Here is a 135525-nt window from a genome sequence, read left to right on the forward strand (position 1 = left end):
CGGCACTGGCTGAGGTGCGCACACTGTGTCCCTCCGACCAGTGGTTCACTGAAGAAAGTAGTTCCGAGTATTTGCTTCACTTCTCTTAACTTTCCGCTATTATCTCATAGCGTGGTAAATGTGCAGGTCACAACTTGTCCACCACAGCGTTTTTGAGTTTTTTGGTTGTGTATTTGCTGAGTTTGATGAGCAAAACCAAGAAATTCCATTAGCCTCCGTAGTGTAGCTGCGCCGCTCGGTATTCTTCTCCCCCGATCTAAAAGCAGCTTGGACCAACAATTAAAGGTAACGAACCTACTGCTATTACTAGGGGGATCATGGCGATGGGCCAATTTTCAAAAATGTTGAACTATCCCTTTAAGAGACAGAGTTGTTTTAGAGGTAAATTCATGCAAAACCGCTGATGTTTCCTTCAGGGGCAGTTTTTCAGCAAGCAGTCTCTGCATTTGCCTCTAAAACAACTCTGTCTGATAACGTTCTGCTATTATCTCATAGCGTGGTGAATGTGCAGGTCACAACTTGTCCACCAGAGTGTTTTGGAGTTGTTGGATTGTGTATTTGATGAGTTTGATGAGGGAAACCAAGAAATCCCATTAGCCTCTGTAGGGTAGCTCTGAGCAGCTCATGGCAATTAAAGGTAACAAACCTACTCCTAAAACTATAGGGATTATGGCAATGGGCCAATTTGCCAAAATGTTGAACCAACTATTAATGAAACTTATATTAACATTTTAATTTTACTTTTAAAGCACCACTGTGGCTGAGTGGTTAAGACAACACATCCTTGATTGAGTCTCACTGGGACATGTTTTGCCATCGCCACACACTCCTAATTTCTAAACTTAGTTGAATGTTTTTCGCAGAGTTTGAGGGAAATGTCAGCACAGCAGACAATATCACTTACCAGTCAGTCTAATGTTAATGCGTCTATTGCGTGTGTTTGTTTGCCTATCCCCCTCCAAAAGGACATGAACTCCCCACCGAATATAGACAAACTGGAAGTGGAAAAAAATGACCTTCTGACTAAAATGTGTATTTATTTTTACTCCCTAGAGAAAAGGGACATTTTTGGAGAAAAACTTGGAACTTTCAGGAGAACAAATTTTACTAATAAGGAATTTTTGTCCAAAGCAACGTGTGTGTGTGTGTGTGTGTGTGTGTGTGTGTGTGTGTGTGTGTGTGTGTGTGTGTGTGTGTGTGTGTGTGTGTGTGTGTGTGTGTGTTCACTCACCCTGGTATTGCAGTGGGATGTCTATCTTGGGTCCAATGACGTAGTGTCCCTCCTCTAAGCTGTGGGCCGTCACTGTGGTCCACTGTCGACAGGAGTGTAACAGCACCACATCCTCCTCTGACAGGCCCTCCACACATTCACCTGGGACACACACACACATACACATAAACATACACAAATCAACACAGAGATGGATTAGGGAGTCGGCTGGCTGAAGGTTTTAATTTCTAAGGTCACAGTGAGGGGCTCAGCAGTGGAAAACACTAAAACACCTCCCCACACACACAAACAGACACACATGCATTCAGGATTCAGTGTCAATAATTACCAACCATCAGTGACGGTTCACCACCCCTAACCTACTCATCAGGACCCCGCTATGCAACTGGCAACCTACTATTACGCAGCCCCCATACTTTACACACACAAACACAAACTCTATCTCTCAACTCAAACACATGCACATGTACATGCACACACACAGCTCCCCAGCTTTCACTAGAGCCATCATGTAGCACAACAGCATTGATTTCTGCTGATAGCGCAGTGGTACAATTCAATCACACACTCACACACACAGATCACATGGATGCACATCTTTTTTGTTCTTGTTACTGAGGGAGAGAGCTGTTACTCCCAAACCTTTTAGTCTAACAGTCATGTTGATGGACGGCTGAAAAGAAGCAGCGGATGAGAAGAGAGAGACTGTAAGTAGAAACACAACAGGTCCTCTGTTGAAAAGATAATGATCGTCAGAGGAGAGGAGAGAGTCTTCGGGGAGTTTGACTCATTGTCACTAAAATTCATATCTGCGTGTCTCGGTTTTCTCTGAGCTGCCGAGCACATCAAAAGGTTGAGTTCACCACAGATCCTCTCTCTCATCCTCGGTGATGTCAGGCCACACAGCAATGTCGTTTTCCACTGAAAACACATTTATGTCCAAATTCAAACACCCAGTCTGTTGTCAGAGGCTCATTTCGACCAAATCTGCACATGCATTAACCCTTCTGTTGTCCTCCTGGATCAAGGAAGGAAGGACGAAGAGAAAGAAGGAAGGAAGGAAGGACAAAGGGAAAGATGGGAGGAAAGAAGGAAGGGGAAAAGGAAGGAAAGATAGAAGGAGAGAGGGAACAGATTGGGTCAGTTGGGCCAAAAAGGAAGTAAGGATGAAGGGAAAGAAGGAAGGGAGGGAGCGGGAAAAAGGAAGGAAAGAAAGATGGAGGGAGGGAACAGATTCGTTCAAGGAAGGAAGAAGAAAGAAGGAAAGGTGGGAAGGAAGGAAGGAAAGGGAAAAGGATTGTGGAAAGAAGAAAGGGAAAAGGGAAGGAAAGAAAGATGGAGGGAGGGAACAGATCAGGTCAATTGGATCAAAAGAGTAAGGAAGAAGCAGTAAGGATGAAGGGAAGGAAGCAAGGAAGGATTGTCGGGGGAAAAAAAGGAAGGAAAGAAGGAAGGATGGAGGAAGGGACCAGATTGGGTCAATTTGAACAGAACGGTTGTAGTGATAATCATGACATAGCTTTGTTTGATTGACTGCTTGTTTGGCGGTTTCGTACTGTAGTAGTATGAGGGAAGTGGGAACCCCCCCATCCCACTGAATTACACCCCCTCACACACACAAATACCACTGATTCAGTCTCCATCCACATAATAAAACACTGCTGTTGTTGTTGTTGTTAATATGATTTAAATGGATGCTTACATCATTGCCCTGTTGTAAATAACTAACTATCATCTGGGTTGGCTCAGCTGCCTGCGCAAACAAGCATTTGGCATCTGTGGGAAAACTACAGTGCAGTTAATAAACACCTAGGGTTGCCCCCCACTGTCAATACAACGCACACGCGCGCAGTTGAACATAAGGTGCGTAATTTTTCAGGGGGGGGAGTCGGGGGACCATGACAGGGCTCGGATGCGCGCTTTTGTCCACCGGAGAAAGTTGGGAAGGTTTTTCCCTCCTCGTCGCTGCTCGTTAGTATTCATCACATTCACCGACAGATTACAGCATTTACATATGAAAAGAATTGAGCAGCACTTCAGCAGCACAACAGACACTTTGTGGCTTTCCGGGCCTCCCTGGACTGGAACAACTTTGGCCATGACACCCATCGCCCGTTCCCAAAGTAAAGCCACTGCATATTTGGTTCAGTGGATAATTATGTTGGCACGAAAACACAACGCAAATAAATAGGAAACTGAACACAAATGTCAAATGATGCCTCTCTTTTTCCAAGTCAGTGGGGTTAGTGTGAACTCTGAAAGTCTGTTATCTCTGCAGCTGCATCAAGGTAGCCAGATTTAACCCAAATAATTACGGAAACACAGCTATGTTGGTTTCAGAATAAGAGCACCCAATTTGGCCAGGCACTAAAAACTTAGTGTGCAAAAAATATTGTAGGCTATATTTCAAAGAAAAAATTTGGCTATACAGATTTTGGATCAGTCAGAAGTAAAGAATTACAACTACTAAGCACAGTAAACACAGGTTCCCATGAATCAAGTGATTCATTCCTGCAATGCAAACTATCACTTGTAGGAAGTGTTTGCCAGGGAGTGTTTAATCATTTAATGTTTAATTGTGATGATGCTGCTTCCCATTTAATGAAACTGTTAACTTCCAGTTCATAATCTTTGACCAAATAGTGTTTTAGACAGTTAAGGAACACGATTAAAAACTTAATCGATCGATTAATAAATTGGTTATTTCCGTTCTATGAAAATATAGAATAATAAACTGGTTATTTCCGTTCCATGAAAATATGACTGCCTTAATGTTGTAGGCTAAATAACTGCTTAAGATGCTGCCGTCAGGCAAACATAAGATTCCACTGGCCCGGAAAAACATCTATAAAAAATCCTTCATCCCCTCTGCAATAACCACCCCGAATAACCAAAAATTAAGACTTTGCTGCTTTTAACACCCCGCTCCTTTTTAGTAGGCTATGATTGCACTTACAACCTTGTTTTTAATGTTTACATTTTTTGTTTTTTATATGAGCCTGTTGATTATTATTCTATTTAATTAGGCTACTTTAAAGTTTCTTTGTTATTGTTTTAAAGTTCCAATGGGCCCAAGTTTTTCTGCATGGTTTTCTGACGGGATTTATTTTGAAAGTTTAGACCGGAAGCGGAAACTTTTCCTGACAGTCACTTGACACTCTCAGAACGCTCCACAGATTCTTCAGTGAGAAAAAAAGAAGACAAAAAAAAAAGCTTCGTTGTTCTTCTTACGTCCCAGCGTTGTTCCATCCACACAACCCCCCCATCGTAGAAACACACTTTATACTCGACACGAGTTCGAAGTCTCTCACATTTTCCCCTGACTGTAAATCCATATCTGTCGCACGCTGTTCATCTTCTGTTGTGCTGCTGCCTCTGGAGCAGCTGTGAAGCGACGGACGGAGGAGTTTTACGTTAGCTAAGTTAACAGTTGTCATGAGAACAGAACACACAACGGCTCCCGAAAGTTCTTTTTTCGAACGGCCACATTCGAAATTCGAAGCTCTCTCCCCCCACAGGTTGTATTGGAGGTTTGTGGTGTTGTCTTTCTTACCGTGGGCGAGACGGACCAGAGTGGGCAGACGGAACTTGCTGACCACCGCGTCCAACGGCAGCGCCAACGGGCTCCAAGTGATCTCCGACAGGCTCGCCGACAACTTCTCCATCCTCCCGGGTCATCACGGTACCGGAGATAAGGGTGGTGGTGGTGGTGATGATAATGATGATGATGATGATGATGATGATAGCGAAGATGCAGATGATGATGATGGTGGTGGTGGGGATGGTGGTGAGGAGGATGAGGAGGGAGATGTTGGTGGTATAATGGCAAAGAGTTTCGCCATGTTTGAATGTAGGGAAGAGAGGGAGCGCAGTCACAGTCGGTGCGCACGGACGGTGGGAGGGAGAGCGAGAGCCCTCTCTCTTCTCTTTCTCCCCTCTCCTCTGTCTGTCTGTCTGTGTGTGATTTAGTTTCTGTCCACCACCACCCCCACACATAGCCTACACGTTAACGAAATAGCAAAGCAAAACTTCAGATTTTTTTCTTTTTGTAATTACTGTAATAAAAAACTCCAACAAAGGCGCACACAGAACCTCCCAATCTAATAGTGCCGTGATCTCCCCCCCACCCCACCCCCTATCAATAATTACACCACAAGTTAATCTGAGTGGGTGTGAGGGTTGGAAAACGATGACATGAGGGGGCTTTTTGGACAGGATTTCTCAACCTTTTGCACAACCTTTACCACTGAGATGATTTGTAAGCATGGATGGATGGATCACTGAGCAGATTTACGGGGCCCATATAATAGGTCCAGGGGCTCAGTGGAGGCTCTGAAGGAGGAAATATTTCATGTTTGAAAGTTAAAGATAAAAAAAAGACCACAAACGACATGCCAAACAACCAAAAAATGATGTAATACATTCGTAGACAATTAGGCAAAGCACTATAATATGACACAGTTGACCACATAAATGCAAAAACGCCCACACAGACACAAAACAACCCTAAAAAAGACACAAAACCAGTCTAAAAAATCACCATGAAGAGATTTCGTACTCGCATGCAGTTTTCTGATTTACACAGAAGCAAGACGCAACCAGCTGACCCAAACACTCAGACCACACATTTATCTAATGGAGCTTTATGGTAGAGCAAATCCAAGAATGCCCACACAACAGACTAGTACGGTAACTCATCCACCACATTAAAAGCAATCATATCAGTCCTGACAGAGAGTATCTCTATTCCACATCATCAGGAGACACTGTTGTACAGTATATGAGTCACCTAGGGCTGTTTTACATTTTACATTTAGCTGTAACATGGTGGCATAAGCAGAAGTAGCTTTGCAGGTGTCCATGAGGCACTAACAGCTGTACACATTAGATGTATGACCAGCTCATAGACAGTATAGTGATGTGTTGCTGAAGTGGAATCAGTTTATCCACCTCGTCGGTCAGCACTAAACTTCTGGCCTGAGGCAGGACTCCGGTCAACTCGCTCTCAGTTCAATGAACCAAACTGTAAACAGAAACTGATTCATTTGCTATTGATTTTTCTTCCCAGCAAACCAGCTGTGATGCTGAAGTCCTGTATGTCATAACCTAAAGTGAGCAGTTCAAAAGAATTATATAATTGATGTTAAATCTATTGTAACTTACAACACTGTTCAAACTACTGCCAGGGTCATGAGTCAATGCAGATCATCTATTATCAAGTTGTTTTGTGTCATCACAAATATATGGTTAAATTACTGATGTCCAGCTTCCAAGAATGACCCAACCACATCAACACCCACTCAATACCAAATATAACAGTGCTGTGATTCATTTTGTCTGTTCAATTAGTTAAAGTGTAAACTCAAGCTGTGATTCACCGGCTGTTAATGGCTCATTCATCCTGTTTGACTCTCACAACAGCATATGGCAAACACTGAAATATGAAGGCGTACTATTGATTACACAGAACCTGGATTGAACCAAAGAGCTTTAATTTATTAATTTTGTTCAGAGGGCCTTAGATTTATCCCCACATCTAACTTTTAATTATAATATATACATATATTTTTCTGTCTAGTGTACAAACAATCTCATGTAGGATTATTGTTTGGTCTTTTTGATACAAAATGACTCAGAAAATCTCAATGATATGACCAAAGATTTGGATAACATCTTTATTTGTTCCATATTAACAAAAATTATATCAAGATGGACTTCTGGACTAGCGACTGGGGCATTATTTCACAGCAGGGAAGGGGGGTTGTTGTCAGCATGGTGGAAAACTTAATGTGCAGGCTCTGCAAAAAGAGAAGACAAGAAAAAAACATTTTTAGTAAAAACAGACTGGTTAAATAAAACCCTGAACAACTAAGCACAGAAAGAAAAAAGTGAATGTCTTCCAGAGCCATGTATCACCTGGACCACTAACACATCAGCCACTAACGTCCACATTAATGTCATCTGTCACTGACATCTAGGGGAAAACATATGAAACTGCAAGATATCTGACATTGCTCTTTGACTTGTCTTTTCCTGCAGCAAGTCTTCATGTTCGTTGCTGCATTTTTCCCCCACAAAACATCTTGTGTGTGGGAGAAATGACTAATAGCTTACCTAACCTCTCTAATGGCTGCTTAACGCACCTTTCTTTTCTATTTTGATGGCCTATTTAGACAACATACAGAGCAGACAGACCTGCTGCTATTGCTTATAATGCATGTTCTCTTCGACTGAACTCTAACCTTAAATCTAGGTTAAATTCTAATTGCAAGTATATGGTCGAAGAACTTTATTTTTGTTCTGTTTAAGTTCAGATCATGAGGTAAGATACAATCTTGGGTCACTACATAGAAAGAATTTGTGATGTAGTATTTTATTTTACAGGCAGGAGTTTCCAAAATGGACAGACTGCTCAATGATCTATCTAGTGCCTATCCCTGATTGTATAGTATGGTCAAAAAATGTTTGGCTACTTACTGTCCTTCACAGCCTTCTTGCCTGGAATGAAAAAGAAATATTGCATTAGACACATTTATTATCACTGAGACACAATGTATTAAAATTAAGCAATGGTAGCTGCAGCTGCTTACAACCTAAGCCACAATCCACAATAGGATTGTGGCATTTTTTCAGCACCATCAGTGATACTCTTAATTTATCTCTATAATAAATAAGTGCAAAGACTAGCTACTTTTCAGTGTGTTCAAAATCAGCTATATTACTCCACATTCAGCTTGAATTAAAGAGTGCATTTTCAACATACTGTCCTGAGTAAGTAAACTCACCCCCGTAGGAAACTTTGTAGTACAGGTATGTCATGATGCCAAGACCAACCCACATCTCCTGGTATGCCTTTGAGTAGTAAGGGCCCACCTTGGACCACCAGTTGGCAAACATACGTCCGGCCATCTGCGAGAGGAAGCATTGATGTACTGTCAAAACAATTCCTGGTGTACTGTCATATCCATTCCTGTGCACACTAAGTATAATGGCACCTTGTTGAACAGCAGTATATATAATCTATTCCTGGGCGACAGTGGTTTGCCGTCTTATTCAGAGAAAAAACAAACTTCATTCAAAGATTTTCTGCTTTTTTGATGTGTTACTCTCCATCTTACCCAACAGATCCAACTGGAACTTTATTAACTAACTCTTCAGTATATTTCTTTAAGTGTTAATACAATAGGTTGCATTCATTTTGACTGAAGCCTTAGAAACTAGTCCCTTCATTCAAACTATGTTGTTGCTCTTATGTAAAGGATACCTTGACCCTCAGCTGTATCAGGACGAGCTCATGACTTTGTCCAGCTGGGAAACGGTGAATAAAACAGAGGCTCAACCAGCACTACTCTGCAGTCTTTCTCTTAACTCAACAACAGCTTTTAAAAAAGACGTTGATATTTTATTTACTTGACATGCTCAACAACTTCTCCTTGCTGACGCTAAGTTAACCTAGGAGGCTAATGCTAATGTTACTGCTAACATACACAAATATCGTATCTACTGAAGTCAGTGTTAGCATTAGGTGTATGCAAGTCAGTCAGACGAAGTTGAAAACAGTCTCACGGTTGATATCTATTCCGTACACGTGTTATCTGACAAGTTAACTAGTTCAATCAATGAATATGCTACTGACTAAGTTAGCGTGTTAGCATAATCTCTGCTGCAGTACATGGAGAACGCTCATTAGCTTTAGCAAGAAGCTAGGTTAGCTTGCAGAGTGCACCTCCAAAAGTAGCGCTCACAACCACGGTAAGGAGAGACGATAGCTCCATTTTATCACACCAGCGTGAGGAAAGAGATGTTTTTATGTCATAATTGAAACATAGATGATGAATAAATGCCACCTTTTGTCTTACCTTTCAGTTTGTCACGCCGCTGTAGGAAGGTCAAGACAGCTGCTGCTGCTAAACGTCAAAGTCGTGGTGGAGAAGCTTCTTCTTCAACGCTCAGCTGAGTAGTGCTACACTCACGTGTTTTGCTGTGCAGCGCCACCTAATGGAGGTACACGATACACCTTTTTTTTTTTTTTTTTTTTTATAAATACCTGACTAAACATCTCTTGGCTCCACCTTGAGGGCTTCATCATAAATGTCAAGACAATTATCTTTTCTCCCTTTATTGGTTTATGAAAACTGGATAGCCTATTCACGGCGAGCCCACAGCTGCAACCACTGAATTACTCAATACACCATATTCACTGCAGTCAACTGCGTAATAGATGATGTGTGATATTGTAGCCTACTTAAATTACTTATTTCCAGTAAGAACAGTTTAAATCATAGTTTATAAGTCACAGAATGAAGTGTTTCCTGATGTCTACTACAAGACATAGTACAAAAAATGCAGATTTAGTCCAGATAAATACATTAAAGTTAGAGCTTTGTCCAATCTAAAGGAAAGTTTTACCAGCTAAAAACTCAAAAAGTGTGTTGACATTAGATGCAGTGGGTCAGTATGTGTTTTACATATCACCCGTTTACTATAATTGGTGCTTTTACAAAAATAACCTTTTAGTGTGAAAACCCCCCTGCCTCACTTTCAATTCGAGTTGCACACTGTACCAGCTTTTAGCACAATGATATATTACACATTTATAGACTTTCCAGGGGAAATAATTATTCCATACCCTGTTCATTGCATTCGTACAGTATCTTGTTTCCAGAAGTGGGAATTTGTGGTGTGGGTGCAGCTGCTACATGGCGCAGAGACTGTCCACCAGCTTTGTCTGCTCTCCATAGTGAGACAACAAACAAACACTGGCACCACTCTAAAGGGTAAAAATGGCATTGTGCAATAAGATCTGCTGTTCACACTCCCCAGGTGAAACAAAGTAAAAATATCAAGTGAGTAGATATTTTATTTTATTTTATCTTATCATCTAAAGGTCAGGTTTGGATATTTAAAACACCTGATCCCACCTGGCTGCTTTGAACTGTCATGAATTAACAGATTACTGTGACTCAATATTTAAAAAAATAAACCTACTGTGGAAAGTGAAAACAGAATTAAATATTTACTGCACTGGAGCATTGTACTGGGAAAGTGAAACTGAAACAGATTCACAAGACTGCATCACACTGGAGCTCTTTTCCCAGTCTCCTCTTCTCTGTGCCTTCATGGCAGTGGCATATAAGAAAATTTTGGAAAAGAGGACAAGCTAATATGAGTAAGTAGAGATATTTTATATATGTGTCTTTGTTTGCCAGTAACAAGCTGTGCCTTGCCACCAAAGCGCTCGACTCTGGGACTTGTCAGGATGTGATTACTCTCTAGGTAAAGGGTACCAGTGCACGTTTATTATGTGACAGCCTGCGGGAGTGATTTGGCAGGCCGTTAGTGAAAGTGGGAGGGACTTTCCGCTGTTTTTTTGTCCTCCAGCGCTGATAGGCAAGAGGCACCTTGTTTCATTTTATGGGACCTAAAGGCCAAGTCCTATTTGAAGTCGCTTACATAGGGACAGTCACAGCCGGATCAACACAAGAGTTGTGCCAGTTGTGTGAGAGGAGAGGACACAGCTGTGAGGAGCTTATAGCCGTTCACTTGTTCACACTCTGCCCGGTCCTTCACTGCAATATGAACTCCAGTAGCAGTCAGTGGTGACTGCAGCCCAGCTACAGGTATGCTGATTTGAATATAGGCGATATACGTAGATATCCGGCTGCAGGCACTTTCCATACAGCATGATCATTCCTCTGTCCTTTTTGTCTCAGTGTTTGCATGTATGCACTTGCCTCTGTGTGTGTGTGCGCGCAATAATGAAAGGGTGTGGATTGGCGCTTTTTTAATGTGAGTAATCAGACAGCGGGAGCAACAGGAAAAACCTTACTCTGCAGAATTCCCTCTCTCTTTCATTGTTGATTTGTCCTGAGGAGATGATGTACTAATCCATGTGTCCTGAACCTTCCTGAAGGTGGATTTGGAGCCGCCGTTGGAGACGGCATGGCTTCAGGTGGCGCAGAGGAAGACGATGGAGGCATTCCATTGGACATCGACAACGTGCACATGCTCCTCCAAGGTCAGTCTATTTCTGTGTTTTCATAGATGTTGTGACATGTGAGCTGTCGGAGTGGAGAATCACAGCAGAGGCCAACTATCTGAGAGCAACTACTCATCAAATACTGATTTATATTTAGGAAGCGTGTTGGGAGAATACAAGAGAAAATATGATCTTGTGGTGATTCTACTTTACTTTGCATCACTCTTAACTGTGGATGAACGCAGGACTTGGATAAGAGGCTTAAAGAAATGAGAGAGAAACTGACGCAGTTAAATAACTGTCTAGATTTTAGAAAGTTAGCAGGAATCAAGTGCACAGAAATGACTCTCATATGATATGAAAGTCATAAAATCTTACTGCAGTTTGTTTGTTGGCGGTTTTTGTTCCTCATTTCTGACACACACATGCCTCAGAATGTTCTGGTGATAAGATCCAGTTTGTTTATTAAAGAAGATTGTTGCTGCTTCTTTTATTATTTTGGTTCTTTGTTTTTGCACAATTTAGAAGAATACACATAAAACATGATAGATAATAATTTAATAATAATAATTTTCATTTCATGTGTCTTTCATGAAATTATAATGCACAGCCAGTCTTTATACATTTCTCATAATATCCATCTTCCTATAGTATCATGCTCCATTTAAATTCTTCCTTTTGATTTCATATAGTCTCATTCATTCATTTTACTATCAGTATCATAAAGTACGTTTTTTCATTCAGAGATTTAGTCGTTGAAATATCCACTCCATCTAATATGCGTCAGACTCCTTCATTTATCAGGTCATCAAGTTAACTGCTCTTTACAGTAATTACAAGTGTAATTGCATATATTGTCCTCTGGACTTTGATCATCCAATAATAAGCTTGCGTCACATAATCACAACATAAAAACTAATGCAGTGTAGATATGTAAGGATGGCTTTGATTGAAAGTAACCTATGAGTCACGGCGTCGATTTGACCTTTCAGTTTTATCACCACAAATATTTCAGCTTTGGTTCATGAAAGTTTACAGCTCATTTCATGAAAATTTTAATCTTTGACGCACAAATGAATACAAAATAGAGTAAATCTGTATGTTCTAAAAATGTTTAATAGATAAACATCAAACATTGCTGTGCTGCATCAGGGAACATCTGACATAAGCTAACTGAAGATCAATATTATTTTTTCCCCCAAACATATTAATGTACTCTCACAACATTAGATCATCTTCTTGTGATGTTTGTTCATGAGTAAACGTCTTTAAAAACCACAAGTCGGTTTAACCTGACAGCTGACCAGCCTGAGAGACTCAGGTAAACTGGGTGGAGTTGGGTGATTAAAAAACGAAGGAGTTTCCCGTCCTGGCAGGCTCTTACACAAACAACAGCCAGTGAGTCACAATCTGTTATAGTGAACCTGTGAACCTGAAAGTTACTTTTCAGACAAAACAACACAAGTTCCCATGTTCACGACAGACTCAGTCCGTCTTGTCTCTACTCACAGAAACCTTTGTCCTGCAGGAGATGTGGACGTATGAGTTTGCTTTACAGAACAATCATGATATTTCTGATGACATTATACAGATATCCATGTGCTCCCATTTGATCATTAGCTGCATCTTAAAGCTTTCTGTCATCCCCATATTACTTTAAGAAGCCTCCAGGAAAGTCTTTACATTGTCATATATAGTAAAAGGTGTGTGTTTCGTCAACAGAGGCTTAAGATCAGGTCTAGTTCCTCACAAGAGCCATGTATGTCCAAAGTCCCCTCTGTGTGTGTGTGCATATGTCTGTCAGGGAGTCCATTATGGCTCAGAGTGTGTCTCTGTGTGTATTTTCTGTGTGTATGTGTGTGTGAGAGTGAGAGTGAGTGTGAGCCTCAGTATCTATGTCTGTCTGTGTCTTGGAAGCCATCCCGTTGCCGGCTCGCAGCCTTACTTCAGCTTAAAGAGGAAACCTTTCACTGCAGGGACACGAGGAAGAGGTTTGAGTAGTTTAAGAGGACAGTCTGGTTTCTTTAGCTTAAGTTGTTGCACATGGGTCTGTTGACCATTGGTTGCGAGAATGGCGAGTAGTGGAAATATCCTTCAGTTCTCTGACACTGGTGAGTAGCTTTGGACCCTGGCCGCATCTGAAATCTGTTTCTGTGGCTGCTTTAAACATTTCTGAGTTATTATGAACTTGCAGCATTGCAGCATCGTGTTGCACTCAGGGGAAGTCGAGTTATTTGAGCTGAAAAATAATCAACAAATGGAAATCTGGATTAACAATTCTACAGGACTGGTTGTAGTTGTCTTCCAGGGAGAGACAAACACATTTCTCCAAGTCTGTACCCGATATCACTGTGGTTAAATATGTTTTATAATCTTTAACTTTGGAAAAATATGACAGCAAACGTAAATAAACCAACAGCAGAAGAGATGAAAGGACTGAGACATCCCAGGATGCACTTCCTTAACTCATTTACAACATATCCAAAATTCACCAGTCGTGATCAGTTCATTCAAATTCATATTCATGTTTTTCTTTTAATTGCTGCAAAAACGTCAAACATCTTATATGATAGCACCTCATCCTGTTGTTTTTTTTCTCTCTTTTCCAAACAGTGGAGCACGAACAGATTCAGAAAAGAACTTTTACCAACTGGATAAATGCTCAGCTCTCTAAGGTGAGTGAGACAGCATGTTCGTTAATGATGCTTTTTCCTTTGAATAAATGTACGTATATATTGGTAAAGATCTAACAGATCCTGGAGCAGTGTTAATGCTTTGCACATATAACTGATTTTTTTTTATGACTGTCAGCATTTTTTTTATGTGTTTAGCTGTAGCATAAGCTGATGTTTAAAACAAATCAAAGCCTGGTGCTTCAACCAGGCTTCAACCAGGTTAAAATGGTATTTGTATACTGGAGTACATTTGCGTGGCCTTTGTAGTGTAGAGATGTGCAGGAGAGATAATGCAGGAGGTGACAGATGAGAGAAAAGTTTCCAGGTGTGTGCAGGTATGTGATATTTTCATTCTGAGCTCACACCTAATGAGGAGGCTGTCCTCTGTAATCATGGCTTCAATTTATGTTTCTTTAAGTATAGTCTGTACTGTATTTCAATCTATCTTTAATGTCTGCAATGTCATTAAAGCAGATAGAAAGTGCTCCTTGTAAAGCGGTTTGACAGTTTTAGCGCTGGGTGTTGTAACACTTGGCAACCAAAGAACATCTCTTAAACCCCGGAGAGGGCTGAAAAGTGGCGTAACGTCACACTGTGGTTTGGCTGTAAATGATCCGGAGCGAGCTGCAGCGTGCAACGTGCTGACTCACTGGTCAGACGGCGAGGTGAGGTGAAGCGAAGCGAAGCGGCTCGCCCCGGATCTCTACGGAGAGAGACCTTGAGCTGCTTGTGACATTCGTCTAGGAGTATAAATAGTTCTTCAGCGCAGCAGAGCAGCACGAAATCTGAACCCGGCCGCCCCGTCATAACCTCATGTCCATATGAATGCACTCCAACGCCAAAATCACCCGTTCATAACTTTCCATCTGTTACACCAATCTGACTTTTCCTAACAGACGAGTCGACACTATCTTTATGTCTACATAACAGGCCTGTCTTCACTGTTGGGACTTGTCCCTGAATCTCAATTTGGGTTTTAGTTCAACAGAGAGTTTGCAGGGAAGTGCTGTTAAGACATTTGTCACTGTCCAACAAATGTGTAAACAGTATTTTTCTAATTGTAATAAAAGCATAAGACAAGTTCAAGTTGACTGAAAACTCCTACATTACACTTGTAGTTATGTTTTTACTTTGGTTTACTAAAGAGTAAACTTTTCAGAAACTTTCCCATCAGCCTTTTTACCATGTGACCCCTGGACGCCCAGAACAACTTCCTGTTTTGTCTAAAAATGATGCTGCAAATTTCCATCCTAACACAACACTGTGACCCAGGATCATTCACATAACCCTTTGTCGTTGTTTGATATTTGTGTGCCAAATGATTGCGGTATGATTGATTAAGAGTGAATGGATGGTGCACATTCGACAACATATTGGGGTGGATGATCTCATGGAGGAAAAAATAAAACAAGCACAAACAAATAAAATATAATAGCTCTGATTTAAACTCTGTTACAGAACTTCCTTCATTGAGGTTTAATGAAAACTAACGAGAACAGTTACCTTGCATTTGCCATGATCATCTGCTGTGGTTCATGATAGAAAGAGCTGCAATAAATGCTCCTTTATTTTTAATGGATTGTGCAGCTGGATATATATGAATATTTTGTTATTGTTACAGAGATGCCCTCCCTCCTCTGTGTCAGACCTGTTCTCTGACCTCAAAGATGGGTTACAGCTGCTCGACCTGTTGGAGGTGATGAGTGGTGAGTCCATGGTGAGTTGATCCCATATGCTTCTCATATCAGAGAGTTAAGTACTGAGTTTGGGAAAAAGCCATTATAAAAACACACAACTGTAATTTGTCTCCACAGAAAAGACAAAGAGGCCATGGGGTTTTCCAGCACAGAGCCAACATCGAGACGGCGCTCAGTCTCCTAAGGAAGAAAAAAGTACATTTTCATTTTTTTAAAAAAGGAAACTGTCATCTAAAGCTGTAGTTTGTTTTATTTTAGTATTATTTGTTGTGTTTGGTTGGTGTAGATCAAGTTGGTGAATATAAACGTGTCAGATATCATAGATGGACGACCCTCGATCATCCTCGGCCTCGTGTGGACCATCATCCTCCGCTGTCACGTGAGTGCAGATTGTAAAAGGGAACTCTACCAATGAAACAGAAGCATCAGCATCATTGATTCTTAGAAGAAATCTTAAAGGGATAGTTCAACATTTTGGCAAATTGGCCCATTGCCATAATCCCTATAGTTTTAGGAGTAGGTTTGTTACCTTTAATTGTTCATCAAACTCATCAAACACACAATCCAACAACTCCAAAACACTCAGAGACTGCTTGTCGAAAAACTGCCCCCAACATAGCGTGGTGAAAGTGCAGGTCGCAACTTGTCCACGAGAGTGTTTTGGAGTTGTTGGATTGTGTATTTGATGAGTTTGATGAGGGAAACCAAGAAATCCCATTAGCCTCCGTAGCGTAGCTCTGAGCAGCTTGCGGCTCTGCTCTGCCGTTCTAAAAATAGCTTGCACCGACAATTAAAGGTAACGAACCTACTCCTAAAACTATGGGGATTATGGCAATGGGCCAATTTGCCAAAATGTTGAACTATCCCTTTAAATAAAGATATATTGATGAGTGATGTACCGTTTCAGATCGAGGAGCTGGCCAGCACTCTCTCCTTCAGCTCTCGTCATTCCTCCCTCGACTCTCTGGCCAGTCTGGACTCCTGCTCTGGGAGTCCTGTCCCAGGGAGTCCAGTCCCTGCAGGACGGACGTCTCCGCTCCACAGACGCTTCAAAGTATCCGCCAAGAGGGCTCTGCTCATGTGGGTCAGGGACCAATGCCAAAGGTAAGTTTCCCAAAAAAAAACCAAAAAAAAAAAGTCTCTTTTATTCTCTTTGATTTCCTTATTTCATCTTGTCTGTGTTTCTGTCTCCAGGGTTGGCAGCTCCATCAGTGTGAAGGACTTCAAGTCGAGCTGGAGGAGTGGAGAGGCCTTCCTGGTCATCCTGTGCTCCCTCAGACCACAGCTGGTTGATCTCTCTCTGGTTCAGTCCAGAAGAAACCAGGAGAACCTGGAGGAAGCTTTTCACCTGGCTGAGAGGGAGCTGCACATCCCAAGGCTGCTGGAGCCGCAGGGTGAGGCTGATCAGACTGTAGGCTGTTTTACAGGGACATTTGTTTAATTTCAAACAGACTATTGATATCACGTATGCTTTAAATCAACATTTACTTAAAGATATTGAAATTGATATTCGCTATTACCTTTTAAGAGTGTAAATTCTTGTAGATGCATGACAGCTCATTCAACATTTACTTTGAAAAACTTTTTGTTTCACCTCAGATGTTGACGTCAGAGACCCAGAAGAGAAATCCATTATGACGTATGTTGCCCAGTTCCTACAGTACTCCAACGACATGCCAGCGCCCGACGACCATCTGGAGGTTTGTTATCACACCCACATCTGTCACAACAGTGTCACATGTTCACATCACACCCACTGAGTAAAACAGAGAGTCATTTATTGGGTGCTTCGTGTAATGTTTAATACAAGACTACAGTATGAATTAAACTGCAGGTCGACTGTTTCTGTCTGGGTTGGATGTTTTACTTTTTAACTCTTTGTATTCCCTTTGAACTCACATTACCTCACATGAAACTGTCGGGTGTTAACCACTTCCCTGTTTCCTTGGGTTTCTCCTGCTCTGCTCTCCTCTGGTGCTGGTGCTGGTGCTGGTGTAGCTGTTTCCTCTGGATCAGCCCTCCTGCTTTTCACCTGTCAGTTTACCTGCTCTCTTCACTCCAGCTATTGCTGTCTCGCCGTTACGCCAGGTAGCCACACACAACAAGCAAGCATGGACAGACATACTCCTCAAGTTAATGTTTTGCAGTAGTTTGCCATGATTGAGCCAATTTCTGTTCTTGCCAAACAATGCAGTGGACTGTGACTGATATTTATAAGATGCACAGCAGTGGGTGCAGAGAACCTTTCCAGGTGTTTGAACCACTGCTTGAACACAGAGCTGTTGAGAATCACATACATTTAATGTATCAGTCCAACGATTATGCTGGAACGAAGTCCTAACGAACTTGTACAAAGTTCCACCCCTGTTAATAATACAAAACAAAAGACAAGCAGACAACATACATGAGCTAAACAAAAGAAAAAGACAAGAATCAAAAGCAGCAGGAGTTAAGGTGCTTGAAGCAACTAACAGCAAAAAAAATATGTGACAAAAGCAGAGCAATGACAGAGAAAATATAGTTAGAGAGCGAGTAGGGAAAGATAATTAGGTTCCTGTGGAGAGTAAAAATCCTTTCAGATTCTTTTTTAAAATGCAATGGGAGGAGATGGACCTCAGTGATAAGTTTAATTCAGTCCAGGACGGTAATGAGCTGTTAATACTAAGCCTCGTTTGATAGGAATGAATATCTGTAGTCGGAATAAAGGAATTATGAAACTAACTCACCTTGGTTATCACTAATATTGCATCAAAGCTTTTTACACTTTCGCTTTTGATTTTGCAGGTCTCTCCGAGCGAGCGAGCACAAGAGGCGACTTGCTGGCTGCAGCAGGCGTTTGACGAGCTGTCAGACGCACGGACAGCGACAGAGAATTCCAGCTACGCAGAAAAATATCGAGTAAGTCCAAGCACATCATCACATGGGGGAGAAAAAACAATCACCGGTGTGTTGTGTTTTCATGGTGATTAAGTGATAACAAGAGCTGTGTTTGGTTCCCCAGGTGTTCCAGAGTCTGACTGGCTCCTTCACAGAGCAGAGAAGACCTGTTCTGACACTCCTCTCTGCGATCGGACGCCGCCCTGAGCTGAGTCAACAGCAGCAGGCTCTCAGGGCGGCGTGGGATCGAATGGAGGCGGAGGTGAGGGAATGGAAAATGTCTCTTCCTGATTCTCTTTACACAGGATCAGACGACACACAACAATGACCTGAATCTGTGTTTTTCTAGCTGCAGAGATGCAACGCAGACCTGGACCTGAGTCTCCCTCCTCCTCTGGACTCGGTGGTGGCGTGGCTGCAGCGAGCAGAGACGGCGCTGACGGAGGAGGGAGGGAGGGTGAGAGATCATGCAGACACGGCTAAAGCAGCAAGAGCCCAACAAGACACACTGAAGGTTAGTTTGTATTTTCAAGCTGCAGGACAATTCATTCACACATATATCTGTTTAGATGTGCGTAATATCCTATTGTTCTGTCTCTGTATTTCACTGTTTTTTTTTTTTATTATTTTACCAATTTATTTACTGTAGTTTATTCTATGTATTAGCTATAATTCTGTTGTCTTTTGATTATACTGTATTATGGGTTTTTTTAATTGTATTTCCTATTTTAGCTATATGAAGCACTTTGTGAGTCCATAAAATGTAATTACTTTATTTTATGAATAGAAACACAATAATTACTGAAGATAAACACCGAAGACACATGTCATTATATAGTTTATGTGTTTATAATCTTCTTTTCTGATTTTTTTTAGACTTTAATTATAGAGATGAGCCACCACGTTCAAATCCTGGACAACTACGAGAATGTGGATGAGTCAGGGAACGTGGTGGTGCCTCTGGAAAAGTTCGATGACATAAAAAGACGGTACGAATCTTTAGAAATCTGAAAATCTCTGATAATAACAGAATCCACAACTGCATCTTTTGTATAAATATCCTCACTGGACAACGTGTTAATACTTCGTTGTTTCTTTTTCCATTTGAAAACAACAGTGTAACTCACATCAGAGTCACAGCCAAATATCACGGGATCAAGTTGGAGTACCAGGAGCATCGTCTCACCGTGCTGGATCTCCTGAACCGCATCAATGCAAAGATCCAGACTTGGAAACCTCCGTACAGGTCAAAGGAGGATGTAGAGCTGCTGCTGCAGGACTGGCACGTGAGTGAAGAAGATCCACCCCTGACATGTAGTGGTGTTTGCTGAAGTCACAGTGAATAACATAGAGTAAATTGGCAAAAGGAAAACATGGATTTTTTTGGGGGGGGGTTCAGGAAAATACATTACACTCTTAGTTTTAATAAGCTCTGATCAGAATTTATTAACCCTGCCACTTTTGCTGTTCTGTTTTGTTTTGTTATGCAGGACGCAGTGGAGCGCCAAGGCGTGCTGCTGATTCTGATGGACTCTCTCCAAAACATGAAGCAGAAGGCCAACGCTTACACCAGCAAAGCAGCGCTAAGTACGAGCTGACTGTTTGTCAGAGATAAGAACGAATAACAAAGTCCGAGTTTAATCTTTCCACGCCATAAAGTTAAAAGGTTGCACTTGACTTTGTGTCGCTCCTCTTCGCTCCCCAGGTGAGGACTCCCAGCTGGTGAATCGACAGGTGAAAGAAGCAGAACGCGAAGCCGAGTCGGTGGCACAAGCTGTGCCGGCTGCGAGGGAGACGATGCAGAGGGTTCTGTCAGCGTGGGAGCTTTTCAACAAGTGTCTCACGTCGCTACAAATATGGCTGACACAGATCAAAGAGGCACAAACAGAGTCTCCTGCTGCAGGGTCACAGGTAATAAATAATCTGTAAGACTCTCATTATGAAGAACAGTGTTAATTAATATGCTATATGCTATAATAACATGCTTTATTTTGGTTACTGCAGGAGCTGAGTGAGTGGGCAGAGTGTCAGGCCAAGTTAAACGAGGTGGGGAACTTTCTCACCGAAGTGACTGAACCTTCAACCAGCCGAACTCTGGCCGAACAACTCAGCAAGGTCAACATACAGTGGGCCAAATATGGGAAGACAAAGTTTGTAAGTGTACTAATTCATTCTCATTCTTCTTTTTTCACAGAAATTGTTGTGACAAAACACTTGAATACATACAGGATAAAAGGACATGCACAGGCTGCCAGATATGAAATGTCTTTTTTTTTTTTTTTTTTTTTTTCATTTTTTGTTAAATAAAACTGAGCAAAACAACAAAAATAAAATAAAAACACATAAATATATACAGTATATGATAAAAAAGCAAAAAGAAAAGAAGATGACAACAATAATTGAACCATAGAGATATTGTTAACAATAATAGAAATGATAAATCAACTCTTAAACATAACTACTTCCATGTCCATATGTAAACAAACAGGAGTACAAAACCTAAACATGCCTTTAAGTGCTTTAGATCCTAAATTAGATGCATGGTGAAGTATTTGAAAGAAAAAAGAAAAATGAATGAATGAATGATTGAATAAATAGAAATAGAAATATACCCTTATACCAAGGATCTGAAAATAACACGACCAAACAAAATAACAAAAAAAGACTATAGATATATACATAAAGATAGACAAAAGCAGTGCCACATCCCCAGATATCCTCCCAACCACAGGATCCAAAGGACGGAACAGAAATGAATTAAAATAAAGACTTTAAAGTCGAGACGGCATCATCCCAAAATGACGTGTGTCTTTTCTTAGGAGGTGTCATCGGAGGCCATCGCCGGCCCAGTGGCTCTGCAGCTGGTGGATTCACTGTCCCAGGAGGCCAACCTGCTGCTGAGACAACCACTAGACGTGTCCTCTGTCCCGCTGAAGGCCAACAGACAGAAACTACAGGTTGGAGAACTCACACATGTGACGTTTTACTAAATCTTTCCATGCCTGATCTATTCTCTATCCTTTTCCCGCTTACTGTGTTTACTTTTGTTTTCATTTGTCAGTCACTGTGTAAAAAGATGGCAGAAGTGGAGTCCTCTCTCAGTTCATCTCTAGCCATACAAACCCGCCAGCAAACTCTCCTGCAGGTACTCTCCTGTAACAAGTGTGTGATGCTGCAGGCTAACGGACCAAATCCAGGCTTAACCCAGTGTGAAGTCAAGTTTTATCAAACCAGCACGCAAATAACTTTCTGTAAAGACTGGAAAGAAACGCTGAGATTATGTAATACTATTATTATTATTATCCTGCATGTGCCTGTTGTTACTGTAAGGCTGAGGGTCTCCTTGTGTATTTGTGGCAGACGCTGGTTGAAGCGGAGCGAGCCTGTGGGGAGCTGCAGCGGGCTGCGTCCAGACTGGAGGGCCGCCTGGCCGAGCTGGACCACTGGAGCACAGACGCCCTGGACTGTGACCAGCGCCTGAAGGACAATGAGCACAGACGAGGCCCCGCGCTGGAGTCAGCAGCCAAAGTCAGCACGCCACAACGTCACGCTCCTTCCATTTAAACACATCCACTAGATGTAGAGCATTACAATTCACAAATAGCCATCACTTGACTGTTCTTTTTTTTAACATTAGCTTTAAATAATACATTTTATTTGTAAGTGCTTTTAGAAAATCCTCAAAGACAATCACAGTAAAAATCATAAAACAGAGCAAAGTCAGAGTGAAATATAATTAAAAACAGCAATAAAACAGTATAAAACACACAAAATGATATATAAAAAAGCTAATTTAAAAAGGTGAGTTTTGAGCATGGTCATTATTCAATTTTCATTTTATAAAAAGAGATACAAGAACATAGATAGATAGATAGATAGATAGATAGATAGATAGATAGATAGATAGATAGATAGATAGATAGATAGATAGATAGATAGATACTTTAATAATCCCTCACAGGAAATGATGGTTCTTACAGCAGCATTCACATGTCATTCATAGCAACAATGCAGTGTTAATTTTGTCAGCTATTTTTCAATTTAGTTTTAGTCTTAGTCTTGTGTCAAATGCCCTTATAAGTTTTAGTCATATTTAGTCAGCTTGTATTATTTTTTGTTTAGTCACATTTAGTCGACGAACAGTCTTGGCATTTTAGTCTAGTTTTAGTCAAAGAAAATCCAAAGTATTTTAGTCTAGTTTTAGTCAATAGTCTTTTTTTAGTCTTTGAAAGCAGATTGACAGTAATGTTAATCACAACTAATCTACTCAAACCAATATTGACAGGCAGCTGTCAGATGAGCCAACTTTCCAGCTTGTGTGTGCGTTTATGTAGGCTATCTAAACAGAGATGCACACACACACACACACACACACACACACACACACACACACACACACACACACACACACACACACACACACAGCGCAGAAGCGACCGACCAGCGCGGAGACGCGTCTATACGCCAGGGACACACCGGCCGCAGAAGCGCCGCGAGTAGCCGCGGAGCCCTTTGATGTTAACGATTGTGTCGTTCACACCAGCGCCACGGCGCAGCCCCGTGCAATGCTGTCAAGCCGGGCAGGAAGTCGCACAAAGAAACAACGAGAGAATCCGGTTAATTTTCAAAATAAAACACGGCGATTGACAAATGCAATGATGTGAACGGGAGGGCTCCGGCTCGCACATGATCTCCGTTGCTCGAAGCTTCGCAGCGATTCCGCTGCCGGTTTACAGCGCCCGCAGCCCCCCTGCAATGGCCATGCGCCCCCCGCCCCCCATAACCAGTTTGTAGCCTACTCGCCGCACATAGCACATAGTGTGTGTGTGTGTTCCTCACTCAGGCACGCACGCACGCACGCACGCACACACACACACACACACGGCAGCAGCGCAGGAGGAGAAAAAACCTGACATGCATCCAGTGAAGGCACTTTTTGGATTGTAGCTAATTTAAAAGTCTGTGACGAAAAAAGAAAGAGACATTTTATTAAGTTTTTATTTGATTAAGTAGATTTCGTCTCGTCTTTTTTCGTCAACAAAAATGCGTGTAAATTTCGTCACAGTCAGTGTTTAAGGGCATTGATTTCGTCTCGTCTTCGTCTCGTTTTCGTCATGAAAAAAACCATCGTTGACGAATATTTTTCGTCTCGTCTCGTCTGACGAAATTAACACTGCAACAATGAAAAATAAGAAACAGATCTATCTAAAGAATTGCAGGCCTACATATAAAATTAAGCTATAAACACCCAATAAACTAATAAACCTACAAGTAGAAATGCAAAAATACATATAAATAAATAAATATAAACAACAGAGAACCGTGCAAAATGATACATAAGAATTAGGAAAAAAAATGTCCCTTTCAGTCTCCATGTTTGAACTCAGGTGCTCCTGGTGTTTTCATATTGTGTTTATCAGTGATAACTTGTAGAAGATAAACTTAAACAATACAGTATACAGTATACTCAATACAAGGCTGATAATTATTTCCAGGGCCTGATTTCTCGAGGGTTGCAGCTGGAGAACCAGGTTCTAACGGAGGGACGGGATCTGCAGGACTTTGTTGTGCGGATGCAGAGGACGTCTCCTCTGCATCACCTCAGCACCGCTGCAATGCAGAGCAGGGTGTCCGAGGCCGTCTCCAACTGCCAGGTGAGTTCAACAAACGATTGGTTACCTTTGTCAGTTCCCCAACAATCATTCATATTTTTATTTGATCTGTATATTTTCCATTTCTCAGGAGATTCGTCGACTCTTTGTTTCCCTTGGGTACATGGATGAACCGGCCCGTCAGACCCAGATACAGCCAGAGACTGGATTACTTGTTGTGGCCAAAACCAAACTTGTAGACCAGACTGGGAGTGTAAAGATGCAAACACAGGACCCAGGCCAACATTCACCTCTAACTCCATCTCATACGCCTCAACAAAGGAGCCGAGATCTCCAGGGTTTCCCTCAAAACCAACACAGGAAGCCACAGGATGAAAGAACTGTTGTCAAAGTCAAAATGCTGCCACCACCTTTGAGAGAACCAGTACCACATTTTCCCTCCTCTCCTGGTCAGAGTGTAGAAGAAGCTGGATCTAAACCAATGATGCAAACTTCAAGTCCAAGTCAACGAGATCGACCTTCACCATCTTCAACTCAAACTGGGCCACCGCCTCAGAAAGTTCTGGCTCTGTCTAAAGATGCCACAAGTCCAGTAGCAGAGGGAAAGGAACAAACTCCCAAATCCAAATCCAAAATAAGATTTCAACCAAAACCTCCACAGGTCAATGCAATATCTCAAAAGCCACCGGTCGTGGTCCGCAGCGAAGTTCACTCAAGAGCCCAGTCGATGGCGAGAAGCCGGCTGGAGAAGGCCAGAGTGCAGCTGCATGTTCGCATCCAACAAGCCATCAAGTTATTTGGAGGCAAAGAGATTTCAGAGTCGCAGGCCAAGAAGAAACAGGTACAGTTTCAATTCAAGTTAAATCTCAGCTTTTATTAAAAGTTTTATGTTGATGATGTTACTTTATGTTTTAGCATCATCTGCTAAAAATACACTTGTCCACTTAATGTTGAGAAGTGTGAGTTCTTTGTTGCTTTTTTAAAACAGAAGCTTGGCTTTGTTTAAGTCCTGCTTTAAATGCAACGACACCCAGACCCTCCAAATCCTACTTTTAAAGGAATAGTTCACCAAAAAATGAAATTCAGTCATTATTGACCCACCCTCATGCTGATGAATACTCCGGAGTAGTTTTTTATTCCTCAAAGTGCATCTGGAGACCCGGGAGGGGGGTTCGTAGTCCAACGAAAACTTTATATGAGAGTCAATAGGGCCCGACACAAAAACGTCCATAAAACTACGCAAAAATAATTTAATATTCCTCCATACTACTCACTTACTGCAATCCAAGTGTCCTGGAGGCATATAGTCCAGAGTTTACACAAAACAACATCATTTAGGACATTTTTACAGCCTAAACAGTCCTGTATTGAATTTGCCTGGGGCGCACTCTCGCGGGCACGATGCACGTGCATTGTGCCCGACACAAACAGGTCCATAAAACTACACAAAAACCCTCTAATGTTCCTCCACACTGCTCGTCCGCGGCAATCCAAGTGTCCTGAAGGGATATAGTCCAGAGTTTACCCGAAACAACGTCATTTAGGCAAGTCCGGTCACGTCCGCGTGTTCATTCCTTTAATTTGCGTGTTCATTCCTTTAATTTCAGAATCACACACATGCATCAAAGGTCTGTGGTGTTTTGCTTCGTGTTGCTACCAGTTGTGTTTGTGTACGTGCTGGTCCAGCTCTGTGTGTGTCTCTCTGTGCAGCGGGCTTTAAAGATTCTGCAGCCCGTCATCCTGGACGAGTTCCTGGCTGCAGTGGAGGGTTATGGGGCCTTCTGCTCCGGGGCCCAGCTCCAGGACTTGATGCTCCTCTCTGACTCAGTCAGGAAGCAGTGGGAGGTAAAACGCTGATGAGCCTCAGCAAAGATTAAGTCAAAGAACCGACAAAGCTGTTTCTGTTTTGATATCATTTTTTCTACAAAAGTGGAGGTCAATAGATCTTGTTTGGGGATTTGTTTTAACACTGGTTTAACATTTTCTGGTGTTTCAGGTTTCAGGTTAATCTAATATCTTATCAAATTACCTTCTATTAAATCATGACGACTAATATTTCCTCAGAACCACTTTAAGCAGCTCTCTACCTGTTTTCAGGACATCTGCAGTGAAATGTCTGCCTTCGTTCCCGTCTTATGGTCTAAGCTCAGAGAAGGAAAGCAGCCATTTTCTGTTGTGCAAAGTGAAACGCATGCTAACGCTCTCCACGAAGTTACTGACCAGACTAACCATGAGGCTTTGCGGCAACAACAGGTACTTTTTGCCTAACCCTGTAACATTACTGTGTGGTAGCTCGTCTGATTTTGACCATATAGCCAGAAGGTGTACTGTATAGACTAGAGTGTTTTATTCCAGAGGTTGACGTTACGACCCCACACAGGTGGTCACGGACGGAGCTGTGTCTGTTGAGGAGCGGGATCAGTCGCTGCGAGAGCTGTGTGACACTGTGACACCAGGTCAGTCTCCCTGGCTGGCAACGGAGCAGCTGAAGGAGGCAGATGAAACACAAGAGACCGGCGCCACCGTGCTCCCAGCGGACAGGTAGTACAAAACAGTTTGTTTAATGAAATTTAATGAAAATACATCTGATACAGACTCAAGATAATGACAACATACTCACTCCCCAAACCCATCTGTATCTGCACACACCTCCCAACATTCAAGACCATACTCAAAACTCACCTTTTTAAATTAGCTTTCAATATATAATTTTGTGTGTTTTATACTGTTTTATTGCTGTTTTTAATTGTATTTCACTCTGACTTTGCTCTATTTTATGATTTTTAAGTGTAAAGTGTCTTTGAGCATTTGTAAAAGCACTTACAAATAAAATGTATTATTATTATTATACAAAATAACAAAACTGTTAAAAACCTCAATAATCCATACATTATATCACTTAAATATATGTAACAAAATAATCCAAAAATAATCTCCCACATACCTAAAAAAAATCAAATAAATCCAAGTCTTCAAAAGTCATAACCTTGCTTTATAATTATATGAAAAGTCCTTATTTGACCAGAATTTAGCTCATCTATTTTTAAAAGAATTCACTGACCTAAGTGTAAAAATGTATTTTATTTTGTCAGAATGACACATTTTTGGTCGGAGTTTTAATGAGTTCCCTCTTAGTTCATACCTACAGTATTATTCCAGAAACTGACAGCAGGTTCAAAGTAAAAAAAACAACAAATGTCTTCACATGCAAGTTTAAAAAATCACATCAGATTTGAGTTGAAAAAATTTAAATTTAGGGAGTAATAAACCAAAATGTGGTGCATTAGTATTTAGATTTATCCTTACGTCAATATTCACTGTACAGCATCCGTGCATCATTGAATTGAAGCAGACCGTGTATTCATAACAATTGTCACTGTGTAATCCTCTATTCTAAGTCTATTAATCTTAATGAGAAGCCTGTTGCTGTGGTTCCGACTGCCTGACCCTGACCCCCTCCTGTGGAACATTTCTTAACTCAGCAGGGGACGGCAGCTTGGGGGAAACACCCCGCCGAGTTCGACTGGCGTGTCGGCCGACGCGCGACCGAGCAGCAGTCTGCCACAGAAACAGAGCGCGGACAAGTCACAACAAGACCTCTCACCTGCGGCGGGCTCGGTGCCACTTCACCGTGACGTCCTGCCGGCGGGACCTCGGGACGTCCCGACAGAGAGGAAGGAGCAGCTGACGCAGCAGGGAGGATCTGTGCCGGGGAAAATTAAAAAGTCTGCGCTCCGAGCCCAAGAGCAGCGACTGACGGCTCGTCTGCTGAACGTCACAGGGAGCAACCAGCAAGCACAAGCTCAGATACAGGTACCACCACATCATCATCTCCAGATATTCTACAGTACTTAGTGTGCTCCAAGCTGCATTTTTGAATGTTTAAAAAGCTTTAAAATCACGCAGTGTGAAGTAAAACTAATTTAAATAGCATCTTAAATGTATGTGATCAGGGTGGACATGGTTACAGTGATAACTTAAGAGTACATTTTTTCATTTGTAACACTCATTCACTGTGATTTTGAAGACTTTTAGGGTTGATGATGCATGAATTTAATTCCTAATGCCTTTATTTCACACGTTTAATCACACGTTTTTAATTGCTTTTATTTATTTATTTATTTTGTAGTTTGACATTTCCAGTGTTCTCACTCAGTGCTCGACACTCAGTTACTGCACACTTTTCCCTGTTTGCACCAAACTATAACACACTTAAGTTTAAGTTTAAGTGTAATTTATTTATATAGCACCTTAAAAGCAAAGAGCATTTGCATCAAAGTGCTTCACAGTCAAAAAGTCACATAGGAAAAGACCAACATCAATACAATGCATCAACATCATACACTTCAATTCATCAAAAGAAGAGACAAAAATGATTAAATCCCGGTTTTACTTAAAGCGATTATTTGTTTCTAGGAAAGGAGGAGAAAGCCTCACAGTCACAACTTGAATGCAATAAAACTTGGAAATGTATGTTTTTCCACATGTGGCCTTCTTCTGCTGCTGAAGAAGGCAAAAATTAGAAAAATTAGAGTTACGCGTTTTGCAGGTTTTAACCTTTCTTGGACGTCTACCTAAAATCCAAAACTGCACAAGAATAAATACACTTTTCTGTCACTTTTTCATATTTTCTTTACCTTAAACATTGTGCATCTGCAGCTTTGAATTTAATATGAGACCGGTTTTTAAAGCTCAATTTCTCTCAGAGGGGTTACCATACCAGCAAACCAATGATCTTCAATACAATTACACAAGGTGAAAAACACAAGTATATCAGCATGTTTATGTTGCACGTTAATCAGCCTTAAACAAATCCTATTTACCTTATACATTCAGTTTAAAGCGTTCTTTCCTGTTCAGCCGTCTCATTGGCTGCGACTGACACTTGGACGCCACAGAACCAGGTGTTGGACACTAATCCTCAGTAATGGGATCAACCTGTCGCTCCATCTTTTTACCCTGCTCTTCTGTCACTGTGTTGCTCTCTCCCATCTCTCAGGCGGTTGTCAGGGGCGACACCGTGGAGACCAAGCAGGAGGCAGAGTGGACCGTCATCCCAGAGGCAGTGGCCCAACCTCAGGGGGATCTTTGCTTCTCTGGACAGGAAGCACTGGAAAGGTATGGGCTTGTGTCTTTGGAGCTGACATCATTGGTTTAAAGTCGCAAAGAAACATAATCTGAAATTTAAATCTGTTGTTTCTTCATGTCACAGTTTTATCAGCAGGATCTGTTCCCACGCAGCCTTTCAGCCTCAGAAAATGTTTTCCTAAAGCAAAGTGTAAATCTTTCACTGCAGGTACAGGAAGTCCTGCCTGGTGTTTAAGTCTCAGCTCCAGAAGAATGAGCAACATTTGCAGGAGTTTAACCCGGAGCCAGTCACCATCGTTGCCCTGCAGAACCAGAAGGAGCGACTGCAGGCGAGTGCAAGCATCACTCATGTTACTTCACCCTCCTTTGTGGTGCATCAACAGTTCAGACAGTAAATAATACTCTAGTTTGTCCTTGTAAACATGTGTCTTCTTCCCCCTGCAGGCTGTAAAGCAGGAGACAGATGCACTATGGCTTGAGGTAGAGCCCCGGTACGTCCAGCTGTCCCAGTCCGCCCACCTGATGACCAGGGACGACCTGAGCGGAGCGGAGAGAGACTGGGAGCAGCTGAGCCGGTGGTGCAGAGGCCAGCAGATGTGTCTACAGAACAGGTACAGCTGAAAGAAGATGAAATAAAAGCAGAGACTAATAATAATCTCTGGAGACAAAGATGTTGATCTTTCAAAGTAAAGTTGATTTTACTCAAACTATGGATGGACGATACACTGGCGATGGAACATCTTACATACAAGTTGAAAGTGAAAGACGACCTATTTGTGAAAAGATGGGGAAAATGGTTGTCATATAAGGAGAGACTTGATATTATATAATTGTATACAGACTCTGCTCTTGATGATTGTTTTTGTTTGCTTCATCTTTCATATCCAGTCAGTAATCCAGAGATGATTGTCTTGCAATGTATTGTTAATATTGAAATAAAAATTAAAAAGTTGATTTTACTGTGGTTTCTGTCAGGATGACGTCTCTTGAGAAATCTGCCGACCTGATGGAGTCTGCAGACGATACGATCACACTGATCTCACAGAAACTGAACGGCATCATCGGACAGTCTGTGGACATCTCCTCCTTCACCTTGGCTGATCCTAGTCTGCTTCCTGGCTTAAAGGTAAATCTTTGCTTTGTTCAAACAATCAGCACTCGAGTTATGAGAGTGAACTGTGCAAATGTTGGTTTTATTAATCCCTCATGTGTCACTCAGGAGATGGACGACAGGCTGCAATCTGGAATGAGGAAAATAACAAAACACACCAGCGAGGAGGAAAAGCAACACCCAGAAGCCACATCCCTCCACCGAGCTCTCCACACCAGTGTCAGTCACCTCAAGCAGCTGAGGCAGCAGCTGGAGAAGGTTCAGTTCGCTGCCCAGGCTGTGGATCGCTTCCTGGCCACAGCGAGGGAAGTCAAGGCCCAGATCCAGGAGGAAAGCGGGCAGCAGAATGAGGCGGAGTGGGAGCAGGAGCAGGAGAGGCGTTCCTCTCAGGCAGCGATCCAGGAGAGGTTGCAGGCGGCTGCAGACCGATGTGACAGCGATTTAAAGACAGCAGGGATGTCTCTGAGCATGGACGGTGCAGCTGTGACGTGCCGGGATGTGGTGACATCGTTGTCCAAACACACTGTGGACGTGGAGGAAAAGCTGAAGCAAAGGGAGAGAAAAGATGAGATAAATCTAACGGGAACGGAGCAAATGCAGAGAAATGAAGAGTTGAATCCCGTGGAGATACGTCAGACAAACACCGGGGATGATTTGCTACGGCAGGGAGGAGCACAGGAGCAGCAGCAGCATCCTCCTCCTCCTTCACGTGCGGCGGAAGAGGAGGCCAAAAGGAGGAGGCTGGATGGAGAGAATGACACAAAGAGCCGAAGGGAGGAAGAAGAGCACAAGGCTCAAACGTGGAAGTCTGAAGGAGAAGGCAAAGTCCAGAGAAGAAGAAGCGGCCAGAAGAAAGAGGGAGAGGGGAAGGAGAGCTCGGTCCAGAGGAGAGCTGCCCTGCTAGTGGCACTGAGGGAGATCAGAGGAGCAGCGGAGCGCCTGGGGCTGCACGAGCTCACCCTGCCAGCTCTGCAGAAGAGGTACAGCGATATCAGATTAATGTTGAGTTTAACTGTGTTAAGCAACTAAATAAACTTTAAGATCATTTTCTATGATTGTTTGTTTGATGAATAAACATCTTAAATGGCAACTACTCTTAAAGCCCCTGGAAACCCAAATCCACAAAAGCCTTCTAACTATGTAATTTAGGGTCAAAAAATGTGTATAATATTAAAAATGTAAAATTATTAGAAATCAGTTTCCATCCAAAAAATATTCAAAATATTTGTCTTTTAAGTTTTTGTACATTTTTTAAATTGGGGTTGAACTGGGCAGGGTTATCTCTGGGATTTATTACGCAATAGATCCAAACCAATCATAAATCACCACGTCACTTGTCTCATCCCGCCTCCCAGTGATGGTGTAACAAAACATAACATAACAAAATCCAAGGCACCAAGTTGTCTTTTCTATTTTTATTTTCACCAAAGATTTTGCTTCAGACCTATTTTAGATTATTTGGGATACTGACTCGAGTCTGCACTCTGATGATCTGGCGCACTAATGATAATTTCTCCCTCCTCAGGAGCCGAGCTTTGACAGAGCTGGAGAGTCGTCTTGCCGGCCTCCTCTCTGAGTTTCAGCACAAACAAGACGGCTCCTCTTCAGGATCCTGTGACGAGGTGCAGGATGTCTGGGAGGAGACGACTAAAGCTGTGACTGAACGGTAAAGACAAGAACAATGTTTAATTATCAACAAGCCTCTGTCTCTTGTGCAAGTTGTGCTAAGTTGCTGCATTTGTTTTGTGTACATGTTGTGTTATTGATCCCGTACAGGCTGGAGCAGTGCTGTGTCCTGACTGAGCTGCTGAAGAGGTTTCAGTCTGTTCGTGGTGAACTGACTGGGACTCTGCAGAGAGCAGAAAGCACCATCAGTGAACAAGCCTCCTACATGGGCAAAGACAACCTGCAGAGATTCCACACTAAGGTACAACATGAAGGAAACATGCAGCAGACATGAAATCATCCTTTTTTTCCTCTGTGTAAGTGTTGGATCCTTTTGTGCTGACACTCATATATAGATGATCTGTGTGTGTATGTCTTCTCAGGTTCAGCAGAGAAAAGCAGAGCTGAACAGCCTCGGCGACGGCATCGAGGAGCTTCGCAGCGTCTGCAGGCAGCTTCACTCTCACCTGCGTCAGATCCCAGGATGCACCGTCGTCCCGTTTGAGAGTGAAGCTGATTCTCTGATGGACAGCTGGCTGGATGTGAGTTTAGTGGCTTTATACATGATGGAAGAAATATAAGAATCAGAATCAGAAAAAAACTTTATTGTCCCTTGCAAAAAGCAGTGGAAATTCGTCTTTTTTTCCTTCTTTTTTTATAATCATTTATTAAATGGAAACAGGCAATAACATACACAGTTTATAAACTGACAATACACTGACCAAAAACAGACAAACAGAAAACAAAGGACAGAGCAGACCTGACGACATACTAAAACAGGACCAAAACAGGACAGAAATGTAAAAAAGAAAGACAAAAAAGGGATGTGAAACCGCTAAAATTAAATTAACAGTAACTATTTAATATACATTTACTAAAACGTACGTTTTTCCCATTTTTTGTTATGCATTTCTACCTTATCTTGATTTGTTGCAATAATTTTTTCCAAAAGAAATTGGCGTCACACTTTATTTCTAAAGAAATTCGTCTTTGACATGCTCACTGATGTGCATAGAATAAAAAAACACAAGTTAAAAACACAGTTTAGACTTAAAACAACAATACAGAATGATTTCCTGCAGATTTCCTGCAGATCAAACCCTCTGTTTTACGGAGGAATTTACTATACCTTTGTTTTATGTGTGAATGTTAATGTGTGTGAATGATAAAGTGAACTTTCACCCTTACAGATATCAGAACGGACAGATTCCCACCTTGAAAACTTGCACCTCGGTCTGACTCTGTGGGATGGAGTCCTCCAGCTGGGAGCGGAGGTGGAGAGCTGGACCGAGAAGAAACTCGCAGTGTTTGCTCAGACTTCATCCTTTCAGTCGGAGGAGGACATCAAGACACTGCAGGTGAGATTCTGATCCCTTTTATCGCTCTGTAACATATAGTTTCAGACTTCTCCTATGGGAAGTTAAATGATCTCCAGGTTTCTCCAGCTGCTTTGAATAATGATAACTTATTCCTCCTGTCTGTCTGCAGAACGAGATCGTGGCCCAAGAGAAGAGTGTGGAGCGTTTCCACCACAGAGCCACTGAGATTCAGTCACTGCTTCAAAGCACAGAGCCCCCACTGGAGCTGCAGGTACAGCACACAGCCGCTGAGTCAGGGCATGGGTGTTTCAGGCGGAAATAAAGCTTCCAGGACGCAGCAGATAATGACTGAACTGATAATTTCAACTGATGTGATGCCGCTATCACACACCTCATGCTGCTATTTGCGATTAAATTAAATTAAATTTTGGTTAATTTTGTTTGGTCTAGGTGGCGGAGACCCAGATGAGGAAGAAGATAGAGCAGCTGAAGGAGCTTGGATCTGAAGCGGAGGATGTTTACAGGCAGATGGTGGCTGCTAAGGGACAAATTACTGCCAGGATGACTGAGTGCTCCAACTCCCTCCAGAAGATCCAAGACTCCCTCCTCACTCTCGGTGGTTCAGATGTTGCAGCAGTCCTTGCAAAACTCAAAGTAAGCTTTAAAATCTTCATGTATTTAAGAATATTTGTATTTATTATACTAAAATTATACCATATTATACTACTGGAGCTTGTGCTATATTCATATCTAAGATGTTCCATCTAAATATGATTGTTGGAAGCAAATGAAAACTACAGAGTTGTTTCGAAACAGCATTTAACTTTTTTCCTTCTTAGCACCAAGTGGCTGCAAATACAAATTTAAAGGTTAAAGTGATGTGGTGCAAACCAACCAGAGTTTCACCAGCTTAAAGGATGACAAAAATATTTATAACATTATCAGTAAGTATCAGAGAGCACAGTAGCTTCTTTTAAAGTATTTTTTATGAATTGTGTATTTTATTCTTTGTATAATTTCTTGCATAGCTATGTATATATTTATTTAGTATTCAATGTCCTGCTTTTTCTTCTTTTAAGGCTGCCGTCACAAACTAATTTCCCCTTGTGGATACAGTAAATAAAGTATAATCTAATCTAATCTGATCTACCGGTAATTTAAACTTTCAACTAACACTTTTGAATCAACCCTCTTATAATAAGACAACATATACTTGTACATTAAAATGATAAATAACTGGCCACCTTCACCATCTTGTCACTTGGTTCCTCCTGGAACCTTTAAGCAGGTGTTTGGACACCAGGGGACTCTTTTTGCCCGAACACCCTGGAGTGGAGAGTTTGGAGACAACAGCAGAGATAAATGACTGAACCAATACAAACAAATGCTTGGTTTAAGAACCAGACTATCTAAACTAATAACAACTATTAATCAACTTAAATTGGGGCAGTAAAATGAACCTGCTGTGGCTTTAAAGTCTATATACTGATAGCTGAGGATTTAAATGTAGTAACTTCTCCTCCTCTACAGGGTCTATGTCGGCAGCTCCAGACCCAGGACGAACAGGCGGAGAGTTCGCTGGAGGATCTGCGTGTCCTGACCTCCATAGCCAGTCCAGAGAGTCTGCAGAGTCTGTGTGAGGACGGGATGCAGCTGCAGGAGAAGGTCAGAACGGCCCATCAGCTCTTCTCTGAGGTGGAGGAGCAGACCCAGAGGAGTATCCAGGACCTCGACAGGTAACTGAAGACACGCACACAAGTTTAATGTTTGTTTTTTGTTTTTAACTCAGCTGCTCATGCAATTTGTACATGCTTACACATCTGAAACAAGCCAAACGTTGATTTTTTGTTTTATTTGGCGTGAGTACAAGCATCATTCAACACAACACTTCTACAGAACAATAGAGGCTCAAGCTGCTCAGCAGGTTTTTCCAGAGTGTTTGGGCTTCTGAGTTGAGATGCTGCTTTATCACTTGACTCTGTTCCAGTTATTGCAAAGGATAATTTTCACAAAGCAACAAACAAACAGGCCAAACCTGAACTGAACACACTGCAGCTAATGAGTGTTCACAAAATCACAAAATGATTTTTAATGTCTATGATTTTTTGTGTTTAACCTGACTTACATTTAAACTTTTTTAAGTACCGTTTCGTTCATTTTTCTTATCTCTTTCTCAACTTGGATTACAAGATAAAGTCATCTCTATTGTATTTTTTGTTAGTATTAACAAATCCAATGAAAAGACCAAACGAAAGGATGAATTATTTACATGTTAGCTGCACTCAGACCTAATGATCTTTTCTGCACTAACTGAATGTCACAATATAAAGATGCATTTTTCAAATGTTATATAATTTCCTGAAACAGATGAGCACTAAAGCTTTTAGTGTATCTGTCATGTGTAAAATAGCAGGTAGGAACAAGGTAAATGCAAATTTTGGTTATAGTCAATACTGGGTCAATTCACCAGTGGTGTTTTCATTGAAATATAACACACACTAAGTATAAACAGTCTTAGAGATACAATTCAAAAGAAACCGGGACAAGTTCAACTTGTTTTCATTAGTGCACATTGTGTTCTGTCGGATAATCGTTTTCTCACCTTGATGTCACTTTCATCTGCAGTGTTTTGTTCACTCTGCACACAGGCGTGACAATGCGATGATCTGCATGCCTGCATTCATGTTTGATGTGTGTGTGTTGTAGGCTGCAACAGGAGAGCGAGGATTTGGATCGATGGCTGCAGACCGCTGAGGAAAAGGCCGGGAAGGAGCAGGATCCTTGTCGCCTGCAAGAGGAAGCACTGAAACAAAGGTAAAACTCCAGTATACCGTATACTGTATGTGTTAAAGTTATGACTTCATTAATTAATCACACAACAACACAAAAATATACATAGTTTAAAGTGACCAAACATTCTCATTCTCATTCATACAAGCCCGTATGCACATGAATGCAAATGTTGTCTGTATTAGTATTGTAAAAGGGGGTCAAGTGGTTATAAAATGCCCCAAAAACACATCTATAACCAAAATAACTAAGGGTTATAAAAGTATTATTATTATTCCTGATTGCATCATTAACAATCCAGATGCAGATGTGCTCAGTTGGACTCACAAAGCTCTGAAGAGGCGGTAAAGTTGGTGCTAAATCTAACCGGATCTTTGCACTTGAGTCAGGAATGTGGTGAAGACATGAACAGCCGATGGATGATTGAATCAAACGCAGGTGCAGTCGATCGGTGTTGTAAAGTTGACTGATGCTGCCTGGAGAAAGGAATGGTGGAGGTTGTAGAGCCTGTTATTCTCCAGAGGTGACTGATTGACATGATCGTTACATGTTACACAGACACACACACAAAGACACACACTGTTTCGAGGGATAATGTCTGCAGCACACACTCGTAGTAAGTATGTAAATCCTTTAATAAGGTGCTCATGGCAGTACAGGTACAAGCATGCACTACAGGTTTGCTGATACAGACACTTCCTTCATCCTCAAGTATGTACCGGTAGTTTCAGTTTGAGACTTTGTTTTTATTCCTTCACGTTGAAGCAGCTGCACGGTTGTTACAGATTCCTCCGTTCTTTTTATCTCTCACCTCAGTGCGTCCTCGGTAACCCCGGCCTTAAAAAGACAAAAGCTTCATTTGTGTCCCCTTATTAACATTTGAAAGTGTGAATAAACTGTAGCCGGACACCGACTCCCTTTTCATTTGTCTTTCTGTCTCTCTCTCTGCAGGGTGAGGACAGAGCTCCTCAGTCGGCTCGTGTCATCCTTACAAAGCAGCAGCCTTCAGCAGTGTGCGCCGGTGGAAGAGAGTAGCAAACTGCTGCAGCGGGCCAACAACCTCCTCACCACCATACTTCATGGTGCCAAAGAGACAGAGCGCTCTCTGAGAGAGGAAGTGGAGCTGTTTCAGGTTTTGTTGAAGTCCACACAATCCTGGGTGGCAGATCTGAGACTGATTGTTGACTCTCCACGGGGCGAGGGCGCCGGTGTCCACAGTCCTGTAGAGCTGAGACTTCACCGTGCTCAAGTAAGAAAAACTTCCCTCCCTCTGACTGAGCTGCTCAGTGTGTTTACATACTCGACAAGTCATATCCTGCAACGAATCTGATTATCATTCATTTGACTTGAGGCACGACAAAAGTGTTTTCTAAGAGCAAATACTGAACCACCTCAGTCTCAGGCCAACATGAGTTTAGTATTAGAGCATTTCATAGAGTTACAAAAGGGAGCGTTTACAGTTGTGTGCCAAATCAGGGTGCGGTCACTAATATGTTTATCTGCATTTGTTCCTTCTGTTGTGTGAAAAGAATCAATGAGATGTTCTGGCACTTTTTCTTTCTGCTGCTGCTGCTGCTGCTGCTGCTGCAGGAAGTCTAAATAGGTTTTACTCAGATCTGTGAAAATGTATTTCAGGCTGTGGTAAGCGTCGCCGCGGATGGAGAAGCTCGGCTTGAAGAGCTCAGAGTCACTGGAAATAGCCTGAGCCGCAGACTGTGTGATGGAGATGAGCTGAAACAGGAAATTGAGGAAGCGGTTCAGAAAACCGAGGAGCCGTGGAGGGACCTCGTCCAATCAGCCGAGCCCTATCGCAGGTGAGTGGAACAAGTGAACGACTTTTATCTATAATATAAAGTTAAAATGTTAAAGCAGAAGTAAGCGATCCGGTCGTTTTGGCTAACTTCCTGTCAGCCGATGGAGTTGGCAGTCCCCGCCCTCGTCCCTACGTCACCACATTCACGCGCATCCCTTGGCTGCACACACAGCGAGGACCGCCCCTTTATGCCGTTCTCTCTCCTCATTGGATAAAGGTTGTAGGATACAAGGAACGTTTTCTCCTCGGCTCAGAGCAGAGCAGAGTGACTGACAGACCCGTGTTTCAGACCAAACACTCTATACAAGTGATTGCTGTCGGAAGATATAACTATTTAAAGCAGAAGTAAGTGATATATTTGTGTTAATATAAGTCTTAAATAGTTATATCTTCCGACAGCAATCACTTACATAGAGTGTTTGGACTGAAACACGGGTCTGTCAGTCACTCTGCTCTGCTCTGAGTCGAGGAGAAAACATTTATCGTATCCTACAGTTTTTATCCAATGAGGAGAGAGAACGGCATGCAGGGCTGTGTGTGCAGCCAAGGGACGCCGTGAATGTGGCGACGTAGGGACGAGGACTGTTATGGTGCGTTCAAGGAAACTCGTTTCTTTTCCGACCTGTGAAGTGGTACCAGTTCGATCTGGTACGAGTTCACCGGTCGGAAGTTACGAGTGGCCGTTATAGTGACTTTCACCGGTAAAACAGGTCGGAAAAACACGAGTGGGTTGCCTGAAACGCTACAAAGTCGTAAGTTGTGACTTGAAGCTGTAATTTATGATTTCAAAAGCCTGCCTGGAACGCAGCATTAGCGAAAACGACCGGATCACTCACTTCTGCTTTAAGACTTATATTAACACAAAAATTCTACTTACTTCTGCTTTAAGTTGAACTTCATTATTTTGTCATTTGTGTCTCCCGGTGCTTCAGAGCTCTGCAGACGGATCCAGAGGTTTCCTCCTCCTACCTGTCCAGAAGACAGGAGGTCTGCTGCAGGTTGGAGGAGCTGCGCCGCCAAACCGCTCAGCTCCCCGCCTCATTCACCTGGCCGGGCACAGCTGAACGTAGACAGGCCTGCCGTCGAGCCCGTCAACTGTGGGATGAGTCTAAATCCCTGCAACTGACTGTTAGCAGCCTGGATGAGCAGAGGAGGGATCTGGCCGAGAGAAGCAGAGACAACATCTGGAACGACTCCTCCTGGACCGAGCTGGACACCGACTGCTCATCACTGATGGCAGAGCTGAGGGTAAAACTCTACTCTTCATGTTAAAGGGATGAATAAAGTTTATTACGGTGATATCCAACCAGGATTAACTTAAAGGGATAGTTCAACATTTTGGCAAATTGGCCCATTGCCATAATCCCTATAGTCATAGCAGTAGGTTCGTTATCTTTAATTGTCGGTGCAAGCTATTTTTAGAACGGCGGAGCAGAGCCGAGCAGAGTTGTTTTCGAGGTAAATGAATGCAAACCCGCTGATGCACGTTCCCGTCAGCGGCAGTTTTTTCAGCAAGCAGTCTCTGCATTTGCCTCGAAAACAACTCTGTCTCGTAACGTTCTGTTATTATCTCATAGCGTGGTGAATGTGCAGGTCACAACTTGTCCACCAGAGCGTTTTGGAGTTGTTGGATTGTGTATTTGATGAGTTTGATGAGGGAAACCAAGAAATCCCATGAGCCTCCGTAGCGTAGCTCCGAGCAGCTCGCGGCTCTGCTCCGCTGTTCTAAAAACAGCTTGCACCGACAATTAAAGGTAACGAACCTACTGCTAAAACTATAGGGATTATGGCAATGGGCCAATTTGCCAAAATGTTGAACTATCCCTTCAATTAACGGTTTAAATCACCAGTACGGTAGCTAAAATTTAGATAACAGTAATGGACAGTAAAAGGAAAAATAATTGTCAGGGATTTAAAAAGTAATTTATAATTTTTATTGAGCTGGTAAATGGAAATGTGTCCACTATAACTAACACTAATCGTGTAATAGGTGAGATCCAACCTCTGATACTCAAAGCGGGTAAAGTAGTAATGCAATCTTGACTAAACCAAACTAAAAACTTACAATTCATCTAAAAATTTCCATTTGATTAGTGTAAACATCCACATATGAGGCCTTACAGGTCGGTTGGTGAAGAGATACCTGAGCTCCTCTGATGCTGCAGATGCACTTATCATAATCACAGTGCTGCAGATATAAACCCTCTGACTGTCTGCTTGGTATTGCTCAAACGTCTACAGGATTTGTGTTCCCGCCTCGAGGAAGGTGCGAGTAATGAGGAACATTTTGGCCGCTTGCTGCAGGACTGCCACCACAAATTGACATCCCTGCAGGAGAGGATGTCAGCTTGTCAAGCCCAGACAGAAAACCCTGATGCACCAGCTCTGGAGGTGAAGTTCATTAAGCAAACTGACCTGATGAATCACGTACACACTGGCACGAAAGAGACATTTATATAGAGGGAATGGAGGATTTCTTAATATTTAGCCGCCTGTATTATATTTCTGTCCATGTACCACTCTCTCCACTTTTCAGGCTTTGCTACAAGAAGTAACAGACATGGAAAAGGACATTTTGAAACTTGAAACACTGAAGGACTCGCTCTCAAAGAGCTCCACCGTCGAGGCCCAAGCCGGTGTCTCGCAGCAAGTCAGCATCCTCCAGAGCCACAAGAGGGCACTAGACAGCAGCATCAGAGAAAACCTGGCCGCGCTCACAGAAAACAACAATCAGAGAGTTCAGCAAATGAAGGAAGAGGTCTCCGGTGTGCAGACAGCTGTGAAAGACCTGGCTGCAAATATTGGCGATCTTTGTGAGAACCTAGAAGCGTTAGCAGATATCAGCCAACTGAAAACACAGTGGTCTGCCATACAGGTAACATTCAAACATCCCAGATGGGTTAGGTTCGTGAAGGAATACATGCTGAATGAAAATGCCATGTCTGTCCTCCCTGTCCAGAATGAAATCCTAGACATTTGGCAGTATTTTCAAATCACAGAGGCGTTTGTTTTCCTCCCAGGACTTTGATACCAGACTGACAGAGTTGGCTGCAAGGGTTCACAGCCTGCAGAAAACTGGAGAGTCCGGCATCGCAGAAGAAATGCTTCCTGCAGATGTCATTCTGACTGTTGATGGACTGGCTAAAGATGTCGACAGGTGCTTCACCTCAGTCCTGGTTAAAAAAAAAAACAACAGAAATTCACAATGTCATAGTCGCTAACTCACAGTTCTCCACAGATTTTTTTCACAAATACCTCTCTTGTTATTCAGCTTTATTTATTAATCCAAATGAAAGTAAATGGAGATTTTTTTTGAAGGAGTAAGAGGCTGATATAAAAGCTATTTCCAAGTTAAATGTTAATATCTGTTCAAGGACATGCCAGAAAAAGAAGCTGGCACGGTAGCACTACTGCCTTTACAACAGTCTGCTTGAGCTTTTACAGCAAAGAATCGTGTTTATTTGTCGATGCTGCTCTTGCTGCATACACCTTTTCCCCCAGTAAGAACTCATTACCTCTCTGTTTGTTCTCTCTCTTGCTCTCTAACTATAGCCTCAGGTCCACTTTTCTACAGAGGAAGCAGCAGTGTGCAGAAATCATTGCTAACAGGGTGAGACAGGTCATCAGGCAGCTGCAGGAGTGGAGCCAGGCGGTGAGAGCTGAACGACCATCACCCAACCAGGTAACACACATTTCCAGAGTCTCTTTTGCCTTGGTCAAATAAAACAATTGAAAATTATTCTCAATAATCACAAATGAACCTAAAATTTAAAACTGGCATTTGAATTTGCATAGTACAGTATAAGTACCTCATTTTCAGCCACATCTTGTACAAGTGTGAAGACCATAACATTTCGCAGGATCTGGCTTTGGACTAAAACACATGATTATTTTATATATAGCTTTTTTTTAAATGCCAAAGTTCATTATTTTATTCTGCAAAACAACTAGAATGAGGAGAACTCTCTCATCTGTGTTGTACATGATGAACATAATAGATACCGGTAGTCCTCACTGGGAACATGTGGTTCTTGGTATTACCAGAAATCATAAACATGTTGTGACTCATGTTTTTCCACCAGCCTCACTATCTGCTCCGTGCTTTTAGCTTGAATCCAACTGTTTGTTAGTCCTTAAAATGATTATCATACAGTAAATAAACTGATGTCTATGATTTAACATAATTTACTATTAAATAATCCACAGTTACATCTTATAAAAGTATTTAATTAAATTGAAAAAGATTTGGAGTTCATTGCCAACAGACAGCCTGGCTCTTTTTAGCTCTTTTTTAACATTCGGATGGATTTGCGTCATTTTTGTTTTCTACGTCATCTAAAAGATGAATCTGTCTGACTCTGGAGATCCACCATGATGTTAATAATTGTGGTTTTGTGGTGATATGTCCCAACATGTATGAGATGTACTGCGGTTAAATCTGATACACACACATTTATGTTTCCCACAGGATGTAATAACTCTTGTAATCCATAAATCTTTCATGTTTTCTTATCACCTGAAGCAATGCTTTGTGTTTAGTGCTAATTGTTAGCAAATGTTAACATGCATACTCACTGAGCTAAGGAGCTGGGTTAGGGTTAGGGTTAGGGTTAGTTGTACAACTCACACACACACACAGACAAAGTGAATTTCACAGAATCAGGAACAAAACCGAAGTGACAGGGCCCTTTTGTCTTATTCACACTTAGGTCAGTGACGTCAAATATGCTTTAGCTCGGGTCTGTTATTTGAGTTTGTACCTGTGTCTGTGCTCTGCAGGCAGCTCTGGATGAAGGTTTGCAGCTCCAACAATCTCTCCGTGAAGTGCTGTCAGAAAGAGATTTTCTTCTTAATTGTCTGGGAACAAAAGTCTTAAAGAAACTGAGGAGAAAAGCGTCTGATGCGCTGAATCAAAGCACATCTGCACTTGAAAGCCTCTCTAAACACCCGGTGAGTTTCTTTTTCAGTCACTTTAAATCATCTTGCAGCACAAAACGATGATGAGAATATTATTTGCTATTGTCCAATTTTATTTGTTTCCATAGGTGAGCCGAGATGGCGGAGAAGCGGACGTGAAAGGCAAAGAGTTGACGTGTGAACCTGTTGGAGAAACATTCAGGAGTGACGCACCTCACTCAGCTTCACCTGATGAGACAAAGAGCCTTATGCAAACAGCCTCAAAAGATGCCTTAGTATCAAATCAAGCACCAAGCGCAAAAATCCCTGATGTTGTCCAATCAAAAACCAAACAGGAATCACAACAGCTCACATCTTCTCCACCAAAAAACATCGATATTAGCAACATAAACACAGAGAGCAGCCCTCAAAGCAATAAGACAGATACGTTAATATCAGATTCGCCTCATGATCCAAACAAAGAAGAGACCCCTAAACTACTGCAAGAAGAAACTGCCTCAGTCCTGGACAGTACAAAAAACATTAGTTCACAACAGTTTGTCACATCCCAGACAACAAAGCCTCAGGATCTCCCACTTTCTAACACTGACAATGTGTCACAGACCATCACTGATGCTGAGGGACAGGAGAAACCCGGTGAGGACATCAGTGTGACCTCAGAGGAAGCTGTAACAGTTGTGTCGGAGATGCAGGAAAATCAAAACACTGCAGCCACCGGTGCAGATGTGCCCACATGTTCAGAGGAAGAAGCGTTGGCTTCAAGCAGAGGAGTGACCAAGAAGAAATCTGGACGACAAAAGACATTCACCGAGAAGAAATCAACATCAACGAATCCAGAATCATACAAAACAGACATAAAAAGCCTTAATTCAGCATCGCAGCCTGAGACATTAAAACCACTTTCTGGTGCTGAAGATGCAGAGAAACCCTGCGAGGGCGTCAATGTGAGCCCAAAGAAAGTGTTTACAATAGTGTTGGACACAGAGTTGCCTTTGTCCCATTCACAAGACGTGCAGCAGAGAGGAAACGTTGGAGCATCCATCCGTCCTAAAGCTGAGGACATCGACTTAGAGAATAGTTTTAAATCAAATGCGTCTCAAGTGGAAACTTCACAGTCACAAAAGTCCTTAGTGTCAAAGACAGTGCAGTCTACAGGTGCCAAATTATCAAGCAGAGACAAGGAGGAAACCCATGGATTAATAAATTCCTCTCCATCATGTGGCTCTGCTGCTGAACGTCAGGCAGCAGCAGCAGCAACAACATTTCCCGATGCCAAACAAGAGGGGACGACAGGTTCCTGTCACACCGAGCAGCAAACAACAACGAGCTCAGTCTTGTGCCCTGTGGAAAGTTCAACACAAGCTGGAGGTGCCCTAACTACGACTCACATACCTGCCGGTGACAACAATAAACAGGTGTCGTCGGGTGCTGACGCTGCACAGAGCACGGGTACGGGACGCGCAGAGACGACAGAAGGAGGAGAAGACCCCGAGAACAAATGTTCAGACGTGCCAGAAAGACGAGAAAACACTTCTCTGCAGGAGGAGGAAAGTGAATCAAAGACACCTGCAGCACCTGAGGACACAGAGGAGACACAGGAACAGGTGGGTCTCACTTTTTATTTATTTTCCTGTGCTTTTTCTACTCTTCTGTTTCTCTGCATTTTGCCTCTTTAAGTTAAGTTTACTGTGACGCAGTGGCTGGGAGACTGGAAGCAGTGATTAAAATCACCATCATCATGGCTCGAACCAGCTATAGCATGTTGAAGTTTCCACACATAATGCAGAAATTAAAGAGGAGCTATGCAGAACTTAACTTAACTATGCTACTCTTTTTTTTTAATTAAACAGCTATGGAGTAATTGTGATGGTTAAATGACTTGTTACAGGAAGAATGAAGGCTCTCTGCCTTCCTCGTAGCGTCTCTCAGCCGAAAACCAACCTTGTACTGTAAGATCAGAGCCTCCGACCCGGTGTCCCAGCTCTCATTTCGGCGGCACTGTAACACAAACGTGCCCTGTAACCCGTTATCTCTTGTTTATGATGGATAAGACTACACAAATATACACATCGTAACATTGTATATGATAAATAACGGTATCTACCGCTCCATACATTGCTTTCTCGCCAGCTTTGTTAAAAACAAATGCACATGGCCAGGAGGAGGGTTAGTAAAACAGCGAAAAAGCAACTGGACTTGCATAGTTCCCCTTTCCCCGTTTGAAACAAGAATAATATTGTCAGACAGGAAAGTAATAAATAATCTACAGTCCTCTGTGGATTATTTGGAATAAATTTCCATGTGTATTGAATATTTTTTCAGTGTTTCAGCTTCTATAACACATGCAGCAACATAGACAACTAGAGGGAGGCAGAGTCAGACAATATACACCAGCATCTTAGACCTCTCAAGGCCACAACGACGGCTCATTCAAAAAGAAAAAGGTTTCAATTATTTGCTCTTTTTTACAGCTTATAAAATCATTAGAGAACCATGATGTTACAAAGAAGTTATGCTGTGCAGATTCAACGCAGTATTTTCTTGTTGGAGAAATTTGAACAGTGGGGGGAAAAAATTCAAAAGACCCAGATGTTCCCACACAGTATCACAGCTGTCCTGAATTTCACAGGGTCTTCTTTCGACATTTACAAATCACTCCCCTTCTCCTCATCTGACCTTCATGTTAGAGTGGCTGTGTGTTCACTGAAACTTACTTATTTCTGACATTTTGCAGCTGTAATTTAATTCTAAATTTTACCCTAAATTTAGCTGTAACTTTCCGGCTTGTAATCCATTTACCGCTCTCTCCGTTTTATATTTGAATGTCATAATTCACCAAAGTCCAGTTATACGGTTGTTGGCCTTCATATTTTTTCTTTTTTGGGGGGGAAAAATTGGTCATCGTTACATTTTATCTTAGAAAAATGAATGAAATCCACATTGTACAGTATATAACAGACTGTAAAGGGCCTATAACACTATCTGTATCACAATAAAAAACCAATAGTGTGAAACTGGACCATATTCCAATAAAATCTGACAAGAAATCTATCAAAAATCTTGTTTTAAGAGAAAGTCACAGCACATGGAAAAGCTTTAGGTGTGTTACTTCAGACATGAACCCTCCACCAGATTTATTATGCTTTTTCCTGGCACCTGTTGCGCGCTGTCAGATTGGAAATCAGGCATGAAGGGGATAAAAAAGTCAAAGAACAAAGATGTTGAGGCAAAAATATGGGTGCACAGCAGTCAGCGCTGACAGAAAGTACCCTCGCTCTTTGCCAGCGGAAAAATATAGAAAACCACTCACACTTAGTCCTGTTTTATCACTATACCCTCCGTTTTTGCCTCTTGCAAATATGGCAACTGGAAATATCTGCAGAGACAAGGCGGCGCCCTTTCATCACTCCAGTCCTTCTCCAGAGCTCTTTGGTCAAAAATGCTTTTGGTTTTTGAGGAATTCAAACTAAGACGACCTGTCATTATTTTGAGTAATAACAGCGTTCCTTCTTTTTCTTTCTTTCTGTCCTGAAATCTTCCTCCAAATACCAGAATATTTTGTATTTAAGAAACAGTTTGGTGTTTTGTTTTGTTTTTGACACAAATTTTCCTGCGAGTTGGAAATTTATTAACAGGCGGCGCCCCGAGGAAGGTAGCAGGTTGTGTTTATAGAAGATAAAACCATTTGGTTTGAGTGATTTTGATTCAAGAGACCGAAAAAAAACCTAGGAGGGCAGTCAGAGAGCCTCAAAGCTAATGTCAGACAACATGCACCAGCCTGAAGAGGGAAAAATTTAAATTAAAATTCATAGTAAATGATCCAGGTCTGCCCAAAAAATATAATGGCTTCTTCCTCCCTTATCCCACTTCCCCTCCAAATTTAGTGCAAATTGTTTCATTATTACTGAATTGTGAAAAAATGATTCAGCTGAACAGGGTGAAAACAAAATATCTTCAGTGTAGGTAATAACCTTAAAGGGATAGTTCAACATTTTGGCAAATTGGCCCATCACCATAATCCCTATAGTTTTAGCAGTAGGTTCGTTACCTTTGATTGTCGGTGCAAGCTATTTTTAGAACGGCGGAGCAGAGCTGCTCAAAGCTACGCTACGGAGGCTAATGGGATTTCTTGGTTTCCCTCATCAAACTCATCAAATACACAAGCCAACAACTCCAAAACACTCTGGTGGACAAGTTGTGACCTGCACATTCACCACGCTATGAGATAATAACGGAACGTTACCAGACAGAGTTGTTTTAGAGGTAAATTCATGCGAAACTGCTGATGCACGTTCCTGTCAGCAAATCCCATTAGCCTCCGTAGCGTAGCTCTGAGCAGCTCACAGCTCTGCTCCGCTGTTCTAAAAACAGCTTGCACCGACAATTAAAGGTAACGAACCTACTGCTATGACTATAGGGATTATGGCAATGGGCCAATTTGCCAAAATGTTGAACTATCCCTTTAAAAAAACTGAGTTCATTTATTCTGATTTCTATTTCAAATTTTTCCACTTAGGATGAATGAAAACAGGTACTTGACATTTAACCTGACATGTTTCAGTACACACACCCACAATATTCAGAAACCTTTAACGTGAAGGGCACATCATGTCCAATCTGTTGAGAAGTGTATACACACATGCACGTGACATGAGAAGTTTCTACTTCAAAACACTGGCGAGGAATGATAATTTCAGGCCGCAGATGAAAGTACACTCAACTTCCAGACAGAAATGAGTGTCGACTTTTATCAGCTGCCATTTAAAGCTTCAGCAAAGATCCTCTGCACCTAAATATCTGCACGCGACCAGTCAAACCTGATTCAAACTTTTATAAGGTCATTTCTGTAGGCTTGTTTATTTCCTGACAGTCAGTCCGATTTCAAATCCTGTTCTTGTTCCACCTACACGTCCTGGTCATGCCCCACATATTTTTGCACTGCAGCTCCTCCGTCTGTAATCTAATAACCAAACAGATCATGTCATGTTTTGGTGTCTTCCCTGTCTAACCGAGTTATAACACGTGAGTTATTTTCTGTGAAGAAGACTGGGAGGCAGCGCTGTGGAGATGAATAGATGGAGGAGTCCTTCTCCTTTTCCCCTCGGGGCAAACTGCTCCCAAACTGCTCAGGCGCATTCTTGTGTTAACTGTACTGACTCGCCGGGCCACTGTCAACAGGGACATATTTACCACGCCGGAGAGCAGGGAAAGAACAGGAAGCTGTGTTATTATCTGTGGACAAACACAGGGAAGGAGAAGGCTAAAATGTGACACCACCCCTGCCCCCTGTGTGTGTGTGTTTCAGCCTCAGAGGGAAGAAGACATGGAGCCCGAGAGGACGGCGCCGGGTCTGTCAGGTGTCGGAGAGACGACAGGTGGATCAGCAGCGTCCTGCAAACACAGATCGTCCACAATGCAGGATACTTTATCTGAGATACAGAGCTTGGTGGAGAGAAGTAACATAATAAATGTGAGTATGAACTTTTCTTGACCTGTATCAGAGTTAAACCTGATTTAAGTTATATTACAAAGTATTTTCTCTTAGTTTATGAACTGTTTTTGTACTTTGAGCGTAACTAAAGGTTAAAATCTGACCTGATTACTGAAATTAAAATGAAAAAAACAGAGTATACAATGCAAAAAATGCGTATTTGATCCTCTGCTGATTTTGTAAGCTTGCTCCCCCTCAAAGAAATGGACTATCTATAGTTTTTATGGTAACTTTATTGTAACAGAGGGAGACAGAACATCAACAAAATCCAGAAATAATATCATCATATAAAGGTTATAAATTAATTTACATAATAAATCAGCAGGGTATCAAATACTTATTTCCCAAACTGTGTATATTTACATACATATCGTTTGTGGCACTAATCTGTAGTTGTGTTACATACTGTATCGCAAATGAAACTTGTGTCTAAAGTCATCTTAGTGACGTAATTCAAAGTATGAGCACATTGAGCTCTATTTGTCACAAAAGGGCACAAAGTCAATTATAAATGCATGGAACAGTGAACAGATAGGAGCAGCAGTGTTTTGATTAATGTTTGTGTATTCCCATGATGCCACAGGCAGGAAGGTCAACAGGAAGAGATGCAATGATATCCTGCTGGGTCGTTAGCGGGTGTAATTACTCACAGTTTAGAGCTGGTGACTGATGCTGTCATAGTTTGAATGCTTTTTGATGCCAAGTCTTATTTTTGTAAAAAAAAAAAAATTTAAAGAGAGAAATTCACCATCTCCTCCAAAATATATTTTGATGTGATGATGATGTTTCCTCAAACAACAACTGGATAGATAGCATCTCGTTTTTTTTTCACTCAGTATAGATTTCTTACCAGTTTAGTTTTGTCTGTTGTTGTTGTTTCGTTGCAGAGGACGCCACACATCGATTTAAACTGGTATCTGAGATGCTCTCCTGGTGAACCAGAGATCCGACTGGTCCGAACTGTCCAGCAGGTTCTGGCCTGTCGGTACCAACCAGCACAGCTTGATGTGGCTGCTATGGCCAAACAGCTGGAGGAGGCAGAGGTATGTGTGCAAACCAACATCTGTATCACAAGAGAGACAATTGTATTAAATAAAATTAAATCAATTTTTTTATGTTACCAAAAAAATGATACTGCCCTGAAGTCAGTTCTGGTTACTGCAGGACTACAGGTGCTATGTGGAGGATCAAGTATCTACAATGAAGAGTATGAGCGCTGCCAGGGACTGTGACCCAAATGCCTTGAGACGAACTGAAGGGCAGTGGAGCGCGGCGCTGCTGGATGCGTCCGCCACGGTGCAGGTGAAGGCGGCACAGCTGGACCAGGTCAAACGGTATCACAAACAGATGAAGATGACCAGAGTGTTTCTGGAGGTTTTAGCCACCGAGAAGGAAAAAATGAGCTTGTGAGTAAATCTTTTGATCTTATCTGTGCTTCAATTAAAGGGATACTTCACCCAAAATCAATAATTCACCAATTTTCTACTCACCGTCATGCCAAGGAAGGGTTTGGAGAACTTTTTGAGTCATCAAAACGCTTTTGGAGTTTCAGGGGGGGTCCGGCTGGCAATGGATTTTCATATAACGGCGGTGGATAGAGTTCACTTTTGAATCGTCCAAAACACACACTATGAAACATCCAGATACCTCCATACTGCTCGTCTGTACTGACCCAAGTGTCCTGAAGCCGCCACATGAAAAAATTGTTTGGAAAAAAATAATTTGATCTCTGTTTTTAGCCTTGTTGTAGCAGTAGCTCCCAATGGCTCTGTTGATGTTTGTGCGCATGCGCGAGATTTGCTGCAAGATGTTCGTTCGTCGTTGCAAACCATTGGATGTTTGATGTAAACCAGAAGAACATCTGGCAGCAAATCTCGCGCAGCCACTAGGAGCTACTACCACAACAAGGCTAAAAACAGAGATCAAATTAATTTTTCCCAACAACTTTTTCATGTGGCGGCTTCAGGACACTTGGGTCAGTACAGACGAGCAGTATGGAGGTATCTGGATGTTTCATAGTGTGTGTTTTGGACGATTCAAAAGTGAACTCTATCCGCCGCCATTATATGAAAACCTGTTGCCAGCCGGACCCCCCCTGGAACTCCAAAAGCGTTTTAATGACTCCGAAAGTTCTCCAAACCCTTCCTTGGCATGACAGTGAGTAGATGATTGGTGAATTATCGATTTTGGGTGAAGTATCCCTTTAACATTATTACTTGGTATTGTTTGTTTTGTGTGCTTTGATGTGTGATACTCAAGTTCTTCTGGCGTCATTTTCATCAGGAACGTTTTGGGAAGTAGCGCTGCTCAGGCTGATAAACTCCACGCTTTGCTGCAAACCATGGAGCAGAAGAAAGCCATCATGGAGGAGCTGCTGCACCTCAGCAGCCAGTTATCGGTCCACCTAAGCGAGGCTGAGAGCTCAGGCGCTCTACTCGCCCAGCTCGGAGACGTCCAGGAGGAGTGGAGGCTTTTGGAAGGAAGCGTCAAGAGAGCTCTACGACACGCCACCAACTCCACCTCTCAGTCCTCTCTTCTTATAAAAGAGGCCGAACAGCTAAAGGCCAAGATCGAAGCTCTTCAAAGCAACGACAGCAAAAGCACTTTAGAATTTATTTGTCTCACCACAGACCTAAAACTGTACAGTCAGCTTTACCTACACTTACAGTCGCAGTCGGACGCCCTCGTCCATTTCTCTCTGGGTCGGAAGGAGAGGGACGAGATCCAGTCTAATCTGAAGGAACTGGGGTCATTGCTGAATGACACCAAGAGAAAACTCGACACTTCCTCGCACGGTTGTGGAGGCATTTCCTCCACTAAGATCAACAAACAATTACAAGACTTGATCATGTGGGCCAAGCAGGCGGAAAACCACATCTCCATTGGGAAAAGGTTGGCTCTTTTCCCCGAGGAGGCTCGCATTCAGATCGTCGACATGAAGAAAGTTCAGACGGATATTCTGTCCCGACGGGCCAAGATGCCAGCGCAAGTCGAAGCAATGAAAGCTGCGTCCTTTGACATGGAAAAGGAGGAAAGCGACCAAGTATTGAAGACGCTAGAAGACCTCTATGAAGCCATTGTCGACAGTTTGGATCACGTTCTCGACACCATGAAGAAAGAACTGCACAAGCGCGAGAAACTGCTATCCCAGCTCGCTAGCACGGACGCCTGGCTCGCAGCGACGCACGCCACGAGAGATCCCTGCGCCCATGTCGAAAACATGTCCAACGCTGACATCCAGGAGCTGGAGAGCAAGCTGGAGGGTCACAAATCCGCCACCGTGGAGATACAGAGCCAGCTAAATGCGGTGGAGGCGATGGCCGAGAGCTGCAAAGACATGACGGTAGGGCTGAGTCCAGGAGAGAGCCGCTACCTCGTCAACCGGCTGTCGGGACTCTGGACCGAACTGGATGGACTGCTAGCTCACGAGAGAGCGACCAGCTGGGAACTAGAGGAGCTGATTGAAGAGCGAACGTCTTCGGACGAGGAGCTGTCGACCATCGAGGCGAGCTTGGACCAGATTTCCTCCGATCTGGAGAGGCAGAAGTTCCCCTTAACGCAGGAAACCCTTTCGACGGTCGCAACTTTGAAGCACATGCTGATGGAGAATCAGTGTCAAGTGCAAGAGCTCCAGCACTGCCACGAGGCCAAGCGTAGCGCCCTGCTGTACACCATCGGGGAGCTGCAGGACAGGTGCAAGGCTCTTACTCTTAACGCCTTCGAGCAAGACAAACACCTGCACCTGAAGAGACAGATGGAGGAGTCGAGGGACATCGCCGGAGAGCAAATCCAGCGTGTCAAAGACAAAACACTGAGCCTGGGTGAGAGGTTCAGACTGTGCCAAACGCTCCTGGTCGAGCTTCCTCTGGTGAAGACTCAGTGTCAAGAGGCAGGAGACCAACTGGAGGCCATAGCTCAGGAGATGTTCCCGTCCGAGCTGGACCAAGAGAAGCAGAGGATTCACCTCACCGTGGAAACTCTGGTCTCCTGGGAGCAGTCCGTCACCGATGATATCAAACACGTGGAGACCCAGCTTCTGTTGGGTCTGCGCTTTTCCTCCGAGCTTCCCGCCTTAATGCGGCTTTTCCAAAATACAAGAGCGGAGCTGGAGGGAGCCAAGCCCGTCGATCCGGATGAGAAAACAATTGACAGTGCGCTGCGGAGATGCTGGGTGGTTTGGAGGAATATGGAGTCTGGGATGAGGGTGTTAGAGGCTCTGGGACGGAAGAAAAAAGTTAACCTGAAGAACAACAAGGAGCTTTACTCTCTGAGAGACGCAGCCATGCAAGAATGTCATTTACGAATGGTAAGATATAATATTTTTAGTATATTTATAACTTCACAACTCATATGCAACAAGTATCCTGACCATTCCTGATGAATTTTCTCCTTGTTATCAGTTTGAACTTGATAGGATCAAGCATGTGGGCGTGAGAGCCGTTCGAAGTTAGATGGCGAGCTCCGAAACAGTCGGCAAAGTTTGTCGAGCCCTAGCAGCCACGCCCTTTGACCTACATACATTATTTTAATAACTTTTGATCAGCATGGGGTGTTGATGATGTGTACAAAATCTGGAGTCGATTGGGTGAAATCCCTAGGACTAGTTCGTTCAAATACAAGGTGTGGAAATGGCCAAAACGACGCTGTCATTGAAAATTAAATATCAAAATGGCCGACTTCCTGTTGGGATTTTACCATGACGTTAAGAGACTTTTTTTGCGCATCTGGGTATGATGTGTGCACCAAATTTCGTCATACTATATTTATTAGACCCTTGATCCCACTATACTCCTCGGTATTTTACACTATTTTATTCTATTTTATTGTTATGCAATTCTTTTTATTGTATGTTTCAGCTGCTCAAACCAATTGCCCCTGGTCGGATTAATTAAGTTGTATTGATTGATTGATGTTTATTCATTGTTTTTCAAACTCTCTCCCGCATTTTGTCCATCAGGAGAGTTTATCTCAGGCTCGTGAATCGTTGAAGGATTACCAGTGGGCTGCTCAGGGAGCGATAGCCTTCCTTCATAACGCTGAAGCCACCTTTCTGTCGGCTCCCGGGGGGTTTCTGGACTGCACCGAGGAGCAGAGACAGACCCAGCAGGCTCTGGAAGATCTAGAAGAAGGATTTCAGGCTCATATCTGTCACCTTGCAGAACTGGTCCCCCAACAACCCTGCCTGTCCCGCCCGAAGGCCGAGCAGCTCCACATCGGTATACTCAGCCAGTTGTTGGTGGGCAGAGCTGTGCTGGAGGCCCAGGCCCAGCTCAGACTGGAGTCACTGCAGAGGTACTGGGCGGTTCTCTATTACGAAAACACATTAAGGGGAGACACTACAGGTGAATAGGGTAAAAATTTTAACTAACATATATCACCATGAAACTTCCCAAGTTTATCACTTACATTCAGACAATTATTCTTTGTATTAAAAGTTTTGTCAAATGATATGGTAAATGGTCTGTATTTTATATAGCGCTTTTCCATCGGAAACGATCTCTACGAGCTCTACCACCTGAGCCACTGCACTGATATGTTTAAATATGTAAAATGAGGCAATATCTAATGAAATATGCGCTAATTTGCATACAATTCCAGAACCAAAACTTGAACAATGGATAAAGCCCCTTTTAAAATTCTTGTTTTATTTTGTTGACATATTAGAGTCAGAGGTTTTTACAGAGGGGATTTTGGATATCTCTTTTTATCACTCTGTAAATGAGAAAATACTGTCACCAGCCCTAAAAAAAAAAAAAAAAAAATCAAATTTCTCCATGTTTTTAGGAATAAAATGTTGTATAAGTGGAGATTTCTGCCTCAGAGAATAAGGAAAAACTCATTTTGAGAAAACAACCTTTAAAGACTAGTATTGTAAAATTCCATAGATTGTTAATGTAAATCATACTTGTACAATTGGTTGCGGAAGCGGAGGAATTTATGGACATTTTTGGACATAATTGTTCAGGAGAGAGAGAGCTTTACAATGATACCTGACATGACATGGGTCAGACAACATGCACAGCACAGTATGTCACAGTAGCATGTTAACTTTTGTTGAATTTAGGAGAAATCTACTGACAAAAGAGACAAGATGAAGTAAAATAACAACCTTAATGTGGATTTTCTACCATTTCTTTCCACTTTTCTGAAATAGCCCAAAATCTCAAAATTGATCAGTGCATTAAAAAACAGTGTTTTTGCCTGTAGTGTCTCACCTTAAACAAAGTTCTACACATATGTTCTGTATTTTCATCATATGTTTATTTCTTATAATAACTCATAAAACTGATTTCTCACAGTTGTGCCATAAGACAACAAAACCACAGGAGCTGCCATGATGACATACGTCAACGTCTGTCTGTGTCTGAAGCCAGACTTTCTGAATGTGCTGCAGCGCAGGTCACATCGTACGACAAATGTGTTGCTCATCAGACGAGATCTACGGTGCGTTCAGTGCAGAACTGTTGATTAGCAAGACACAACATCATTGTATCTGTACTGAGTGAGTTTAACTTGAAATTTACATTCATCTCCACGTGAAGCTGCTGATCCAGGATCTCCACAACCTCGCCAGGAAGATAGAAGAGCTGAGGGCCGGGTGTCCGATGCAGGGCTGTGGAGTCGGTAAAGACGGCGAGCTGGCTGCCCTCTGGCGCCGCTGGGTGTCGCTACGACGCGGTGTCGGCGTCCTGATGGCTCACGCCGAACAGAGACAAGAGGAATGGAAGGACATCACCACAAGTGTGAGTTCACTTCACCGACCACAGATCTTTTCATGCATTTAAACATGAGCAGCTGCACAAATAAATGAATCGAAATCGCATCAATCACATAGAACATAAAGAAAATGTACAGATAATATTTTAAAGATTGAATCTGATTCCTTTCAGATTGAGCAGTGCTGCAGCTTCTTGGCCAGTCTTCAGGCGGAGGTGCCCGACTCCTCCACTGTGAGCTTCACTCAGGAGAAACCCCAGGAGCTTCTGGAGCAGGCCGAGATGCACCAGGCCGGTCTGGAGCAGGAGCAGCAGGCCTTGGCCTCGCTGGAGCACCGACTGGAGCACGCACTGAGCTTATCCAGCTCCCAGGACCCCACCAGCCCCGGACCGGTCGGCAGGACACTGGTGAAGATCCAGGAGAATGTCAGAAGGTGGGGATTTCACTATTGATTGATTGATTGATTAGTCTTTATTTCGAACATATTAAAAAAAGAGAAAAGAGAGAGAGAAAAAAAGTCATATAAAATAAGTAACACATTATAGTGTCCTAAAAAATAATTCCCAAACAAGTATTTCAGTTAAGTCATAAACAAAGAATGCTCGAAAAGGAGCAGGAGGAAGCCGAGCTTTTCAGTTCCCACCCCTTTATCACTACTCCATCATTTCGTAATCCATAATATCAGATAAACAGAATACAAGAAGTCACAGTCACAGACTCACTTTCAGTTTCATCATCACTTATGTAGTCACAATGATATTCCACCCTACTTTTCCTCATTCTCATATATTTTCAGAAATATGTTTTTATATAACTTTTTAAACAGTTTTATAGTTGTGCTATGTTTGAGTTCATTCTCCAGACCATTCCACAATTGCACCCCACAGACTGATATGCACATACTTTTCAGAGTTGTTCTTACATTAACTCTCTTAAAATTCAGTTCCCCTCTCAGCTTATACCCTGCCTGCCTTTCCAAAAACATATTTTGTACCTCACCCGGGAGAAGGTTATATCTTGCTTTGTACATGATTTGTGCAGTCTTGTGTTTAACCAGATCGGTGAATTTCAGAGTCTGTGCTTTTATGAATAATGCGTTTGTATGCTCAAGATATCCGGTGTTATTGACGATTCTTATTGCTCTATAGTTTACAGATGTAAAAAAGTGATGACTCATTTGTGTTGGAGATGCTGAGAAGATACAGTACTGTTCTCCTGTTTCTCCCCACAGCCTGAAAGAGAGGAACCTGCAGGTGGTGGCTGCAGCCCAGGCAGAGGAGAAAGAGAGACAGCAGGTCCAGGAGGAGATCGGAGAAGTGGAGAAACACATGATCGCCATGCTCCCCACGCTGGAGGCCTGTTCGGATCGCAGCAAACGACAGGTCAGTCCTATTTATGACTCTTCATGAAACTGGAATTCAGGCATAGGCAAGGCATCTTTATTTATATAGCGCATTTCCTACCAAGGCAACTCGATGTGCTTTACATAAAGACAAAACATTTAAAAAGAACAGCATAAAAACAAACTTTTTTTTTTAAATAGAGAGAGAAAAGAAAATAGATAAAATTTAAAGTTCTTAAAAAGAGCTCAGCCATAAGCACATGAAAAGAGAAATGTTTTTATTTGGGGCTGACTTCAGTTCTGCTGGTAGTTTGTTCCAGTTGTGTGCAGCGTAACAGCTAAATTAGAGATTTTGTCGAGGATTTTGGAAAGGAAAAGTTGTTGTATGTGGAAAAAATAACACAGTCTGTCTCAGAAATAAATGTTTGGTTATTTATCTGTGATGCAATGATGAAACTTTGACGTAGTATAGTGTACCTTTATATTAAATAAGGGTAATGGTAGGAAAAGTGATCCTGAGCCCAGTGAGAAACCAAACTGTTCTTAGATGTTTTTGTTGTTACATGGACCCTCTGAAGTTAGATCACAGTGGTCTTTTCAAGTGATCTTATCTGTGACGTGCCAGCAGTCCACTGTATGGTCCACCGCCATTTCCTTCAAAGATAGAGCATATTAAACTCATGAGGAGCTGCCTGTACCTTTAATAGGAAAATAAGTTAATCAAATAAGGGGAAGCTAAACTTTTGAACCTCCCTGCTCCCCCCCATCTGGTGGTCTCTAATAATGTTTCTCTGATCTCCTCTTACACATTTCCATGCCGACAGGAGCTCAGAAAGGATCTGTCCTCCCAGAGGTCCAAACTCAACTCCATCATGGACGCTGTGCAGAGCCGGTACGAGGAGATTCCCGTCGATATCAGGAAGCGGTTACAAGAGGTTCAGCTGTCCCTGCAGAGAGCAGAGGAGAAGGTATAAAGGCACGCAGTGACATACAGTACACATTATCTACCATCAAAACCTCTTGTTTTTTTGTGACTTGTGTGTGAATGTGTGTGTGTTTCACAGCTCACGGACATGAGCGGCCCGGCTCAGGAGCTCGCTGCTCGAGTGGTGGAGCTGTGTACTGCCCTTAAAAGAGTGAACGCATCACTCGAGCAGAAATGTCCGACAGTCAGCGATGCTAAGAAAGTCCTCAAGGTGTGTTCAGTGAAATATAGTTCAATAAGATTTCGTAAAGTGACTTTTTACATCACACTGTATCAAATTGTTTTTTATTGAAACAATTGAAACTGACAGAGAGCTAATAGACACAATTGCATAAATGCCATGCATGGATCCCATCTCCTGTATCATCTTAGAAAGTTATCATACTGTGTCGCCCTCTGTCCTCCAGCGTGTGTGGGGTGAGCTGGATACATGGCACAGCCGCTTGATGCTCCTGGAGAGCGAGGTGCAGGATCTTGCGGAGGAGCAGCCGGACCAAGCTCACGTCCTCATGGACCAGCTCACACAGCCACTGCAGCTCCACCAGAACACGTCGCAGCTGGCCGAGCAGCGCACCGCCTTCCTCAGCAAGGTCAGACCTACGATATTAGATAGAAATAGAAATAGAGAGCATCAAGACAGAATCAGACGGGCAGCTTCAATGTGAAACGTGGCCTCTGAGATGATAAAAATCTGCTCCACTACAGTACAAATGCGTTTCTGCTTCCTTATATTTATCCTGTTTCTCTCGTCAGATCCCCGTCTGTCTTCAGGAGTTAAAGGACATTTTAGACAGCGCCGCCTGCTGGATGGACGAGGCCCAGTCGTGGCTCAACACTCCCTGCTCGTTCACAACAGCCAGAAGTCTCCAGAATCACGCAAACTCTCTGCAGGTCAGTGAGAAACAAACTTCTGAAGCTTTTCACCACCTTTGATATCTAATATGTCATCCTGTTATGTGTGATGTATATTTTATTTACTCTAAAGAACATGGTTTCCATATTAAAAATGTATCTATGTATTGTTTTTACACACATATCTTTCTTACATCATTGTTTCAGGATTGTTCTGCACACTTGTTTTCATTCTGCATATTTATTGAGCTATTTATTAATTGATCAGTGTTTTCATGCTCCACCTGTTTAGCCATGATAAATTTAATTTTTTAATGCTGAACTCCTGCAGCTGGTCCTGGAAGACTCTGAGAGGATCAGGGACACCCTGCACGGCTTCAGGTCGGTGCTGGCTGAGATCTCTGCCATATGTAACATCAGGAAGCAGGAGGCGCAGCTGGACCAGAACGACCAACAAGTCCTCAAAATGCAACGCAGCCTCCTGGAGCCACTGCAACAACTCCTGCAGGCTGCTGCGGTAACGGATTTATACAAATTACTGTTAAAAATGAATGCCAACCTGGATGAATTAGTGTAATTTTGGGATGTTATGGCCATGTCTTGCGATTTAGTTTGTCATTACTCAGCAGGAATCAGGACGTTGTTGCTGCACTCTACAGTAAATGCTCCACAAAGCTAGTTAAATATATTTTACATATATTATAATAAAGAAAAGAGGGCTCTTAAGATGCATGTAAAATACAAATACAAGTCAGATCTCTCAAAAATCTCCTCCCCAGGTGGTGGAGGCGATGGAAGATGAACTGAAGACGATGGAGAAGAACGTCCCGAAGATCAGAACAATTTTATCCTGCATGGACGACACCAACATCCCTCTAATGGAGCATCTAAACAACCGACAGGTGAAGCTGCGCTGTTGTAATCCTTATTTTGCCACCTCATGCAATACACACAGAGAACATGCAAACAGCGGTGAAGTATAATAGTAAAAATATTCATCATTTATTTGCTATTTAAGCTGGACACTTAATAAGATAATAAATCTGTTGTTGCTGCTTTCTCTACATTTGTTAAAAACAAAGCCCCTGCTATAGTTTCACAAAATAAAATAGAAACATTACAGCTGAAAAGAAAATTTTGAATTATTTGATTTATTTGATCGACTGTGAAAGAAAATTATTTAAATGAGAAAGCAAACCCGAATTTCTTGCTGTGTTTAAGAGAAACAAAACTGTAAAAGTACTAGTTTAGATTTTTGTTTGAGTTTGTAATATATTTTCTTAATGACTTGTCGGGAATGTTGTAAAATCCTCTGCTGATCTTTAGTCACTCTCACTCCCTCCTGTTTTCTTCCCTGCAGGTGATCCTGGCCAACGTGCAGTCGATGCAGAGGACACTGGACGACATGGAGAGATGCAAAGAGGAGCTTGACTTCCCACAGGGAGCGGAGGAGAGTCTGCTGGTCTTCTCCAGAGCCAAACAGCTACTGCAGCCGCTGGAGGAGGCGGAGCGACTCACCCAGGAACAAACCTCACTGCTGGAGGTATAAACCAGAGCAACACTGCAACACAGACAGAAATTATAATTTGATTCTGGATTCTAGATAACTAATATTTCAAGTGTATTGCTAGGTTTGTTTCCCTATATAATCTTATATTTCTCATGGATGATCATCTTTTGTTGTTATAACCAGTGTTCACAGCAGCCGAAAGAACCGCAATGACATTCAACAATACAACTTTATTTATCACTTGTAAATTTCTTTCTGCTTCTCTTGTCTGTTTGTTTAACACAGAGCAAAATCAAGCTGGAGGAAGAAACCGTGAAAGATCTCAGCGTCCCAACAGTCTCCAGTGTTCCTGAAGAGATACAGCCGCTATACAGAAGACACTTAGTCCAGGTAATAATAATTATCCTTATAATAATAATAATAATAATAATAACCATCGTCATAATGAAGCAGAATATTAATCAAACGCCACTAATGTCATGTTTGATTTTAACTTGCCACCAGCTTTGGATTAAACCAATTCACTATAACCTGCAGCTTTATGTACAGTAGAGCACAGGAGGCGACCACCTAATAAAAACCGTGTGTGCTCTGTGGAACTGGTTGAACCTGCCTGGTACAGACCCATCAGCCAAAAAAATATCACCCTGAATGTGTTCATCGTACTGGGCTGTGAGGCAGGATCAACCAAAACCTTTGAATCGTAGTTTGTTTGTTGAGAAATTATTATTCTTAATTACTTTAATTATTTATACTGCAATTATGATGCAATTCAGACTGAATCTTAACTAATCGTGACTCAATTTAGCTGTTAGCTCATATTTTGGATCACATTTAAATTAGTTAAAGACTCTACATAGCAATGAAAGAAATAGTTTTTTCCATAGAAGCTATTCTGCAAAAAAAAAAAAAAAGCAAATTTAAGCAAATTAATATTTGCTAAATTTATATACAGTCCTCTATTAGACTTCATTATTCCCTCACAAATGTCCAATGCCCTTCTCTCACTATATTATAGTGTAGAATATGTAAATAAAGCAATAATGAGTGGATGACTGTTATTGGAGTCATGGGGCCGTGTATACTGAATAACAATGCTTCACTGATATCACTTTAAAATGACACTATGAAAAAAAGAAGCCACTTAATTATTCCATTATCATTTAAATCCCATTTTTGATCATATCATTCACCCTTATCACTAAAAGCAGGAGGCTTTTGAAGTGTCTAATTCAGAGGAAGAGGAGGAGGAGGATGACGAGAGCTCTCACTCGTCGTCCTCTGACACACTAACATGCAGTATACCAGAGGTAAATCTGAAACATAATTACAGCTTGGGAACGCATGTTTCTGGACGCCTCTTTCTGTGGGTTTCCTTCCAAAATGCCACAAAGAACAGAGTGAAAACTTATTTAAAATGAAAAAATACTATTACTAGTTATTCTACATATTTTGGAATGAAACTCAGAATTTCTTGGGACCCCTCTTCCTGTATTTTTCCTCCTTTTATTCCTTTCTCTTCCTGCGGTGCTGAGGCCGGGAGCAGGTTTTGCATGTTGATATGAAGCTGTGTGAGACAGGCTCAGTCCTCTTCAATGAGAAACCACTCCGACACTGTCAGATGCAGCTGCTTGAAATGTGTTGCTCCTCAGGAACCTTTCCTTTCCTCTTCATGTGTGTGTTTGTGTGTCTGTCTGTGCATGGATTTCAATCTGCGTTTATGTATTCATACGAAACACACATAATAGGACCCAGACGAGCCACTCATCTCAGAGGATTTTGCTGAAATGGAGCCGCTGTCAAAGGTAAAGGTGAGTTATGTTTTGGTTTTGAAGGAATCTGTTCTCTATGTGTTTTTTTGACACTCACTGTAGTTAGTTTGTGATCAGAGTAGTGAGAGGAAAGATTAATTTGTCTTTCAGTTTCCTACTGAAGTGGAGATGAGCTCTGGAGCTGCTGAATCGGGGCTTTTATCTGTGAAGCCGGGTTACGATACCAACGACTCTGGATCTAAAAATGTGGAAACTGGATTCACAACGACGGACTCTAAAGCTGGTGTCGGCGGTTCGTCGAGAGCAGCAGAGTCGCTGATCTCTGCTGCCGGTGTCGTCCCGGCTGCTGCAAAGTCTCCGCAGGCTGCAGCAGCTGCGGTCGAAGACACGAGACTGATTCCTGCCAGACCCACAGCTCCGTTCACGCCGAGGAGAGACTCGGTGTTCACGGAGGAGGAGGTGGAGGTGGAGGAGGAGGAGAGAGACGGGGAAAGACACCGCGACGGAGATGAGAAGGAGCAGCAAAGGTGGAGTCGACTTTATACCCAGATCGCTCAAAAACTCACCACGTTGAAAAAAGTTCAGCAGCAGCATCAAACTGAAGATGGAGGAACAGGAGAAAAGGTAAGAAAACAGAAAAAGAAACAAGGCAAGGTTTCTGATCATTGGGATTTTCAAGACATGTTGGTTCAGATTTTTTAAAATAGATGCGTGATGGAAGAAGAGACATTATGGCGGAGGAGAGGATGAGATGAAAACAGGATTATGCATCACATCTGTTACCTGGGCAACAGTGAGCTAAACACTCTGATCTGATAAAAAAAATAAGAAGCACCAATAGCCCTTAAAGTGTTAGTGTGTTAGTGCTCTCACAAAAACATAAATATCGTTGTGATTCCAATGTCTCTGATGTTAAAAAATGTCTTGAAATAAAAATGAATGAATGCAGCTGTAATATTAACTCATTGTTCCATGTCTCGTTATTCTCCCCTTGCCTCCTCATCCACTCCTCCCACTCTTTCCCTCTTCCATTCACCAACCGTGAAACTTTACCTGGTTTTGTTTAAGGTTCCAGAAAAGGAGTCGATATCAACTGGTTCGGTTTCTGCCGTTCTCCAGAGGATGCACGAGTCCATCACCATGCTGAGACAAATGGTACGTGCCCTGGGAACAGAGCCGGAAATAAAAAGATGTTGTTGACTCTGATACATTATGCCAACTCACAGGGATGTGTGTGGTTTAACAAGCTTAACAAAAGGTTTGTATCAAAACAAATGCTTTCAAGTTCAGTACTAAGATGTTAAAGTATGTGGACTTAAGTATAGAGACCATAATAAACCAGAAATATTAAATCATACTGTATGGATGGGAAGCAAGATTCATCATTAAACTAAGATCATATGATCAATAAACCTTTCTTTAAAAAAAAACATAAAAATCCTGCACTGAGTGATACAGTAGTGATAATCTTGTGTTTGTTTTTTTCCCAGGTGAATTCTGCAGACACTTCTCATCCAGGTGTGAAGGAGGAGTTGTATGAAGCTGCTCGGAGAGTTCTCCTCTGTCTGGACTCATGGACTGACCTCCTGTTGACTCATGGTGGCGCTGGTGAAGAAGACCCTCAGCTGAGCCTCCTGCAGCAGGAGGTAAAACACATACAGGATATATTGTCTAATTAAATATATAAATATACTGTTTTTAAAGGGATGGTTCAACATTTTGGCAAATTGGCCCATTGCCATAACCCCTCATCAAACTCATCAAATACACAATCCAACAACTCCAAAATGCTCTGGTGGACAAGTTGTGACCTGCACATTCACCACGCTATGAGATAATAACAGAACGTTACCAGACAGAGTTGTTTTAGAGCTAAATTTATGCAAAACCACTGATGTGCGTTCCTGTTGGGGGCAGTTTTTCCAGCAAGCAGTCTCTGCATTTGCCTTGAAAACAACTCTATCTCGTAACGTTCTGTTATTATCTCATAGCGTGGTGAATGTGCAGGTCACAACTTGTCCACCAGAGCGTTTTGGAGTTGTTGGATTGTGTATTTGATGAGTTTGATGAGGGAAACCAAGAAATCCCATTAACCTCCGTAGCGTACTGTAGCTCTGCTCCGCCGTTCTAAAAATAGCTTGCACCGACAATTAAAGGTAACAAACCTACTCCTAAAACTATAGGGATTATGGCAATGGGCCAATTTGCCAGAATGTTGAACTATCCCTTTAAGAGGACATGCACTGAGCCACTGACTTTCTCTTCATTCCTGTGCAGTGTGTATCTAGGGAGCTGGTGACTCTGGTTGAGATGTTGAATAAAGTGGAGTCACAGACCAGGCCTGAACTTTCCAAAGAGCAGCCGGACGCTTTCCGCTGCCTGAGCTGCCTTCAGGACTGTCTCTGCTCCGTCCAGCTGCTCTTCACTTCATCCAACAAGCAGCTCACACAACATCTGGCTCCCAGAGACCATCAACCAGTCAATCAGGTTAGAAACTGAGACTGATTGAACCACATTACTTTTGTTACATGAAAAAAATACATTTTGGCTTTAACACATTTACTCACCAGTCTGAAGGAGCAACACGTTTCACTTTTTCTCACATAGCAGCCCATCAACCAGCTGTGTGATCTGGACGAGTTTGAACCAGGTCAGAGTGAGACCTTCCCAAGCCTGAAGGACGCTCCTAGTCTGGAGGTAACCACGACTACACAGCTTTTTACATGTTTACATGTTTATATGCACATGTATACTATCTTTTAATTATAAAAGCTTTACAGACCATTACTAGCTCATCCTATAGTCTCGTCTTTTTTGTAATCTTCATATTCTGCACTGTCTTCGTATCTTATTAGTGCACTGACTAGTGTTTTGACATGTGCCTTACAATTGTCCATCAAGATTTTTTAATTGAATTGAATTAAATTGTGCCTCCTGCACTATGATATCAAACATTATTTTACTGATGATACAGAAGGATAAAAATGGCAACAATGGCTGTAATTATTAATCAACATTTCACTTTTCATTAGAACCAAATGGAAAAAGAAAAACTTCTAGACCATCATGCAGCATTTTATTCTACTTCTACACAGTTTAATATCAATTTACAGTATATCAATATCAATGTAGTAACGCTTCTCTTTTAAAAAGAAGCTATCATTTATTTTCTTACTTTCTATTGTTGAAACCAAACAAAATCAAATTTTTTTTACTAGTAAACAAATTTTCCAACATAAACCAATATCGACACAGCACAGTCAAAATACTGTGTGCTTCTGATCAACAACACCTGGTACTGATCACCTAACAGATCCAAACAGCCATCGCGCCCCCTGTGCGTTGCCTCACTTCCTGCCTCTTAGGAAGCTCATATAAAATAAACATTCACCAAAATAAAAGCTCACCAAAATAAATCAAAAACATAAATAAACATGAACGTAACAACGGCTCCAACAATCAATGTTTGACTCATTTATAGTTGGATCAGAAGCCTGACTGAGGATCTGTGTCTCCAGAGTTAATGTTATTCTCTGTGTCTCTCAGCAGTGCGTCCTGGGCCGACACGTGAGGGAGAGTCCGGGGGAGAAAGCCAAGCTGCAGCAAGACTCTCGCTCTTTGCTTCAGGGGATAACTCACCTCCTGGAAGTGGGAGAAGAAGGCATAAAGGAGAGGCAGACGAGCCAGGTTCACAACCGCAGCCAGCTTCAAGCCGCTCTCTGCAGACACCAGGTATCTCACAGGGCTTCCAGCTACTTCTTCACTCACTCTCTTGATGGTTTTCAAAGAGACACGCAGTCCTGAAACGACCTCAAATAACCAATGATAAGATTTAACAAGATATTGTGCCTCATTCCACTCTTCCACACAATTACTTCACTTCACCTCTGTCATGAATCTGGTCTCTCGTGATCCAGAGGCTCCTGCAGGTCCTCGGGTCTCAGTTGGCGTTTGTGCAGCATCTTTTCCAACGCGAGCCAGAAGTTCTCCGGTGTCAGGAGGACGAGCGCTTGCAGCTGGAAGTCAGGGCCAAAGCTTTGCAGCAACAGGCTCTGGAGCAGGAAGTGGCTTCTCAAAGGAAACTCCAGGTCTGTCGAGCACATTTGCTGAAGGCCATAAAAATCCACACACACACACACACATAAACGAGAAGTTTCATGTGAAAGGTACTTTGAAAAGTGTCCTGCATTGAGAATAGATGTGTGGGGTTTCTGTTAGGAGTGGAGCCTCTGGGAGGACAGCTGTGGTCGGCTGGGCAGAGCGCTGGATGAGTCTGAAGCCTTCATCAGCAGTGGAGAACCAGAGGGAGAGGATGAGGAGGAGTCGGTCATAGAGCACAGACAAGATGCCTGCAAGGTAAAGCTGAAAACTCAAGTCTCTGGACTCTGTTTCACTCATTGTCTGTCAAACTACTGCGATTTAGTTTTAGAAAAGGTGCAGAAATTGATAAACATCAGTCTGCTTCTTCATCTTCCTGCATTTCCTCACATGCCTCCCAACAGCTGTCATAGATCAGGCCTGCACTGCTGTATGTGTTTACACTTGATCTTAGCCAAAGTATTGATGTTGCATGTGTTTAATCTGAACATTTGTTCAGCTGAGAAAGAGTTGGAAACTGTTCAGTAGTTGTTCTGGTCTCAGCTATGACAAACTCATTTGTGCCCTAAAAAAACTATACACAAAAATATATACAACAAACAACAACTATTAAACTCATTGTAGAAGCACTAGAAACATCTGTGTCGTCGGTTTTGACTGGTTAGGCTCTTGAATTAAAAGGAAATACTATATCAAATACCAGAATTAAATGACACAACGCCTGAAGCCAGTTTCAGTGTGGAATGACTCTGTGTGGTTTTTCTTCCTGGAACAAATGAAAAGAACAGTTTGAAGGCCACACTGACGATCGCGCTGCTGCTGAGTGTTTTGGTTCAGCTGTCAGATGCTGGCAGAATTATAGAGGCCGTCATCGCTGTCAACTCCAGACACAATATAAGAGCAGATTTCTCTTTTATACCACTTCTTATTACAATTTTTTAAAGTGCATGAATTGGATTTGGCATAGATTTCTGCAGAGAGATGAAGGGACTTGTTGCAAATGGCACAAATCAATGATACTGAGGCAGGGTGATAATGTGTTTTTTGCTTTTTATTACGTTACAGCCATTGCCTGAGTCTTGTTTTATTTGTCTCTCTGTCTCCTTTAACACTTCAAATTCTCTGCACTGCATTACATTTCCTTCACGCTCTCCTCAGATGTCAGTGTGAACGATTGTTATTGACTTGTAGGTCGATAAAAACATCACACATCACCTTTTTTTTTTTTTTTTACCCCCTGTCACACAGCAAACACTGGCCCAGCTGGATGAGAGCAGAGCAGCTTTAGGACTGCTCCTGGATCAGCGCACGGAGCTGCAGTCAGAGCCCAGCTTTGCTGCCTCAGTCAGCCAGACAGGAGGCGCTCTGGAGCTGCGGTGGAGGAGTGCCTTCAGGCGGACGGAGCAGGAGATTCAGCGCTGCAGAGACATCCAGGACGTCCGGGCCAGGTGGGACAGAGCAACTCCTCCTCTAGATGTCTTTATTATCCATGAGTGGAGGCCAGGCAGGTTTATAATTATTGCCCGAGCAGACTGAGAAATGTTTTTGTCTGGAACAGAGACTTCAGCGATTCTTCACGGACACAAAATAAAATTAGGATGCCAAAGTCTTTCTTTATTCCAGGGCCAAAGCTGTCAGGTGTCCAGGACTAACTATTATTTCACAACGTCTCAACTCCTATAATGTGTTAAGGTGTGCAACGTGAAGATATACTGATACTGTGCCTTATCTTCATTATTAATAAACCTGGTGGAACGTGCTGCCGTGACACTGCTCTACAGTCCAGTTCATTAGAATCGGATAAACTCAGTTGTTACTTGACTTTCTATGAAGCAGTGTTACTGTACGTTCTGCTCCGCTGGATGAGTTATGTCTCCCCCTCGTTCCTCCCCACAGATTCCAGATGGACTTCACCTCCGTCAGTAACTGGCTGGTCAGTGCCAACAAACACCTGAAGACTTGGTCAGACCTGGCAAACACCTCAGACCTGAAGCAGCAGTGTGTTCACAACAGTCTGGTGGAGCTGCTGGTGAGTATCTTGTATCTATACAACACCTTAAAGAGGAACAATGCTACATTTTTTACCTTAATTAAACAGCTTTTCAGTAATTGTGATGGTTAAATGACTTGTTACTGGAGAATGGAGGCTCTACAGTAGCATCAGAGCCACCGACCAGATGTCCGAGCTGTAATCTCTTGTTTATGACATAAAACTACACTAATGTACACAGCGTAACACGTATATGATATACATGTCTTTATCTACCGCTCAAATTGGATCGATTTCTCGCCGGCTTCGTTGTAAACAAATACACATGGCCGGGAGGAGGGTTAGCAAAACAGAGAAAAAGCGACCTGACTTGCATAGTTCCCTTTTAACCTACAACAAAAACATAAAGTTGTTGTCAACTACAGACTTTAAGCGCAACAAAAGATCAATCTGTTGAATCCCTGACTAATTCACCATGTATTTCTTCTTTTTCAGTTTATTTGCTCATTTTAATGCCAGTAGTCTTTTAATGCACTTGTGTTTTAACAGCAGTCCTTCTAGACAAATCTATTGGTCAGGTATTTCTTTATTTTATGCCTATTAAATACACATTGTCACTTCTTTTTGAAATCTCCTATAATAACTTCAATGACAGAAAATTAAAATATCACAAATATCACATAACATCACAATATTAAACACACATTGAGACTAAAATTAAAATTAATTCATCAGGTCATAGATAGATAGATAGATAGATAGATAGATAGATAGATAGATAGATAGATAGATAGATAGATAGATAGATAGATAGATAGATAGATAGATAGATAGATAGATAGATAGATAGATAGATAGATAGATAAAACATGCACTACTTAAGTATAAAGGGAGCAATCTAGACATAGGTTAAATACTGTGCTACATAATTTGTGTGCAATACATACCGTATTTAAAAACAATATAATAGTAGTGCAAAAGGGCCAAAACATAATTTAAAAATTAGGAATGTTGTTGTAACATATCATATCGGTCAGTACTAAACTGTGTCCTGGTGTTTTTTAACCTCGGACCCTGACTCTGTGCTCCAGGACTTCTCCATGGAGGTGAAGGCCACGTCGGTGCAGAAGGCGTCTGTGTCCAGAGCGGCGACGCGGCTGCTCCACCTGAGGGAGGCCGACTGCCCCGGCCTCCGAGCTCAGATCTCACAGCTGGAGGTCGGCTGGAGCCAGCTGACCTCAGATCTGCCCCGGATACAAGAGCAGCTACACCAGGTGAGAAACATCAGCAACAACACTAAAATGAGTTTTGAATACGCAGTAATAAGTAAATAAATTATCTTAACTCGTAATGATCTGAGGTCTGCGCCGCCGCTCCAGTCCCGTGGTTCTGTCAGTGCGTCTGTTTCTCCAAACTTCCATCACACGCCTCATAAACTCAGAACATTAAAACTTTCCAGTTCTTCATGAATTAACATGCAATGGTCCAACTCCATGGAAGTGCTGTTGGTTCTCAAATATAATTAGGCATTGAGAAATGCCCTCTGGTCAAGGGAGTGCAGCCTTCACTGAAACCCTGTTTGAAATCATTTTCGGGGTGATTTAGGGTCGGGAGGAAATGTACAAAGGAGGATTCATTTTTCTTTTCCATTTATCACCAGTGAATGGAAACAGATCTATTCTGTGTAATTAAGCTAGTGTTGGCAGAGGATTCATTTTGATGTCTCACTCACCACAGAAGAGGATGAAAACATCCACCACAGAAAGATCGATCAATGGGACAAGCACACAAGTTAGACTGTAGCAGGACTGATGTTTATCGTGTTTGGAAATTGTTTTATTTGGTTTATTCAGCTCAGTAAAGTTAGAAATGAAAGATCTTCTCTGTTTTCCTGTGTCTGTCAGCGGCTGCTGGATGGATGGCCACCGGCGGAGCTGCTGTCCGACCTGGAGACCTGGCTGAAGAAGCTGGAGGCTCGACTGAGCCAGGACGGAGAAACTCTTCTCAAGGCCGAAGATGCTGCTCAGATCACTGAGGTCCTGCAGAACTACAAGGTACATACACCTCCACCGTTCACTCTGTCACTTTCCCTTTAATAAGTGATCACTTCAACTCAGACACTTTTATTCAGATTTATTTATTCCAATAACTCATTCAGGGATTGTTTTTTTCTTCATGAGTTCCTGTCCCTGTCATTATTGGTTTATGTCAAAACAATTACATGGATTACGATGAAAAAAATTGCAAATATATATATTTACACTTCTTTGCTGATTATACTCAATGAAAAACATGAGTCTGTAGGAAATAAGTTGTCAAAAATCTGAGAGTGAAAGTGAGTATGAACCTCCATCCATAGCAGAAGTGGATTACAAATACCAAATTTTAAAAGTAATTTATTCTTCTATTGTCATCTTGAAACTGTTTATTTTCATTTTAATGTCTACTTTATGTTTCATGTCTCTTTTCCAGGAGTTAAAGGCAGGTATCGTCAGCGGGCAGCTCCTCCTCGACTTCCTGTGCGAGTCTGGGCCTCAGGCGAAGGGAGCAGACGTCCAGTCTCTCCGGTCTGAACGTTCGCTGTTTGCAGAGACGCTCGGTGCCCTGAGACTCCAGTGGCTGGACGTCCAGAGGCGACTGGAGAGCCAGGTCAGTGTCCCAGCTACAGTACCATAAAAACACAGCAACCTATAGTTTTACATGAGCCAATGTGGCTTTCTGTGCATTTCCATGTCTAATATTTTCATTGGGTAACACTTTATTTTAAGGGGTCCTTGTTCCTGTGTATCTACCTAATTAATTACAGTGTAATTACCTATGTAACCGTATGTAATAACACGTACTTACATTGTAAATACATAGTGTATTTTGGTGTACTTACAGGTCCTTGTTACACTTGTAATAAGAAATGCCAAAGTGGCCTCTCTTTTTGCACAAGCATTTCTTATTACAAGTGTAACAAGGACCTGTAAGTACACCAAAATACACTATGTATTTACAATGTAAGTTATTACATACGGTTACATAGGTAATTACACTGTAATTAATTAGGTAGATACACAGGAACAAGGACCCCTTAAAATAAAGTGTTACCTTTCATTGAAATAGATTGAACTGGCCAAGCTAAGAGTTGTTTCACATAGTTGAACCCTGGATGAGTTTCCATGCAACCAAGTCAAAGACTCAACTGGACGTGGAACTGGAGTTTCTGCTTATGTATTGTCATTTAAAGCTCAGCAGAAATGTTGGCTGATGGTTTATATTGTTTCTGGAACTCTTTAATCAAACCATCAACATAAATCCATGTATGCCTTGTGTAACTCTCTAAATGGACCCAAACGAAATGCAATTTTCCAGTTCTGACTGTTGTTTCTACACATGATTGAGCCACCGTTTGGCTTCGCCCTCTAGATTCATGGAGCTGAACAGATGCATCACACTTGTGCAGCCAGAGAGAGGCGGTTGCAGCGTCTTCAAGGCTGGATAGAGCGGCAGAAAAAGCAGCTGAGTCAGTGGGAACAACCCACCAGTCAAACTCTGGCTCGTAAGACTCTGCGAGAGTGGGAGGTATAGTATATTAGTAACAGGAAATAAAGGAGTTTGTTTGTACCGTTTGTTCTGCTGTTGTCATCAGACGTGAGACCAGCTCTGTTTGTGTCTCTTCCAGGCTGTTGTGGGCAGAGTGAAGGAGGCGGCTGCAGCTCTGCAGGAGTTGAAAACTATACGAGTTCACTCTGAAAAGGAAGAGGTGCAACCCTGTGATATCGCTTTCTCAAACCAGGCAGCGAGCGTTAGTCACGTCTGTAAGGAACTCAGTCAACAGGTAAAAACAAACCGGCTGGTGCGATCAGAGACACGGAAAAATGAAGTTTCCCAACAACAAGCAAATTAATGTTGAACTTATCGCCACTAATTATTTAAATCCATTTAAATCCAGTGTTAAAAATATGATGAAACATTGTCGCCACATACTGGTCCTGAAACAGCAAATTATCTGATATTATGCACACAGTGTTTTATATATTTTATGGCTACAATGACACTTGCATTGCTGAATCCACAGAAAATAATCATCATTATGGTTTACCTTGTTTCCAGCTACTGTAGTCGACTGTTTTCAGTGGAAAAACTTTAAAGAAAACCCACAGTTACCTGATTAAACAGCATCAAACAGCACACAAACGAAGTTAGCAGCTAGCTGGTGAACAAGCCAAAGACCCAGTCATTTTTCAAAACCAAAAAAGAGAGAATATTTTTGAGTTAGAGTTAATTTTGATCAGCAACATTTTCCAATATCAGAAAAAAAAAACATCCATCTAAAAGAAAGGGTACATAAGGCTGCCCGAAAGTAGGTGCCCTAACCTTTAAACCTTTAAATCATATATGTGTATTTATATATACTGTATATGCATACAAACACATACATACATTCCACCTACACATATACACATGCATCAAATTATATATATATACATACACAGCAAATACCAAACAAAATACCAGAAATTCAAGCATGTGTCCCATAAATCATGACTACATACTGTACCATTGCGTATATACTGTATATTTTTCATTTAGATACGACTCTAAATGAATGCTAATGTTGCTCCGTGTCTGCCTTATGTTACAACACTTTAACTTGAAGGACATAATATGAAATATATTCCTTAAGATCCTTGAACAACTACTCTGTAGTAAAGATCCTAATCCAATTTGTCTGTTGATTTGCAGATGGGAGCTCTGAAACCAGCTCTACAACAGGCGGTGACAGAGAGGAGTTACTTTGACAGAGACCTGAGGGAGGCGAGTCTGATCACCAGGAGGGTGCGCTGTGCTCTGCAGCATCAGGAAGCTCCTCTGTTCTCCCTGAAGCAGGCGGAAGGACACGTGGAGCTGCTCCAGGTGAGAAGATACACCGACCATCACATCTTGAACATACTGTAACGTGCACAAACAAAGTAAATGTTGCCTCTTCAAAACGTTTCTCAAGTTTATTCAACATCGAAAAAGTTTGGCGGCTTTTAAGCTTTTTTGTTGGAGCTGTGTGAGGCTAAAAGCATACCAATTCAGTAAAGTGGGGCAGCACATGGACGTCAAACTTCTTTTGTGCCCCTAAACGTAGGTCTGAGGGAAGTAAATGCACCTCTACAGGGGGAATATAAAAGAACAATGTTTTTTACTGCGCAGAAACTCCAGGAGGAAGCTGGAAAAGGCGAAGAGCTTTGGACGGCTGTGGAAAAATCACACAAGAGTCTAATGAAGACTCTAAGTCGAGGAGCGGCACAGCTACTGGGAGAGCAAATGGAAGGAGAGCGAACACGGTCGGTAGCATAAATCACAAAAGTTTCCACAAAGTCACTCCATGCATCACTGTTGTTAAATGAAATCATCTATATCCTGTTGTGGTGAATCAAAGTTTCCTGCTTTTAAGCTAAATATTATATTTGATAATCAGAAAACACAACTCTGGAAACAGGGAAATGATGAAATATAACCCCAATCTATTACTGTACTACCAGCATTGTGAATGTAGCTGTTACTTATGGACACATCAGGATCAGGAAAGTAAAATATAACATAACATTGGAATTTCATGTGTGAATCAGAACATATACGTACATTAATGTACAAAGATCCTACACATTCACACAGACAAATAAGATAAAATGAGCAATGACAATAATTTACAACAATAAGTAGTATAATAACAGATTTTGAATCAAATGAAAAAGAAAAAGAATAGAGAAGTAATCTAACAAACATCAAAGTAGTAAGATTGATAGAAATAAAAAAGAATAAAGGTCAGGATCAATGTTAAATATTGTTCACTTGCATGAATGATTGCGTGTTCGATACCAGTCAGTCAAACAGTTTGTTTACATTGTCAATGTGAATCAATCAATTAATCAATCAGGCAGGCTTTATTTGTATGCACTTTTCATGCCCACAGCAGCTCAAAGTGCTTCACATGATAAAAACAAGGAACACAGGGGACACATATTGGGAGGCACACATACATTCACATACACTTACGCATTCACACAATAATTTTAGAACATTGGATTTTAGAGACATCGAGGAAACGCTATCTTACAGTACACTCAATCATTTGCAATGGGGAAAACACCAGATAAAATGAATTAAAATAGAATAAAAGAATAATAGTAAATTAATTAATTAATTAATTAAATTAAATCAAATGTTTTATAACGATAAAAATAATAAGATTCAGTTAAAAGCCAGGCTAAAATGGTAGGTTGCTTTTAAAAATGTCCAGATTCTCTGCTCTCAAGTCTTCAGGCAGTCTGTTCCATAGGCGTGGGCCGTAATGATAAAATGAGGCCTTACCATATGCTTTGTTAGCAACTTTTGGAATAATTAAAATAAATAAACGTATCCAGTATTAAGTGCTAATGAGCTGTGGTGGTGTCAGGTGGAGGGAGCTGGTGCAGGAGCTGAAGGACGAGCGTGTGCAGACGGGAGAGACGGTGCATCTCTGGCAGGAGTACGGTCGTCTCTCTGAGAGCTGCTCGCGTCGCCTGCAGCAGCTGTGGCTTCAGTGGGAGGAGCTGACCGGCTCCTCATCGCCACCTCAGCAGGACACACAGACCGTGGTGGAGTCGGTGGAGGTGAGTCCTGTAGATGGAGTGGATTTGTGTGAGAATAATGTGAGATAAGATCTTGAAAGAGGAGAAAACCTTCCACTGCTGCTCTGAACATGATCAATATTTGTTATTTCATGCTCACAAACATCAACATTAACAACAGCAGATGAGCCAGAACTCATTTCTGGCATTTCTTGACTCATCCCGTTCCTGCAGCTCTTTGCATTACATTCACAATTTAATCAAATGTTTTTTTCCCAGTGGCTCGTCTCCTGTTCTTGGAAAAAGAACACACATGATGCGTTCATGGGCAGAAATATCAGCGAGGGCCTGCGCTGCGTTCGTACACCTAATCTGTTGTACTCATGCTCAGTCCAGAGATGCTGCATTATCTGCTGTTTTGCTCATTCAGGCAAAAGAAAAAGTAGTTTCCAGTTCCTATTCATTCAATTTTTCCCCCCATTTCTGCCATTTCCACAAGTACAGGCAGATGTATTTTAGGAAAGTTGAATGAAGTCGTTTGTTGAAAACAAGAGAGAAAAATAAAGAGAAAACAGTTTTAAAGATGAAATGAACATGAATTCTGTGTGTTACATAAAGTCTAACCAGCATCACTCACTGTCAAAACAGGAAATGGACAAACTGTAATTTATTATTTGTAATTTCCCTCATTTTTCTGTCTCTCTTTCTATCTCCAGAAGCTGCAGGTTGTTGCCGAGGGTTTGCAAAGCAGCGTGGGAGACGTGCTGGAGGCTTCCAAGCCTCTCATTGGACGGCTCGGGCCACCTGCCGCAAGTTTAATCCAATCAGAGACCAGACTGTTGTCACGCGACGTCCTGCTGCTGTGCCAGGCCATGTCAGGGAAAAAGAAAAGTCTGCAGGTTAAAAAACAAAAACAAAACATAAATCGCAACATTTCTACTGAATCTGTGCGAGATGTGAGGATGTAAAATCCAGGTTTATTAAATCTATCTGTTACTTTCTGTGTGCAGGACGACGTGGACGAGCAGAAACATTTCCGTGCTTCTCTGCAGACGCTTGAAAAGCAAACACAGAACTTACAACGTAAACTAAAAGCTGCTGTAAATGACAAAGACTCTGTGCAGGTCGGTCTGAGTCCCTGTTACGTCCCATTGAAGGAGCTTCTCTCTACATGTTTAAACTCAAATCACCTGGATCACACAAGTGGTTTTGGACCAGAACTAAAACGAGCCTCACGTTGGATGTGTCTTGTTTGTGCAGCAGGTTTTCCTGGAGCTCAGCGCTCTGCTCCCGTCACTGGTCGACGTCAGGGAGACGAGCGGCTGTTTGACCCTGAGCAGCACCGAGACGGAAAGGCTGCACAGACTCAGCGGGGAGTGGATAGAAAGCACGACTCACACATCTGACGTGAACAGGTGATCAAGTCCACGAAAGATGTTACAGCAAATGCAGAGCTGTAAATCAATATCTGTCTGCAGTAGAATACGAGAATGTTGTTGCTGTTTTTTGAAGGGCTTCCATTGTATTGTATTCTATTGAGATTCATTATCATTATAATTAGCTTGAAAGAAGATGCACTCAAGTGCTTTTAAAACATCTACTTCAAGTGCTCTCATGTTGAATTTGTTACTCATACTGTATACTCTCGTGTTGTTTTCCAGAGAGCTGCAGGCCGAGCGTCACTGTTCCCAGACCTTTGAGCAGAAGTGTAAAAACCTGATGCGTATAAAAGAGAAACTTGTCGAAGAATCAACGTCCAAAAAACCTCAAAGTCTCTCCTGCCTCCAAGACATGCTGACTGTCCACCAGGTGCAGAACAATACACACTCTCTGTTTTTTTCTTCATTTTAAAGATGTTGAACTTTTAGAGGTATATTTCACCCAAAATCGATAATTCACCAGTTTTCTACTCACCGTCATGCCAAGGAAGCGTTTGGAGAACTTTCAGTCATCAAAACACTTTAGGAGTTCCTGGGGGGGTCCGGCTGGCAGCGGATTTTCATATAATGGCGGCGGATAGAGTTCAATTTTGAATCGTCCAAAACACACACTATGAATGATATGATCCGAGCTGACCCAAGTGTCCTGAAGCCGCCACATGAAAAAGTTGTTTGGAAAAAAACAGAGATCAAATTAATTTTTTCCAAACAACTTTTTCATATGGCGGCTTCAGGACACTTGGGTCAGCACGGATCATATCATCATATCATTCATAGTGTGTGTTTTGGACAATTCAAAAGTGAACTCCTAAAGCGTTTTGATGACTCTGAAAGTTCTCCAAACCCTTCCTTGGCATGACAGTGAGTAGAAAATTGGTGAATTATCGATTTTGGGTGAAGTATCCCTTTAAAAAATGGTGGATATAACTCAAATGAGTGCCAGTGTATCTTAAAACCTTTACACAAGAGCTTGTTTTGAAGTCTTTGTGGATACATTCCCCTCCCCTACACCAACAGATGAACTCTAGATAAAGAGTTTATCTGTGTGTTAGTGGGTGATGAACATGTTGGCAAAGAAACACTTGGCACTTAATGCTCGTAGGGGAGGAGAGAGAGAGGAGGGGTGGGGGGGGGGGGTTGGAAGCTAAATGAATGACCTCATAGGCACAAATGCTGGTCTCATATATCAGTGTAGTTACAGCAGGACATCTGGCACGTCACTGACTCCCGTCGTGTTTTCTCTCCCCATGCTGTCACCACTTATTCCCACAGAGGCTTCAGGCTGAAATAACGAGTGGACACCAGCTTCTGCACGCTCTCCTCTGTGATGCAGTCAAGTCCATGGAACAGGAAACAGGACAGAAAAGGTACATGGGAGTTATGTTAGGAGCATTTCAGGCGACTAATTAATTCTGCTTCAAGTGAGACGGTTGAGACAGTTTCCTCCTTTCAGATCAGATTTTCTCCTGGCTCCTCTCTTCACTTTTACATGAAGTCAATGCATTCACGGAGGCCCAGCTCAGCTCACGCCTCAGTTGACTGGTCAGTTTAATTTAAAGGAACAGCAGGTGTTTGGACAGACTTGGCTATATACTATAACACTAAGTTTAAATAGTTTCTGAATGCAAATGGAGAAGCTGAGCGGTTGTGAAGACGTATTTTATATCAGGGGGTGTCATCACATAACAGGAAGAAGAGGAGAAATAAGTCACAGAGAGTGAATTAGCATCAATACCTCTATATGGCTTTAACAGAAACTCAAGTAAAATACCTCCGGGCTCATGGTTGTTATTTATTGCCCGTCACAGGCTCGGTGAATAAAGTTTCTTGGTATTTGGCAGAACACCAGCTTTCTTCCTCTTCTTCTTTTCTCCTCCTCCTCCTCCTCCTCCTTCTCCTTCTCCTGCTACTCTGTAATTTCTTTTTTCCTCATCCACCTCTAATGGGCTCGTATTAGATAAGAGCTGCCACTTTGACGCTTGGCAACCAGTCAGTAAGACGATGACAGCTGAAGCTGAAAGGAAGAAGATTTCAGCAGGAAAATTGTAGCTCAGACTAAAAAATACAGTGGTTTCTCATGGGTAAAGCTTTAAAATCAGTGGATGTTTACATTTTGACAGGACATGTGACACATTATGGTCACAGATATCTATAAATATACATATATAAGATGTTTTCTTTCGTATTTGTATTGAAACTAGTACTGTAGGAGTCGTATCAGCACCAGTATTTAAAGATATTCAGCTCCATCTGTCCATATTTGGAGGAAACCGTTGTAATCTCAGTTGTGCGTTTGTAGGTTTGTATTTCCTCAGACCGTATCATCTAATAAAACTAATTAGAGTCGAGGTTTTCCAGCTGCGTTCCCATCTTCACCACACATAGCACTGAGCGGTGTATATGTGTGTGTGTGTGTGTGTGTGTGCAGGTGTTTCCTACCGTGGAACAGCAAGATTTCATTTTCTTTAATGCGTCCCGACAGTAAATCACCTTTTTTTTTTTTTACAGTGTTTGGAAACCTTGGAGAGCTCTGTTGATGTTTATGAGGCTGCGAATGAGAGTTCCTCCTGCTGAGGCAGCTACTGAGGATTTTAAGAGAGTCTTAAAATTCTGCTGATTTCATGTTGTTGTAGCAGTTTGCTTGTGAATGACCGATGACGGACTCGTTTAGTTTTTGACAGATTTACGTCTGCTAGCTTTTCTTTCTTTTTTTACAGAGAGAGTGTCTCATTCTGCAAAAACCTAATATTGCCTTAGATTAATCACATTTCTGTTTTGCTTGTGGAGACGTAACGACATGTGACCTTCTTGTGTTGCACAGATCTGAGCTCATGGCACAAGCGGCGAGTATGAAGGAGAGCTGGCTCGGCGCCGTCGCTCTGGTCGCCCAGCGCAGCTCCTCGGTTAAAGAACAGCTCAGAGATCGGAGGATCTACCGCCACGGTTTGAAACGTCTGTGGAGGCTGCTGAGGGACGTCGAGCCCCTGCTGCCCCCGGCCGGCCCGGCTCTGTGCACCGTGCAGAGACTGGGAAGCTGCGCCGATGATTTCCAGGTTAGCAGAGATGATTTCCAGAACTTTTCTGTCAATAAAAAAATCAAAGCGAAGCTAAAAAGGTAAAGAAGAAATGGTAGAAACACAAATTTACAAATCTAAGATCTGTTCCTCACCACAAATCTCACAGTTGTTTCTGTCTGTCTGATCCAGAACATCTCAGCCACACATATTTAAACACTTTATTTGTAATTTTCCAATTAACATATAAACAGTCATCTTCTCTGTTTTACAAATAACTATAACAAACAGTCCCGACAATAGACAGAGACAGTTCAAGCCCAAAATCAACGTGACAAACTAGTCATAGACAATAGACAGGCTAGCCGCACATCTTTAAAATACAAAACAGGATTATTTCCAGTCCAATACAGTTGATTTATAGATTGATTGATCAATATACTGTAGACATGACCAGCTAAAATACAAGCTGCAGGCTTAGTGTGACCAATCTAACCAGTTCCTGCCAGTGTGTGATCCAGTGCAGATAATGCATGTCAGTATGTAGAGTGATACAGTATTTGTGACTGATCTCATGTAATCTGCACTTCAATAATATAATCTGTGCACAAATCTAATGAAAGAGTCTTTTGACTGGAGCAAAAATTTTAAATTGAAAAGAAATTGTGTTTTTATTGATGTATAAAAGCTGCCAATCACAAATAAAGTAAAGTAAAGACAAGCCTTACTCTTCATATTTGTCCTAGTGTGTTGAAGAGGCTTTGGCTCTGCACTCCACCGTCTACACCCGGACGCTGGAGGCTGGCAGGCGTTTGTGCGAAGCCGTGACGGAGCCCGAGACTCAGGGTCGACTGCGGTCGGAGCTGCAGGCCGTGGAGGAGGCCTGGCATCGAACCGGCTCAGAGCTGAGCAGCAGGAGAGACCTGCTCCACACAACTGTCCAGGTGAGTTAAAAAAAAAAGAAGAAAATTCAGACAAATACAGGAGATCCCGATACAGTAGCTGTGGAGTATTAAGCTTGACATGACCTATATCCAGGACATGATCCGACTCCAGCACAAACACACACACACACACACACTGAGCTCCTGCCAAGAGAGGGATCAAAGAGCGGCTCAAATCCGACCATGATCCACATCCAGACACAGCTCGTTATCACTGTCTGTCCCTTTCATTCCATCACTGCAGCGTTTAACGTAGTGAATATGACGGTAGCAATTAGCACCGTAAATGTTGCAGGGATGATGTTGTGGTCGTGGCTCCTGTGTGTGTGATAGTGTTGTGTTTCCTGCTTCATGAGCCGCGTTAACGACTACACACAACGTCTGGATGTTGGGATGTCCGCAGAGGTCAGGGGAAAGTTGTGTTAACCCCCCCCCCCCCCCCCCCTTTAAGCTAAACAGGATCTACCCGGGGGAAAAGAAAATCCACACACAGGTCACAGGTCACACACACACACACACACAGTTGCATTAAAGCGCAAACGACAAAACAGCAACGGACAAACTTGGTCATCGAGTATCTGAGGATTTTTAGGAAAAGAAAACTGGTGGTGTTGGATTTCCTCTTTTATATAATGTTGATTTATGAGTTTATAATGATGTATACTTTGATCTACGAACCCAGACACTGATAAATAGCGAGTATATTAAAGAGATTTTTAAAGGTTTGACATGGATGAATTTTGTTTCAAAAAGCATTTTATTATTTTATCATCTGGTTCTGAAAGATTTATGTTGGTGAGAATATTAAATGAGCACTGGTGGTATAAATAACTCTGCCTTTTAATGTGGAACACTTTTTGAGAAAGCGCATTCATTTTTTTATTGTTTAATGTGCAAATACAACTTAAATCAGCCAAATAAAGGAAAATTAATTCATATTATTTATTTAAAGCTGGACATCACCTCTGTGTTGATTGAACTACTGAAGCCTTGTGTTTCAGAAGTGTGTGTCTGTGTCCTGTTGTGTGTTTAGAAGTGGTCTCAGTGTCAGGACGGGATGAACAACAGCAGGTCTGAGCTGGACGAGGTGAAGACCAGGATGAAGCAGCAGCTGCCTGAGAGACCAGAGAAGTTCATCCAGGTGATTAAAACATGGCCGCTGTGTTTATTATAGTGCAGTTTTAAGTACATTGATGTGTGTGATATATTAATGGTTAGCAATAAGACTTGGTTTTCTGTGTCTCCTACCTCCTTTAACCTTACATCCTATTGAAAAAAATAGGTAAATACTGTGATTGTGTAGCAGATTTTCTATAGAGGCTAAAAAGGGCAAAGATCATAAGACATTTGAATATTATATGAATTAAATAACAGGAAATAGACATGAAGAAGGCTTTAATTGTCACTCAACATCAACTATATAATGTGCAAGATTTATTATTTTCTACCAATAAATGCTAAGAGCAAACTTCAGCATTTTATAGCTGGCAGAATGACAGTCCTGCATCCTGATGATGATGATGAGTAAGTGTCTGAAATCTCAGCGAGCAGTGCCTGGGTAAATGAGAGAGTGATTTAAGTACATGTAAAATCTGAGCTCTGCTCCTGGTGATGTACTATTAGTCTCCATTATGGACGCTTAGTGTGAGTCTGCAGAGCTAATCATCTACAGTACCTGCAGACCAAAGAGTCGGTCTCTTCATCTCTCTGTATTGATAGAGCAGGACTCCTTTTTAGGACCAACCCTGCACAAGCCTGATAATTGGCGTCTGAATCTGAATTCTCAGAAGTAGTTTGGGTTTCAGAGTGTCTTTGCTTTAGCAGAAAACCAGGTGCAGACAGTAACTGAGAGCTATGTGGCCTCTATTACAGTATATCAGATATGTCATGGTTTTAGATGGAAGGGAGCATAATTAAAGGAGACATTTTCTGCCCCCTCTCTACAAATTAAAATAGTTCTCAGGTCATCTGTGACATGCCTTGGTCAAAATACCCCAAGGATCAAACATCACAGCTCTTTTCATCCTCTCAGAACAGCCCTGTTCAGAACGGCTGGTTTCAGCGCCTGTACCTTTAAATGCAAATGAACCACTGCTTGCCCCGCCCCTTCTACCGGTCCCAGGTAGGGGTGGGGTTATGCAAATTCAAATCCTATAGTTACATCACTGGAAGACAACTGAGGGAACAACTCGTAAAACCACATGGATTTCAACCTAGGGAACCTGAAAATTACAGATTTTTTTTTTTTGTCAATTCTCACATTTTGGGGGCCGGAAGGCAAGACAAACACCCAGATACATGTTAAAGAGGCTTCAAACAGTGATATTTCCATAATATGTCTCCTTTAATGCATACTACATGAATATTTAACATGTTTGATCAGGATGAGTCTGATGGAGGACAACTTCACGGGTCAGCCAAAAGTTTCCCCACCCCTCAACTCCATCAGTAACTACCCCCCCCCCCCCCATCCCACTAGAGTGCCTCTGAGTTTACCCCCCTTTCCCTTATTTATATACCCCCATGCTTTCACTCCCCTCCCCCTTTCTACCCCTGCTCCCCTCCCCCTGTCCCGTCCACAGCCCTTTAATCTGGACGGTCAGAGCGAGCGCGAGCAGCAGAGAGGGAGAGAAGCGCGTACACACAGCTTTGTATATGGCTGTCCGGCCGCGTGTTTAAGAGTGTGTGTGAATAAGTGTGTGTTTGTGTATATGTGTGTGTGTTATGCAGGAGACAGAGCTCTCTCTGCAGCGTTTGGCCGGTGGACTGAAGGAACTGGGAACCATGAAGACGGACCTGTCCCAGTACATCACGGCCGGTGACTCGGCTCTGCTGGAGCAGCAGCTGGAACAGCTCCACGGTCAATGGGAAGAGTTGTGTATGAAGGTGAGAAAACACACACAAATACACACACACACACACAAATATAGAGCTAGAGAGACACAGAGAGAGAGAGAGTGTGAGAGAGGTAGTAAAATGAGGAAGTTGTAGATGCTACAGGTGGAGAGAGGGAGAGAAGGAGGGAAAAAGCTGCTACCAGCGGTTTCTTGGCAGCACAAAGCCTGTGCACCACTGGGGCTGAGCACACACACACACACACACACACGCTCATTTGTGTGAGAAAAGAGCCGGCATGTGCAAGTTCATGGAGGGAAAACTACAACATCTTCTTGTTCCTCTCCCACTCTGATATCGAAGTAACTTTTCCTCCTCTCAGGTCAAATGAATTCTTCCTAAAAGGAGCTCGTTGTCGTGTTTATATCAGCAGAACAAAACAAAACAGAACAGAACAGAACTCACTTGGCAGCCTGGTGAGCGTTTTAATTGGACCCTGACTCGGTCTATAAAAGCGAAGCACGTGAACCTCTCCAACAGAACAGGCACTTAATTCTGTAACTGCATTATTGGTGAAAGTAGCTGCGCTCTATACACACACACACAAACACACACATACACTAGGGCTCAGATTCCTACAGTTAAGTCTTTTGGCTTAAACATAAATGCACTCTTGTTCTGGATAATGCAACGGTTATGACATACTTGTGACGTTCTCTTCCGTTGTCGGCGTTATTATGGGATAATTTGCACTCGAGCTAATTGGCTCGTCAGTTTCCCTCCACCTGCCTCTCTCCAGTCTTGGCAGGAGTCACTGGGATTCACAGTAGCAGCTGATCTTTGAGTTTTCCTTTTATGTTAAGGGTTTTGTCTTCTTTGCAGCTTTCAACAAGCACTCACTTCTACTGGGGTCTGTCCAAGAACAGACTTTAAAATGTATAATTTGCTAAAAACCAGTGGATTTGTTCAAGATAAATCCTCCTATTGAAGCTCTGCTGGAAAGTAATTACCAGTAATAAGTCAGATCGGTTGAAAAAGCACAGGCTAATTTCTGCTTCTTTTAAAAAAAAAAAAATCCCTATTCACTCCTGACATGGCCGGGGGGCATGGATCTGCACCACAGCAGTGATCCGCCGCATAGTTAACAGGTTGTAGGTGGGGGAAGCCGCTGGAATGGGTCCGACGAGCAGATGGCCCGGCTGGTCTAAAGGGATTCAGAGCAGGGACAGGCTCTATTGTTCCTGAGGGGAAGCACAAAGTCCTCACAGGGGTGACCGCTGCTCACAATGCTCCCTTAAATTCTCCAGAGTCCCCAAAGCGGCCCAGCAAGTGTTAGTAAATTAAAACCAAAGCCGGGGGCTCATTTAAATCTAATAAATGCCACCGAACAGTAAAATATAGGTGGTTGAAAGATGCCCTGTGGCCACAAAAAGATCATCAGCCCCCTCCTCTGCGATAAAACGGGGGAGTTTTCATGGCATTAAGCTGTCATTTGGAAAATTGACTTTTGTTAATTTTATCAGACTCTCCGGGGGATTTGATTTGGATTAAATGTTCCTGCTGTTTTCGGTGCAGTGACAAAAAATAATTGATATTCAGTCAGTTTTACAATATTTATCGAAGTCTGCCTCTGTCTCTTGGATTCTTCCACCTAAAATGAGCTTTATGCATAAATCTCTGTCGTGTATAAGACTCAGGGGACAGAGATTTGTGGACACAAGCCAGGAAGTGTCTGAGATTGGACTGTCAATATCTGACACCAGTAAATTTGTCAGTGAAAAAGGGCGATTTTCCAACTGAACCATATGTGTTGAGCTGTTGAAACCACTGTCAGTTTAACAGCTTGTTAAAAAACTATAAATCACGTTAAGTGCTTCGTGCAGACAACGCAACCAGATCCCTTGTTTGTCTCTTCAACTAGCGGCAGAGGCTGCGAGCGTGAGTGTTAAACCAATATTTATCTGCTGTTGGACATGATATGGTGGCTCAGCAAATGTATTCCTGATCCTGACTGCAGCTTATGGCGGTGTCGCATCAGCATTATAGTTCAATACCTTTCAGTTCAGTCCAATACCTCTGTGGCACAAGATGATTGAGTTTCACTTTGCTCCGGCTCCTTTCCAACCAGGGAATAAGAAAGTGTTGAGTTTTTGTTATGTTTATTGGGAAGAGTCGTGAAATTACCTTGGCTGGAACAAATTTTTTTTTTAAAAGAAAAGTTTTGATGATGCTGTAGAAACTAATGATGAGCAGTTAATGTGCTGGATATCTGTGCAAACCCACCTGTGTCACCTGTGAGAGAGTTATCTGCCCTCTGTTTGCACAGCCGAATCTTGTCGTCCAATCAGATTCACACACAGTTGGAAACCTTTAAGTGCTGATTTTCACTTGCAATTTGCAGCACGTCCTCTATCATCGTTTGGATAATTTGTGAACCTCATCTTAAAGAGATGTTCTCTTCCCCCCGTCTTTCCCAGGTGTCTTTGCGCAGGCAGGAAATCGCCGACCGCCTCAACGCCTGGACCATCTTCAACGACAAGAACAAGGAGTTCTGCGATTGGCTGACGCAAATGGAGAACAAGGTTCGCCGCAGCGGAGATCTGAGCATCGAGGAGATGGTGGAGAAGCTGAAGAAGGTGCGACATCTAGAGAATCTTAATATCCTCCCTCTGGGTTTAAAGTGACAAACAGATTATGACATTTATATTTGAATGTAATTTCTGCAGCGCTCTAATCTCACCTGTACCGTCCACAATGCACATTAGATTTACACTTTTATACACTTACTCACACACTTTTCCCTAATTCCTAACCCATGATTCAGGCCATAGTTAACACTCATGTGTGCAAGATTAAAATCCATACTTGAGCAACATGCATTATGTTGTTTATAACAGATGGTGGCCTGGAATGGAGCCGGTGGCTGTGTGGCCTTTGTTCACACACAACAGTCGTTCCTTTCAGCGACTGAAGGCCTTTTGTAACTTCCATGAAGCTTGCTCATTTAGTAAACAAGGAGATAATTGGTTTGAACGTTGCACGATCACAGTTTTGGAGGCTGATGAGAAAATTAGAGGGTTGTGATTGTGGTTTGTGGCTGGAGAGCTGAAAATGGCGCTTCCTGGTGACTCTGACTATGTTTGACAAGCTGAGTGAAAAGAGGAGGAGCTGTGTTTAGAAACTCTGAAATTCAACAACTCCAGAAATCTTGAAATATTGATTTTACTATAACACAGAAATGCACACAAACCTCTAGAGAATCCCGATCTCCATCAGAACGTGCTGTTTGTGCAGTTGTAGTATAGATATCAAGCTGCCACGTTGTGTCTCTGCAGGACTGCATGGAGGAAATCAACCTGTTCAGTGAGAACAAGAGCCACCTGAAGCAGCTGGGCGAGCAGCTGCTGCTGGCCAGCGACCAGGCCAAGCAGACCCAGGTCCGCGGCTCCATGCAGGAGGTCAACCAGCGCTGGCACAACCTCTTCCACCACATCGAGTCCAGGTGAGAGCAGCCACAGCCACCGTGAATAAATGAATGGATGGATGGATGGATGTGTGTGTATTTGTATCAATTTCCAAAAGACACAAGAAGAGCAAACACTCAGGACAAATATTAGATGTGTAAAGTCACTCATTGAAGATGTACAATATGTTTATAGAGGAACTATGCAGGATTTGTAGCTTGGAGTAATTGTGCTGGTTTTCTGGATTTCTCCCGTGGCTATGCTACATTTTTACCTTAATTAAAAAGCTCCAGACTAATTGCGATAGTTGCGATCGTTAACTACATGACTTGTGACTTGTAAAGAGTGAGAACGGAGGTTCTCTGTCTTCCACCTGGCGTCTCATGGCTGAAAACCAACCTTGCAACATCAGTGTAGTTACTCGATCGCCATTTTAACGAATGACTTGACTGCAACACAAACACACTCTGTAACCAGCAATTTGTTTATGATGGTTAAGACTATACAAATACACACATTGTAACATTGTTTATGTTATATAACGTGTCGTTATCCACCGCTTCATGTATTCATTTTTCGCCGGCTTCATTATAAACAAATGCACACGGACAAGAGGAGATTTACCAAAACAGTGGAAAAGCGACCGGACTTGCATAGTTCCCCTTTAATAAATGGCTTAACTCCGCCGCACCGTGACACTAATGCGCCTAACCCGTAATCTCTTGTTTATGACAAATTAAACTACACAAATATACACTTCGTAACATCGTATGTAACGTTATCTACCGGCTGTGTTGTAAACAAATGCACATGGCCGGGAGGAGGGTTAGCAAAACAGCAGAAAAGCGACCGGACTCACATAGTTCCTCTTTAAGTTTAAGTCTCACTAAGAAAAGAAAAGCCACTCTCCATTAAAAAGCATAATTAAGGACTGATAGGCTTTGACAGGGAGCCTGTAATTAAACAATAGGTTTATAATGCACAGCCATCCACCTGCTGCTCCGTGCTCCTGCAGCTGTCAGCAACACACCACCACTAATGTACAGACTGGAGAGGTTAAACCCTTGTGATGATAAACAGTTGCTGAACCCCCTCCACCCCCTGACCCCCTCCCTCCCTCAGACAGATGGACAGTCCTGTGGAAGAGCAGGAGATACAGACTTTACTCCGAGTCCTGCACACCCTCACTCACCCACCCCCCACCACCACCACCAGGAAAAAGCTGTGGTTAGCTTAAGTCTCAGACAGTACCATATGTCCTCGTGTCCGCGCTGACGGCCCCTCCCTCTTTCTAGTCTGTCAGAGTGGGATGATGGGAGTACGGGGAGGGGAAGGGAGGGGAAGGGAGGGGTCTGTCGGCATGCATTAATCACTCATTGTCAAAATGAGGACTCCATGAGCTTCATGCAGGTGATAAGTGAGTTACAGCAACACAAAGAACTTTGCTTTGCTGTTTCCTTCGTTAGACCTGTTTTATTACACTCACGAGTGTTAAAGAATGAAGTCAAATAACGTCCTTTTTTCCATTAAACGCTAAATCCATTCAAAAGTTAATATAAAAACAGTGTTGAGCTTCAAATGTAGATGCACTTTTTAAAATCTCAATATAAACAAGCCAAAAAAAGTTGCTTATTTAAAAGTAGAGCTGCACAAATAATCAGAATATAATTGAAAACATAATATGGTCAATGAGTTGCACGAGCTGCAAGGAATTTGCACAACATTATTTTGTGTTATCATGCAGTTTGTATCATTTTTATTATAAGAACCATGAGTATGGTTTTATCATATATTCTCCATACAAACAGGAAAAAGGTTGATTTGTCACAAATCCATCAAAAATCCATCAGTCATTTACAAAAAATATTTGAATGAAAATGAAAACCATTACTTACATTGCAGTAACAATTTCTCTCAAACAACCACAATACAATTTCTTCTCCCTTTTTTACACATCATTCATCCTCACTTAAAAACATCTGCAGCCTTCATTTAGACGTTATTTAATTAGACATTAGACACCAGCTACTGTGATATAACACGTGCACTTTGTAAAAACCTGGAGAAGCACCTGTGCAGTAAAGAGCCACATCCTCACCGTGACAGGAGTAAAAAGCCAGTCAGAGTAACTTTGAGCTCTCCCTCCGTTTTTCCTCCTTTTTCTGCTCCTCTTTTTTTTTCCTGCTCCGTTCTCTCCGTCCACTCTGCTCTTGTCCTTTTCCTCAGCGAGGACCCCTGACTGGGTTTTGTGTCTTTGTTTGGCCTCGGCGTGAAGCTGCTGGCCTTTGTTGGGCTGTCAGAGGTGGAGGGGCAGTGAAAGGGAGGCAGAGACAATTTAGCTGAGTGGGACGGTTGTATCTGCAGAGTGGGAGACGATGTGCTGCACAGAATTTACAGTGACCGTATTATGTCTTCATTACACGGCCATAAACATGACGACACACAACCTACACACATACACACACACACACACACACTCTGACTTCACACTGTACATTAATCCTGAGCTTCGTCAGCGCAGCATTTGAATCTTCTTACAATCGGTGTTAACGCACCACCTGATCCTTTTTGTTTCTGAGTAAAGCCTCTGTTTTCATTCCAACCAACAAATTCCTCTTTTTCATCTAATAAAGTTAATTTGAAGACAGGCAGCCACATAAACACACTCTTATCTGATCAAGAAAACACAACCTGACTGATGAGTTAACAACTTTTTAACGATCATCATTTCAGCAGTTTTCAGTGCTTGTTGCTGCAGACCTCTGGTGTTGAGGTGTACAGTAAGACTGATCTCTACAAATTAAACACAAATACCTACATTTTGGACCAAAACCATGTCTTTTTATACTTTATTATAAGGAAGAAGAATGTTTTTCCACACATTTCTCTTCAGCCACGGCTCAGATTGTTTTTTCATGAAACTTTGTTCAGACACTCATGATGACTTTGATGCACCATCAAAAAGATTTTTGATTTTTTTCATCCACATGTTTGTTTTATTACCAAATAAGAAAAGAAAACTAATGACATTCACATTAGCTACAGTTGTAGTTTTGGTTGTGAAGTATTCATTAAAACTTATTTCTTCTTCTCCGTAGCTTTTAACTGAACCAGATTTTGTTTTTTTTCTTCCTATATTTCTTTTTCTGTTCCTTTAATTCTCTCTGGTCTCGGCCTTCTGTCAAACTCATCTCCGATAACTTTTAAGATTATTCGGTTTTCTTTTCTTTTCCTTCTTGTTGCTGTTTTTGTATGTCTTTGTACCATGAAGCACTTTGGAACAACTGTTTTATATATACAGTATATTTTATATTTTTATGTGACTTTAAAGACCAGTTTCAGTCTGAGGTGCAGGGACATGAGATTTCTTTCAGTGTTCCATCGTAGAAACTTGGTGAAGAAAAACTAAAAAAAAAAATCATCATTTAACTGTTGATATAACATTTTCCAACACTATACATTTAGTATTTAAAGTTCATCTTAATTCTTCCATGAAATGTAAACTGTCTTATAGAATAAAGAGCCGACCAACAAAAGGAGAGTATCTCCACCTTTAAAGGTCTGAAACTTCACCAACAGGACATAAAGGGCTCTCACTCACTCACTTATCTACCGTCGTCCCAGTGTCTGGCGTCTGTTGGGACCTTTCATGCCTCCTTCATGCTGCCACTTTACTCTCACAGCTGTTTTCACTGCGTATTGTTTTGGCTGAGAGCTGAGAGCGTCTCTCTCTCTCCCTCTCGGTGCTGACGAGCTCCGCTGGACCTCGACCGGACAGGAAGGATCAACTGGGGAAATTAACTCAAACTCCCGAATGGGGCACACTTTCAGAGGCGTTTAAGCCTCCGCAGAGCTTTTATTGTCCCCAGCGTTGCTATGACACCAGTCAGTGTGGCGCGATGTGTGTGTGCGACTGTGTGTGTGTGTGTTCACAAGGGGGTCAGTGGTTGCCATGGAGACTTTGGAAGTTCTAGTGTACGATACCTGAGAGAAGAGCTGAAGTTTCTTTGTTGTTTTTTTGTTTCTGACCATTTCTTTGTCTTCTCTGTGTTTAAAAAAAACTGTCCCCTTTTATCTTTTTTTTCATAATTTTTTTATTTCTTTTCTTTTCTTTTGATTGTCTGCTTTTTTCTTGCTGGCATTCGTTCTTTTTTTCTTCTTTCCTTTCAGGTTTGTCTTTGTGCCGTATTTTGTCACTTTTTTATTCTTCTTTTTTTTCATTTATATCCCAGATTAAAGTTATGTTTTTTCTAACTTTTTGCTTTTCTATCTCTTTTGTTTTCATTTTTTGCTTTTTCTCTCGTTCTTTATTTCTTTTGGTTTTTTTTTTCTTTTTTGTCTGTTTTTGTCCATCTTTCATAGCCTGTCCTTTTCTTTTTTTTTTCCTTTTTATTAATTTATTTTTTGTCAAAAACATTAATACATCGGATTTAAGTAAAATTTTATCTTGCTCCTGGTCTTTCTCAACCCGCAGTTTGGGACCCCAAAGGGATCTAAATGTAAATCTGAGTGATCACAAATCAATGAACAATATAGAAAAGCATTAAGTACAACTAGACCCTTTCTTTAATTTATTCAGTTAATTTCTAAAAGTCTTATTTCATTCGTTTTTGTTTGAGTTACTTCTGTGAATTCGTTTTAAAGGTTCACACGTCAGAAACACTGCAGACACTTGGTCAAATGTTAGAAAATGAGAAATGAGCTACAGTAATTACATGTATGTATGAATGTGGATTATTACTGAATATGAGATGTGGATTATACAGTTTCTTAACAGTGTGTATATGTATGTGTGTGTGTGTGTTGTGCAGGGTGAAGAAGCTGAAGGAGACTCTGGTCACGATGCAGCAGCTGGACAAGAACATGAGCAACCTGCGCTCGTGGCTCTCCAGGATCGAGGCCGAACTGTCCCGACCGATCACCTACAGCGTCTGTCACCACCAGGAGATCCAGAGGAGGCTGGCCGAGCACCAGGTACACACACACACACACACACACACACACACACACACACACACACACACACACACACACACACACACACACACACACACACACACACACACACACACACACACACACACACACACACACACACACACACACACACACACACACACACACACACACACACACCATCTTCCTTCTTGCTTTTCTTCTCATTTTTCTTCATAATTTCGGACTTATTATGTGTTTTGTCCTCTTCCTACTGTTTCTGATTTGTTCCATATTTCTGTTCCCACTTTTAGTTTTTTTTTGTTTTCCTGCTCTCTGTCACTCCCTCTCTTTGTCTCTGTTTATGTTTAATAATTCATCATCACCCCCCTTTGTTTAATTTTGGGAGCGGTGGTCTCACACTGACTGTCACACTCCGTCCTCTGCCTCTCCGTGGACCGATGTTTGGTTTTTAACACATGACGTCTTTGCTTTGGACTGATGTGATGTCACCTGTCCAGGAGCTGCAGAGGGACATCGAGCAGCACACCGAGGGCGTCGCGTCCGTGCTCAACCTGTGCGACGTCCTGCTGCGGGACGAAGACGCTGCCGGCGGCACCGAGGCGGAGAGCGACTCGCTGCACGAGACGAGCCGCAGCCTGGACCAGCGCTGGAGAACCATCTGCGCCCTCGCTCTGGACCGGAGGCTCAGGTAGGAGCCAGGAAAACTGTAACTTCTGCTTCTGATTCATTTTGAGAACAAGTAGCTCCTCTTGAACGCATCACAATTATCCAGTTATAATGATAATAATGTTCAGATTTCCGTTTTCCAAGAGCACTTTCTCATATCTGAATTTCAGCTCAGTCACTTAATGTTGCATGTGTCATAATAATCCTGTTTTTCAAGTCCAAGAAAAGACACATTGACGAACAAAGATAAAAAAGACGTCACAGAAACTCTTTAACTCTTTAACTGTTCGATGTCTCTCTGTAGGATCGAGGAGACCTGGAGACTCTGGTGTAAGTTCCTCGACGACTACTCCCGGTTCGAGGACTGGCTGAAGATGGCCGAACGCACCGCCGCCAGCCCAAACTCAGCAGACGTCCTTTACACCGTCGCCAAAGAGGAGCTCAAGAAGTTCGAGGTCAGTGATGCAGTGAGGCTTCAAGTGGTTTTGTTTTGTTGCCTGGTTTATTTCTCAGTGAGATATCCTCATTGTTCAGTATTAAACTTTATTTGATCAATTCATCACTCTTGAATTGAATTGATTGGGTTTTTTTGCTATTACACAATAAAAACTCTGCAGAAACAACAACAAGCAAATACAAAAAGTACTCGCTTCAGAGTTATTTATTATATTCGGGCTGAGACTAGAAATGTGTTGTCCTGATTAAATTGCACATTTAGTAAATTAAATCCTGTACTTCATAAAAGATCTGAAATTGGGAAGGAAATGTCCATCATAATTACCAAACGCTAAGTAAATGTTTGTTTTGTCCAACAACAAAAAGGATCAGCAGGTGAATTTTCACAAAAAGGCATCAAATATTAAACAATTAAAGCAATAAATTGTAAAAACCTTTTTTTATTTCCCTAAAAAAAATATTTAAATAATTAATATATTGTCAAATTGTGCATACATGAGTTTCTGTTGTCAAACAGTTAAAATAATATCTGCTCTATTTGACATTATAAAAACAGACACTGGACAACATGAACCTTTGTGTTCCTCTACCATATTCCTTTTACCACCATCTATTTATTCACTCTATTCAACTATTGATCCTTGATAACACTGTATTCCTCCACCTTATTCCCTATGTATTTATTGTGTGTACTGTGTTTTTGTACTGTGCTGCTGAAACCAATTGCCCCTGGTGGGATTAATAAAGTTGTCTGAGTCTGAGTCTCTAACTCCTCCTCCGTCTGTTTTCAGGGTTTCCAGCGGCAGGTTCACGAGCGGCTGACGCAGCTGGAACTGGTCAACAACCAGTACCGCCGTCTGGCCCGGGAGAACCGCACCGACCGGGCCAGTCAGCTCAAAGCCATGGTCCACGGGGGGAACCGGCGCTGGGACGCGCTGCACCGCAGGGTGGCCGCCGTCCTCCGCAGGCTCAAGGTAGAGCAGAGCCACTCACACACTTCACACACACCTGTTTGTTTGTTTCCTCTCGTCTTTACGCTCTGTTTCTTCTCGTCTTTACGCTCTCCTGCTCGTCTCCTCTCAGTATTTCACCGGCCAGAGGGAGGAGTTCGAAGGCACCAGGGAGAGCATGCTGGTGTGGCTGACCGAGCTGGACCTGCAGCTCACCAACGTCGAACACTTCTCAGAGAGCGACGTCCATCACAAGATACAGCAGCTCAACGTGAGGACACAGTCAAGTTCACCTCAAAGGGATAGTTCCAACATTTTGGCAAATTGGCCCATTGTCATAATCCCTAATAGTTTTAGGAGTGGGTTCGTTACCTTTAATTGTCGGTGCAAGCTATTTTTAGAACGGCAGAGCAGAGCCGCGAGCTGCTCAGAGCGACGCTACGGAGGCTAACAGGCTTTCTTGGTTTCCCTCATCAAACTCATCAAATACACAATCCAACAACTCCAAAACGCTCTGGTGGACAAGTTGTGACCTGCACATTCACCCCCGTCGGGGGCAGTTTTTCAGCAAGCAGTCTCTGCATTTACCTCAAAAACAACTCTGTCTTGTAACATTTCATGATTATCTCATAGCGTGGTGAATGTGCAGGTCACAACTTGTCCACCAGAGCGTTTTGGAGTTGTTGGATTGTGTATTTGATGAGTTTGATGCCAAACCAAGAAATCCCATCAGCCTCCGTAGCGTAGCTCCGAGCAGCTCGCGGCTCTGCTCCGCCGTTCTAAAAATAGCTTGCACCAACAATTAAAGGTAACAAACTGTACTCCTAAAACTATAGGGATTATGGCAATGGGCCAATTTGCCAAAAATGTTGAACCATCCCTTTAAACTTGATTAAATTTATTGAGAGGTGTGATCAATCTTTTACCTCACACGCTGAGTGACCTGCTGTGTCTTCTCTCGCTGCAGAGCTTCCAGAAGGAGATCACCCTGAACACCGAGCGCATCGACGGGCTGATCGTGTTTGGAGAGAGTCTGATCCAGAAGAGTTCTCCGCAGGACGCAGCGCTGATCGAGGACGAGCTGGAGGAGCTGCACAGCTACTGTCAGGAGGTGTTCAGCAGACTGGTCCGCTTCCACCAGCGCCTCAGCCAGCCCCCGGTCAGCTGCAGCACACACACTCACACACACACACACACACTAATTAGCAAATCTTTCCCTTTGCTATTACTTTTTGTACACACATATCATAAGTATGCTTCCATTTTCTAGTTTTGTGAAGTGGTTGCCCCAATCATCAATACATTTGCTGATGTTTCTTTCATACAAACATTGAATTACTGTACATCATAATCTAAAATTAACCGGATCAATAAAAAGTCCTCAGTCACAAATCAGTCACTTTATAAACAGAAGATCCTAGAAAAAGAAAGAAACACACCGTCTTTGTCGTGTAGAAACAGTTTCCGTAAGCTTCAAATAAAACAGAGTTTACAATAAATATGAAAAAATAATGAATTTACCTATGAACTAAAGAGGAGCACACTAAACCTCCAATGAAATCTGCTTAAAAACATTTCAGAAAAGGCTTTTAGTGAATTTTTAAAATACATCACCAGCTAATAAGTGATAATGTAACAATTCATTCTTGCTTCCAGCTGCTGCAGAGATCCAGATGTTTGGTCAAATTTGAGTTGTTTCTCTCTTCAAAACAAAGAGGAAATAATCATGCGACAAATTTGGTGAAAATCTTTTTTTTTTTCTTTACTGTACCTCAGTTGGTTAGAAACGAACCGGAGCTCTCCGCGACCTCCTTCTCCCTGGAGTCGAGCTTGGAGCTGATTGGCCGGCCGTGGCTGGGGCGGAGCCTCCCGGCCACGCCCACTCACCTGCTGACGTCTCCGCTGGAGCGCTCGGGCCGCGAGACGCCGGTGAGCGTGGACTCGCTGCCTCTGGAGTGGGACCACACTGGAGACGTGGGAGGTTCGTCGACACACGAGGACGACGATGATGATGAGGAGGAGGAGGAGGAGGAAGAAGAGCATGACGAGGAGGGAACGTACTTCAGTGCTCTGTCAGGTTCGTTTACACTGTGGGAAGCATTTCACCATCACTATTATTAATATTATTATTATTATCAATAAAGTTTCAGGGGTCAAAAACAAGTCGTTATCTTCACCTCAGTAATCAAACATCCACCAAGACGCCTCTTTATGACCAAACTGTACTGAACTAAACGTAATAAAACAGTTCAGAAGAAGCAGGTTGGACAGAAAATAACAGTGACACATTATGACACTAGATAAAAAAACAACACGACCTCTCTCTCTGGTTCTCATTTCACTGTGACACGACCTTGATGATGTTTAAATGAATGTAATGTTTGCGTGACGAGGATAAACATGAACCCAGTGCGTCTGTCTCCTCATCAAACACGCTGCTGCTCCCTCACTGATGGATATTTATTGATTGATTTAGAAGAAAACAGCAGTGAAACGACACCAGTGCTTCTTCAGTGAGAAGAAGCACTGGTAAACGTGCTTCTTCTCACGTTTACCGGTTACATCTCTTTTCCTCCTCCTCCTCTCGTGTAGTCATGCTCTCATCTTGTTTGTTCACTTCTCTCCCTCTTTCTCACTCTCAATTGTTAAAATGAAAAGAAAACATCATCTTACTTACTCTGTTTAGTGAGTGATGTTGTGCACAAGTTGAAGCGTTAACGACTTCCAGCGTGTGCACAAAGACAATAACATGACTGTGGTTTTTCAAAACAAAAGGAGCTGAACAGATCGAATAAATAACGGTGCAAAGCTTTAAAAAATATTAATACAAGAGTTGTGCATGGTTCAGAATGAATAATAAATAGGAGCTAATTGTGCAGCCAGAGGGTGGATGGATGAATATATAGGCTGTGTGCTTGCTAATCAGAGAGGACAGGATGATCAGACAGGAACTCAGATGTTCCTCTGGTTGTAATGTAAAAAAAAAAAAAAAAAAATCCTATTTCAATCAGGAGAGAATCACAAGAGGTACAAGAGAGAATGAGAGATTTGAATAAAGAAATATATTGTGAACAGAGGGAATAGACTTTCAAGTGGATCACCATGGAAACAATGCACAGGTTTTTAGTTCTTCCCATTAGGGACATGTTCCCCCCAGAGATGATGATGATGATGATGAGGAGGAGGATGATGAAGATGGAGCGTCTTCATGTGAAAGAAACTTCTCATCGGAGGGTCAAAGTGCTGCTCTGTGGTCGTTTATTGTTGTTTATATTGAAAGAGACTCACAGATAAGATGAAACATCAACAAACCAGGACACAGGATCTAAACTTCGTCCCTTAGTAACTCAAACACAACGTCTTGACGACCAAAACATGTTCTGAGCAGCTAGGAAAGAGTCCATGTTTACTTTTGCTTCAGCTCTACTGAAATGAAAGAGACAATTTTCTGATCTACAGATGAAAACCTGAACAGTGTCAGTATTTAACCCCCCTTTTTATATATATACTATGATCATTTTCACTTTTTAAACTTTCTACAAAAAATAGAAGAAAAAAACCTACATACAAAATGGGCATACAGCACCTGACATTGTTAAATGAAGTAATTGAAGTAAGAAAAAGAAAGACAGATGGATGGATATATACAATAAGCAAAGTAGTCCAGTGCCTTCTGTCTGTTTCTTTTTTTTATTCATAAAATAATAACCCTGAGAGGAAGATCAAAGTCTTGGTCAGTACAGAAACAATACAGGAAGATGAATAAATGACCAATACCACATAGCAGCCTGATTCATATATTGGTCCTTTAAGTCTCGTAAAGTAAGGCCAAAAATGGTTTCCATGTTTTCTCATAATACTTAGGTGCATTCAGTGTTTTACACCTTTTTGAAGCCTGCGTGCCGTGCACCCACACACACCTCTGCTCTCTCCTCCCAGAGGTGGAGTTCACTCAGAGGCTGGAGGAGGATTTTATCGAAGCTCCAGAAGTGTTTCTGTCCTGCTCGCTGGGTACGAACCTCATCGTCTCCTCTCTCTGGGAGACAAATCCTCCTCCTCCTCCTCTTCTTTTTCTCTGCTCTTCATGGTGGAACTCATTTCCGGCACATTTTTTCCTCCAGCAGCTCAAGTGTCACTCGCTCTCTCTCACACACACACTGACTGAACTGATGCTTCAACACGTTTCCTTCCTCTCGCTCAAGTTTGGAAAATCTTTTCAGCTTCAAAAACATGTGGAGGCGTTTTTATTATTAAACAGGTTTTTCTTCATTGTTGCAGAAACTGAAACTGTGGTTTGATATTTAAACATCTCTCAGTGTGGGTGATGTGATGGTGTGGAGATTATTAAAATGTCAAAAATCTCACAACCGCCGTTTACAGCATCTCTCAGGGTTTGAAGTTTCCAGCTGCAGCTCTCGGTGCTCTCGTCTCATCTCATCTCTCCGTCTGCATGTTTCACAGCAGCAGCTGAGTTATTCTGATGCTTTTATCCACAAATAAGCAAATAATCCACCCCACTGACCTGCATCTACTAACCTGTCCGCCTTAAAGGGATAGTAGCATTTTTTTTAAAGTGGGGTTGTATGATCTACAAATAGCCCCTAAGTACTTTAATTGCAGTAGTTCCATTGTTCGCTATAATATAATTTTTTCCAGCCCTTCAAAGTGCAGGAAAAACACCGTTTTTAACTAACCAACTCACGTATCCCTCCGCCCAGGGTCAGCGCCCGCCGATCAGCAGTTGGTTAGGTCCAAATAAAAACTGTGTTTTTCCTGCACTTTGAAGGGCTGGAAAAAATTATATTATAGCGAACAATGGAACTGTGTATTTTTTTTCAGGTAAAACCTCTTTTAGGCCACGAAAATAGGCCGTTTCTTTGGGTCTGTTCACAACACTGTATGTTGTAAATCTCTGGGCAGGGCTATGGGCTGGCGTTGCTAACGGGAGGAGTGTAGAGAGTCTTCTACTGCAGTTAAAGTACTTAGGGGCTATTTGTAGATCATACAACCCCACTTTTAAAAAAAATGCTACTATCCCTTTAAAAAGTGCAGATTTTTACACTAAAATACCAAAATTAAAGGAGATTCTCTCGGATGAAGGGACTTTTCTGTAGCTGTGGGTGTTGTGTTGTGTTTCCTGTGGTTTCACTCTGTTTGTTTGTGTGTGTGTGTCTCAGGTCCAGGCAGGTCCAGGCTCGGACGTGAGTCCCCAGGATGGACGTCAGCGCCGGACACACCGGGCGGAGCCGAGGCTGCACACGCTCTCACCAGCACGCCCATGAAGCCGGGCTACGTAAGTGTTTACATGAACTAACTAACCAGTCGCAGTGTATTTCTTTCCCCTACCTGTTTGTGTTAACAGTGTGTGTGTGTGTGTGTGTGTGTGTGTGGTTTGTTGTGCAGCTCGGCCTCATGTCTCAGTGCAGCGGCAGCATCAAAGACTTCAAACGAGTCTCGCTGATCCTGGACGACGACGACGAGGAGCCGAAGGAGCTCGGGCTGACGGGGCTGAGCGCCTCCGACAAACAGTCAGGTGAGAGAAGCCTGTAAGCACAGTGTGATCACAAGACAGAGAGGGGTATTGATCTGCAATAATCAAACAGAAATCAATAGAAATCAGTCGAAAAAAAATGTCAAATTTCTGACCTGCTGTATGTGATGTGTAGTATCTGGGCTAAAAACATACAAAACCTGAAACAAAGATCCAAAATAAAGTTTATTTCGCGTACAAACCGATGACATATTTACTGCTCTGTCTTTACTTTCTAATATGTATATTTGACAATCTCACAGTAGCTGCAGCCTGATTAATCAACAACAATGAAAGCCACCACACTCCCTACACAATACATTAATCTATCATAATGTAAATGATTTAAGTGTAATTCTCAACAGATTTACAAAACCAAAATACTCCAGATATCTTGTCTCAATGGCTGTAGATTAAAAACAAGAAAGTTGATGAACTGGATTTTATATTTTACTCATTAGGTCTCATCAGTTACTGGTTATAGTTTGGTTACAATAATCATTTTTATAGTAATATAGTAATCAATATACTAATAGGACTTCATTACTTTATTCAGATGTAAAAAACACAACATTAATAAAATAACTGATCCCCTGTCAGTTCATCACTGGATGTGTTTTGTTTTTCTTCTCTCCCTCAGGTGTGATCGAGCGCTGGGAGCTGATCCAGGCTCAGTCCCGGAGCGAGCAGCAGGCCGGCCCCCCGGAGCCCCAGCAGCTGACCTCTGACCTCGACGACATCACTTCCTGGCTGGAGAACGTGATCCCAGAGCTGGAGCGCCTCCAGACGTCCAACCCGGCGCCCGGTATCCAAGACATGGAAACAAAAGCCAAAGAACTGAAGGTGAACAAACACAAAATTACCTGATGATGATGAGTTTCAGCTCGTTCATTCAGACTAATCGATCGTCTTCTCTCTCTCTCTCTCTGTCTCTCAGGAGATGCAGAGGACGTTCACTCGCTACAAGTCCGTCATGCTGTCCATCAACCTGAGAGCTGCGGAGGCGGCGGAGCTGCAGGACAAACTGACCAGTATGAACAGAGACTGGAGCAGAGCCTGCACTGGTCTCCAGCAGTGGGACACCAGTCTGAGGAGGACTCTGCTGCGCTGCCAGGTGAAGAGACCACAGACCATAATACACCATGTTTTGGAGCTTTGAAGAAGGAATTAGAAAAAATAATTGATATATGTATACAAACATTAACAACTGTGTTTAGAAATGGCTTATTGATTAGTGTCACTGTAGGAAGAATGCTTTATGAATGATAAATTAAGTGTTGAATCCTTAGCTCATATTAAATATTGTGTAGTTATTAAGTGTTAGAAATAGGTTTTTCTATGATTTTGTAGTTTTTCCTGATTGTTTTCTAACTTTTCTTTCAACTTAAATGGAGATACTCTCTGGTTTTATAGCTATTGCAACAATTTGTCATTCGTTCAGTTTTATTAAGATCACAGCCTCAATTTGTGGAGATTGGGACTAAGACCTGGTCTTAAATTGATCCTTATAGCTCAACCAATGGGAAATATTGATACAGAGCTGATATTTTATTCTATCATGATGAAATTAATTGTAAATGTTCATGGATTTAGTTGTTTTTCTAGTAGATGAACATAAAGTTTCCATTTGTTTTCTCTTCACTGGATGAGAAGCTGAACATCTTGTGATTAACAGTGGGTCTGTCTCTGTTTGTGTGATCGTGTGTAAGCCATCCACTGTAGGAACTGACCTTTGACCTTTGTGCACACAGGAGTTTCACGAGAGCCTTCACTCGCTGCTGCTGTGGCTGGCCCACGCAGACAGCAGGCGCTACACGGTGGACATCGGCCACCCGGACACGTCGGTGCAAGCTCTGCAGCAGCACCACAACACTCTGACTGTACGTACAGTAAGCAGCTCGCCGCGTTAAACGCCGTCCACTCCGCTGTCTCACCGTGACTCACCATCTGTACTGTGTGTGTGTGTGTGTGTGTGTGTGTAGGAGCTGCAGGAGGAGCTGCTGGGCAGACAGGCTCAGCAGGCCTCGCTCCAGGCTCTGTGGTCCCAGCTGCAGCCCGAGGACGGAGCGGAGGAGACGGACGAGGCCGTGGAGAAGCTGCACGTCACCGGGAGCAAGATGAGGCTGCTGCTCCGGGAGGTGAACCAGGACCTGAGCGCCCTGCAGCACAGACTGGTAACTAACTACACACCGCTGACGCTGAGTGTCTGACAGAAAAGAACGGGTTGGGGCGTCGTAAAGCTCACTGGGTCGTAGTGGTTGAATCCCCCGGTGGCGCTTTGCTGCGTGTCAATCCCCCTCTGTGCCTCCCCATTTCCTGTCTCTCTCTGAACATCCTATCAATTAAAAAGCCCAAAAGAATCCTTAAAAAAAAAGAAAGAAAATAACAGGTTTCGTCACAACACAATGCCACATTGACTGAACAGACAAAGATTAGATTAGATATCAAAAAGTACAATTTCAGTTTGAGTGATAAATATCAGATGATGTCATGAACACAATCGCTTCCATTCATATCAAATCACAAAAAGCAATTAAAATATCATCTGACAATTTTATTTCTCAGCTCAACCAGACATTTAAATCATAAACAATCAGATTTTTTCATTTCAAAAATATTTGATTTACACATGAATATAAAACATGATTTTTCAGGTCCATTGAGATCTCTAGCACGAATTACTGTAAGCTGCTTAGAAAATGCAGCCGATCGTGGGCTTTGAGAGGTTTTGTATATTCACAAGAACTTGCAGGAAGTAGAAATATACATGGCCTCTAATTGAAATTGGCTTTTATTTGCTTTTAAAAACGTGTAGCCAGACCCGGCCCAGAATAGGAGACCGGCGTCTATTTGAGACTCAGTTTTTATTTGAGAATTTATGGTTTATTAAAGTTAGTTCTCTTTTTTTTGTTTTGTTTTGTTTTTACTGAATCAAATTAGCTTTAATATCAAATAATTAGACACTCACATGTGACAGAACATGAGCCAACACAAACCTGATGATGCGTTCAAATGCAGCAGGTTTCTTTCTTTCTTTCTTTTCTCTGTTGATGTGTGTTTTTTTTTCCTACTAGTTCTTGTGTGTGTCTCATACATTTGAACCATGGTGACATTTCTTGATCATGTTTTTTCTTCAGGACTCTGTGGAGCCTTCAGAACCAGCGTCGGGCGACAGAGGAGCGCCTGCAGACGATTCAAAGAGAGATGCTCCCGTTCTTAGGTACAAACACAAACACACACATCAACACTTGTTTTAACGACAAACTCCTCCTCCTCCGTGTGTCTTAACGACCTCCTCTCGTGTCCGGTGTGTGTGTGTGTCGTGCAGAGAGCGGAGGGACGGGTCTCCTCCTCGCTCCTTCTTTTACCGGGTCCTTCGCGCCGCCTTCCCGCTGCACCTGCTGCTGCTGCTCCTCCTGCTGCTGCCCTGTCTCATCCCGCTGTCCGAGAACGACCCCAGCTGCACCGTGGCCAACAACTTCGCCCGCTCCTTCTACCCCATGTTACGCTACACCAACGGCCCCCCACCCACCTGATCCGTGGGGTCAAAGACAATTTGTATATTTTTCTACAAACACAGAGAAACAGGTTTAAACTTTCTCTTCTTTTTTTTTTTTTTTTTTTAAAGTGACACACACACACGACCAAACTGCCAAACGTTCGCTGAAACTTTTATCTCCCAAATTATATTTTAATGTTTGTTTTTAAAATTTTAGATCTTCGTATTTATTACAGGAACAAACTCCTGCGTCAATCAGGAAAAATGTTAAAGCAGATGGTTTAATTAAGATGCAAAGCAGCATTAAACTAAAAGTCAATACCTAATCAATACTGTTTTGTTTCTGTTAAATTTGAGCTCAGTTTTCTTGTCTTTTAACTACGATCATTGTTTGAATTTATCGTTACTTTACAAACTACTGATGTTTGATTATGTCGAATGTTTTCCTGTCTGACACACTGAGAAATTATTTTTTAAGACTAAAACACACTGGATCAATTTGAATGTATTCTATAAAAAAAGGCCAACGGTACAAAACTACAGTATAGTTGTTTTTATACACAGACTTATTTTTTTAGACTGTTTTGTTTGTGTGGAGTCGGTCTGAAACACTGTAGATTTAGCAGGATGATGTTTATGTACAGATTGTAATAATATAATTAATGCATATTTATAACAAGATGTGGATTTATGCTCCTGATTGTCTGTCAGTAAACACTGATCGTCTTAACTCCATTTGTTCAAGGTGTTTTTATTTTTTATTTTTACCTAAACTCCTGAATGTCTGAATGTAAACAAAGTGAAAACAAGAATTAACCTAAAAGTCAAAAAAGAGGTTGAAGCTCAGGTTTAGTTGGTGAAATAAGTTCTTAAATTCAAAATTTTGTTTTACCAGTTTTTTTTTGTATTTACAAGCCCAAAATTATTGCACCTGAATAATGAATGAGTGATAGTGTTTCCACCCTATTGATCACAGTCATAACCCTGACTGCTTCAAAAGAGAAACTGAACCAAGGTTAGAAACACAAACATGGATGAACCTCAAGTTTTTAACACTTTGAGTAACTTTTATGTTAAAAAAAAAACAGGTTTGAGAGGTTTCAACAATGATCAATATCATTCAAAAGTTATAAAAGTCAGTAAGTGAACCTTGAGTTGGCTGACTACAACTGCAACTTTAAACTCTCCCTAACCCTTTATCTGCCAATTGCATTCTCGACCAACTGTTGGATCTGTAAAATGTTATAAAAACCAGTCGGAGCTGTGAACTTTCACATTTAAGAAATTGAAAATATCAATTTTTTGTCATCAACAAAATTTTGAAATTGATTGATAGACAAATCCTTGCAGCTCTAATGAGCACAGGTTTAAATACATGATGGTATTTTCTTCCTAAACTAGTGAAGAAAAGTGAGTTTAAGGGTGTTCAGTTTAAAAACCACAGTCGTGTCTGTACGAGAGCTTTGCTTTATTTCATGGTGTAAACAAACAAAAACTGAAGAACTGAAAACCTGCAACAAACTTGTTGAGCTTCCTCACTGATTAATAAATTGGTTAGTTGATGAACACACAGATGATAACAATTGATAATTGACAGAAAAACCAACGAACCGTTCACTTCAGATTTCACAAGTTTACACGTTAATTAGTCAAAGATGTAATCAGAAAGATGAAGTCCACTGTACTGTACTGTACTAGTCTGTACATGATGATCATTGATGATGATGATGATGATGATGAAGGCACAGGAAAAACAGTGAAGTGGTGAAAAAACGTTCTGATTGTCAAAGGCGTCACGGCTGTGCACAACAACAACAACAAGATCAGCAGCAGCAGCGACTGTAGCGCAGAGTCCCAAGATACAAAAATAAGTCTTTTCTTCTTCTTCAAGCGAAAGTCGACAGTGCAAAGTCGTCGTCAGGTTGACGTCAGTGGTTCGGATTCTTCACAGGAAACATATAAGACTCTGGTGTTTGACGATGAAACCAGGACTAGAACAGCGACCGTTAAGTCATCTGAGCTGTGAGACGCCCTCTGCTGGTCGACTACAGGTCTGACATAAAAACTACTTGCACCAATAGTTTGTTTTTTTATATACATATATGGCTAAAAAAAAAACAGATTCATTTTCTGTTGAACAGTCTCAGTTTGTTTGCTGAAGTCTCCACAGTGACTTTGTTTTCCCAATCAATCTATTTTCAATGCAAACTGATAAACTTGTCATTTTAACCAATGTACAGTAAGTGCAGCTGTAGCTGAGGGGCAAAGTCAATTTCATATTAATTTGACACATCAAATAATAATAAGTCAATACACTGATGGGAAATCAAGTCAAACATTGTCTTGATATTTGTAAAGATGCTCAATCAGCAATTATTCTGATGAATGTCAATAACCAATATCATTCTCTCTTATAAACTGTACTAGTGCCAAATATTAAAGAGGAACTATGCAGGATTTCTATCTTAACTATGCAACATTTTTACCTTAATTAAACATCTTTGGAGTAATTGTGATGGTTTAATAAATTACTTAACTTGTTACGAGGGAGAACAGAGGCTCTCTGCCTTCCACCTGCGTGTCACTGCGGCACCACGACACAAACACACCCCGTAACCCGTAATCTCTTGTTTATGACAGATTAAACTACACAAATATACATGTTGTAACATCGTATATGATATACAACGTTATGTACCGCTCTATTGTTTGATTTCTCACCGGCTTCGTTGTAAAGAAATGCACATGGCCGGGAGGAGGGATAGCAAAAAAATCGCAAAAGCGACCGGACTTACATAGTTCCTCTTTAAGTATTTGCCTAATTAAGTGTATTAAATTCCTGTTGTCCCCTGGTTAAACTGGTCCATAAATTGTGTACATGTGATTTTGAATAGTTTCTAATATTTGACTCCATCTACAGACATGAGCTGGAGAATATGGGAAACACATGTGTGTACAATGCTACACATTAACACTAATAATAATAATTCTGATGGCAGATTGGATTTTGCACTTGTACCTAATCAAACAAGCAGGGAGTGGGCATTAAAGAACTTAACCAGATCAACAGACCCTGTGGAGGAGCATCTGTGTGTACTTACATGTGTCTACACTTGTACACGTCTGAGCCTTTAATTCAACCTGAGAGGCAAACTCCAGCCACTCCAGGCTTCAGAGTGTTTTGTGTTTCTTATAATGTGTGAATGAGAGGGTGAAGAGTTTGTGTTGGTGAGTGAGGATGGAAACAAAGAGAGAAGATCCTGACTGCTAAGTAGAGTTTAGATATACAGACTGTTGTTTACGGTTCATCTCCCGTCTGTTATCAGGCGTCACTGTGGAGCTCCAGCTTCATTATCTCTGGTAATAACAACATCGACCTCCTGCCCTGACACTTCCCATCATGCCTCAGTACAAGAAAGCCGTGATAATGAACGGTGTGTGTGTGTTTGTGTGTGTGTGTGTGAGAGAGAGAGAGAGAGTTGTGGTGAAGGCTACTGAGGTTCACCTCCACCTCCTCCGGTGCTGCTGGGAGTCCAGCTGTTTGAGGGGCCGGTGTCGGAGCCGGGGGTCCAGGCGGGAGTCTCCAGCTGGTCGGTGGCGTCCTGCTGCGGCGCCCGGTGAGGCAGGCGGGAGCTGTGCATGATGTGGGCGTCCAGCATCTCCAGCAGCAGGTCGTACAAAGGCACCATGTTCTTCATCTTCATGCAGTGCAGGTGGTCCATGCCTTTGTTGCTGCACACGGGACGAGACAAAAATCAATACAAGTACTTTGGATTGTTTGATGTTAGTAAGTAAGTAAGTAATCTTTATTTATATAGCACTCTTCACAGATAAAAATCACAAAGTGCTTCACAAATAAAATACAACAAATAAAAGCAATGGCAAATAAAACACAATAAATAAGAGAGGAGAACAAACAAACAGCAACAAGAGCGGAATCCTTCAGCTCTAAAACCCTAGATAGATAGATAGATAGATAGATAGATAGATAGATAGATAGATAGATAGATAGATAGATAGATAGATAGATAGATAGATAGATAGATAGATAGATAGATAGATAGATAGATAGATAGATAGATAGATAGATGTATTTGTCCTTTACAGGAAAATAGTTTTCACCATTCCGTACACGGCCTCGAGAAGTGCAGACAAGTCAGGGAAAAGGACCACAGGAGTGTGTCCTTAACCATATTACATTCATTTACATACATTCCCACATTTCATACACCCACGAATACATGTAAACTAGGTAGGGTGTGGGTTTTTATGTTTTATGTTTCTAACATTTACATGTACATTCCCCATGATTCTGTTCTTTTCATTTTCTTATTTAGTTCTGTTATGGCATATGGGATGAAGCTTTGGTTGAATTTTATTTAAATAAAATCGACTGAGTTCAAGCAGCGTACAGAGAGAGGCAAATCGTTCCATAGCCTAGGTGCAACCGCTTGAGAAGATCGGTCCCCTCTAGTCTTAAAATGAGTGTGAGGAGGGACCACTAGCAGCATTTGGCCTGATGACCTGAGACTACAGGAGGGAGTGTGGAGTTGGATCAGGTCAGAGATGTAACGGGGGGCTTGTCCATGTAGGGCTCTAAAAGTAAGGACTAAAATGTTAAAATGGATTCTAAAATGAACTGGCAACCAGTGGAGTGAGGCTAAAACCGGGGTGATATGTGCCCTTTACTTGTGTGAGTTAATGTTACAGTATGTAACCAGGACGTCCTCGGTTTCCTTCTACTGTACCTGAAGTGGCGGATGTGCGACAGCAGCATGAGCAGGTGAGCGAGGCGGGTGTACTGCTGGCGGAAGGTGAGGCCCGTCTTGGCGATGGCCCAAACCAGAGCGTCCGTCACAGCGTCCAGGAGACAGAGCAGCTTCGAGCGACTCTGCAGCTCCTCGCCGCCCTCCGAGGAGCTCAGGCTGATGTCTGGGAAAATAAAAAATAACCAGGAGAGTGAATTAAAAGGGGGGAAAAAGGGCAAAAAATACATTTTCAGTGAAATTTTTAACAATAATGTACAGAAGCCTTGAAAAGTGTTTTTTCTTTCTTCTTTTTTTTCCAGGATTTTATTTATTTATTTTCTTTAATGAATGAAAATTTGCTAAATCACAGCGAAAGAAGTCTTTTCTTTTTAAATAAAATTAGTTTTAAAAATAATAAAAACTTGTTGTATCACTTGTCCGTTCACGGCTTCCATATTTTATTTGATATTTATTCAGAGGACATTTTTGAACAACGATCCAAATAAAGTGAGTCTATGGGAAAGAGCTGGACTCTCTCTTTCAAAATAAAAGTCTGAACATTTTAAGCTTACAGTATAAGCTCATGTGTCTTATTTTGACATTTCTTGGGTGAAACATTAAGCAGCTCCAACTTGTTCTGAATTCAACCTTTTTTTTTTCTTCCTAAAACATAATGTTCAGACTGCTCGGAGCCGGTGGAGCCAATTAAACAGAAGTCATTAGTCAGACGTTTATATCTGACTGGTATAAACGTGTAAACGCTGAGCAAAGGCTCCGACCCTTCACCCTGTTACTCATTCAGTCTGCACCTACACACCGTGTTCCCATTAGGAGGTTTCACTGCTCAGTTATTCAACTGGTTCCCTTGCCAACCCTGTGCACACTCACACACACACACACACACGCGGGATTACAAGCTGTGATACCAATCAAACACTCCACTGTGGTTTCACACACTCACTGGAGTTGAGGAGGATCATGGCCTTGAGGCAGACGTACTCCTCCCTCTGCAGCTTCAGCTCTCTCACTCTGGACGTGGCGGCGATGAGCATGTCGAAGATCTCAGCGAAGCCCTGGACACAGCTCCCCTCCTCCCTACCGTACAAGGACACACACACACACACAACAGTCGGATGTCATCAACAGCTCCTAATTTTTCTTTTCTTTACCTCACCAAACTGGACTGAAATCAAAAGATTTCGACTCCCACCAGAAACCAGAGGACGATGATGGAGCAGAACTCCTTCATTCACATCTGAAGTACTTACACTTTACTTTTACAGCATCATACAACACTTATTATTGTTTAGTTCCCTAACATCCTCAGTCTCATTATATTGTTTTAATGGCCTTAATTCATCCTCATTATCTTGATTCTATTCATCACTGTCTCATATAACCTGTAAATGCTTTTATGTGTCTCACAAATAAATAAATAAATAATGTTCCCATTATGTAACTCAAGTGCATAAAACAAGATTGTAAATCTTCGTTTTTACTGGTCCATGTTTTCACAATAATTTCATAGAGAAGACTAATGTTGATGATAATTATAGAAGAAAACAAGAGGAGATTCTAATTGATTGAATTAACTGAGAAGTGTGAGAGTGTAAGTCAGAGTAAAGTAGGTCAACTGAAGTCAAAGGCTAATACATTAACACTAAACTAATGTTTTTCTGTGCCCTCTGAGGTAAAGAGTTCAAAGCATCACTTATAGTTGAGGATGTTGATGGTGCAATATCACTGCTATTTTAAGTTGCTGCAGCAGTGGAGGAGAGGTGAGGTGACCCCTGACACAGTTAATGCTCTGCAGCCTGCACCTGCATTCACTCAGAGATATGATGCACTGATAAGAGCCACCACCACTAAGGAAATGTGGTCGCACATGGAGGAAACCTGCTGCTGTTTCTAGACTGAAGACACTCAGAGGAAGTTCATCATCATCACCTCTGTACCCAGATGTGAATTCTGACGGTGATGAATTAGAGATAAAATCAATTGATTCAGTTTTCTATTCATTAACACACACTATAAATCATGTCATTAATTGTTCAGGAACTGAGACAAAGTCCGGAAAGATATGAAATTAAAGATTAAAATCATCTTGTTTAGCGCTCTGCTGCTCAGACTCTGTAAACGCATTTCTGTAAAACTATTCCCACTATAAATGCGTGCACATACTGTATGTGTAAATGTGATACTAATCTAAAAAGGTTTGTCAACATTAAAATCACATTAAATAGAAAAACGTTTAGTGCAACTGCAACACATGCTCAGAGAAAAGGTCTCCATCTTTGAAGTTACAGGAGATGTTGTTGGATAATGACGAGATGTTTGGTTTGTCTGTCTCTTCTAGCATCAGGTCATGATGACCTGCTGTACGGTGGCCCAGAGAGCTCAACAAATAAACAGACGCACCACAAATCCAGTCCTACACCACAACATACGTAAGTGTTTTCAAAATGTGATGAACTGTTGTTTCGGTACGTTCATCACTTCTTTCTTTTTAAGGTGTTTTTTTTTTTTTGCCTTCATTCTGATAGTGTGTGTGTGTGTGTGTGTGTTTACTTTTTTGCAGCCCATGTGTTGTTAAACTCATGAAGATGTTACTGTTACTGTAGTCATAGCAGTAGGTTCGTTACCTTTATTTATCGATGAAAGCTATTTTTAGAACGGCGGAGCAGAGCCATGAGCTGCTCAGAGCTACGCTACGGAGGCTGATGGGATTTCTTGGTTTCCTTCATCAAACTCATCAAATACACAATCCAACAACTCCAAAATGCTCTCGTGGACAAGTTGTGACCTGCACATTCACCACGCTATGAGATAATAACAGAACGTTACCAGACAGAGTTGTTTTAGAGATAAATTCAGAGACTGCTTGTGGAAAAACTGCCCCCAACAGGAATTATATTAAACTTGAATACATCATTCAAGTTTAATACGACCTGTGACATGATGTGAGAGTCAGCTGCTGGTACCTGCTCAGGCTGAGGTCGGGGGAGAAGAAGAGTTTCCCTGGATGGTCCACCGACCTCCACATCAGCCCCATCATCAGCACCTCCAGCCAGCAGCACTCCAACAGGTGAACCTGGTCCAAGAGGCCGATCTCCCCAAACCCTGAGGAGAAACACACGATCCCACTGAGTTTCTACCATCACTGTAGTAAGTTCACTGCAGTCTAATAAAACCCTAAAGGACGATAAATCTGAAGTATAAAGTTCATCAAACAGAACCTGTAATAAACAGCAGCAAAGAGACAGTTAATCAGTTAATAAGATCGTTAAAAAACAAACACCCTGAAATATCTGTAGTCTCACACACATCACACAGTCTGTTCACTGTCAGTGTCATTAAATATAAAGCTCTGTTAAACATTAGAGCAAAAAGTCTCTGTTTCCATCAGGATGCTGTTTGTAGAAACAAACAATTAAATAATCAATTTATTGAGCAGAAACATTTCTGCTTCTATCATGTGAAATATAAAGATTTGTTGATTGTCTCAATTTGTTTAATTTTAAATGAATCAAACTTTTTGTCGATCAGTTTTTTACTAATGGTCAAATAAATAAGTCTAATTAAAGACGTCACTGAGCAGTGAAAAATATTTTAAGCCACTGATGATGATGATGATGTTTGTCTATGTAGGTGAATTGTACAGCAAGTGTTAGCCTGTACCCTTCACAATAAAAGCCTCTGTCTGGCATTTGTCATAATGTCATAATGTCCAGTGTTATATTTATAAACTTTTCTTTTTCACGACGTGTTATAAGTTGATTTCATGTGAGTTATTTTTCTCTAACACTGAAAAACGTTCATGTTTTCTGAGCTTTTTGTTGTTGGACTTTGTCTTTTTGCCTGGAGATTAGTGATGTACAAAGTGTTTTTCTTCATTTCACATCAGACACTTTGAACAAATGTTAAGTGTCAGGTTTTATTGGTTTTTATGACTTTATCCAATAACTGAAATGATATTTATGTAACCTGTTGAAACCAGGTTGATTAGCACCGACCACAGGAACATTACGCAGCTGATTTTGTGTCTCAACTGTGTGAAGAGCGGTACGGTGGCTCTGAGTCATAATGTTTGTCTGGACCAGCGACGGCGCCGTCTGAATCTGAATCAGCCAGCACGTCGATTAAACACAGAAACAGGCGCTAATTACAGTTCAGCCGCAGTTCACCGTCCACCTCCAGTTTCACAACATCACCTCTGAGTGATGCAGAGACGACGACGTGTCTGGTCCAGATAAAGTCGTTAACAGACCGAGGGAATGTAGCAAATATCCAGGTGCGTCATTAAATCACTTCATTACAGGAAAAGTGGAACGTTTGAACAAACTGTTCACTGTCCAAACTATAAGATTTAATTGGCGACGAGTACAAGCTGCTCCCATGTGTCTGGATTAGTGTTTCGGCTTTTTCCAGTTTGAATGTGACGACAGTCAAACGCTCATCGCTGGGCGTGGAATCATGAATGACAAAAGAAAGTCTTGAAGAAATAATAAAAACCAGTCCAATCAGCTACAGCTCAGAGGTAATATACAGGGATGTATTGCAAACGCATGTGTGGTCAACAAAGAGAGAGCTAGTCGAAGCTTGTGTGCGTGTGAACCAGAAATGACTGTGGCCCTTCATTACCTGAAAAGTTATGCTTTTTCCTTCATACAAGACACAAAATACTGCATGACTGCACAGCATACAAGCTCATAAGTGTTTCCCAGAGGCTTGCACTCAATTTGTAGTGATTTTAAATAACTTTGACAGTAATGACTAAACAATGCAAATATATGCTCATTGTTGCACTGCTATCCAGTTACAGGTCGGAAGTGGACCTATTTGAAATAAATAGCATGTTGAGGTAATAGTATCTTAAGGCCAAGGCCCCCATCCCCTTTAAAAAAAAAAAAAAAGTCTGCATGATTAGCAGAGGTCACCCAAATTGGTGTGAAAAAGAGATTTGCTGAAAAGGGAGCTGTTTGCATCCCTGAATTTAACAATAATTTGACAGAAACAAAAAAATCTAAATAAATGTATGTAGTGTATATGAAAGAAATAAGAGCAGGAATGAAGCTGGATCGATTTAGTTCATATACCTGTTGCTTGTTGCACTGAATCGCATCTTTACTGGTTCTTATTCGAAACCTGACGTCCAATCAGTTATCAATATCGGCCTTTTTTACTTTCATTCTTTTTAAATGTTGAAACGTACCATAACTACTAAACTTAATAATATGGTATAAAAATGTAGAGAAAAGAAACACACACACACACACACACACACACCTGGGATCTTCTTGGCCCAGCTGATCATGTGAACCAGCTCCTTGTCGGCCAGGCTGGTGAGCGACATCATGACGTTGGCCTCGGTCAGCGGGCGGCTCATGTCCGTCCTGAGGTAGATCTCCGGCGGCTCCGCCTCCATCAACCTGTTGATCAGCTGCTCCGAGGACAGCCCGGGTCGCTGCGACTCGTTCAACAAACCCCCGGCCGCCGCTGCAGCTGCTGCCGCCGCCGCCGCAGTCAAAGCCTTTGGTCCGTTAGCTCTGCTCGGTGACGACAGACGGGTCAGACGCCTCGACCTCGGGTTCCTGTAGCCTCCCTGCTCCTTACGCATACCTGAGGTGGGACAGGTAGGAAACCATCATTTACTCTCATCATCATGTCACATTGTCTTGTAATATCATAAAACAATTTTCACATTGGAAGAAGTAAAATTAAAAGTCAAAATATTTATATGAACTCATTTCAATATTCAGTTAATCAAATTATTCTAAGGGTTGTTCAAGGCAGAGTTTCCACACCACATCTCCCATATCCATATTTATTTTAAGTAAATACTCATTAATGAGCAAGAAAAACTGTCAAGAGAGAACAAATAAGTCAGAGCAGCGTGTCAGTGGAAGGTCATTTGTCTGGTTTCTTGTTTGTTGTGGACAGAAAATGAAAAAGCGGTGACAGTGTGACTCTAATGAGAGATTTGAATTACACTGACCACACTTGATCATGCCGACTTCGCAGCACTTGCGGAGGCGACAGGCCTGGCAGCTCTTCCGCCGGTTCTTGTCTATAGTGCATTGATTGGTTGCCGGGCAGATGTAGTCGTTGTGTCCTGAAACAACAGAGGAAGAAGAAGGATAAAAACTGTAGAACCACAGACTGACCGCTGATCCTGATGGACGACTTCCTGCTGATTTAACTCTGCCTCAGTGTAACATAAACACCGTGCACACTCACTGTGCACAAAGGTAGCGGGTGCAGGAACCAGAGATCACACTGTGTTTTTTCAAACATTTATCAGCTGTGTTTTCACAGTGCAGTAGGAGCAGCTCAGTTATGTCACTGGTTAGCGATGAGGTGCAGCACTGTTAAAATCCCTGCAAGGTTCACTGGGTATTTTGTATTTCTGTGTCTGGTTCAGGAACACTGTGTCCCATGTAACCGGCTCCGTGGGGCAGCACTTTGACCTTTGGACCAATTTTCATGGAAATCTCAAAAAGACACTAGATGTTTTTACACTAACGCTATGTTTTTATTATTTATTTGATCCATAAGAAGATTTATTTGTAAGATACGGCTCAGTGCAGTTTTCCATCTCCTCTCTCAGCTTCTTTCTGGACTGGAGCTCTAGTAACTAGGGATGGGCAATGATTTTCGAATAGTCAAATAATCGTTCAGTTAAAAAAAAATTGAATAGTTTAAGAGACAATCGTCTTGTCTGAAAAATAAAATGTCTTTTTACTGTCGCAGAAGGAGAAACATGGAAAGACTCCACCAGAAAGTTCTGTGTGAAACTCTGTCAAATGAAAACAAGTGAAACTGAGGTGCAGCTCAAACTCTGCAAGGTGCGGACTGTGATGAGAAGCTACTGAAAAATATTGACGTAGTTTAGTCGATTAATAATCGATTAGTACCCCGCGATTATCGAATAGTACTTTTGCTTGAAATGCCCATCCCTACTAGTAACAACAGGTGGGTGTCAGCCAATCAGAAGAGAGGAGGCGGCTCTAAATCTGTCTTCTAATTGGTCAACTCATTTCCGAGTGCTCCAATAAAAACAGAGCAGATTTCAGGTAAAACCCTGAGAGAAACTAAATCCTGGCAGTGTTGGTTGGTCGGTCCAGGTGGGCGGGGCTTGGTGACTGCCTTGTTGTGACATCACAAAGATGTGACAGCAGGTTTTAAGGCTCAGTTTCTGAATGCAGCCTGTGGTGCATTTCTCTGTGGACTGAGGCTTGGCTACTTTCACAGTATTAATAAAAAACATAAAGCTCATCTATAATCAAATAAGTCATGTAAATGTTGCTTTATACAATATGGGACCTTTAAATGCTTCACTTCCCGAAACAGAAATCACCACCCATGTGCTTCATGTCTGTCGTGTCTCACCTTGGATGCTTCTCTTGAAGAAGGCCTTGCAGCCCTCACATGACCAGACTCCGTAGTGGTAGCCCGAGGCGTAGTCGTGGCACACGGCGCAGTAGTGGAGGTCCGACTTCCCGCCCGACGACACCACACTGTCCTCGCTCTCCTGGGAACGCCTCCTCACGCTCTTACTAACAGAAAACTTGAGTCATCATCACTTCTTCCCAACACAGACATGTGGAATTAAAAGTCTGTTTTTTATTAAGACTGAAGTCTGAGTCATCCCAATCATCTCAATGAATCAGGAATTACAGATTATTCAGTTTTACTGTATCGTATCGCCCTACCTGGTTGTTAGGACACTGTCTCTCGGCTCCACCCACGGACTCTGCAGGGGCTGGCCGTGCTGAGGTCGGGCCTGGGAGCGCTGCAGGGGAATGGGCGGCCCCATGTGGCCTGCAGAAATGGGCCAGAATAAGGAGGGGCTTATGGACTGACGGACGGAGGGACAGTCTGAAATGCTGGGGCTGGCATAACTGAAGATGGTGGGGTTGTAGAAAGGTATGGAGGCGAAGTCGTGGCCGAGGTCGGTGTACGGGGAGGGGATGCAGATGGGCTGGCTGCTCTCCAGCGGCAGGCCCGGAGACGAGGAGCTGAGGATCGGGGAGAGGACGCGACCTCTGACTCGACTGGAGTCGACCTCCTGGAGCTGCAGCAGCGGCTGGTCCTTCTCTGGAGAGGTGGCCGCCATCGCAGCTACACACAGGCTCAGTATCACTACGTCTGCTACATCACCAACTAAGAACGCAGGCTGAGGATGGAGTCATTTTTCTGCTGGTGTGAAGTTCACTGTGGTGATGTCATTATCTATAAACACCGGGTCGTTGCGGCTCACATGGTGAATTCTCACTGGTGAAACTTGTGCTGGACTTTGAAACGAGTCGGTGTGACGTGTCAGCGCTGGGAACAATCACATCATCGACATGAAGCTGGTCCTGATGCTTAAAGCAGAGGTGGATGTTAGGCAGCCGGCACCTGAGCGGAGGCGGCGTTCGGAGCTCGTTCCCCGTGCAGCCGTGACTCCGACATCGTTAAGCTGCAGCACATGGACTCAGCTGGAGACGAGCAGCAGGCCTGAGCTGCTGGAGGAGAAATAACACTGATTAAAGCCCTGAAATACTGAATGTGAACTTCAAAACAACATTTTGTAAAAGACGTGACATTTGAGGTCTCCTTCGCACATCACATTCTCTCTCTCTGTCTCTCTCCCTTTTTATGCAGTTCTTTGAGCACAACCACTTCTTCACTTGTTCTTATCTTTGAAAGAGCAAGTTCTAATTCCTGATCACGACCATGAGCCACAGACTCTGGGTAAAAAAGCCAGTAAGAGACCCTTGAGTTAAGACTACTTCTAAACACAAATCTCAGGTAATTTTTCAGACCAGGTCTTGTGATATGAGCTTAAAGGAAGAGTTCAACATTTTGGCAAATTGGCCCATTGCCATAATCCCTATAGTCATAGCAGTAGGTTCGTTACCTTTAATTGTCGGTGCAAGCTATTTTTAGAACGGCAGAGCAGAGCCGCGAGCTGCTCAGAGCTACTCTACGGAGGCTAATGGGATTTCTTGGTTTCCCTCATAAAACTCATCAAATACACAATCCAACAACTCCAAAACGCTCTGGTGGACAAGTTGTGACCTGCACATTCACCACGCTATGAGTTAATAACAGAACGTTATGAGAAAGCGTTGTTTTTGAGGCAAATGCAGAGACTGCTTGCTGAAAAACTGCCCCCGACAGGAACGAACATCAGCGGTTTTGCATGAATTTACCTCTTGTGGTAAATAGGTGTGAATGACAGTGTGAATGATTGTCTGTCTGTCTATATATGTTAGCCATGTGATAGACTGGCGGCCTGTCCAGGGTGTACCTCACCTCCTGCCCAATGTCAGCTGAGATGGCTCCAGCTTACCTGGTGACCCAAGTGCAGGATAAGGGTATATGAAAGTACTATAAAATCACAAAAAAAGGAAGCTTACCAAATTGGGTGCTAATAACCAGATATGTATTTACAATTACTGCAGATGAAAAGGTCACCTCGGATAATAAAAATGAACTGCTTTGGTTAATAATTTTACAGTGATTACGCAATTTTAGTTTTTTTGGCTATACAGCAACATTGCTCTACTTCATTTTCCCCACAGTTTTGAAAAACACTAAAACTGTATAATTTATGAAAGTACAATATATCCAGCTTACTTACCAATCCTGAGCAAAAACAAAAATGTGTCTGTTTTTGGCATTCATTTGACATCTATTACAGTTTATTTTTAAAGCATCTGGATAAATTGAGGCACTATCACAGTCAAAAACTTTTATAAACTTAGATTTTTTTTCTTACTACGGTAACACATGAACATACAGATTCAAAGTGATCCTGGTTATAATTTGTAAAAACTCTTCCAGGCCTCCAGCTGGATTAAAATACAACCAGTGTGAGGTGGAATTTCCTCTTTTTTTAAAGGCATGCTGTGTCTGAAAAATGAGGAAAAGAGAGGAAATAGGAAGCACAGTTTGATTTATACTGTGTTGTAGACAGAAACAGCTGGTAGATCAATAAACGCAACACAAACACACGCACACACAAAACCAAGTTACAGTCTGATAACATGCTGAGCAGATTGCTGGGTGGCAGGACTGTGTCCTCAGTCACACAGTCGTACCCTCTCAGCTCCTCTCTGGCATAAAGATCGCTCCTGGACGTTGTTACTCACTCGGAGGGAAAAACAGGCTTCATTAATCTTGCCAAATAGCTGAGGAAAAGCTCTGGTTTGGCCCGCGAACAAAACTCAATAATCTGTGGGAGTAGCTGAAAGTTTTTGTGCTCCTTGCACTGTAGAAAACTGGGTGGTGATTAAAGTCACAAAGCTCTGAAACTTGATCTTGTGACTGTTAATTATTCTGGATTCTGTAGAAAAGTAATGGAGTTAATTTTTGCTTTCAGATATCAAGTTAAAGCGTGAGTGAGAAAACAACATAAGTCACAATATCACATCACATTTCTCTCTGACTCATTAAAATATTCTGCTGCAGTTTCAGCGAAGGGACGTGGGCACATTATGGGCTGGTGGACATTTAAAAGAAAAACACTGTCACACTTTGTCCTCAGCTGACCGAGGTAAAGAAAGTGACGTTAACACCGAGCACACGTAGACACAGACGCCCTCAGACCGTCTCTATGGGGCCGTTTAGCATCTTTAACTCATCAGTGTCATTTACAGCTGCAGGCAGATGTTTTTAAGCCAGAAAAAGCAAAGGGCAGACAGACAGATGAGACCAGAGTGGTGGTGAACACGGTGGCACATTGAGCTGCTTAAAGAGCCAGAGTTTACTGGCAAAGAAAGAAAAAAAAAGAGAGTGAAGAAAGATGATTCACATTCATCAGGTGAATGAATAAATGAATGTTTAATGCTAATGCAGTGTGGGCTCACCTGTCCACTTCATCCCCGTATGCAAAAGTGGCCAAACTCATCAATTTTTGTTGTTTTTTAATTGGATTTTTTACTAGAAAATCTTATATATGTTTATTTTTCAATGTTATAAATACAACAACTTGGTCTTCCCTCACCTTGAGCACTGTGTAGTACATTACTCCCAGCTGCTACAACACTATTTATGCTCTGAAAAATGATCCGTATTTGTCCGATCAGACAGAGCGTGTGTTGGAAGAAGGAGGATGGCTTCACCTCTGTCATCTGTGGACTTTATTAATCCTTCCCTTGGCATCTGCACTGATAAAAAAAAAAGCCTGATAAATCAAGTAGAGGGGGCGACTCTGTGTTTGAACTTTAATTACGCTGCTCTCCAGCTCATCTGTTTCTGCTTAAATCATGGTTTGTGGATGATAAGAAGTAACACTATAGTATACAGTTACAATATCAGAAACTCAGGTATAGGTTTTACAAACAATGCAGCTTCATCTGTTTTGTTTCTTTTCACCCACTTTCCAGTGACCCTGACTCACTTTCAGAAAAGTGGTGGTAGTGACATTTTTGCTCCTTCAGTTACCATTCTGGGGTAAAAGCAGATGTGGAAAAGCGTTTTTGTTTCCTTTGAAGACTTGACCTTGCCATCAAACCTCCTTCACACACTGTCACTCCCTCCCGGCAGCTGGCGGCTCATTGTGGGAGAAAACCTCCCTGATCCTCCACAAACGCTGCTGCTCGTACTCACACAGATAAAATAAAAACTTGAGGTCTTTTATAGACGTAGAGTTTTAAAGGCCAGGGTTCGGCTGAAAGACACTGCATGTTACTCAGCCACTTCCATTACTGCTCCAGTGAGCATTATTTCCAATGAATGGGCAGCTGGACGAGCCTCAGCATTGAGCTCCAGGCTGTACAGAACAAAAAAAAAAAAATCAATTAAACTGAACTTTGATGCCACATATGCTGACTTCAGCGACATGTGATTGATTGTAGTTAAGAGGGGAGGAAGAAGTTGATAAATGTCACTGTGGAAAAGTTGTAATATATATTAATATTGTGATCATTTTTCAATGCATCCAGTAGTCATTGTCTGAGTATGTACTGCTTTACTTTTGAACTTCACCTCACACAAACCCACTCAAAGAAAGAACGTGGCAACGACAGAAAGTGACACTGGGAAATAGAGTTTGTATTTTGTACTGTAGCCTATGTAGCCACATTTTAAGCAGAGTATATTAAACCTTAATTTGCTCATCTTCAAGTTTAGTTCAATTCATGTCCATTCTCAATCTATTAATAGCATAGTGAATACACATTGAGATAAAAAAAAAAAGTACTATACCAATACTGGATTAAAAAAAAAAATAGGCCTAGTAAACTGAAGCACTAGCTTATTCCATCTCTCTCCATTATGTTACATGAAGAGTGTGCGCAGAAACCACATGTACAAAATTACTTAACCTTCCTCATTTAAACTAATTATCAATCAACTTTGATTCAATATATCTGTCTGTGGTTTAAATAGTTCAATCACAGTTCATGAGACTTCAGTGCAGCAACAGTTAGCACGTCACTGGTTAGCAACCTAGTTAGCCGACCACATGTTTCTTTTTTCCTCCATTAAGACTGAATTTAGCTGCAGTTTAGTTCACGCACAACAATCTTAATCACAGAATACTTTAAAACTGAGCTTTACTAACTGTGGTAAACTGTTTAAAAAACAGGGTAAATTAGATTTAGCTAGCATGCCCACGTTAGCCATAGCAAGTCTGAACACTGTAGGTTTGAAGCCCTACTACCTGTTGTATTTTCATGTTTATGTTCCCCTAAATTATAGTTTTCTATACATCCTATGAAAGACTGATGTTGATGAATGTTATTTGTACCAATATGCAGTTTTGGCCTCATTCATTACAGCTTGCAAACAACCATGCAGATTATACACTTATGGATGCGCGCACACACAAACCCTTCCATGCAAACCCCCCCAAAATTAGCCACATATACAAGATCAAAGCCAAATAAAGGAAAATGTGAAGTGAAAGAAATGTTCCCGGCCATTAGCCAGAACTGCATGCCTTGCACAAAAGCTCAAGGCCGTGTCGTTTTTCCCATCCTAAAATCTCACTGCCTCCCTAAAAACAGGGCGGAAGGAAACGGATATGAAACTGCTCCACAAGAAGACGCCGTACCTTTCTAAATACAGCAAAGGGAGTATGAGTGGGGATGTGGGTGCTGCTAGTTACTGCCAGAGAATGTGAAACATCTAATTGAATTGTTGCCCTGATGTGAGGGGAAAAAACACACACACATACAATTTGCTACAGAAAGATGCTCAGCTAAGAATTTCATTCTGTGTCTTTTCAAGAGCAAATTCAACTCTGGTCCCAGGAAATCAAAAAAATAAATCAAACATTATTTTGATGTCCTTATATAGTGTTAACAGTTGCCAAACTAAACTTCAATTGTATATCAGATTCACTATTATGTCCATCCAACACAACATGCAGCCCTGTAATGAATCCTGCCTTTGAGGAGCTACTGTTTCTTTTTCATACTCTGTGATTCAACCCAGAGGCTATAGTGACTCTACTGCACTGTAATAAAGAATTTATTCCACTCAAATTAACATACATGAGCTAAGGTATTAAAATATGTACAATAAACCAGTCTAAAAACAACAACAACAACAACAACAAAAAAGCAGTTACTTACACCTCACCTATCATAGTTAATGTTAAAACGCTGCATAGGAAACATTCAAGGAAAATCTGGACTCATCTCAAGGACTCAAGGAGTGTGACTTAGTTTTTTATTCCATCAAAAAAAGAGAGAGAATCCGTCTAGTTATTATAAATCACACCCAGGTCGACAGGATGTGACAGACACTGTTGACACCGTAACGACCTGAAAGGGTGACAATGGTAAAAGTGTCATCCTCACTTATTAAACTCACACGGTGAAAAGAAAAGATTATGGTTCAAGGTCTTCATCTACAGGCACATTCACTTTTTGTCATTTTGGGTGAGGTAATTGTTTATAAAATTAGTCATTTCTTTCTATGTAGGATGCGCTTCATGTTCTAATCGTACCCTCTTCTTAACGACACCAGTGTATTCTTTCATTTTTCACTAATAAAATCATGATTAAATACAATCAAAGAGGATTAACTCAGGTCACCTCTCAACCTGGCTGAACAACGAAGACAACAAAACTTCCATGCAAAATTAACTTTCCATCCGTTTCCTTGACTTCAGCATCACACAAACACTGCACTTTTTAATTACCGAGACATAATGCAAAGTGACTTCAACTGCAGCAAGCAATGTGAGAAGAAAGTGCTCGTCTTGTCTGTTGAGGAATGACTAAAATGAGATTAAAATAAATGAAAATCATCTGTTTATTACTCTATAAATACCAGTGTGGTGAAATGTTATATAGTAGATGCAAAGTTGCAAACAAGGAGCAGAGGAAATTCTTCCTGTGAGCTGCCTGTGCAGCAGCTGGCTGATTGCTGCTGCTTGTTTACACAGTGATAAGTGACCTAATGTTCACATCACACTTGTTTAAATTTAAACAACTCACTCTCAGACCACATCCGAATCAGATGCATGGCACACAGGAAGGAAACAGTATAGATCCATATAAGGTTTAGATATAAAATAAATAAACAATATACAGCTCCTGTGCATTTGTGCAGATGTTTTGAAGATTGAAATCTAGAAATGATCACCTGTAAATGCCTCAGAATATCCTCTGGATTAAACCCTGACAGTCTGGGTAAATATTTAATGTGACACCTGTTAACAGTTTCAGCGGTTAAAACCTGCTCTGATTCCTGACTCGCGCAGTTTTCAGGCCTTCGACTTGTTGCTACTAGTGCGTGACCCGCTGTCAGAAAGTCAGTGGGTCACTTCAGACTTCAGCCCACTGTCCTCGTCTACAACTACAAAAACAAACACAACACGGGTAGTCTACATGTTGGAGAGGAGTCTTACCGGAGGAGGCGGCGGAGGCGGCGGCTGCAGAGAAAGTTGTGGTTCGGTCGGTGTGACGCTGTGGGCTCCCGGCGGTGTGCGCGGCAGAGAGGCCGAGCTCCGAGTAACTTCAGCCGCGGTGTGACAGCGCTGATATGCAGCTGCTGCTTTCAGCCCCCGAGCCTGACGATCAGCTGCGTGAGGGGAAAGGATGTCGTCAAGTCACACACAACCAGCTGCACACATCCTTCAAAATAAAACCCCTGCTCATGAACTCAGATCTACACTGACTCTGGGCTACTTTTATATCATCAACAAATTTGACTGAAACAAGAATATCATAAGGGAGGATATTGCTAATAAACAATTTATCACAAAGGGCTCAAATAGACTTAAGACATAAGATATACGAAGCAGGGATAGATAGGAAATTCATCATTCAATATCAAATTTAACATTGAATACATTAAACATTGAATAAAAATAAACAATACAAATTTAACAAAATAAATTCTGGGGAGTTTATTTTTTAATTTGGCAAAGACATCACGAGGGGGTGTCTAGATTAACTCAAAACTAAAGACTTAAAACCCTGCTCTTCTTATTTTGGTAAATTAACAAAATAAATATAATAAATAAGATGAATGATATAATTTGACTTGATTTGAGATATTTTTTTTATTGCAAAATCACAAAATACTGTGAATGTTCAAATGCAACAGGTAAAGACTGTAGTATTTTGTAGGCTTTTATTTTGAAGGTAACCCTATTTCCGGCTTTGTTTTACTATGTAAACTCAGAGCTGTTCAGAAAAAAATCACAACAAACCACACCTTCCTGGTTGGTTGTGTATCACAGGTCAGTGCAAGTCAAACTGGAGCTACTGGAGTTCAGTTTACACTCTGCACACATTACACTCTCACACATTATAGAGACATCCAACACACATTGTCAGGACAACATGCAATCATTGAATTTTGAGATGTTGCACAGCAGAGGAACACATCCATACAAATAGCTAGTTATACACCTATATCAAACTTCTATATCAGACATGACTTATATGTCTACTTTTAATAGGCCTATAAAAACACATCCAAGATTTTGTGTGTGTTCACGTGGATACTTAAATTGTAGACACACATAAACCCATCCTAAAGCCTGTCAGTATGTATCAATATTTTATACAGTGGGTTGCAAAAGTCTGAGATCACTTTCCAGGAATATGAATAATGATTTTAGATTTGAAATAATAAGAAAAACACAAATAAAAAATAAAATCTAGAAGTGTAATATGTAAGGAAACTGGTTTCCCTTCATTCTGGATTCTGGGAGTTATTTATAGTTTATATGTAGTAGCACTGTATTAATCAACAGTTTCTCATTCTGTTTACCAAGTGATTTTGTTCAAAACGTGTGTTATCCACCAGGGTTAACCACAGCGGAAGTGTGACCTCTGCTTTCCTCATTAATGAAAACTCCAGGGAGGAAATTGCTAATGACTCTGCTGCCAAAGCTGCAGGCAGGTTACAAAGAGCAGCAGAAAACAAACAATGCTATCTGTGCTTTATTTGTTTCAGATGAAACTGTTGCACAATCTGAGTCCTACTGAAGGATTAAGTCATCTGAACTTGTCAAAAGTGGCTGAAATTGAAAAAATGTAAATATATTCTACCAATGATAAAGATTTTTAATATCAAATCTTCATATCTTGTTAAAACAGTTACAAACCTTATGACATCAAAATGACAAATTCAGCTAAAACCAAGAAACAAGAAATATTTGTTCAACACACATGATTTGATCAGGTGAAAAACTTTTGTCTAACAATCGTCATTCTTCATTGAAATATTTGCAAATTCTTTTCATTAGTGTTTGAAGCTGTGCTTTTCTTTACATTAGCGTTTGCTCAAACAAACTCTTCTTATTTGCTGCCTTTGTTAGCAGATTGCCGTTTGTTAGCACTTTACTGCCACCGACTGTCAATCAGCTGAACATTGGGAAACCAAGAGACCGAGATCTGAACTAGGACTGTGCTAGGGCTTACCAGTATTGGACTGGATTTCCAGCGCTGATATTGGTATCTGAGAGTTTTAAACAATCCATTAATGACAAATTAGTTGAAATTAATTCAATTTGCATGGCCTATAATTTAAATAAACACTGAGTACACTGATGCAGATACATGCAATAAGCCAATAAACCAGCCTGGCTTATTCACCTCAGGGTCAAAAACTCTATGCGGCATCTTCATAATAGGTTTAAAAAACATGGCAGAATAATGTTCTGTAAATAATTTAATTTAAACATTAAATAGAAAACAATAATTTAAACATTAAATAGAAAACAAATAAGTGAACCTTCATCTGGGATTTGTACCGTGGCATTGTCAGCACATCTGAAAATAAACTGTTCTGTTTATGTCTGCTCCACAAGACAAACACATTATATTCATTTGTCAGAGAAGCTGCTTTTGTACAAAGGGACAGGGGGATGCATCTACTGATAATTTTCCACCCCGCTGAGAAAACCACTTTGCGACAATCCGTCATTGTGCTAAGTGTGCCATCTCATTTTACATCATCATGTTAAGCTGGTTTTTCCTGACTAGCCATTCTTCTAATTGCAGGGCTTAAATTGTTTATGTGTCGGGTCCCTGTAAGTTTTTAAGATCACAGAAATGATGCTCTCTGCTGGGAATTAGAGAAGTAAAACAGAACATTATTCAACATTTATTTGTGCCGGTAGCTGAAATATTTCCAGCAGTTTCAAATCTCCGTCTACACCTGCTCTCCTAAGAGTCTCAGGAACAGATTACCAGTATGTGTGTGTGTGTCCAAAAGAAGCATTTTCATCCATGCAATTTTCTCTGAGGTAGAAGATGGGGAAAAAAAGAAAACCCTTTTCCCAATCATGGCCTGCCACCACACCTGCCGAGATAATCAGTCAGAATTACGATGCGCTCATTACTCGCCCCTCCAAAATCCAATTTACGTGATTACATTTTGTGACTGTGCGGTCTACCAGTGCTTCAGAAGCTCATTTGACATCGCTGGGTAATGGACTACAGTCTTTACCATTGGGACCACACCTACATAAGTGCACGGCGGGTTGCAAGGTGCAAATTGTGCCAGAAGAAGATGTGACTATGGCGTCCGCTGTCTTTCTGTCATTTTGGTTTATGGGGACCTGAAGGAGCAATTTGCCCTCAAAATTGAGCTTTTAACCCTGATGGCACATAACTAATGAACATTACTGAGATTTGGTCCCGGCCATTTCATAACCTCACTGCTTCACTGTCAGTAGCCATCTACCTGTTGGAAGAATTTATCTCTTTTTTTTCTGTACCTTTGTACCCAAGATGTATTATGTCTTCTCAGCACACACCATGATGGCACTGCATGTGCTTTAAAGGGTCTTGGGCCATCAGCGTCTTCTATTTACCAAGTCGGGGGGGGGGTCTACCTTAGTCTACCTGCTGGTCTGGGCCATCAGCCTCACAATGCTTGGTGTCCCATTAGTGAGGTGAACAGATACAAGGGTTCAAAATCAGAGAAGAGATGTTATAATTTGTGCTTACTCAACAGGGCTCCAGACTGCCCCTAAATGGGGGCATTTTGCCTGTAAAATGAAATCTTGCATCTACTTGCACATGTGCAACCAGTAAAGTGTCTTTTTTGGGGGTTGTTTTTTAAAGGGATAGTTCAACATTTTGGCAATTCGCCCATTGTCACAATCCCTATAGTTTTAGGAGTAGGTTCGTTACCTTTTGCTGAGACTGCTTCCCGAAAAACTGACCCGGCGGGAACTCGCATCAGCGGTTTTGCATGAATTTACCTTGAAAACAACTCTGTATCGTAATGTTCTGTTATTATCTCATAGCGTGGTGAATGTGCAGGTCACAACTAGTCCACCAGAGTGTTTTGGAGTTGCTGGATTGTGTATTTGATGAGTTTGATGAGAAAACCAAGAAATCCCATTAGCCTCCGTAGCGTAGCTCTGAGCAGCTCGTGGCTCTGCTCCGCCGTTCTAAAAATAGCTTGCACCGACAATTAATGGTAACGAACCTACCCCTAAAACTATAGGGATTATGGCAATGGGCCAATCTGCTAAAATGTTGAACTATCCCTTTAAAACACTGGTGAAACATGGAAGGGGTGACTCGAAGAATTTGTAATCTGTCATTACAGGTGTCAGGCCAATGTGTGTGAGGATCATGAATGAAAAGGAAATGTGAATATTTACTTTGCATGTCAATTTACAGTGTGCACCCCTAAATTTTCAGGTTGCACTTTTAAGTCGGGCCACTTTGTCATAGCCTAGCGGCCATAGGCATGGAAGTGTATTTTTTTAAGACAGTGTTTTAGTGCGGAAACAGCTGGTACAGAGAAAGGAGAAGTCCTCTGTGCCCTGGGAGAGATGGATCCCTCAGTAAGAGGAACACAGAAGGTTATGTCCCCTTCAAAACTCATAACCCCAAAGAGCTGCCCTCTGCTTCACTGCTGGCTACATCCGGTTATGGTTTAGCTGTTGCATAAACTGTATTATACCCTCTATATGCTGCCGAACATCCGAACACAAACCCCCCAAACTGTTTGTAAAATTAACTTTTTGGGCCTTAAAGCAGAATATCAATCAATATGAACATTCTCCTAAACAAATACATCAATCATTTATTTTCCCCAATCAATGAGCTTCAAAACAAGGAATCAAAACTGCCCGACCTGCTGGGTTCTTGAGGAGGTCAGCGGTTCATGTTGACCTCTGAAGGCATGGCACAGGACAGGCGTCACATGCTGGCAGCTTTGTAGAAGTGAGAGTGGGAAGTTGTTGCTCTTATTGTGGCAACCTGGCACATGAGGTTACACTGAGGGCACTGAGCTTGTTTTCGGACGCCGACCAGTGTGGGAACCGTTTATTTGCTGCATTTCAATTATTGCGAGGATGAAATGGGAAGTGTAAAGTGATTCAGCTGGTTTTTTGGTGCAGTTATAGCTCTAGAAGGAATGATGTGTGATGTGGTTGATACGTAAACAATCTGTATGAAGGTTTCAACATGTTATCCTCTACACTGAAAGGTTTTATTTCAGACATGGAGGTTATTTCTATCTGACCTGTGTTGACCTTGCGAGGTCATTGACCTCAGCAATTACATATTTCAAGGCTTTGCCCTATTTCTTAATTATAATCACATATATCTTTGCCTATGGATTATTTTTGTTGTGCATTTTGTATTAATTTCACTCATTTGCAGCTATGACTGAATAACATACCCAAGTTCATTTCCACATACAACAACTTCTGCTGTGTGTACAATACACACAACGTATAGGTAGGTAACATATTAGCAATCATTTTCATGAGAAGCTAACATACTTCAACTTCATAGTTAATACAGTAGAGACACTGTAGAAAGTTTCATTCTTAAAATGCCCGATAAGGTCCCATATTAAAGCTCATCTGCTGCTCCAGTGGCCACAGGATTAAAAATGTTTTCAGCCTTTTGGTTAAAAAGTACAAAAACCCCTCTAAAACAGTTCCAATTAAACCAAAATTATACACATCTTTAACCAAAGATAAGAAGTGCAGGATCGTATCGAATTAAATGTCTGTGTAAAGATTTTCATCTTAAATTACCCCTTTTTAACTCTTTAAAAGCTTCCATGCAGCCTTGAGCTTTGATCCTCAGTGAAGGCTTTTTTTATTTATTTTTTTACTGTCTGTGGTAAAGGCTGAGAATTATCAGGGTTTTTTGCTCTCTTTTTTTGGCCTGAGGTTCCCTTTTGTATAAATGTTTGGTCTTTAATTTTTTATTTATTTTTGCTTTATTTCTTGTTTTCATTGTAAATCATTTTAAGTGTAACATGTTTTTTTATGTAAATTGTTAAGCTGATTTAATTCCAGTAATTGGAAGAGTTTCTTTTAATCAAAGTTATTTACTTATTTTAATGTTATGTTGTTACTCATGTCTTGCTGATTGATGATGTGTAGTTATGATGCAGAGGTGGCCAAGACATGATACAGAGATACAGAGACCGCAGTGAAGGAGGAAAACATCATACTACATTAACTTTTAGTCCTCAATAAAGAATAAAGTGACTGCTGAGGAAAAAAGAAAGATGTGAAAAATACCTTTAGTCAGGAGTCCAGGTCAGACTGCACTGATTTATCTTCAGATTTACAGCAGGTTTTTGTCTGAATGACTCTAGTAGTGGAGTTACTAACACAGATGAACATGATCATTTGTTTTTCTAAGAAGAGTAAAGATTTACTGTTGGCCAGAGGTCATGATAACACTGGTCACCATGAGGTCCATTTAGTAGATTATTTAAATTCATTTTTACATATAAAACCTCCCTCCTAAATTTGACAGAAGACATGAATCAAACCGACACAGCTTACCCAGTGGTGATGGATTTTTTTTTCAGGACTTCTTGTTAATGTTGGCTCTGTCAGGAGGAGTTAGGCGAACTCCGTCGTCTGAAAAATGATCATGTGATGCAGAAGAAAGCTTCAGCACAGACAGTAAATAGACTTCATAATTAACTGCTGTTTAAAAGTTTATAGGCATCAAGCCTGAACATTAAACTAAGTAAAAATTAAAATGCACAAACAACCTTAATGAGTTTTTAATGAATGTTAAAAATGTCTCATTATGAGGTTCATAACAAAGTAATACTGACAAAGATGGTTAAAAACCAAAATATTCATATCTACTGCTTTCTGAGATGAACTGTGGGATGACGGAATAAAATACACATTGCCACTACAAGATATTCATGACAATACTGATACAGGATATAACTTGTCAAAATCACTGCTACTCAAAAATGTTCCTCTGCTTCTTCAACAATTTCTTCATTTAGATATCTACCACATTATATTTGGCCTCCGTTCCTGTTCTAAGACAAATACTGAAGATATTTATAACTATGTTTGTATGTACTAAAAGCTGAACTTTCTCAATGGAAACAAAACTGAGCTGGTATTAAAACATCACACCGGAAGAAATAAAACAAAAGTGCTGCAGGTGGTCGATGTGGCAAAGTAAAAAATATCACATCTTCCCACTAACACCTGTTGCAGATTGATCGTTGTTATTAGGAGATTGTGATTGTTGTAGTTGTTGTTGTTATCATTATCAAATTAAAAGGATTGTACCCTTGTTTAAAACAAAGCTAACTCCTTGGTGGATGATTGTGGTGTGTCCAGATGTTTGTGCGACTGCGATTGTCACCAAATCTTCCCAAAACCGCTGCTGTAGTTTCGATTTTTCAGATTCGAGGGTGAAACTTTTAAACGTTTGAACCTTTTTTTTACTCCACACTCCACTCCACAGTCAGGCTAATTCACAGCAGGAACTTTTCTTGTAGCAGCAGCAGCAGCAGCAGCAGCAGTGTCAAAGCCGACAGTGTGAATGGGCCGAGGTACTTAGGTAGTGATATAACAGGGGGAAAATGACAAGGAGAGTAATAATAGAAGAAGGAGGTGAAAGACGGGGAAGTAAAGGTTGTAGAGTGTGTGAGACACAGAGGCAGAGCAGAGTGAGGGGCTTTGGTCTGTGGCTGTGCATGTTATGTATGTGTGTGTGTGTGAGTCAGTCCTTTGGACATTTTGCAGCCGGTTTTCTGTAACAGGTTGAAGAGGTTATTTATTACTGGATAATCCTGTGCCTCACATTCTCCTAATTAAATGAGCAATTAAAAGCAGAAGGGAACCATTAATAGGCCTACTATTAATTTGTAAAAATGTTTTTTGAGGCTTTGGTGCTCTTGAGGTTGTTGTGTATATTGTGATTGTTCTGATGTGTACAGAATAAAAATAATGCTTTTTTCTTAAACTTTTGTTTAGTGTTTTGGTGCGTTTTTAAAGAGGAGACTCTCATCTCTTTTCCAGCAAAGCCACATCTGTCCATCCTCGACAATCTATTTCCAATAAAAGACCTTGATGAGGATTTTTCATTTAATCTAATCACAAAATCATGTGATTTAACCCACAAAGTCAGTCTGGGTTAAAACAGATTCATCTGAGTGGAGTTTATTTTTGTCTGACACATTAGCTGCCCTGGGGATGGATCAAAATCAAGTCATTTGGTTAGAAGCCATTTAATGGTTTGGTTGAGTTTCACTGTGAAAATGAATCACACACTCCTGTGAGACTCAGGATGAGCTGTGACTTCATGGTTTGTTGCTGCTTCGACAGGTTAAAAGCTTTTTAGACACAGCTTTTGTTTATACTTGTATGAACACAAGAGATGAGTTAACTAACTTTTATCCAGATTGTGTCCAGATGACACAAAGTGAAGTGTACATTATTATCACTGATTCACTTTAACAGAAAAGACTCTTTTCCAAATATCCACAATCAGATACCTTGGTAAAAGAGAATAGTGCTGCATAATTTATTGAAATATTATCAAAATTGGTTGTAAATAGGGTCAATTGGAGGAGCTGTAAAACAAATATAAATATATAATAAAATGATTCATGGTCATCTGACTGTGTAACTGTTGTGACACGGAGAAGGTGATAATAACATTTTACATTAACAGATGTACAAAGTAAGATTTGTACCATATTCTTGTCTTATCAAACTAAATAACAATTTATCTTACTGTCTCTACATATTTTGTCTCATTATATTTTATTTTAATCAGTAATTAGGTTAACTATTCATGATGCTTAGTACATAATTTAATTAACCTATAGTCAGTCTCCTGTTTCGTTATTCAGACCTTTTCTCTGCTCAGTGAACAAGAAGTCAAAGTAAATCTGTATCTGGAGAATAAAGCAGAACCAGACCAGCTAAAGGCGGCGTGTAAAAAGCACAGTGCGCCTGTGTATGATGTGTGAGTGTGTGGGAGAGAGAGAGTAAATGTGAGTCTACTCTCTGAGTGACTGCCTGCCAGAAAAGTCTTTTAGCAATGATTTTGTGGTAAAACGTTGTTTTGAGAGGTTTTCTGACATGGTTCTCATGAGGCTTTTACAAACTGAATAAATTTACTCTGAATGGTGTGGACCTCCACTATACTGATTTATACGCTCCTATTCTTCAGTTTCACTGTTTATTTTCTTTTTGCATTATGAATATACAGGTCATTGTTGATGTTTCTTATCATTTGGTCGCCGAAATATCATCTCAAAATCTGAAAATACTTGTACTTAAAGGTTTCATGATTAATCCAATAGACTTTGCATATAAAGGATTGTGTTAGTTGTTAAATCTGACACTGGAGGCTTTAACAATAACACTCTTAACTCATTGAGTGCCATTGACGTATATATACGTCAATCAAAATCCAACGCTTGAGTGCCATTGACGTATATATACGTCAAATGCAGTTTTCTGCGGCTGGTAAATGGGGACGCTGTTGCGCACACTGTGAGTAATTTTGGGGCTTCTGGGATGTGTAGAACGAAGAAGACTGCAGATCAGAGCAAGAAGTGAAGAGGAAGGAGAAGACGAGTGCGATCGGTACAGAGATAAAAAAGTTGGGAAAAGTTTCTATTTCTAGAGGAAAACGACGGGCAGAGCCTGGAACAAGTGTAACGTGGAGCTGGAGGAAAGCTTAGCCACGGATGCTATTAGCATAGCTCCAGCATGAAGTGATCGGAGGAGGCAGGAAAGGTAAACTCATCTAGATGATCAGCACCGAAATGCCGAAGCGAAAGCGGGTCGCGGAGTCAGTTTCACCAGTTGCTGTAAACCGACGTCGTGACGACGAACCGAGAGATCAGCGCGGTGCGTCGCTGCCGCGGCCGCGTCCAGCGAAGAGGCTGAAGACGCCATGACGTCTCCCTCCCTCCTTCAGAGACGAGGGGAAGCAGCAGGAGGAGAAGTAGGAGAGGGGAGGGGCAGAGAGGGGGTGAGGGGAGGGGGTTAGGAGAGGGTGAGGGGGCAGCAACTGCAGGAGGAGTAGGAGAGCAGGCATCACTCTGCATAGTAGGACTCCTACTTGTTGTATTTTAGTTTTTTTTTTTTTTGTACAATGAAAAAACATGTGAAATTAAATTTTCAGATGTCTTACATGTTTCTGAAGCCAAAATTAAAACGGATAAATCACTGTTTGTCTTGAGAGACTCTCTTTCACAAAAATGCATTTTTCTCAGCTTTCTAGAAAAAAAGTGGTCTTTTTGGTGCAACCAGGCTCTATTCAACTTAAGATAAATTAAGAATGGAACAAGGTACAAACAAATGGTTTTTCCCTAGTTAAATAGAGAGTCTCCTCTTTCCTCTGAGCTATTTTGTGTTTTCAGAGTCATAATACAAAATATTCTCTTGGTCTTAAAATATTACTCAAAATGCCCCGAAACGCTGGCACATGGCACTGACCATTTTATAAAAGGGCTGGCACTCAATGAGTTAACAGGTGTTAAATAATATGAATTGGTGTTTTCCTCTCAAAATAGTTTTATCAAAAGTGTTTTCCTCCATACACTCAAGATTGTATTTTAAAATCACCTCATTTCCTTCACTTGCTTTAATGTTATAAAAATGCATCGACCATATATAATGGAATCCATTATGAATATCTATGGGCATTCATAAACAAACAAACTTTATCTTCTTCTCCTCTTTTACCATTAATGTTTGTTTCACTTCGTTCATACTGGTTCAGTCCCGTGCGTACGTACAGTCCACACTTGAAAACTACATGGATGTATTTGTCCTGGAGTAAGATGTTCTCATGTGGGCTGACAGTGCACCCTGGTGGCCGATTACATCACCTACACTAAACACAGACCATAATACACCATACATCCTATTACATTACAACTAAGAAGTGCATGAACAGCATTTACACTGATGGTAAATTATATTTCAGTCTGGCTTTGCAGGCAGCTGAAGCCACTGGCATGTTTTACACCTCTGCTCCTTTGAAATGTCACATCCGTTGTTATACATAACCAAGGATGTTGATAGAGACAGATATTGGGCAAGACATGACATGGACTACATTTCACTGCAGTGCATCACTCGACACTTCATTTATCTTAATTCAACACTGAAACATTAAAGGGAGAAAACGACTGCAACAACTTCCAGTGAGATTTAAACTCGTCAGTCTGCTTCTTATTTTGCAGCCAGATGATTCATAGTTTGAATTTGCCAACAATATTTGGATGACGCTAAACTGTGGTGTACTGTAATATATTCAAAGTTTATACAGGGAAAAAAGATCTGCTGATGAAAGTCTGGTTTTAGTTTCATCCATGTTATTTATTTGAATTAAAAATATGAATTCCTAGTGATGGCATCATATTTTGTATTGTAACAGTGGAATTGTGTTATGTGGTTCATTATGTGGAAAACAGACTTTACTATTAATAAAGCTGTTTAAATAAGAAATAAGTGTCTTTCTTCTCTTTGTGTGGTAGATATATTGTCTTACAAGGCACACACGCACACACGTACGCACACACAAGATGCTGATACAAAGGGAGGAGTTCAGTGAACTGTAAAAACACTAATGGGATCCCTGACAATATAATTAACTAATGAGGCTGATGGAGATGACAGCTCTCTGTCACCAGACACCCTCACTCCTCTTCCCCAAATCACCCTCCTCCCCCTCTGGAGCCTCCCTGCTCACATCTGCTGCTACTGCGCTCTCATGTACAGTCATCATGTTTTCTTTTCCCAAAATATCCTGCAAAATCCAAGAGAATATTTGGTATTTTGGATTTTTAAGTTTGATTCAAATGTCTTAATGTTGATTTATTCAAAGTTAGCTGACTAGTGCTGCAGCTATTAAGATATTTAATGATGGATCATGGATTCAAAGAGTTTGTTATGTTAAATTTACAGTGATTTAAAACTGAGGAAAAACAACAAATGCTCAGAAGTAAAAGGCTAGAACCACAAAATCCTTGTCAGTACAGCTCAAAAAAATATTTGAATGACAACTAACTAATCCACTGAATGATCTGTTGTTGTATAAATGGTTTTGTTGTTGCAAGCCCGAACACCAAATGAACCTCTGATGATGATCTCATCATTATTTAAACACTGTGAACATACAACATAGTTTGAATCCAGTGAAATGTATTGATCAAATGTCTTTCTTAATCACACCTTAAACTGCAAGTCCACTAGTAAAATGAAAGCTCATTAAATGTATCTTAAAACAGGATTAATATAATAATTCATTGGGGTTGAACATACCTCATCTACTTTTCATCAAAACATTTGCAACAGAACTCTTGGTGAACAAGAGTGAACACATTTCCTCACAAATCCTGGTTCATCCATCTTTGTGACTCTTCAATGAAGGTGCACTCTGCCGATTGGCTAACAGTGCTACTGGTTAACAGTTAACCTCTTTTCATGCTTGATGTCATGGTTAATGCTAATTCGCTAAGGAGGTGAGAAAAGCGTGATGCTGGAGTCGCCTCCGTGGCTGTGGCCGCCGCAGAAACATCACTGTTACATTGTGTTGGTGTGTCACCGACTGACCACTGCCACTGATTTATTACAAGACCACAAAAAAAAGGCGTCCTTTGTGCTCCGTTATAAAAGCCAGGAATGTTTGGACGCACCATTAATTAGGCAGTTTGTTGTGCTTTTTGCGCCTTTTGCATAGGGACACTGGTAATGATTAAGCAACCCTGTAGCTGTGTAGTATAATGGCTTTTCTATTTTAAGGTTTTTTTTTAGTACAATACAAAAGGCAAAATATTCATTATACGAACTGATGGAATTTTAACAATGAAAATACTCCTCTACAAGTTAAAGTCCTACATTTATATGCAACATAACCAGAGTCCATGCAGTTTGTTTTCAGTAAAGAACATACAGATGGATGTAACATTAACATTTTAGGCAATATAATAAACCAAAATCTTCAGGAAGGGTTTGGATATGTGTTATATTGTAAAAAAAAAAATGTTTTTTTAAATATCATTAGAAAGAGTCTAAATAGCATTATTGTAGGAGGTTTAAGTGGAGATCATTTCAACCACAGTTTGATCTGTAGTAAGAGGATTAATTGTCTGATAAAAGCAGTTTAATATTCCCTGTTTCATATTTTTTGATTGAGGTCTCTCTCTGTTTGGTTACTTTCCAGTACTGAAGAGAGAAGTTTTAGTTGAACTGAGGCAGGGAGGGGGTCTCTTGCTTATATTATCACTAAAAAATGAAAATGTGTGTGCTGTAGGAGCTGTCGTCCAACAGTAGGGGTCAGTACAAGCACGTGCAGCTAACAACAAATACAGTAGGAGCAATGTGCCAAGTGTGTGTACAATAAATGTAATCTAATGCCTCTTAACACACGCTCTGTTTTACACAGTTGCACTTCCATCACTACTATAGCTGTATGTTGACAGCAGTGCTCTCTATGCTAACATTAGTGTTATGTCTACACAGCAGCCTGCTCCTCTCGCTCTCTCTCTCTGTCCTTGTCTGTGGTCATGTGCTTTGTGTTGGACGATCATGGTATATGACCTACACCAGTCAAAACCAGATGGGACAGTGAGCGCATACGCAAAAGAGACACACAAGAAAATATGCTGCATAGTTTAAGTGTCTTATCGATATTTTGCTTGGTGAACATTTATAAAGTACTTGAATGGTTGAACTGCATGAGTACTGCAGCAACAGCCAGGGATTGAACCGTCAACCTGGTAATGAATATTTCCACCCCCGAGCCATCATTTGAGTATTTACATAACTGCTTTAATCACACTATTCCCTCAGGTGCCAGTTAATTTGGGACACCTTGGTGAAACTAGCTCAGGCTCATACAACAAGTTTTGCAATCATCCTGAGTTCATCTGGGTTAAAACTTTCTGGCAGCTGCATTTTATGTAGTAAAAGTGAGTGTTGTTGTATAAGTACAGACAGTACATTATACAGTGCCTCAAATATTATACCTCATTGATATTCGGTTAAAATTAGAGGAACCAGAAACTACAGAAATAACCATTAAGTTAAAACCACATCACTCTAAAACAGCAGCAACAAAAAATAAACATTATAACATTGATGGAGATTAATTCTATTGCACCGTTGTTGTATTGGACAGCATTAGGTGTACGGTACCTAATAAACTGGCAACTGAATGTTGTCGTAGTC

At 41.6% G+C, this 135525-nt stretch overlaps 3 protein-coding genes across 12 annotated transcripts in view; 1 reads left to right on the top strand and 2 right to left on the bottom strand.

Annotated features, from left to right (window-relative positions):
- gareml (GRB2 associated, regulator of MAPK1-like) overlaps positions 1-5183 on the bottom strand; it is a 17441-nt gene extending 12258 nt beyond the window's left edge. The window contains exons 1-2 of the mRNA XM_084000571.1: positions 4785-5183; positions 1232-1372 (exon numbers count right to left, since the gene is read on the bottom strand). Of these exons, the coding sequence (XP_083856697.1) occupies positions 1232-1372; positions 4785-4896 (253 nt within the window). The 5' untranslated portion in view covers positions 4897-5183. The remainder of the gene's footprint in view (positions 1-1231; positions 1373-4784) is intronic.
- Positions 5184-10753: 5570 nt separating this feature from the next.
- On the top strand, positions 10754-102598 carry syne2a (spectrin repeat containing, nuclear envelope 2a). Of its 8 annotated transcripts, none has more exons than XM_084000557.1 (112): positions 10754-10851; positions 11145-11249; positions 13824-13885; positions 15507-15602; positions 15700-15777; positions 15869-15961; positions 16490-16686; positions 16777-16976; positions 17182-17282; positions 17581-17670; positions 18367-18480; positions 18584-18721; positions 18809-18973; positions 19336-19448; positions 19577-19745; positions 19950-20046; positions 20165-20370; positions 20464-20613; positions 21279-21416; positions 21521-21604; positions 21820-21987; positions 23955-24113; positions 24202-24912; positions 25782-25916; positions 26169-26324; positions 26452-26612; positions 27554-27884; positions 29071-29189; positions 29368-29488; positions 29604-29770; positions 30135-30285; positions 30379-31250; positions 31796-31936; positions 32047-32197; positions 32319-32477; positions 33126-33293; positions 33424-33525; positions 33705-33908; positions 34785-34990; positions 35961-36068; positions 36996-37293; positions 37680-37858; positions 38790-39105; positions 40099-40248; positions 40394-40732; positions 40878-41014; positions 41410-41539; positions 42637-42807; positions 42903-44378; positions 48080-48244; positions 49153-49308; positions 49430-49671; positions 50549-52571; positions 53223-53557; positions 54565-54709; positions 54808-55008; positions 55156-55415; positions 56214-56364; positions 57149-57292; positions 57389-57520; positions 57717-57899; positions 58063-58200; positions 58493-58678; positions 58941-59063; positions 59522-59704; positions 59957-60061; positions 61420-61482; positions 61594-62067; positions 62512-62598; positions 62934-63089; positions 63721-63930; positions 64051-64140; positions 64990-65175; positions 65361-65531; positions 65662-65799; positions 66790-66989; positions 67438-67570; positions 68623-68805; positions 69436-69585; positions 70004-70180; positions 70943-71098; positions 71199-71354; positions 72263-72433; positions 72719-72852; positions 73965-74160; positions 74835-75017; positions 75129-75242; positions 75379-75533; positions 75780-75927; positions 76830-76924; positions 78379-78610; positions 79318-79515; positions 80549-80656; positions 82246-82401; positions 84828-84986; positions 85686-85852; positions 90626-90788; positions 91271-91461; positions 91744-91894; positions 92687-92869; positions 92979-93116; positions 93813-94004; positions 94622-94922; positions 96785-96856; positions 98023-98138; positions 98249-98378; positions 99016-99218; positions 99313-99489; positions 100127-100255; positions 100358-100549; positions 101513-101595; positions 101704-102598. In XM_084000557.1, the coding sequence occupies exons 2-112, from the start codon at positions 11174-11176 to the stop codon at positions 101909-101911; spliced, it is 22500 nt and encodes a 7499-aa protein (XP_083856683.1). In that variant the 5' UTR covers positions 10754-10851; positions 11145-11173; the 3' UTR covers positions 101912-102598. The 8 variants fall into 8 exon arrangements, with proteins under 8 accessions (XP_083856683.1, XP_083856685.1, XP_083856684.1 ...); XM_084000559.1 differs by having other exon boundaries at positions 75382-75533; XM_084000558.1 differs by having other exon boundaries at positions 64993-65175.
- A 710-nt stretch (positions 102599-103308) lies between these two features.
- Positions 103309-121591, bottom strand: esr2a (estrogen receptor 2a). 3 transcript variants are annotated; one of them, XM_084000572.1, is made up of 9 exons: positions 121474-121591; positions 114335-115129; positions 114012-114178; positions 112618-112734; positions 111909-112241; positions 109604-109742; positions 107584-107717; positions 106623-106806; positions 103309-105606 (listed from the first exon to the last, which is right to left on the bottom strand). In XM_084000572.1, the coding sequence occupies exons 2-9, from the start codon at positions 114736-114738 to the stop codon at positions 105366-105368; spliced, it is 1719 nt and encodes a 572-aa protein (XP_083856698.1). In that variant the 5' UTR covers positions 114739-115129; positions 121474-121591; the 3' UTR covers positions 103309-105365. The 3 variants fall into 3 exon arrangements, with proteins under 3 accessions (XP_083856698.1, XP_083856700.1, XP_083856699.1); XM_084000574.1 differs by lacking the exon at positions 121474-121591 and adding an exon at positions 118012-118034 and having other exon boundaries at positions 114335-115126; XM_084000573.1 differs by lacking the exon at positions 121474-121591 and adding an exon at positions 115820-115839.
- Positions 121592-135525: the final 13934 nt, after the last annotated feature.

The sequence above is a fragment of the Trachurus trachurus genome (genome assembly GCF_905171665.1).
Source record: "Trachurus trachurus genome assembly, chromosome: 24".
Taxonomy (NCBI): Eukaryota; Metazoa; Chordata; class Actinopteri; order Carangiformes; family Carangidae; genus Trachurus; species Trachurus trachurus.

What these genes read in the sequence shown, in the direction of transcription:
- syne2a (XM_084000557.1), top strand. Translation starts at nt 11,174, where the DNA reads ATGGCTTCAGGTGGCGCAGAGGAAGACGATGGAGGCATTCCATTGGAC. An exon ending in GTCTCCTAAGGAAGAAAAAA is followed by an intron (nt 15,778 to 15,868) that starts GTACATTTTCAT and finishes TGGTTGGTGTAG; the next exon opens with ATCAAGTTGGTGAATATAAA. An exon ending in TGAGACTTCACCGTGCTCAA is followed by an intron (nt 37,294 to 37,679) that starts GTAAGAAAAACT and finishes AATGTATTTCAG; the next exon opens with GCTGTGGTAAGCGTCGCCGC.
- esr2a (XM_084000572.1), bottom strand. Translation starts at nt 114,738, where the DNA reads ATGGCGGCCACCTCTCCAGAGAAGGACCAGCCGCTGCTGCAGCTCCAG. An exon ending in CTTCAAGAGAAGCATCCAAG is followed by an intron (nt 112,735 to 114,011) that starts GTGAGACACGAC and finishes CTGTTGTTTCAG; the next exon opens with GACACAACGACTACATCTGC. An exon ending in AGTCGGCATGATCAAGTGTG is followed by an intron (nt 112,242 to 112,617) that starts GTCAGTGTAATT and finishes GTCCCACCTCAG; the next exon opens with GTATGCGTAAGGAGCAGGGA.